The sequence below is a fragment of the Drosophila hydei genome, unplaced genomic scaffold, assembly GCF_003285905.1.
Source record: "Drosophila hydei strain 15085-1641.00,03,60 unplaced genomic scaffold, DhydRS2 tig00000001-arrow-pilon, whole genome shotgun sequence".
NCBI classification, from domain to species: domain Eukaryota; kingdom Metazoa; phylum Arthropoda; class Insecta; order Diptera; family Drosophilidae; genus Drosophila; species Drosophila hydei.
Window position 1 is genome coordinate 6,092,717 of NW_022045643.1, and position 144,179 is coordinate 6,236,895.

General features: G+C 38.3%; 2 protein-coding genes across 15 annotated transcripts; both read left to right on the forward strand.

The window, feature by feature from the left end:
* Positions 1–3,644: 3,644 nt before the first annotated feature.
* On the forward strand, positions 3,645–92,692 carry LOC111595754 (hemicentin-1). Of its 13 annotated transcripts, none has more exons than XR_002751215.2 (26): positions 3,645–3,896; positions 26,569–27,193; positions 59,081–59,252; positions 59,320–59,468; positions 61,046–61,054; positions 61,570–61,740; positions 62,759–62,917; positions 64,292–64,368; positions 65,840–65,938; positions 65,997–66,156; positions 66,302–66,413; positions 71,902–72,083; positions 72,159–72,334; positions 72,401–72,532; positions 72,597–72,712; positions 73,220–73,604; positions 74,598–74,727; positions 74,801–74,896; positions 74,956–75,114; positions 75,212–75,294; positions 77,324–77,510; positions 78,339–78,368; positions 79,671–79,811; positions 85,286–85,380; positions 92,055–92,178; positions 92,495–92,571. XR_002751215.2 is itself a non-coding variant. In XM_023309616.2 (26 exons), the coding sequence occupies exons 2-26, from the start codon at positions 27,001–27,003 to the stop codon at positions 91,019–91,021; spliced, it is 6,150 nt and encodes a 2,049-aa protein (XP_023165384.2). In that variant the 5' UTR covers positions 3,645–3,896; positions 26,569–27,000; the 3' UTR covers positions 91,022–91,151. The 13 variants fall into 13 exon arrangements, 11 of the variants coding, with proteins under 11 accessions (XP_023165384.2, XP_023165387.2, XP_023165390.2 ...); XM_023309616.2 differs by lacking the exons at positions 92,055–92,178; positions 92,495–92,571 and adding exons at positions 86,902–88,677; positions 89,861–91,151; XM_023309619.2 differs by lacking the exons at positions 78,339–78,368; positions 92,055–92,178; positions 92,495–92,571 and adding exons at positions 78,622–78,633; positions 86,902–88,677; positions 89,861–91,151.
* LOC111595755 lies at positions 13,866–15,747 on the forward strand. 2 transcript variants are annotated; one of them, XR_002751218.2, is made up of 3 exons: positions 13,866–14,020; positions 14,079–15,329; positions 15,389–15,746. XR_002751218.2 is itself a non-coding variant. In XM_023309628.2 (2 exons), the coding sequence occupies exons 1-2, from the start codon at positions 13,976–13,978 to the stop codon at positions 14,532–14,534; spliced, it is 501 nt and encodes a 166-aa protein (XP_023165396.1). In that variant the 5' UTR covers positions 13,866–13,975; the 3' UTR covers positions 14,535–15,747. The 2 variants fall into 2 exon arrangements, 1 of the variants encoding a protein (XP_023165396.1); XM_023309628.2 differs by having other exon boundaries at positions 14,079–15,747.
* Positions 92,693–144,179: the final 51,487 nt, after the last annotated feature.

The window sequence follows — 144,179 nt, forward strand, 5'->3', positions numbered from 1 at the left end:
AAATGGATGGAGGTGACTAAAGGGGAGAGTAGCTCAACTATGTAATATAAATAGCTGTTAAGCTGTAGACAGCCAATCAGATTCATGAGGAAAAGAAATTCTCATAAAGAATAAAACTCTCATAGCCTCTTACGTTTTGCTGGGTATCTTCTAGTGCAATCCTTGGCTCAAGGTAAAGTCTCGCTTTGCTTTTGCTTGACGTTTTTGGGCTGCGTCTTGATTCGTGAAAATGTCGCGACGTTTTTTGCTATACTTTTGTTTTAACGTCGTCTGGCCGCCTTTTGGGCCAAATCGTCGCTGCAAATTACTGAAATTAAAGCTAACGAAGCGCGAACATTGCCAACAGTTCGCTCGACAAGCTCCGACAACTCGGCAGACATATCGCACACACACACACACACACCCACAGTCACAACCCTAACACAAACTCCCGCTTTGCCAGCAATTCGCACTCTCTTGCCAGGTGGGCGGGCTGCGTGGGTGGGCGGACTGCCTCAAGGTTTCAGTTTTCCTTAATTTTCACGGCATTTTCTTTGGCTTTTGGCAAGTTTTTCTCGCCCACCAAAAAAAAAGGAAAACAAAAAGATTAAAAGTTAAATTCCCACTTTTGTGGCAATTGAATTAGCTGCCTAAAAGGCTAAGTACGTTAAGTACGAATGAGCCCAGTTAAGAAACTATTTCCATTTTGCGTGCTTTTTTGTTTGGTGTTGTTTTATTGTTGAATTACCTGAATTATATTCATTTGCCAGTAGAAAACTGGATTTTCTTAGAAATTCCCAATATACTTCATATACACTTCATATATTCTGAGGGAGTATTTGGCTTATGTTTAAACCAATCAAATCTCAGGCCATAAGTTCAACGAATTAACGGGATCACAAGTCTTACAACCAATGGCGTAAGCGCTACTCTTTGTTTACTCTCTCAAATCACCTAACGGGATCATCATTACTCCAGCCAATGGCACTAGTGCTCGCTCTCTTTCTCTCATAGTAGAGCAGCTGCAGCGTGCAGAGCGCCGCTATTACGTGTAACCTACGTTCCACAACAACTAAATCCACTCTCTGAATTATCTGTGCTACATATCAAATGTAATTCAGCTTGAAGTAATTTCTGTGACTCAAAATTTATGACAAAAAAATTATAATACGCGATGCAGGGGGATAAAAACAAAGCGAAGACAGCTGTTCACATTGGCAGCATATTGAGTTCTGCGTCGCAGCATCTGCTTTGCATGGACGGCTGCCAAACTAAAGCGTTGGGGATTAACGTAAGAGCAAGGCAAAGAAGAGTAAAGCAAAAACAATAAGAAAACACACATAAATAATATAAGAGTCAGCCACACGCTCAATTAGTCGAGGAGGGGCTACTGCAGATCGCATTGGTGCCGATACCTGAGAGCAGAAACAGCTTGTTGTTGTAGCTACCTGGTCAAACACCTGCGTGCAACTGCGTAAGAGGGCGCGTGGCAGCATCAGCAACAGCAGCGGCAGCGGCCGTATGTCTCATTAATAAACGAATCGATAAGTAAGGCAGCGAAGGCAGGTGAAGGGGCTAGCACACACGCACAGGTGTCAGACGCCGCTGCCGCCTGTTTTTTTTTTGCCGCCAGCACTTGTAATATAAGAAGACGCTGCGGCGCGCTTCTGCCGCTTGTTGGCTTTTTGTTTTGCTACGCTCATTCGTCTGGTGCTGCTGACGCCAGCAGCGACGCACTCTCTGACTGGCTCTCTCCCTCTCTCAGCTGTGGAGAGTTTTGCGCTTGTGTAGAGTATCTACTTTTATCTACGTGCGCACGTTTGCTTTGGCTGCCGGCCAGCCAGACTTCATTGTTGTTGTTGTTGGTGTTATTTGCTCTTTGCGCGATTTGCCTTGCTCTTGTCTCTTTTTGTCCTTTGTCAAGCGCCAAAAATAAATACCGTGCGATTGACGCTCTTCCTCTTACCTCTCTCTCTCACTCACTCTCTCTCTCTCTCTCTCTCTCTCTCTCTCTCTCTCTCGCTCGCTGCCCGTAAGATCTTTGCTTATTTTGTTGCTTTTCCAGCCATTTTGGCTAATTAATGTTTGTTTGCTGCGCTGCTTGACCCAGATATACAGCTTTTACTATGCCGTTCATATAAATATCTTTTGGCTGAACTTGAAATCCGTCTCTCTCCATCTCTGGGTGGTCATAATTTTAACCACATGTATATCCCATCTGGGGAGACGCACTAATTTTGTTTTTTTTTGTTTTGTCTGTTTCATTGAACAAATTTTATTGTGTAAATATTATTGGAATACAATTGTGCTAAAAGGAAATCCAGCCAATCTAATTTTCTTATGGCTTTCAACTATATATACAGCTAATACATGTCTGATGGAGGCCAATTAGACTATATGTAAAAGCAATTACAAAGTGAAATTAAAAAAATAGAAATGCGGAAAATGTTTGGAAGTTTTTCTTTACTTTGGCTCGATATATTAATCAAGATCACATCACGTGAACTAGTAGATCCCAGACGAACGACGAGTAAAGAAGCTCAAGGTCGAGCCCCATGGAACATAGAAGACGAGAGTCATATAATATTTATATTATTATATATATATTTTTTTTTTGGATACCTACTAATAATAAGAGATGCAAAAGTCCTCAGGGAAGTTAAAGTTTCAGATAGATAAAGGGAGAGAGACACAGAAAGCGTAAGAGATAGAAAGAGGGAAAATAATTGTGATCCATGAACTCACCTCGGTTCATTTTAATAATTTCTTTCTAATTATTTTTCAATTTACTGTTCCAAGTCTCCTTAGCAATTCGCCCATTGGGAAGAACTGGGGAGAAGAGAGAAGATTATAAGCAGAACTGAGAGTAATGCAGTAAAGAAAAGTTTATGCGAGTGTATAACTAGATACTAGAAGATACTGGCAGAATAGAGGGTCTAGCAGAAAGTTAATATTATATAAACCCTTTTATACGCAGTAAAATCCGTCTTCTAGATCTTTTAGTCCGACAAGTGAATACGAACGGTGAATATACGAACGGTTTGATTATATTTATATAGGTATACATACATAAATATATATAAATATATATTTATACTTACAAATATATACATATATATAGTTTTATAAAACCAAAACGTATTTCCATAATAAAAGCGAAAGATCAAGTAATCAAATTATGCGCAAATGAAAACCGCGCAAACGAAAACAACTAAACTAACAAGAAAAACAAATGGAAAATTCGGACAGAAGGAAATGTTCGGCCGCAGATGCCAAAGCCAAAATTTATAGCAACAACAACAGCAACGCGAATGAGCAACAAAGGCAGAAAAAAAGTCTACACAAGACGGGAAACATGTGGCTCGGCGTTCAGTCGCTGCTCGCAGTGGCCGCGTCGCTCGCACACTTGACCAACGCTGGCAGCGCTGCTGGCGCGAACGTTAACGTTAACGTTAGCGTCAATGTCAGCTGTAAGACGCCAACGCAGCCGGCAACATTTCGCGCGTTAGCCATGTTAGGGGTGGCTTTTCGCTGCTACTGCTGCTGTTGCTGCTGCTGTCAACGTCGCTGTTGCTGCCAGCGTCGCTGCTTCGGCTCTTTGGCTTTGGCTTTGGCTGCCTGTGCAGCCATCAAGTGGATTTCAGTTTCATTTTGAACGTCGTGCGTCGAGTACGTGGACGGATTGCCCATAGCATACGCGCGCGTTCTTCGTCTTACGAACCGAGAAACCAACTCGAATCGAATCGACTTGAATTCAATTGAATTGCAGCTGACGTTGTTGTCATTTTGGTCTGGCCAACACTAAGCAGCAGCAACCACAATTGGCAGTAATCAGCGCGCGTGTGAAAACTAAAATAGAAAGAAATAAAATTTCAATCTGAGTTATGCACAGAGATCCACGCGACACCTATGTGAAAGTAAGCGACAAGAAAATGCCCAAAAAATATATTCATCAACAAGATAATAAATTAAATAATAATCGAAGAAAACAAATGAAATTAAGCAAATAAAGTTTAAATTATAAAAAGAATTGTATAAAAAAAATAAAAAACAGAAGGAAATTAAGCCAAAAATTCAAATGAATAGTATATATATATGTTTATGTACATTTATATTGTATATATAATATTTTATTAAAAAATAATTTTATATAAAATCGTTCAATCATATATTCTAACTATAAAATGATTAAAATAAAAATTAAATCGAAGTTGAATTATTTTCAATATATAATTAAATTAAATCAAATTTGAAATCATTCAAAAATAAATTGAAGGAAACATAATACAATTTATTTAAATAATAATCAAAAAGAAATGAAAAATAAAAAATTAAAAAAAATAAAATTGTTCATTTATAGAATATAAAAAGTATACAAACAAATTTTTTTTTGCGGCTTGAAATGAAACAATTTTAATTTATACTTAAAAAATAAGATATATTTGGGATATATTTATAGATATATATACAGCCAGTTATTCAGGGACTCAACTATATATAAATGTTGACCTTATGTGTTATTGTAATAACTCACAATAAATTGAAAAGTTTTTAGAAAAAATTTCAACATGAAAATTTATGTCACAGCCAAAAGTAAATCGAAGACATAAAAAAATAAAAATGAGCAAATGTTGAAAATATTTTTTGTGCGCTAAAAGCGAAAATGAAAATAAAATGTTTATAGATATATATATATATATATAATGTACAGTATGCAGATACATATGTGTATATAAGTTCTACATATACATATATATATATACAAATCGGCAAAAATTATATCATAGCCGAGACGATTTTTAAAAATAGCGCGCTACGAAATTTAGTTTGTTTTTTTTCTCTGCTTATAATTCATGCAAAAAATGTGTCATGCCTGGCAGTATATATATGCACATATATATGTTATTATATATATTTAAACATATATATATATCTATATAGATATCGCAAAAGTGAAATCGACCAGCAGCACAAATCGAGGAAAGAGATACAGATTCTTATAGAGAACTGAACTGAAAAGTTGAGCTCTGCTGCATGTGTTGTCATTAATGATGAGCATATGTTGGCTATGTATACGTTTATTAGCCATATTCCGCTATAAATCAAGGTATATAAGTGCACAGCCTACACGCGACATTTTACTACGCGAGCAACTGGAAACAGCAAACTGGCAAAGATCTAATGACGAGTGTTTTGGCTTGTTGAATTATAAATAAATAAATTTGGCAATATATTCACATGATATCAGGCAACAGTATTTCATGACTTATTTGTTAGCCAAAAGTGAGACTAAACTTGCTTCAAGTGGCTGCCACACACCTGCCTCACACAGACGCCGCTTTGAGAGAGATCATTTCTTGCTGGCTAAAAATGAATTTTAATAAATTTAAAAAGTGTTTTGGAAGGACAGAAATCTACTTATAGATACTACAAGAGGTCCATAAATGAAAATAAATATTTATATTCATATTTTTCAGTTAGGGATTGGACTCTGGGTTACAGTGTTTTGTATCAAGTTAAAACTCTATAGAAAAGTATGACTTAAGTAGATTCAAAGTCTAATGTTACTCATGTTCTGTCAGCCGCTTTATTTAATACTTCCTCCGCTCTCTACTTAACATATTCAAAATGCATTTCATGACTGCGCTAGCCACCCTTAAGAGCAACAAAAGTTATATCGAATGCCACCTGTTTTGACGCGGCACTTGTTCAATTGCCCTGCCTCAGGCTGAGGCGAGCCAGAGAATTTTTTCAATTTTTGTGGCGCATCCTCCAGCCCCTATTAGAGAAAGATAGACACAGAGAGAGAGACAGAGAGGCAGCGTTGGGTCACATTTTGTGTGCACATTTTAATTCATGGTTCGATGACCACAGCGGAAATTCCTTTAATGAGAGCTGCTGAAGCAGAGCGAGTGACCAAATGCACGTGTCCCAGTCGCTCGTAACCTGAACCCGTTGGCCAGGCGAGCAGACAGACAGTTGGCCAGGCCTAAAAGGCTGACCCTCGTGCGTCGTCTCGGTCTGCATTGCATTTCGTTTCATTTCATATCATTTTAAAGCTTTTCACTTCAATTCTGTTTTTTGAAAATGTGTTTTAAAACTGTTTTATGCCAGCTTACTTTTCACGAAATTAAAAATCTGCCTACAAAATAATGCTGAAATGTAAATTGCAAATTATATGCGCGACTGCACATGCTGGGGGGAAGGGGCATGGCAGGTGTAGGCGCTGTAAGGTGCGTGTAATGTGTGCTACGTGCAGAGGAAGCCAAATGGATGGGACACACAGCCCAAGCCCAATTCAGTTGTAGTTGAAACAAATTGGTTTGAGCAAAAGAATATTTAAGATTGGGGAAAATAATTGGATTGAAAAGTGGAAAAGGCCAAAGTGTAAAACAAAAGCAAAAATAAACTGAGAAATACCTAAATTAGATAATGTTAAAAATATTGATTTAAATTTAAATATGAATTATAAATTTAAATAAAAAATGGTAAAAAATATCGTAATAATTTTAATATAAATCAAAATATATTAAAAAATTAATAAATCAAAAAATAAATGTAAGTTATGAATATTATATTAAATTATATAAATAACTTCAAATAAACAAATTGTTTTGTATATCTTTAATATAATTTGTATTTTATAAAAATATAAAACATACAAAAACTTGAATAATAAAAATATAAATATATCACAAATATAAAATATCCAAAATCTTAAATATATAAATATTTATTATTTATTTATTATAATTATCAAATTTGATAAATATTTTCCTACATTTCAATATGAAATTTGTTTAAAAATAAAATATTTATAATAAATAATATATAATTGATAGTCATACATATGTATTTAAACGTATGTATATATTAAAGTTACACTTAAAAAAGTAATTAATTTTATAAAAAGTAATTTCTATACAGAATCTAAAATATGTGTAGAACATAAAAAAATTAAAACAAAAACATAAATTGAAGCTGATTAAAAAATAGTATAATACACAATTTATATTTATTCATCGCACAGAGTTTTCATATAAATTTAGCCAATTAGCTTAACAAATAAAAAGGGTTTAGAAATGCCAACAAAAAAAGGCAAACATAAAAAGTTGACGAGCCAAACGACCAAATAACTACATAAAATACAAAATAAATAAAAGTCAAACAAATAATTCGAAAAAAGACAAAGCAAAGAAGAAAATATTATGATTACAATTATTTATAATTAATAATTAATACACATTGATAGAGCAACAGAAAATAAAGAAAAAAGTTAATAAATAAATGCATAATTTATATGGGATAATATAAACGTATATATAAACATAAGCATATATATATATATATCTATATATGTATCTATATATCTATATATGTGTGTATATAAAACAAACAAAACGCAATAATAAATAATGTAATTTATGCCGCATTAAAATTTTCCTAAATTATAAATCATATGCAAAATGATATTTGGCAAACGCAATCAAAATGTTTTGGATTTATGCAAATGGCAAATGGCAAATGAGATTCATGGAAGAAACGTAAGTAAATTGCAATTAAATTGTAGATATTCCACATAATAATGCTGGCAGTCGAAAGCCAAGTCAAGCGTATGGCATCGGCAGTCAGACGACTCGACAGAAGAGTCGGAGTACCCTTATTGTAAAAATAACTGCCCAAGCACTTGCTTCATTTGTTACAATTACAAAATAACCAAAAAAAAAAACGCAGGAGAAAACTTGAGCTCGAGTTGATGTCGAGTTGATCTTTGATTGGAAGTTTTGTTGGCAACTAAATTTGTAGCATACCTTCAGGTGCACCTGGTCACCGCTCACCTGTTCATCTCCTCACCAGTTCAGCTGTTCGCCGTTCATTTGTTCGTCTCCAGCTTTCAGGTATTTCGTTTCGTTTGTGCAATCAATCAAGCGCATGACTAAGGTCACGGAGCAGGGGTCAAGTGTATCTTCAAAGTGCTTAGACTTTAGGCCTGACTGCACAGCATTTAGTTCGCTTCGAGTACACGCTCAGGCAGACCCCGAGTCCAACTCAATTTCTTTTTAGTTTATTGTGTTATTTTAATGCCTGTCTGCTCGGCTACTTACAAAAATGTAAAGCAAACAGAAGCCAAGGTAAACACAATTCTGTTCCTGCTTTGTCTCCGCCTTTTTCGCAACTCCACGCGAACGAAAACATTCCCAAAATATAAAATAAAAGAAGGAAAAGAATTGAACAACACATTTCTTATGCAAAGGCTAAACAACAAACAAAACACTTTTCCCAAGCTCAGCTTCCCCTTTCTCCGTTGCCCACTCCCCAAGAATTAACATTAAAAAGCCGCGCGCACATTTTGATTTCTCTTCGCGTGTTTTCTCGTGGGTTCTTAAGCTTCGCTCTACGTAAACCTCTGGCACCATCCAGTAAACGGCAACTCTCTCTCTCTTTTTCTCTGTTTTGTTTGCCCTTTGATTGTTGGGAATATTTTCTTTATCAAAGTGCTTTTTCTGCCTCCCCTTTTTCGTAGATGGCTGCGGCTCAGTAAGTGGCAGAATAATTGCCAAATTATGGTAAAAGTTCTCTCCTCTGTCTATAGCTCAAGCCATTTTTGAGCTACGAGCATAAAAGTTGAACATTTATGTATAGAAATTATGAAATTGTGTATGAAATACAGTTAATTAAATAATATTCATTTGAAATATGAATCGCGGCCATTTAAAATGTGTTAACAGCTTGATTGGCTTAAAATCGATATATATCGATTTGTGTTTTATGCTACTTAGCACTTTTTTGTTGACTTTTAACGGAGCTAGTTGAAGTCCAATTTAGTATTTATATTGACTGAAGGCTTTGTATACACAACATATTTATTGTTGATATAAATCATTACATGATTTTCGATATTTTTTTTATCGATTTTCATGTTTTATTTTTATAAAGCGCCGCTTCGATGGACTGACCTAATCGATTTCAAGTGCCTTTTGCAGAGTAAAAATATTGTTTGATCAAAGATAAACAAGCTAATAAAAAAGCAATTAATGCGCTTGTCATAATCAACATGCGTGTGTAGTGAGTGAGTGTGCGTGTGTGTGTATTTGTGTTGTAACTAATTAAACAAAAACATGAACGAAACGTTTGGAAATTGTCGAACCTAATAAAAATATTAATAGTTCTCACACTCGGCAGCCATAGATGTTGCGATTCCAACAGCTAAACAGGCGACTGAGGGACAGAGAGAGAGAGAGAGAGACAGAGTGAGTGAGAGAGAGTGAGAGGTGGGCAGCCGCATAAATATTTGCTTTGCGTATTATGGGGGGTCGCTCATGTTTAGCCATTGTCCTTGTCATGTGTTTGCTCTGCTTTGCATGTCATAAATTGCTGCATAAACAAAGGCGCAGCACAGCACCAGCCACGCCCACGCCCAAGCCGCAAGAGAAAAAAAAAACAACAGCAAAATGTCCAAATGATATTTCGCAGTTTTGTGTTTTGAGACATGTGTCATAAATTCAGATGCTCGGCTGTATAATGATGATGTTTTGGCTCTGCTCCTTTGATGAAAAGGGAAATAGTTTTTCCTTTTGCTCTCCATTCTGCCATTTCTATTTGCCAACTGTCTGGAACTGAAGCTGTTTGGAGTTGCCTTGCTGTTTGCCAACTAAACAAAGCGAAGAGCTCTGTAGTTGCAATGTCTGGCTACACATTTATTTTTTCTATCTTTTTTAGCTGACATTGTCTAGATATTTGGACTCTGTAAGAGTTTGCAGATATCATATATCGAATTGAAATATTATAAAAATTTTATAAAGTATTTTACCTGATATAGAAATGGTATATAAGTATTATAAAATATAAAGAATTTATACGAAAATATATAGACATTTTTTAGAAGTTATTTCTAAAGCAGCTACAAGAGTATCTCAAAGTCGTCAAGACTTTTGCTTGCATTTGTGTTCAGTTCAGTTTGTCTTTTAAAGAGTATCTTCAAGTCTTCCAGTTCTACTCACTTTCAACGCAGCCTTTTTTCACACTTAAAATGCAAAACAACGTGTAATTGAAATTATTTTAAGCAGGATATCTAAAGTCTGATAGAATGCAGTTCAAACATGTCTGCAGAGTGTGCCGTGTTTGTGCAGGTGGCCGGGTTGTCACACCACCTGTTTGTATGGAAACTGGGCAAATGTGGAAAAGTGTAGGAATAACAAGTAAAAAAATGGGATAAGTAAGAAAAACACGCAAATTGTTAACCGCACACACGAAACATTTTTCATGGTTGGTTTATTTATTTGTTTTTGGTTTTTATTTCCCTTTTCTCACATTTCCTTTTATGTTGCGCTGATGGTGTGCGTTGATATTTGGTGATGAATTTACGACAGGCATGCATTCAAATCCGACGCTACACACAGGAGCACACACTTGTGTGTGCACACATATATGGGCATTGCCTTTATTTCTAATCTAAATTTATGTGCAGTTGACCAAGAGTCACAACTCGTTGCCATTATAATTTTTTTAATACGCTATGTTGGGGCATTAAAAATATACGAAGAGGTGTGCAAAAAAATAGTAGTGTTCAGCTTATAAAGCTTAACACAATATTTTGTAAGCAATTAGAAATTAATATGAAGAATAATATTTATTTATATAATTTAAATTTGTGTAACTTTTAGTGAATGCTGAAAACACATATTATATTGATTATAAAATCTTTAGTATTTTGATTTCTACATAGAAATTATAAATATAATTTCTTCAATAACAATTTGTAATGTCAATTTCACGCTAAACACTCTACTCAATGAACTAATAATAATTATTTCTAGTACCTTGACCAAGTTAGTGCATCAAGTCTTCGATAGAGCAACTCTTTCGGTTTCATAACAATTTATTTTATTTTTTTTACTCTCACACCTCTTGGGACTTATCTGAACTGCCCTGTTCCCTGCTCTCAGGCTTCCTATTTTTATATAACATTTTTTTTCTCTGTCACGCAAAGTTGTGTTAAGCACACGTTGGAGAATTGTGGACGATGAATGGAAAGGGAATTTCGCAAATTAATTAATGAAATACTTGGAAAGTTGTGTGTATCTGTCTTTTTATATTGGACCATGTGTCTAATTAGTAAAAGGAGCCAGTCAATTGCCCAATTGCTCAATTCCCAGTCAAGTGAAATTTAAGATCCTGGCATCAAATCCAACTGGGAGAAATTACATTAAAATCCGAAATAATGAAATTGCCAGCGCAATAAAATCATTTTATGATTATGGCGTGTGTGTGTGTGTAAGTCCTGGGCACACACATACACACACCCACGTACCGCCTACTCGGTCTGCTGACAAACTTGCCGATAAATGTCGCCCGGGACAAGGGAAAATGCGTGTGGCATACTTTGCGGTGGGGCGAAGCATGGTGTGGGTGGAGGGTAAGGTATCTTTCGGCTATGACATTCCCTTGCATGGTACGCGCTGTAAATTAATAATATCAACTTTGGCAGCAAATGTCAGAAAAGGGCAAGCAAATAGCTGACGCCCGCCCCCGCTTCTCACTCACTCGACGGCTGACATGAGTCTGCCTGCTCCTTCGCCCACTCCCACACTGTGTGCTTCTGTCAACTTTTTGATGCGTGTGCTCGTGTGCGTGACTTGCTGACTCTTTGGTGTTTACAGCCTGCCGAATCAAACTTCAATGTATGTGACATCTGACTTCTCGGGCAAGCCAAATGAATGCCGCCCTTATGTATGCCACGTAAAAGGCTCTAAGTGCGTTCAACATTCAAATCAAGGAAGTACAGAAAACAATAATAGCAACAACAACAGCAACAACAACAACAAAATTATGATAAATATTTGTGATATATGATATGTTCGCCTGTTGATTGAACCAGCTCCTGAAAGCCCCACTGCTTCGATATCATTAATGTAATTAACAGAATTGTTCTACGTGTACTGTAGATGCAATCTAGATATGTTCTCATATGAGATTGATTTTATATATGTGAGTATATTGAATAAAGCTTTTCTAGTTGTGAATAAAGCTATTCGAAATACTTCATACAAGCCACTAATTTCCTTTTATTTTATATATTTTATATATTATTTATAAATATATTTTATATATACCTTAACTGATTTAATGTTACACTTTCGATTTTGCCTCAATTACCATGTCCAAAATTTTGTTTTTATTTTTCTTTGATTTTCATCTGTTTTTTCCTTTTATTTTTGCATATTTTTTTGCTGCAAGTGAAAGACAAATAAATTGTTAACATGCTGCATTTCAATTTACGCGAAAGCTTTGCCAAATGTCAAGGGTCAGCGAACAATGAGGCACTTGTTAAGTGTTTTTCAGTTGAAACATTTTTCACATTTCAGCAGAGAATGAAATGCAGCCGAAAGAATTGGATTTTATCAGGAATTGTAAATGTTATAAGTAAAATATAAATAAAAAGAATATTAATATGAATATAAAAAAATAAATAAATATATAAAAAGAATAAATTATTTTAAAAAAATATATATAAATATTAAATAAAAATGAATAGGCAAAATAAAATATTTTAATATATTTTAATTATAATTTATATACAACAATAATTTAAAAACATGTGTCAATAATATCTGAAACATTATTTTAAATTCCAAACAAACACTTAATATATATTTTAATATTATGGAACATTAAATATGTACATATTATATAGTTGTGTGAACAGGGGATTTACTTACGTGAAGACTTTTCTTCTTAATAAAATAAACGAATTCAATTTAAGCCACCTTCTCGTTAGTTGGGGCACAACCAGTGTGTGGTTAAACATTTGCCTGCTGGACAGAGAGGCAACACTTTTATAAATTTTTTATAAAAACAGAGAGCCAGTGCTCAGAGCAAGACAAGCACAGCAATCAGCCGATTTTATCAGCGCAAAGAGAAAAAAGAAAAATTTATATAAAAGAAATTGCGAGCTGAAAAAATTCAAACAACATGCAACAAAGTCGAGCGGACGAGAGTAGATTGACTGGAAGCGCCCAAAAAGCGACTCCAGTGCTTCTCTCTCTGCCCACTCTCTCTCTCTCTTTCTCGCTCACTCTGTGTCTGTCCAGAGAGGAGAAGCAAAAAGTGTTGTGAGTGTAAAGTGTTGCACATCAGGCCACAATGGCACTAAGCCAATAAATTAAATCAAACAAGCGCGATAACCATTTCACTTTTGCCATGTCTATCCGCACACACACACACACGCACACATACAGCTGCAACAATGTTGTTCAACAACAACAACAATAAAGTTAAAATGGCGTAAACAGTATAAAAACTGAAATGCATGAGCTTTTCACAGTAGCAGCCGCAGCGACAAAACAAAAACACAGAAAAAATTCTAAAAAAAAAAACTGAAAAAAAAGGCGCTTTAAATGCATTTTAATAAAAGGCAAAAGCGAGAGAGCATGAGAGAGAGATAGAGGGGGAGGGGGGCAGAATGCAGTCAAGTTTGAAAAAGTGTGTGGTAAAAATTTTGTAAAAGCTTTTCTGACACTTGGCTGCGTATATGCCATAAAATATGCTGCATATTGTTGTTGTTGTTGTTGTTGTTGTTGTTGTTGTTATGACTCGTTCATCAATATATAGAAATATGTCTGTGTGTGTGGCAATACCGTTAATTTTTGTCAACACATGAGGACGCCATTTTACTGTCACTGGCAAATTGTTTAAGGCTGTTGCCATGATCGCCAGAAAGTAGCTAAACTGGCTAAGCTAAGATTAACATTCTTGAACAATCTTATCCACTTGTTTCTAAGTACGCACCCGTCTCAGTTATGAAACAAAGCACGTGTCGATTTATCAGTATTTAACTTAGGTTTATTTGACTTCAGCTTACATGTCAAAGCAGTAGATATTTATTAAAATTGCTGTGTGCTGTTTAATGTTATTAGTTAAAACACTTCCCAAATACAAAACGTACATTTTCAGATAAATATATATAGTTAAAAGAAGTAATCTTTCGGTTATAAAAATGAAGTTGGTTTTATCCATGCTTCTCATTGGCCTGGCGGCATTGGTAAGCGCGTTACGACGATCTCCTCTGTAAGTTGGCTTTAATCGTATATCGACTGCAGATCCAAATGCCTTGTGGCCAGTCTAGAAGTCTGGCCAGCAGCTCAATCGTGGTGGATGGCACTGCCGTCAACAGCAATGCAACTAATCCAAATACGACCTCAGTGGCTGTAAGGCAGAGCAATGAGACAGAACTGACGACCGTAGCGCAGCCCGTGACCAGTGTCGTTGTAACAAATATTCGCAGGAAACGCGAGGAGACGGAGCCCACGATGCCCTACGACTTGCATACAATGCACTTGCCATGTGATTTTGATCAGAACGGCAGAGCGCAGGTTATCGACTCGTTTCCCAATCATTGCGTTTGGGTGTGGAATAACAAGTACGTGCACGAGGGCTTCTTTCGGGTGTTCAAGACCTATCAGCTGGAGGCCTTCTTCTTTGGTCAGTACTATGAGCGCTTGAAGCGTTTCGAGATCGATCCACACACCTGGGATTACACCAACACTGGAGTCTAGAAAGTATCAATGTGAGCAAAACATCAAAACACACAACTGACTGTGCTCTTCTGTGGATAATTATTGAATAAGAAAGAACAAGCGCGTTCTCTTTTCATTGGATAGAGCTGAACAGCAAAGGACTACTCTCAATGTGGAATGTATACAGAAGTATCGGAAGTACGTATATGGGAGTATCAGTAATGTCATCAAATGAAAGTGTCAATGAAGAGGGTTGGGCAGCAGAGGACTACCCTAAATGTGGAATGTATCACAAGAAAAGTCAATAGAGAATGAGAGTATATAGGAGTCATCCAATGAAGAAAGTGTGAATACAGAGAGAGGACTGCCCTTCATAGGAAATGTGTTTGGGAGTGTCACTATTGTTATCTCAAAAAGGAAGAGAGCTGAAGAGCACAGGACTGTCCTCAATGTACAGTGTGTATGGTAGTATCACTAATGCCATCAGAAGAAGAAAGTGTCAATGAGAGAGCTGGGCAGCAGACGACTGCCCTTCATGTACGGAGTGTGTGGGAGTATCACCTGTCGTCAGAAGAAAATAAAAAGAAAATTCCAAGTGATAAAAATATTTAAAACTGAATCCAAAAAAGTAGGCGTAACAATTTCGATGAAATGTATATACAAATGTTTGCATGAATATGGCATATTTAAAAGTTCATTGTAGACGAACACGCAGTTCATTTTTCAGTTTTTTAGTGTTTTCACATTTTTCACATTTTCGATATTTTTACTTCTGCCGGATGTTACACTTAATTTTGTACACGACATTTTTCTGACACATTTGACGTTTCAGAGGTGGTATTTTGAATCCTGGCTGAGATGGCCAAGTTTATGCGCATTTATGGTTTTTCTAGATTTTTTAAGCCTGGATTCGCGTGATCATCCGACAAGGGGAAGAAGAGAACAGCAGCTACATCAGCCCGGATCGGTTGCACCACGTCTTTGCAGCCAACGGCAGAGGAGCTCGAATACTTCCAATGCTTGGGCGATGGGGGCTAAGCTATGATAAATTTACGAAGGAACAATTGGAAACAGATCGTAGACGACTGGCAAGCCAGGATCTTAATATAAAATACAGAATTTGATCGTTTCAAGATCGAGCAGAATAGTTGAGCTATTTATATATATGTACAGCATGCAAGTTGCTAAAATCAAATTATTTGTATACAAAATTTAAAAATTCGTGTTACCGTAAAGAACTAAGATTAAATAATTGACGCTTCTTAGAGTATTTCTATCAGCTGATTCTTTCAGTTAACTTGTAGTTCAGGGAATAGAATTAAATGCGAACTGCATCACAATTGTGGAAGATGGACAGTTTTCGCTCCCATTGAATATTCATAAATGTCGACTAAAATTTGCAGCTTGGCTTAAGCCTTTAATGCAGCTAAGCACCTTTGCAGCTGGAAGTGTGCGTTGGCATGCTATAAATTTAAATTAGTGCGCATTGAGGAGGCTTTCGTATCATAATTATCTAATCATGTACTTAAGAGTGTTGAAACCGAGTTCTCGTTCAGACAAAAGGGCACATTGAAACAGTTGCCAACTGAGGCGAGAAAAAGCCGCTGAGGTCACGCTAAAAGCGTTCAAGTTTTGTGGCCAAAAAAGAGAAGGACAATATATAAACAAAAAGTTAGCTCCCTTTGGACGTTATAAAATACGAAACTACTTAGCCGCGTTGATGAATTGTGACATTTTTATGGGTTTGTCTTTGCGCCGAGGCAAAAAAGCGAGCAGCGAAAGCCAAAGGCAAATGGCCAATGCTTTTGGCTTAGCCACGGCCATAAACAATATGGTCAGCCAGTTGGAGATTCTAGATCCTGGCCAGCATGCATCTACCATTCGCTTAAAATATTGTGCAAATTATGAAAGTGCCAGCAGCACAGAAAAATAAAAACAAAAAATATCAAAGAAATATACTCGCATATCTGTGTGTGTGTGTGTGTGTAAATAAATACTTTTAATGCGCGATTCACGTGTCGCCAACGCGTTCGACGCTTGGCTAAGCCATAAACATAACTCAGGCATATTTATAGTTATGCCCGAGCATGATTTATGTGCTCCTTAGCCCCTCTTTAATTAAAACGAGCGCTAAAACTTTTCCATTTTGGCATTTGCCGAACGCCAAGTTTTTAGGCATGAAAATCATTTTTCCATGGCACTCCATAACACTTAATTGGCCGTTTCTCAGCCCGTTGCCATTTAATGATCGGCAACAGCTACAGGTGAAAGCGAACTCACCTGAGCCCGTCCAAGAGCCAGCTTTAAGTGACACTCGGTGACACAATGGAGGCCCCTAATGGCATAGCTGGCACTAGAAAATATTTCAATTGCTGCGTATTTATCGTCAGTTTATCGAACTTATACCTTATCCGAGCAGTCCACAGGTAGCAGCGTTTAGCTGTGAGAAAGCTCCCACTACCTGCTGCGATTTCATATCCGTTTCATGCGCTTTCCCACTCGTTTTTATGCATTGCATCATTTTTTGTGCGACTTTATCAAGGCTTCGGCGTTGCGTCTCTTCGCTCACTTATTGTTCCCTAATGTCTAATAAAAATATACAAACTGAACAATCTTTGTGCTCTTTCTTTCTTCTTTTTCCTTTTCATTTTTTTACAAATATTTATCTGCGTCCCATTGCGATTGCCTCAGTTGTCGACTATCAATGGCAATTTAACAGCGTTCTCGTGCGTATACGTAATATCGTATACTTAATATGCAGACATTCCGATATGCAGCGCCCTGCTGAGCAGCAGATGCTAGCGTGTGTGGGTGGGAATGGGCAATGGTTGGCAAAAACTTTTTCTTTGTGACTTGCTGACTGTTCATTAGAGGCCGAAGAGAACGTGCAAAGATAAACAGCAAACCATTAAACGATATCTCATCAAGAAAATCGCCTTAAATATGTTTCTGCCTAATTTCCCACGATTGTGTATAGGTGTGTGTGTGTATGTGAATGTGTGTGTGTTGGAGAATGGCCGTCCAGTCAACCATCCATCCAACCATCCGGCATATGCATACAAAAGCAATTTAGCCCATCTCTGCCTTCTCTCTCTCTTTCAGAATCCCAAAGGCCATTGTACATAAGCAAAAAGTCGCTAGAAAATAGAAAAGTAGAAAAACAAAACAGAAATAAGAAAAATCTAATAATTTTTTATGTATTTTTCTCTTTCAGCTCTTGGCTCTCTTACAGTTGAATGACCACAAGGCCAAAGCGAGACCAGAAGAACGCTGAAAAGGTAGAGAGAAACGGCAAAAACCGAAATGAGAAATGTCGCAAAAGAAATAAGAAATTAAATGAAGCAACAGCCATGTGTGTGCCCTGTGTGTGTGTGACGCACAACACATAACGGGAAATTATGTGGCACATCCCATGAAAAAGATGCAAACACAGAAAAGGATCAGAACAACGTGCCAAAACAAGATTAACAAGCCAATGCTAAGCGACCAAGATAAATTACAACTGAACCACAAATAAGCAAGCGACTATAAAATACCAAAAAAAAAAAATAATACAAAAAATTGAACTAATTAAAAATATTGAAAAAGAAATATGAATGAATCAAGTCTCATATATGATAATAAAAATTTCTTATCAATTTAATATTTACTCAAAATTAAAAATACTACATAAATACGAGATTACTAAGAAATACTAAAATATCTAAAATATTTACTTCATTATGATATAAAATTAATCAAGAAAAAATAATGATTTTGTATGAAAAATCTTCACAATCTTCCATTAAAAGTACCAAAGCATATAACAAAAAATATCATAAAAATATCAAAGAATTACAGAAAGAAATTGCCAATTAAAATAGAAACCAGTATGCCTCTCCTAAGATAGACCATACGCATGCAGATACTTCGCAGCAGCTTGCCATTTCCTTTTTCATCTCTTGACTGTTTTTGCTCTTCCCTCGTGCAATTTGATGCCACTTCATTTGGCTGCTTCAGTTACTTCGCAGCAGATATTTTAATTTTGCACGCGCCAGCTGTTTAAGCTGATTAATGACAGCCAACAGAGAAAGCGGCTGTCAATCAAGGACGCTCAGGACGAGACACACAGCCAGCTACTACTAGAGCAAGTGGGAGCGAGCGAGGGAGCGGTGTGGGCAGGGTCAGCGCGAATAGACAGCTAGTTAGTTCCCTGGCAGCTGACTTGACGGCCATTTAAAGCAAATTACTTTAAGCTATTCAACAAATTGCAACAGCAAAGAGTAAGAAAAATTATGAAAAATACTGCGCTAAGCAAGTCAAGTTAGCGGGCAGGTAAAGAAGCAATTGAAAATGGTGAATAGATGATTAGATATTAGAAATATGTGCAGCAGTGGGTATTAGAAGGGTCTTGAAGATCTTTTGAGTTGAGTAAAGAAAACTGTTGATATATTATATATATTGAAACTTCTCTTTGTGCTTGTAATTAATTATTCGAAGCGCATTTAAGATTGAAAAAATTGTTTTGCCATTTCTTTAAACAATTTAAAGATATTATTTATACTTCAAATAATTCTTTATCAATTTGTAATAATTTTCAAGTCATATATTACATAATAATTTGTATTTTAATTTTAATATACCTAATTTCTTTTGCTTCTGCTCGCAAAAATTATGAATATATTTCACTTAATTATGAGAACACCTTGAAAGCAGTCGATCTAAAGGCAATCAGCCTTAAAATTACAAATGACGCAAAAGATGAGAAAGAAACTTTTCGGCAAACGTCAAAAGGCAACAGAAACTTGAGCAAACTAACGAAATGAGAAATAAAATATATATACACTATATATATATGTTCTATAGCTGTGCTGGCAGTTGACTTTTGGTGGTCACTGTGTGCTAGAAACTGGCCAAGCGTTGTGTGTGTCTATCAACGGGTATATGTATATAAATTATATGTTTTCCAGTCCTGTGGTGACTGAAAGTTAGGTTGAGAGGCGACTGTGCCTCTTATTGCTGGCCTCGGGCTCAGACAATGAAATAAGCCATTTAACGAGCAAATGACGGAGTGAATATTTATTTAAGCGGTTTACTGGAAGAACGCTTTTTAACCCTGCTTTTAATTGTTCTTTTTTGAATAATCGAAACAGTTAATTTTATTGGTTTTTCTTATTATATTCACTATTTTTAGTTTTACTTATATGACACCAATTTTTAGCATGTCCTATCAGTACGAGTTAAAACACGAGACTGATCTATATTTTTACAAATCATAGCCTCACCGGCGTAAGTAGAGTTGCCCTTGCCAGGGCTGTTCCTTAACTTGTCTAGCACCCGATAATAAGTGTTGAATAATACCTTACATTAAGTGTTATAAGCTAACTAAGTGTTATAAGTTAACTACCCCCCCCTCAAGTGTAAGGTCGTCCTCGACCGACCCAATTCCAGCGACGACTCCTCGCAAGTGCTTCGCGGACTTCTTTGCGTCGATGATCCACCAAAGAGTGAAGCCAATGCAGATTAAAGCACAGCATATGGCTCCTCTTTCGGAGTGCCGTACAACGACACATCATCAAAGTGCACCATTTCGGTTCCTTGGTCGCATATTAGCAGCGGTGACCAGCGAGTCGGTGCAGGTGTTCTCGAATGAAATCCGCAAGTCGTTCTCATTCACATTCAATACGGAGCAGTATGAGCAGCGTACTGATTCTTCGCTATCGCCGTTCAGCAGGCGCTTACTAAGCTTGCTCTTGCGCCTACGTATGTGGCGTCTGTTGAAGCTGTTGGTGCACGACGTGGACGTGGGCCTTGGCATCGGATGATGCATACCAAAGTTGTGCAGCTGCAGCGACTTGAGTGTGGCTGGCGCCGTCGATGACTGGCCGTGCACGTGCCCGTGATGGCCGTGATGACTGTGTCCCACCACTCCAGCGATGCTATGAGCCGTTACTGGACGAGTGATGTGTGTAGTCTGTCGGCGCGCTCAGCTGGCGATTGAATTCGGCCTTGCGGCGCGTCAAGTCCGTCAGGCAGTATTTGTTCAGATGGCCGTTGCTGGAGACAGGGCTCTTGGGCGATGATGCCAGATGCTGCGTATAGGCCGAAGGAGTTGCTGCTCACGCTTAGCTTATTGCCGGCGTTGTGCAGCAGATTGTTACAGTTCTTGCCGCTGATCTTGGCCGACTTTTGCCCGTCGTCGGTATCGTGTTGCTGCTGCTGCTAGCCGCCCTGTACTCCTTGTCGTCGCTCTCGCTGCGCACCGATGCTCGATACGCAGGAAATGTCTTCGTCTTGCTCTTCAGAGAGCCGTTCAGCAGTAGCTGCTGTTGCCGTGCGGCAACTGCCGACAATGCCGGCAGCTGCAGTTGACGTGACGCCGCTGCCGATGAGGATGAGGATGAGCCGGCAGCCGTGGCAGGTGTCGACAGAGATGGGCAGCGGTTGGAGCAACCTGTGGCTGTGAAACTTCTTGAATTAATGCAGTTGGCGGTGTTTTGGGGATTTCTTGACTTGGTTCTAGTATGGATGAAGAGTCGCTTGGCTCTGCCGCCGCGAAGAGTTCGTTAGTTGTTGCTGGCTGATGAGCTTCTACTGTTGGTGGTGGTGCCGTGAACAAGGGGGTTTCCTCAACGATTCCGCTTGTAGATTTGCATGCTGTGGTTCTGGCTTAGCATCCAACTATGGGGCGAATAGAGCTGTTGCTGGTTCTTGTGGACGACAGGATAAATCGTAATTTTTCTGCAGGCTTTTTTAATTTTTGGGAATTTGGTTATAAAATGTATAGTGTTGATGGATTCCTCTAGCCAAATTGATTTTAAATCTGAGGAGTCCAAAATGTTTGGGCTAACAATGAGCCTTCGCGAGAGTAATAGCAAGCATTAAACTTTGCAACTCCATCGTCCGCATTCTGTTTCTGGACAGTGTTTCAGTGTTTCAAATAAATAAATCAATAAAATCAATTTGTGAGTTTTGGCTATCCCGAGAACTCCACTGACAGCAAATGTTAACTGGTTAAGTTGGTCTTGAACCTCAGTGTTTACTTCTATCCGTCTACTGTTGGCATTCATTAGTCGCATTTCAGTGGACCTAGTCTGCTCTAAATCACCAGCATCGGGTGTACCCGCCACCAAAATGTTTTATAAAAACTATGCCAAGTGGCTAAAGGTAAATAGAAAACTATATCTAACTTATTCGAAATTGCCTAGCGGCTTAAAAAAAAGGTGTAATAAAAAAAAACAAGGGAGTCATCTTAGGTTGTCCTTGTGGACCACCCTTCCTTTAATGAGGACCTCGGTCCCCAGGTCTGCTTCCACGGCCTTCTCGACACATAAAGGTGTGAGTTTGTTTCCGAGCCGTCGGTTGGACTTGACCAAATCCTTGTCACCAACATCGAAGACTCTATTCTGCCGCTTTGCGTTCTCCCTAGCTCTGAGCGTCGTCTGAGCGTTTCTGATCTTTTCTTCTATCTTTTCTTGTGGCTCTTGTTTTTTGGGGTGTCTATCATACTTAGCCCTAGCACATGTTTTGCAGTTTTGTACTATTTCCTTGGCAATTTTTGCCATCCGTGGAAAGTAGTACTCCGAGAGTACCTGCTTAACATTTTCCTGTGCAGACCTATGGGCCCTATTATGCTCGACTGTGAGGATTTCCCTTCCTTCTCCAACCGCAAATATGTCCACTACGCGATTTTTGCAATGCCAGAACTTTGTGGCTGGGTATCTTCGCACCAATGCATCTTGTATCATTGCAAGCGTGTGTAAATTACAGTGGAGAGCATTTATGCATTTGGGTGAGACTACATCTTCGAGCTCGTCTAGCAGCGATTCGACGCATGTATAGCTGATCAAGTAGCGTTTCTTATTTCCAAAAAGAATAAAACTTCGTTTTAAGGGGAAACGCGCCTCTTCTAGCACTATCTGGTTTTGAAAACAGTTCAAGGGTTTGTCTGTCGTCTCAATGGTGTTGGTGAGAGATACCTCACTGTGGATCGTTGCTGCGCAGGACTCAATTTCTTGCTCATTTATAGCGTTGAGCTGCTGTCTTGACAAGGCATCCGCAACCAGATTGTCCTTGCCAGGTTTATAGAAGATACGTGCATTAGACTCGTCAATGCGCGCTTTCCACCTTTTGATTTTCGCATTTGGATTAGATTCCGAAACTGCGAAGGTCAAGGGTTGATGGTCAGTGAAGATATTAATGTCTTTCACCCCATACAAATAGTGCCTTAATTTGGCAAGTGACCATACAATGGCCAATAACTCTCTCTCATTGGTTGCATAGTTAACCTCACTGTCCTTCAATGTTCTTGAAATCATTGTTATAGGACGACCCTCTTGAGACAAAACTGCACCTATGCCGTGAGCCGAAGCATCGGTCGTTAGATCGAATGGCTTCTTAAAATCGGGGTACCTGAGCATTACATTCTCGGATGACAAAATATCGCGCAACTTCTGAAATGCCCTCTGCTGCACTTCAGAGAATTGAACCTTTATATTTCTGGACCTATGCTTACTGACTGTTCCATTTTCACCCTTCAGGATATTCGAGATGGGTCTTGCTATTGCGGCGAAGTCCCTAATGAAACATCTGTAATAACTTGCGAGGCCTAGAAATAATCTAACCTCGAACAGCGTTTTTGGTTCTGGATACTCCTGTATTGCCCTAACCTTTTCAGGATCCGTCGTGGTGCCAGTGCTGGTGACTACGAAACCAAGAAAGTTCACGCTTTTCTTAAAAAAACGTGACTTTTTGACGGAGACCCTCATGTTTGCTTTGTATAAGCTTTTTAGGACCCGATCCACGTGTTTAATGTGGGATTCCTCATCTTCTGAAAAGATGATTACGTCATTGACATCAACATAGCAAAATTTGCCAATCTGCTCTCGCAGTATGTCGTCGATGGTTCTTTGAAAAATGCTTGCTGCATTCTTTAATCCAAAGGGGAGTCTTTTGAACTCGTATTTCCCCCCGTTCACAGAGAAAGAGGTTTTTTCACGGTCGCGTTCAGCGAGTATGATCTGGTGATAACCAGACTTGAGGTCTAATGTTGAAAAGAATTTGGCTCTCCCCAAATTCCCCAATATCATTGATATATTTGGCATAGGGTATTTGTCCGGCACGGTTTTTTCGTTAAGTTTACGAAAGTCCATTACCAACCTCATTTTCCTATTGCCCGCTTCATAAGTGCCCTTCTTGTCTACTACCCATATTGGGTTATTGTAGGGAGAGACGGACTTTTGAATTATATCATTCTTTAGTAGATCTTTGATTTCTTTATTAACGAAATCAGCCGCTCCCATTGGATATGGGTAAAGCTTGGTATAGATCGGTTGCTCATCTATGGTCCTAATGGTAGCCACGACTGATGTGTTATACGGCAACGTCTCGTCTGGGTCTGCAAAGGCCTTTTGTCTGGTCTTCAGCATTTTCAAAAAAGAACTTCTAACTAATGGGGATGCATCTGCTATTTGTTCAGCTAACTCATTAATTCTTTGAGTCAATGCATGCTCCCTCTGCTGGTTTACAGCAGCCTGTTCGGCTAAAGCTTTGCTGATAGCCGTCCTTATTACTTCCGTAAGCTGATCTACATCCATTCTACCTGATGGTGGGAGAACTGCACAGTCGGAATCTGAGTCGCTAGACTGCCTGCGAGGGTTTCTCTATTGGTTGAACCGAGACATGCGCAGGTCAGTGGTCGCGAAAAATAAAACGGGCCGTCAGAAGATGGGTCGAATTACGTCGCAGTTCTGAACTACGAGAACTGCATGCACAACTTCAGACACACAGAAAGTAACACAATGTAATTTTATTGACGATCTGAATGATCAATTGCTGCCACTAAAATTCCCAAAGTAGTCACTCTCACTTGGTTCTGATCATTAATTTTTTTTTTTTTTTTTTTTACATGCAATTGCAATATAAAATACTCGCTAGTCCTAGCTATTTTTTTATAAAATAAATTTTAACACTTTTTGTGTTTGAAGAAAAATTTTGGCTAGAGTATCCACTTACAAGATTCAACTAACACAAAACAAAAAAAAAAATCCCTTTATAAGATCTGTCAATTGCAGCTCCCGCGCTGCTGTCTTAATTGTTGTTGGTTGTGGAGTCCGACCACTAGTTGGGCGCCAATTATATGTTTTCCAGTCCTGTGGTGACTGAAAGTTAGGTTGAGAGGCGACTGTGCCTCTTATTGCTGGCCTCGGGCTCAGACAATGAAATAAGCCATTTAACGAGCAAATGACGGAGTGAATATTTATTTAAGCGGTTTACTGGAAGAACGCTTTTTAACCCTGCTTTTAATTGTTCTTTTTTGAATAATCGAAACAGTTAATTTTATTGGTTTTTCTTATTATATTCACTATTTTTAGTTTTACTTATATGACACCAATTTTTAGCATGTCCTATCAGTACGAGTTAAAACACGAGACTGATCTATATTTTTACAAATCATAGCCTCACCGGCGTAAGTAGAGTTGCCCTTGCCAGGGCTGTTCCTTAACTTGTCTAGCACCCGATAATAAGTGTTGAATAATACCTTACATTAAGTGTTATAAGCTAACTAAGTGTTATAAGTTAACTTATATATACACTACATATATATATTTGTACTTCTGATTGCATTTTGTATTTGTATTTGTATTCGGACCACTCAATGTGTCCAGTCACGTTTTCATCAACAACATTTTGGCTAAGTTTTTGGTTAATATTATTTGTTTGTTGTTATTCTTGCTGTTGCTGTTGCTGCGGTTCTCCCTCGCTCTCTCGCATTCCACGCTATTTATTTATTTTGCTCGGTTCGTTCGTTTTTGGTTGGCAAGTGCCAAAAGGCAAATATTGCGCATACGCCGCGTGTGTGCGGCCTTCGACGAAATCAATAAGCGGCTGCCTCTAAAATATATACAAATCGCCAACATGGTCCAGTTGCTGCTGGACAAACAAACAGCAGCAAGAAATCGCACAAATATTTCCAAGCATACTTTTAGGAAATAGCAATTGACCACGCCTCTGTCCTTCGCCCTTCGTCTTTTCCTATTCAATAAAACCAATTTTGTTTCTGTTTGCCTTTAACCCAAAAAAAAGAAGGAAAAATTAGAAGTTTAATCATGAAATTCTTGAAAACTTTTCTTCATTATGATTAAGTTTCACAGCATCTAAACGAATTTTGTCTTAAATGTATTTAATTTAGTTTTCTCGTTCAAGTCTCAATTTCGAGGCTTTAATTTCATTTGACATATTTAAATTATTGAATTTGCGCAATCAGATCCCATTGCTCAGACAAGAGCAAATTCTCAATAAATAAATCACTGAAATCTGAAATAATATCAAAGCAAATTGAATGCGTATCAATTGCAATTGAAGCACGTGTGAAATTCGATTTGAGAGCAAATAAACTTGAGAAAACTTGAAAGCGTAAATTTGCATGCGTTATAATCACAGGCTCAGAAACAAAAGATAATCGTCAGGGAGCACACTTAAGTCACGTATCAATGGCAATTGTAAACGAAGCCCTATCGCATCAAACGCATAGAAAGGAAGTTGCTAAGACGAGCTATAGCTACCTGTGACAGTAATTTAAAGAAAGTTTATGTAATTGAGGCAACAATAAATTGATTTGATTGATAAATTAAGATACTAAAGCTGTCTAAATATACTTTTGATAGAGAATAACATTAAATACATTTGATAAAGAAATGAATTGCGACAGAATTATTATTATAATGTACTTTCAAAATAAAAATTTAATAATAAAGTTAAATAAAACTAATAATAGATACAGATAATAATAAATAAATTAAAAAAATATAAAATTAAATCAAAATAATTTTAAAAAATAAAAAAATAAAAATAACATATAAGAAAATAATAATAATATTATTAATAATGAAAATAACTAAAAATTACACTTTAATAAATATGTTAAAATAAAAACAACTAAAAATAAATAATAAGAAAATTAAGAACGTAAATAAAAATCAAAATAATATAATTAGACTTAAAATAATTTAAATTTCGCCTACTCCTCGCACTCCTATATTAATCTACGTACCTTCTCCTGTTTTTCTTTCAATTTTTTCAATTTTCTTTGCAGCTCCTTTGCATAATGTTCAATGATTGTAACTTATCAGCAGAATTGTGAGAAATAAGTGTAAATCAGTGTAAAGGAAATGAAATTGCAAACAAGAGAAGTTCAGAAGAAAAGCCAAAAGAAATAAGAATATATCAAACAAACCATAAAAATCAACTAAATGCCAAAGCGACACAGCAACAGAACTAAAATCTGACAACGAGAACAGCAGCAGCAACAACTGACAAACGAATAAGCGAACCGAAAGGACCCAACAAATACACTCGCCCCTACTCCTGCTAGTCCTGCTTCTCCTTGAATGTGCGTGAGTGAGGCAAAGGCAAAGGCAAAAACTCAAAGACCAAAGACAAAAACCAATAAATAGAAACCGAACAACAACAACAACCTTGGCAACATTACGTACGACGAGCTGGCAACACTTACAACACTGGCAACATGTTGCTGAGGCGCTTACAACACAGCGGCAGCAACAGCAACAGCCCAGCCAGAGCGCCCTCGCCCCCAAACCCAAAGCTAATCGGATTGACAAGGCGACCTACAACAACAACAACAGCAACAACAACATTTGGCACATGGCTCTGGCCACTGCTCTGCCTGACAGTTGTTGCTCATGTCAGCGCCGAAATAGGTAAGTGCACCCAACCCCACCCACTATACATATATACCTATATAATTGCCAACAAAAATAGGAATTAGAATTAAAAATGAAAAAATTATAGGCACAGCCGTGGGCAGGTAGATTACGATTCTATCAAACAGCCGAAAGACATTAAAAAGTGAATTATCATTAGCATAATTATGCGAGGGCCAAAGCAACCCCAACGCATAGAAACATACACGTATATATATATAAGTCATATATATATTTATATATATATATATCATATACGTAAATGAAATTGAATTTGTGGCTTTGGAAAACTATCGAGCAATCAAATTTAATTACGCATTTACAAATTATCGTTGGAGTTTGAAATTGAAATTATTTCAAATGTGCTATGAGACGAACGGGCAGAGTTTTGGGTTCTCATTAGCAGCCTATATTGTGTTTATTTATATAAATTAATATGTTCTCCCATTATTCAAGATTTATTTATGCAACATCTACTAAAATGTTTGATTTATATACATAAATATTATTTGTTGTGGCTAGAGCTAAATGCATCGACTCTATATATTGAATATTTGTCTCTAATATATCTATTTCATTAGAATATCAGTTAATATTTATACAAAAGTTTGTCTAGATTGACTGATAGATTGATGACTATACAATACACTACTTAAACAACACTTTAAACAATTAAATAATCTAAAGATTTAGTGACATGTATTCAGGACAATGTTTTCCTCAGTTAAAGTCCGTAAATACAGATTCATCTTAGGATCAGCCTAGAAACGTGAGGAAAAAACTTTAAATTAAAACAAAGCTGGTTTCACCATATAAAAACTTCATTCTAGACATATTAAATACTTAGTTAAATTACATAAAACTCAGGCCAGTCAGTCAAAGCAATGCTCACAACGCCTTGCAAATGTGATTAAGTGTGAGTCCATCAATGCGTAGCTCGTCTGGTGAGAGGAATTCTAGCTTACAACGCATTCACGCATACTATTTACTTCTGCTTTTTGTGCTTCTTAAAGTCTGATGGTAAAGCCACGCCCCATAGCCATTGACTATTTGGCTTACAGCGACAAAAAAAGAGAAGAGGCGAACAACAAGCTCATCAAGAACAAGTAACAAGAGCAACAACAGCAAAAAAATGTTGTTAGAGCAAAGAGAACGAGGCACAAATAGAAGCGAACAGAAAGAAAAGAATGCAAAAAACTATGCAATTTTTTCGCCTGACAGCAGGAAGAGGCAACAGAGAAGTGGACAGTGAGAGAGAAGCCCATCATAAGCTGATGTCCTACAAATGCTAATGAACAAGGCAAAAAGAGGCGCAAAAATGAATGCGAATGCGCTAGACAACACTGATTTTTTTTGCCATGTCTCCTTTAACCACACTCAATGCAGCTGCAGCCGCGGCAGCAAACGCTAAATTAATAATAATAATGAAAAAAAAAAACGATGATGATGAGCGCGAGTCTATAATTAATTAATTAATAAGCCAGACTAGAAAATGAGAAAAAAGCAAAGCAAAATCTAGCAAAGCACTTTAAAAGTAGCAAAATTTGAGAATGCGAGTGCTTATATCGGTACATATAGAAGCAATATATACGATCTATATATCAGCTTACATTTTCCTTAATGAAAGCCCCTAGTCCATTCCCCAAAGTCCAATACGTTGCCTGTATTCCTGCTTTTTATGGACATTTGAAACATTTTCAATGCGCCTCGTTACGTTTTCATAGCTGCATAAATTTTTAGAGCCTCAGACAAAGGCGCCTCATTTATGTTAGCCAAAAACAGCCGTTGAATATTTGTAACTTTGTTGCTCCACCTACAGCCCCCGCCCTCACCACCCACTGGCAGCCCACCCTTGTCCCATCAGCAACATAATTAAAACAGCGGCAGCAGCTGTAGGCCAACAAAACAAAGGCAACAAACTGCACTGACTGCATTTTGTTCATTAGCGATCCACACACATACACACATGCCCACACACACACATTCATAAAATGCTCCCAGTGCATAATATTGAAATTCTATTCGCATATGCATGTAAATGCATAATTAATGCAAACGGCGAGTGCATTCGAAGGGGGCGTGGCACAATAGAGCAATGAATATGTCATAGGGCAACAAGCGACAAATGTTGCCATTAAATGCTTATGAAATCGCCACAGAATTTGGCCATTTAAGTCTGCGTCCATGCCTAATAGAGATCATTAATAGAAGCATAGAAATTGCTTGAATAAATAACTTAAACAAAGCTTATGAAAAACCTTTGAAAATGTTCAACTTCTCCAATTTGGCAGCATTTTTCAATACTATGCATAACACAGCATATTTCCTTTTACAATAGGGTTTTATATGTTCAAGTTTGAAATATAAATAGAGCTTACTAAGTTTATAGTACGAAACTCAAAGACTATGAAAGAACTTATATGCCTGGAAGACTTTACTAACAATTCCCACATATATACACGATGATATATTCTACATTTACAACACAAACTCAAGTTTCATTTTTATATATATTCTATATATAAGCTATATTTAAGACTTTCTAGCATAAAGCTGACAGAGAGTTCAATAATTCACGTGCCTAAAGCAATTTCTAGCAAACCAAAAATTTATTTCGTTTTTTTCTTCACTACTAAAATACTCAAACTTAAGTCTTATGCGTATGCAACTTTTTGATATTTATAAATTTCTAACTTTTTAGAACTGTTAACAAACTTTTAAGCGGCAAAAAACTCTGGCTGAAAAGCCATAAGAAAAATGTGTTTCCTACACAAAATTCACACGCCAAAATTCAATTGAATAGACGCCGAAGACAGAAAAATGTGGCGAAAGAAAACAAACGAGAAAATCACTGACCCTTGAAAATAAATAATAATTACCACAGCAGCGGGGCGTAGGCGTGGCTGAGGGGGACAAAATACAAAAGGAAAAATAAAACGAAAAGTGCCTGCAAAGAGTTAACAAAAGAGGAAAGCATAAAAAAATCACACCAATAATTATAATACAAAAAAGTTGTTAAGCGTTAATGTGGCCAAAACAGAAGAGCGAAAGAGAGAGAGAGAAGAGAGAAGAAGAGCGGGAGGCAAGAGCAAGAGCAGCTGTAGCTGAGCAATGTGGAACAAACTTATTAAAAATATTGAAGAATGAGGTAAGCGAGACAGACTAGGGAGAGGGTGAGGGAGCGGGAGCGGGAGAGGCGCAATTGAAATGAAATGTGACACGCAAGCCAACAATAAAAACACACACAACAAACATCAGGTGTGTGTGTGCCCGTGTGTGAGAAAGTGAAGGTGGCGGCTATAAACTAAGAAGCCGTTCTCTCTTTTTTCCTTTTTTTCTGTTGATTTAATTAAATTGAAATTACGAGCTGCGCTCGTAGTTAATTTTGTTGTTGCTGATGCTGCTTCGGCCATTTGCCGCTTCTTTGGCTTAAATATGCATTTCCGCGCTGCGCTTTTGTTTTGAGCGTGTTGGCAAGAAAATGGGCATGGGAAATGCATTTGCGGAATGTTTTCCTGCTGCAACGCGCCGCACGAACTTTTTCCCAGCTTTGTTCTGCCGTCTGCTGTCTGTTGTCTTCAGCCTGCTGCTTCTGGCCAAGCCACCCACAATCGACGCAATGCTTGGCTGCATGGGAAACCAAATGACGATCAACAGCAGCAGCAGCGGCAGCAACAAGAATTTCTCAAACTTGGCTTATTCGCATATCCCATGAGTCAGAGTTTTTACTGTGCCCACCCCCGCTCCCGCCCATTGCCGCTTGGAACTGCACATGCTTTATGCTTTATGGCCCAAACTTTTCATTAAACATTTTTATAGCAAAACACACAAAAAAATTAAATAAAAAAATGCTGAAAAAATTAAACAAAAAACATATAAACGTATTCTAAGCGCATAAACTGGGCGCAGGCTCTGCTCAGAATGAGAAGTCGGAAGAAGTGAGTGCGGAGGGTAGGAAGCAGAAGGCAGGCAGTAGAAGGGGCTTGAAGGCAGCACATCGAGACATGAGGACTCACAAAAGATAGAGAGAGAAAGAGAGACAGAGAGAGAGAGAGAGAGAGAGAGCAGCAGAGCGTAAGCACTGAGGGCAGGAAGTCGCAAATTCTTCACACGTTTAGCGTAAAGGAAAATTTTATGTGCGAACTTTTGGCGGCGCATTTAATAAACAATTTTTTGCGCTGCCTTTATTTTATTTAATCTTCAAAATAAATTTATATACATATGATTCATGGCAGTATAATTCTCTTAAGAGAAATTCTGTGTATTTAAACTTCGATAACAGCCAGACGCTGCCTCTGGCGGGGTTCGCTTGTGTTCATTCCATTTAGTTTTCATTTTTTATGCCATTTTTTATTATTTGCATTTTATGGCTTTCATTAGAGTTTTGCATTGTTCATAGTTTTACGCGCTATTTAACTTTAGAGTTTCGCAAAATTTACGACATCTGTTTCACGAGCGGCTAATGCAGTCTTATCTCTCGTGCGCCGCGACACTTGTGGCTTTGCTCTGCTCGATTGCCGCTATCGATGGCAAAGGAGCAGAAGAATTTTGTTGCTTTTGAAACACGCTCTCTATAAATAATCGACTTGCAGCATTGCAAAAAATAAAAATAAATGTGAGCAAAGCACGAGAACAAATAATAGCAGAAAGTATCTGAAATAAATGGTTTTTCATGCGGTTCTGTCTCGTTATAATGTTGTGCCGCTTGTATTATATCATTACGCTATTTTTATAGACCCCGCCCTGGCTAAAACGTGCTGCGAGTCGTTGTCAGTTCTTAAAAGCTTTTTGAATTAGCTGCAACATTTTACTTTTATTATTTGCCTCTTGCAATTTGCTTTTCAACTTAAGACGTAATTTTTAAGATTTTTTTCTACATTTATAGCTGCGGAATATGTATACAGCTGCAGCTGGAAAATGAATTGAGCTATAAATTCTGTTTGTTATTTTCCGTACAATATTTTCTTATTGAAACGGAAAAATGTAAATCATATTGATTGTAGAACAATAAATATATTTAAATGAAAAGAAATGAGTTGAGCAATTTCTAATGAAATAAAGAAAAATAAATTAATTCATAGAGAATTTTAATTGAATAAATATTTAAAATCATTAAAGAATTGTGGAAACGTTTAAATAACATTCAACAACTAAAATTATTTATTATTAAAATATATTTTAAATTTTCTAAAAAATTTGTATTGCAAAGTATTCAATTAGTTGTTGCTTTCAATTTAATCATTTAAATAATCTCTGCAATTCGCTCAGATTAAACAAGCACAGCCCACGCACATCTCGCAGTGTGGGGCAGGCATTCAGCTCCACATGCCTGGCTGACTAATTTCGAACACCTGTTTCTTGTCGCATTTGGCAGACTCTTAAAATCTGTATCAAGCATACGCAATGCGCGACACAACGTCAAAAGTATCTATAAAATCCAGCGAGCTGTATTTGTTTTCCCTCTCGTTGGGGGCAGGAGTGGCGTGTGCTTTGCATGTGTTGCCGATAATGTTTATGCTGTCAGTTACTGCTGCACATGACATTCAATTGCCACAAATCAAGATAGGACAACTAGCAGGAGAGAAGTAGCTGCTGGGATCTCGAGCCAAGAAGGAAAAAAACAAGGGGGTAGCCAAAGGCAAGCCGCAGTATGTCTCCAGAGTCTCTGTCGAGGTATATTATAAAATGAATGCCAAGACGGAAGCACACACATATCTTCTGTATATACATGTATATATGTATATTTGTGTGTTGTTCACTTTGCTAAGGGAACACGTGCCAATTGTTGTGCGTGTGTGTGTGTGTGAGAGACACACATTGTATCTCTTGAGGGGTAAGAAAAGATGTCGCACAGTCGCTTTGTTCCCTTTAACAAATCACATGCTCAGTTTATGCCACGCACACACGCCAATGTGAGTGTGTGAGTGCGTGAGTGTGTGTGTGTGATGTGTGACAACATCACATGCAGCATTTTTTGTTGTTGTTGTCATGTTGTTATCATAAAATAAAAATTTACTTCTGTGCGTACGTGTGAAGGCGTCAGCGGGTTGCGGCAGGCAGCTCGCATTTCTGCTGCTTGACTTTTAAAATGGTTTTTATTTAAAATTTCAACTGGATTTGAATATGGCAGCCAGAGGAGTTGTAAAAGCAGCTCAAGCCCTAAACACGATGTCATTTGTCTGATGAAGCAGTTGATGAAGCAGATAAATTTAAAGACTTTCACTTGACAACAAAATTAATATAATTTATTATTTTTATTTAAGTGCTTCAAGTAAACTTAAAAAATTAAAAATAAATTAATGATTATATTTTTTTATTATTATAAAAATTTAGAGACTTATTACAAGTTAATCAATAAATTAAGGAATTTAAATTGATTTTTAATGAGGTTTCTTTGTAGATAGATTTAAAAATATTAATAATATTAACTTAAATTTCAAATATTTCTTAGATCCTTAGATATGTTAAGCATTTATTTAAATTTAGTTTAGTTTGATTAAAGTATCTTTTACATCACAAAGAACAGCTTCATTTTTGGAGTCGTCTTCTGTGGCATGCACTTCACTCATGCAACAATCAATTGTTTAGTTGCTCTCACATTCTTGTTTGATTACTTAGCTATGCACTTTGACAAAGGCACTCGATAAGAGAAGCTTTTATGGTCAGAGGGCCGTTAAGTGGGCAGAATGTAGCTGTGTGAACGTGTGTGTGTGTGAAGACTTGGGTATTTGAAGACAAATACCGAAAGGCAAATCAATTAAGGCGCTAATTGAATTGTTGCTGGCGCGCGCGGCTGATTAGGGCTAAAACAAAATTCGATTGACCAAAGTCAAAGCGCAAGGCAAAGCCAGAGGGGAGAGAGGGCAGCTCGAGCGATTCAGCTCATGGCAAATATTGGCGGAATGGGTGACAGTCGGGCCGCAATTAAATTGCCACAGTTCAAAATAAAATTAACGAGCATTAAAAGCGAACTCAGAAGTAGAAGCAGCTGGAGCAGAAAGTCGCGGCAAAGCAATTTACGAGCAGGTCACTCGGTCAAGTGTGTCTGTGTGTGCGTGTGAGTTCTGTGTGTAAACACGTTAATTAAACGCAGGGATAATTATAATGTGCACAAGGAAATGGTTTAGCAAGGCATGTGGCAACAGTAGCTGCAGCAGCAACAGCGGCCGTATGTGATTGAATTGCTAAGTGGCAAGCGCATCGTTCAACTGGCTGCCACATGTGCGTGGGCGTGGCAGGAAGCGCAGTCTCTCTCTGCATAATTATGCAACAGCGGCGTCCGACAAACAGCCAGCCAAGCCAACCACCCAACCACCCAACCACCCAACAAACAACAAGTTGACTTGAGCACGAAGACACTTTGAAGTGTCTGTGGTGTCGCAGTGCGAACAGAGTCGAGGCACAACATATGCCCAAGCACGTAAATGAGGCCAATATGGCAAAGACTTCAACAGGTCCTCCAGCTGCAAGCAAGACTCTGTGTCTACAAAGGCAGCAAGAGCTGCTTAGATTATGCCAAATATTAGCTATATTAAAGCTTAAAAATACTAATAATTTGTGTAAGAAATTCATGTTTGCTTATCAAATGTCCGAGTTTTTAGTCCAATCAATCAGACTTGGTTTACTCTTGGGTTATATAGCTTATAAAGTGCCTCTCTTTCTATGTTAAGTTGGATTTTAGATAAGATATTGAAATCCTACTTTTCACATGTCTCTTCTCACTTTATTCTATTCTGTTATCAATTCCATATTTTTTCCTTTAGCTTCTCTGTTTTATCGTTTTGTACTTTACACTTTGCTCTGCTCATCCATCTTTCTTCATACTCTCTTCTCTCTTTCCAATTCCCTTTACCTTTCTCTCTCCTTATCCTCCATGTATATTAACCTTCTTGCTCCTGCTCTTACTTCTCTTTCCTTTCTTCTCGTTCTTCCTTTTCTTCCTTCTGCCTTCTCGTTTCTCTCTTCTCTCCTCTCGCTTTTCTTTTTCTCCTTTCTTCTCTCTTTTTTCTACTCCCTACTCACACTACTCTTCCTTCTCTTTCCATATACCTCTAAAAGCTGTCCTAAAACACTTCAAGTTTTAATATTTGAAAGCCACTCGGCTAGCTTTGATAGGATTGTAAAAGTTTTTGCTTCGAGTTCACTCCTAATGCAATTTGAGCGTAATCAAAATACGTTAAGTATGTAACAATGTGCGCAGGGGAAATTGAAATTAGTTTGAAGCCGTGCGGGCAACTCCACTCGACACACACTCTCGATAACAGATAGACAGAGATACACTTAGAGCGAGAGATAGAGGGAGAAAGCGAGATAGATTAGTTGCAGCAGACAGCAGCCACTTGATTCTAATCAACTGAGTTGTCTGTGGACTGTCGGCTAACTGACTCGCAGTCAGACAATTATGCCAAATAGAGAGCTAGAGACGGAGATTTGAGCCGGGCCAACCAGCCAGGCAGAGTCTACAGCTCTGCTGTGCGGCCTGTCACTGCGGCAATTGAATATGCAAATTGGCAACAGCGACGTAGTCAATCCAACTCGACTCGTCCTCTTAGCCAATGCTTCGCTTGAAAGCAAAGGAAAAAATTAATACAATTGTTATGAATATATTTTGAGAGTGGGGCGGAGCGTGGCAGAGGCGTGTGGCGGGTGCTGCACATGTGGCTTGAATTCTCTTATTTGCATTTTAAATTAACATTTTCTACGCTCTTCATTTTGATTTGAGCAAATGTTTGACAAGAGATTTTTAGATTTTGTGTAATTATTGTAAATGCCGAAGAGTTGCCACAATGCTACAATGTGCATGGGTTGCATCAGGGTGATTCGCATGTGGACTTGAGTCCTGCAGCCCCAAGCTGTTGACTTTGTGATGAGCTTGAAATGTAGCCCGGAATTGGATTAGCATTGTGCCTGGATTGACAATCAACAAGGAACTTAATTAATGTAGCTCAAATGTTTTCAGGGTTGATAACTAGTCCAAAATATTATGTAATTCCGATGTTAGCTGGACCAACTTTGAAGCTAATTTTGGAAATCATTCAAAGGGTTTGTTGCTTGGATTAAATTAAGCTTTGCGAGCTTTCTAATAATTTGCTTAAAATTATTGCGGAGCTACTTTTAACAAATTGTTTTAAGTGTAAAAGAGAGCTTTTCAGTTGAAACTTAACAAAATAAAACTGAAAGAAATTATGTTGTCTTTTGTAAAGAACTTAATCAGCTTTAAGAAGTTTTTATATCTAGTTCGTGTTAGACAGTAAAAATCAATGAGCTTTAATGTGCTTTCGTTACTTATTTTTGTATACAGCAAAAAAGTTGCTAATGAGCTGCAATGAGCTTTCACTCTTTAGTTCCTCGAACTGAATTGAAGCAACTTTTCCATTGTAAAGACTTTGCTCCGAGTCTTAATGAGTCCGACTCGATAAGCCTTTGCTTAGTTGGCGCTTAAAACCACTCTCAGTTGTGGAGTAAAAAACTTTCTTTATGCACAAGACCCAACACTTTCTTTTGAACGCAAATCCTCGGTCTTATGGCACTATTTGCTAAAATCTCGAGCATTTGCTTAAGTCTCTTGGCCGCGCGCTCTCAGGTTCATTTATGAGGACTCCATTGCCAGCTAAGCCTGTTGAGACTGCAGCTTAGCATAACACAAATATTTATTTAAACCAACAATTTTTTGGTCCGATAGAAAGCGAACGCGGACTAGAGTAGAGGCCGCTTCCGTTGTGTAGCCCTTGGGGTCTCTGGGGGTTTTTCTTTTTGGCATTTGTGGTTTATTTTATACCATATTTGTGCTGGGCTGGAGCGCTGTGCGTGAGTTGTCTGATAAATTCCAGTTTTGACAGTCGAATTAACCTGTCATGCTTGTCGCTGCCACGAGTGGGCTCTGTTAAGATCACAGACAACAGCTGAACGGCGAACGGCGAACGGCGAATGGCGAAATGTTGCATGTTTTGCGGCGCTCTAACATGAACAATAAACCAGCTCGTATGACGTTGCATATGCAAAATAGAAAATGGGAAAAATCAAGTTGAAGGCAAAGTAACAGAGAGAGAGTGAGCGGAAAAAAGTGGCCCAAAGCGAATTTTCAAGAATTTCGCGCTAAGCTGGCTTCAGCTTTTTTGTTTCGGTTCTTTTGACTTGTTGACTTGCCTGGACTTGACATGGCGTCTAGTGATATAGGGGTTCTTGACATTGCATAAACTGTCATTTAGTTTGTACGACTTGACAGCTAACCATTCATTTTCGGCAACTGCAGAGCGAGTCGAAACAGGCAAACTGTCCCAAGCATTGTCTGAAAGTCGAGAGCTGCTGCAGCTCAGCTGCCACATGCCACACAGTCTGAGGCAGCTCTCAAGAGGTGTCACACAAATTAAATGGTTGCCTGTCAAACCTCACTAGAGAGTACAAAAAAAGCGGAAAGTTTCTTGCCGCTGCAGGTAAAAATGAGATTCTCGCATGACTCACGCACCTGTGATTTCTCGTCCCGGCCCGAACCTAAATGGCTGCATTTTTCAGCCAAAGTGCAGCGCAAATATTTGCTAATGTTCCGTCTGTGTTGCAGGTCGTGCATAATGCCAGCCACGCCCACCATCGCCGCCCATCCACTGACTATGATTAAATGCAGCGCGTTAAACAAATTCTTGAGGAGTTCGCCCCGGCACACACAACCCAACGTCTCTCAGATTTGTTATGCCCAGCTCTGTGTGTTCCCTCTCCCATCCACAACTGAATTTGCAACTTGTTAGGGCTGCCCCGACTATTTCTATGCATAAATTAGAGCAAGCCAGCAGTTTAACTGTGGAGAATATACACAAACTGTTTTAAGCATAAAAAAATGCATTTAGATATTTTTTTTAAATTTTGAAACTGTCATTTGAGCTGCTTCGGACACAAATGTGACTAAACGGAAGCAAATTATGCATTAAAAATTTAATTTCCGTTGTAATTTAAAACTTCATAAATTATAAATCCAAAAAAGCGTTGCGAATTACAAAATTTGACAGCGCGAAAAAATCGACCAATGCAAATTAGCCAAGTTTCATTGCCACATAGGCAGAGCAGCCGTCAGAAGTTGCTCGTTTTTTTTTTTCTTTCGTGCAACCAGTTCTGACTTCCCCTAAACAAGAAACCTGTTCGACTAGCAATGCTCGCTTGTGAAGCAAAGAGAGTTTGTTGGACTATGGCAATACGCTCTGCTCTCTAACTGTCTGCATGTATGCCAAGTGAGAACTTGAACTGATATATAGAGAGTTTGACTATGGCAATTGGGCAAAGCGTAATTTTTTTTTGATTTTTTACAGCATAAGATACTTCTAGCTTAAGTCTTTATTGAAGCTGGAGACACGAAATGCTTATAATTTTATATATACAATATATATACAAAGGTTATATAGCTACAGCTAAAGCTGTGTCAGCTATAGTTCTAGGAAGTGACAGTTGACATGATCTAACGATAGTTTAATAAGTAATAAATATTTTAACTGTTCTATCGTTAGCTCAAAAAACGTATATTCACTCCTTAAGAAACTTTTCCAATTGGAAAAACATAACTTAAATAATTTTAGAGCCAGAATTGCCAAACTTCACAGCTGAATTGACACAGGAAAACTCACAAATATTAAAATTTAAATACAATTTAGCTGCATTCAAAGCGCGCTAGAGTATCATGCAGCTGGTAAGGCCCCAATATAAAATTTCAGCTTGTTTTGATTTGGTTTGCTCTTGCTGCTGCTGTGCAGTGGCTGTTGTCGTGGGTCAAGCTGTTTCACAGCGCTGAGAGGAAGCAATAAAGGAAGCCCTAAAAGGGTGTACAGTAGAGTCCAGAAGTTGCAACCACATTGTAAGCAGGCAGGCAGCAGCAGCTGCAGCTGCAGCAGGCAGGCAGGCCACATGCCTCCGCTCTTGTCTTGTGTGCATGTGTGGCAGGTTGCGTATTTAGTTTCACTTTCAAATTTTGCCAACTGCTCAAAACTGTCGACAGTTGGCTCTGCCCAGTTACAAATAGCTGCTGCTCATTGATTTTGTGGCATGTTGCAAGCTAGCTAGTCAGCTAGCTGCAATCATGTCCAACTGGAATTACAAACAACTGTGTGGCCAATTGTCGGTTTGGCTTGCGTGGCATGTGCGTAGCTGACATGAAGTGCCACGGATTGGGTTCTGTCGAGCCATGGGTATTTTGGTATTGGATTACTAGAAGAGGGTCGACCGCCTTATTATGCCACTGACTGTGGCAGCAATCGAGAATCGCAACTGATTTATGACAGGTAAATGAAAGTCGCTTGACCAAAGCAGAACTCCAGCTTGCCACAGATTGAAGGGATTCGGTTGCAGAAATGACTAATGACGAAGCTGAAACCCAGCCGACCAGAGCCAGATTAGTCAACGAGTTATGAGCGCACAAATTGAAAGCTGACTAAAGAAAGTTTCTCTAAAACACTGTGCTCTTTAAGTTCTGTCCGATATGAAATACATTTTGCACTTACACAAACATCAATTGCAGCTCTTTCGCCTGGTAAGCAACCGAATGCTTTGTCCGTGACTCACGCGGCGTATGCGCAATTTGTTCTAGTTATCTATTTATAGGGCAGACGCACTCAAAATGCAATTAACGTTCTACTTTGTGGCCTATACTTCTTGCAGTTAGCCGAATTGGCCACGTATCGAACAACAAATGGGCCACAGAGTTTGAAGCAACTTAATTATAGCCACACTTGACTCGTGTCTGCTAAGGCAACTAATCCTCTGCACAAAGCAGTTGCCCACACTCCAGACTCTAGAGTTGCCACTGTAAATAAATCATTTTACTGGCTGGCATTATTTGCCACTTCAGTCATAAGCTTAAGATCTTAAGATGCCAAACAAAAACCACATTTGTTGCGGTTAGTATAACTGACCCACAGCCCGCACCACCCATCTACGCCCACACAGCTGCAGGTGATATGTGTACTTAAGAACTTAAAAACTTGTGAGCGAGTTTCGGTTTGCTTTTCGAGTTTAGAAGTTGACGCTGTGGCTGCATTCAAGATTTTAGTTGAGGTCAAGTTTACCGGGCGTCCAAAGTGTTGACACAGCTCTCAATTTGTAATTTGTTCACATAGCGTGGGCGTGGCCTGATTATATTTGCATTAATGCGACACACACATCAAAGCAAGCAAGTGGAACATATATATATATATATACTTATATATATATATTTATATATATGTAAATAACTTTTTGTGCTTGAGCAAAAGTTTTGTCGTGTTGAAACTTAAAGCTGTGCCAACATTTGGCAGCCAGCACCAAAAGAAAACGCATTTTCTGATTTGAACAAGTTAAGTAAGTGGCAGTCGTGCTTAACTGACTGCATAATACACGCTTCTGCCAAGCCTTTAAGGTTGTCAGTTATGGATGTATCTGTAAAGCAGCTCTGAAGTATTTTAAAGGCAAAGCTTTGCGTTGCTTTGATGTAAATTCTTTTGACCAAAGAGATCAAGAGTAGCTCTGTTCGAATTGGAATTTTTGTTATTCTAACTGCAAAAGAGTGGAAACTATATAGTTGTAATTGCCATATACTCATTGGAAGTATCTATATACCAATAGCACATATAGTCTATATGTAATATTAGCACATAGATTGTAGTTATCTATATATAGGAATAGTTCATCATCTAGTGCTCTCAGATAAAGAAGATATAGAAGCGTACAGATACAAATAGATGCAGAATTGATACATAGTTACGTATAGATCCATACAGATACATATAGACACATATAGATATATAGATACATAAAATATATATACATATAGATACATTTAGAGACATTTAAGGATATAGACAGGCAGACAGACAGCTGGACCAAGCTAATAGACTCCCTTCTCACTACTTGAGCGCGCATAAAAAGAAGGCAAAGTTTCCGCGCCACGTTTTCCCCTTTTTGTATATGTATGTAAATATTATTAGAATGGGACGCAGCAGCAGCAGCAGCGGCGACAGCAGAAGTTCAAACACATTTAAATTAGGCCTGAGCGCATTTTGATGATGCTTAAAAACTTTTGAACAAATCTCGCGCGCTCTCTTTACCTCTGCCTCTACCACTGCCGCACTCCCCCTCTCTCTCTGACTCTCCCGCCTTCTCTCGCTGTTATTTGTTACAAGGAACAAAGTTTTTGTTGACAACATTTTTTGCTTGTTAGTTTTGTTGTTGCTGCTTTTGTTGTTGTTGCTGCTGCTGCAGTAACATGTTCCCATCATTATAATGTGTAATGCTTTATTACAGTAACTTTTTACGCAACATTTTGTCGTAATTTTATTTTGTTTTCCATAAGGAAAACAAGAAACTTCTTTAAATAAAGTTGTCAAGTCAGCAAATTTGTCTGTGCTTCGTAGGTGTCAAGAAGTGAGGGCGGGCGCCTCTTCTCTTTGTTGTTTCTTGTTCTTAAAGAAATGCATAATGGAAATGTATTAAATTAGACCAAAAATGTGATTTGCATAACAACTGACTGGACTTTGATCAGAGTGAGGCTCTCTCTCTCCCTCTGACCTATTGAAACTGAGCCAAGTTGAAGCTGTACGCTCTGGCTCCTGCTCATGTCGCATTCATAAAGAAGTTAAGCGCCTTTTGTAACTGCAAGCGAGATGTTAAGCTGATTAACTTCTTTAGTCAGGATATATGGATATATATAGCTGCACTCCCTTAGATTTACTGCTTGGCTCATAAGTCCTCAGCTGGATTGTAAATCGCTTATAGTTTTCGCTCTTCGGCTGTAAACCGCATCAACAAGATATATATATATATATATATATATATATAGAAAAGACAATTGCCACAGCAACATTTAATACTGTCAAACAAAAATTGGCAGCATCGTGTGGCCACGTTGACATTTTGTTGTCCCAAGTTGAATGTAAGCGGCTTTTGCTTATCGTTTGACATTTTTGTGACTTGTGCAATACACACACGAACACACACACAGACTACCCTCAGTTTGCAGCATTTCCAAGCCTCTCCTCCACGCTCCCCTGACCTACAGATGCTTCTACCCTGCACTTGTTCCCAGGCAATGCATAAAAAAAATACTGAACCACAACAAAAGGCTGTCGAGTAAAGCACCGATACGGAAGCTGAAAAAAAGGAATGACACTTTGTAAAGTCTGCACAGTCAAGGAAATGAACTATAATCAAAGATTTAACGAGTTCGACTCTGCATGATATCAAATTCTGCTTTAGCTTGTAAGATAAATAGCTTAAACTTAACAGCAAAAGCCCAAAGTAAATGAACTAAAATCTATGATGCAACAGAATAATTGCCGAAGGACGAGGCTAAGGCTTTGCTGCTTGCAAGTTAATAAATAGATCTATTATCAAGAACTCAACTAGCAAAAGAGTCTAGTCTAAGGCGTTCAGCTCTTATAGATACATTTTGCCTACAGATATGAACAGTCAAGTAAGGGAGCGCTGGCCGGGAATGCGCGACTCGAAGATACCTGATCCAGGGAAAAAGTTTTTACTGATAACATATCAAGTGTCTACATGCAGGCTCCTCTTATTTTGGCATACAAATTATGATGAATTTTAAAATGAAAATCTAAAACAAACTTAAATAAAGTTACGACTTTAACTATATTGATAATTGCTTAATTTTTATCTTTAGTAATAAAATCTCAAAGCCATAAACACTTGGGGAACTGCTTGCAATGAAAATAATAAAGTCATTCCTAGTTTCACACGCAAGATGCCTTCGCTTTGCTTTTACAACAAGTATTATCCTATATAGCATAAGCTCTTCAGCTAGATGGATATGAAAAAACCACACAGTTCCTTTGAAGTTGGCAAGCCTATAAGCACAAAGTGTAGCTGCATTTGCAACTAGAAATCATTTTAGCACTTCCTTTCCATTTAATGCAGCATATAAAGCTCTTTGGCTAGGAGAAAGTGAGACATCGCTGCGTCTGCCCGTCGCTCTCGCTCGCTCTCAGTTGGCCGCTTAATCAGCGCTTAAGTAGGAACTCGGAAAAGCCGCCAACCGTCAACCTTTCCGCACTTGCGCTCACTTTAACTTAATTTGGTGAGTGGTTTGAGCACAGAGGCATTCGTCCCTTTTCGCCCTGCACTTTCCTAGTGAGCGAGCGCGTCATAAACGTCTGGTAAAACAGTGGAAAATACAACGATACAACGAGTGGGGCAGGGGACGGCGCAGTTCAGAGAAAATACTATAAGAACAACAGAGCGAATTCTAGGCTTGGCTGGGCTGGGCTGGCAATAAAAACGCACTTGGCTACCCACTCGAGGCACAGCTCGTTGCCTTCAACAGTCTGTCGACTGGTTACCACTTCCGGCGGCAAAAGCGGTTCCTGCCACAGGTAACCAACGGCAACCCCAAAATGTCTGCCCTGAGTGCCAAGTCGACTCCAGTCGTAGCGGGTTCAGTTCAGCGTCTGGGAGCAACATATGCAAATTTAATATTTTTATTAAAAAAGTTTTTTGGACCACACAAAGAAGCAGCAGCAGCAGACGAGGAGACACAGCACACCTGACAAAGAGCAAGAGCAAGAGTGCCAGAGAGGAAGAGCGATAGCGAGGGAGAGTGACAGAGTGTGTGTGCGTGGACTGCTCTGTGGCACTGTCGCTGTTTTAATAGGGAAGCGAATTAAGTGCCGCGGTTCGAGCAAGTTCCCTTTTTTTACTGCCAACACTTTCCCACTCTCACTGTCCTTTGCATGTAAAAAAAAACAACAAGTTTTTTCGCCTTTATCCTTTATCCGCATGCTGAACCCTTTTGCCACACCCCTTTACAGCAGCTTCAGCAGCATTTTGTTTGTTGTGCTGCTCAGTTCGCTTTTGTTATTGTTAGCGCTTCGCTTGTATTGTTAGTCAGTTTTCAGCTCCTTTTCTTGTGGATCAACTAATATTGCTTTTCTGCTGCTCTTGTGCGAAAAAAATTGAAAAATTTGTTAGCAAAAAGCTTTTCCCCCGTTAGCCCGTTGGCCCCTTGGCCAAAGTTTATTATGTGCTCGTTGTTGTTTGCTTAATGCGTCGATACAGCACGAGCGAAACGCCATGAATATATAATTTTGAGTGCATATTTACTGACTGCTTGATATAGTGAGGGATTTTTTCTAGAATTTCAATTATAGTTCAATTTTCTTAGAGATTTTTCTAGTCTATGGACTAGCTGGCGCTGGCATGAAGCAGTTTTAGAAAGAATTCGGATTCTTATGCATACATGGCTGCAGTCCACGGCAGGTGTCAGCTTAGTATACCTAAGATCATTTATTTAAATGAGGATCCACAGGTTCCTTAGCTACCCTCAAGCCTCAAACGTCAACTCCCTCTCACTGCAAATTGTTTTTAAATGTTGGTCTCCATATTTAACTCATCTAATAGCTTCTGCCCGCAAAAAAAGAGCTCGTTCAGTACCCAACCGTAATTTAATATTAATTTCAAATTGAATTTGCATTACATTTTCAATTTGGCAACCGCAAGCCTGATTGAAAATAAACAGACATACAAGCATACATGTGAGCATAGTTGGGCGTGGCAGGACCTAAAGGACCTTCGTCAACATTTAAGGTAATGACAACGGCAATGGCCCATAACAATAATGAGAATTTCTTATGCTTAACCCGACCGACTGCGTGCTCGTCTATGGGGTCATAAATAAAACAAACGACGCAAACGATAACCACAAATTCCATTAAAAATCTCATAGCCACATTTGCTACATGGCTACATTGCTTCATTATGATGTGCTAGGTGGAGTAGTAGTAACTGCCCTGCTCGGGCACTCACTATCTAGCTCTCTGCTCTGCTCTGCTCTCTGTTGTCCTGCCTGAGGACTAGAACTAACCAGCTAGCAAATGTGTCTACAGATAACCCAAAAACCCAAAACAGAGTAGTTCAGAATTGTGTCACAGCTCTTTGGTTCACCTGTCTGACCTCAGCTAGCTACACTCACCCGTTCACCCACTCACCCACTCAGCACGACGGGTGGTGGGAATTCGTTTGACCTTTGCTTTTGAATAAAGTGCTGTGAAAATAAAAACGAAATAAAATGAAACAAAAATGCGCACAAAAACAGTCAACACGGACGGAGTTGGGTTCGAGTTTGGGTTCAGGTTCGGGTTCCATTTCTGCTCTCTGTTCTCAGCTCTTTGGTTCCATCCTCGCATAAAAATTTGCTTTTCTATGTGCAGACTGCCAGGCTGCTAGGCTGACATTGTCGTTGTTGTTTTTCCTTTAGTCGGGTTTGGCCAGCTCCCCAGCCCTTGTGACTTGTGCATAAATAAATTTTCGCATGTTGCCAGCACATTTGGCTGGCTGACTTCACGTCTCATCGGGCCACACTATTTCCCTTTTTTTTTCATTTTTTTCTGCTATTTAATAATGCTTTTCGGACGTAATTAGAGCTGAGCTGCGCTGTGAGCATGTTTAGGTTTTAAACTGTGTCACCGTTTGCTCGTTAGCTCGATTTGCCTTTTCCTGTTTCCCGCCAAGTGTGTTAGATATCGCTTCGTAATTCCATAATGTCAGGTGCTGATTGATTGAGGCAGCCGTAAAATTACTTGAGCTGGGCCGAAGAGCGCTTTAAATTCAATTTTGTATCGTAAAACTAATAATAGTAATGGAAATCTTGACAACTCCTTTGACATTTTCTAATCAACTTTACCTCACTCTCTTTGTCTTTGCAGGTAAGACTCAAGAGCTTCAACTAGGGAGTGAGTATAGGACTTTGTCAAACTTGCCTAAAATTGTCGCATAGCTGGAAAAAAGTGAACAAAATGTTTTAGCTTCATATAAATTGGCATATTTAAAGTTTGTATTGCCTTGGCAACTGCTTGAACAGAGAAACACCTTTATTTATTTTTGCAAACAAACAAAATGCGAAAAGTGAAGAAGAACATTTATCTCTTTCGCTGGCAGGCCTCGTTCGGGTCAAGTATGTGGTACAGTTGGCCAGCTGCTGCTCTGAGCGAGAGAGGCAAGCGGCGACCCACAGTCGTTGCTCAAGCGTAAACAACAGAACAGAAGGTTGCAACAACAACAACAACAACAACAACAACAACGGGAGCAATTTAGAAATGTCTTCTATTCTTGCAATTGGCGCGTTACGCTTGAAGTGTGGCAAACTGGGTTTTCGGTTAGGGTAAACTGACCTACAAGGGGCACATGAACTTGCAACTTTTGGCAAATGACTTGCCCCGCCATTCAAGCCCAAAGTCCCCTTTGATGCAGTTCGACGATGGCAGCGAGTTGGCGCAGCCAAGCGTCACGACCAAACGAGTTCACAAATGTAATTATTGAGCGTAGCAGCAAAAACTTGCAATGAACTGGTAACAAGTGCTGCTGCTGCTGCTTCTGCTTCCTCCACTGCGACTGCCATAGAAGTAGGCATTGTGGGGTTAATAAAGAGAGCAGCGAAACAACTGTTGCTGCAGGAACTCATAAATTTGAACACTTGTTCGACTCGAGGAAAACTAAATAAGTTGTTTGGCAACATATTAATGCGTGTGGCGCATGTGTGTGTGTGTGTGTGTGCATATAAAGTTGTTTATCAGGGGAGAGGGGGAGAGAGTGTGGGCGGCATAAATTGTAGTTTTATTTTAGGCTCGGACTCGGCCTAATGCAATAATAACGTAGATTTTATAGACACAAAAATAAGCTTCACAGCTGCCTCTGAACGGGTGTGCGTGTGTGTGTGTGTGTATTAATTTCACACATTTACACAGCACTTTTGTGTCTCATTTTTCTTCGTGCTGGCAAAACTTGCCTGCTTCGCACAAAACGCAGAAAATAAGAAAGGAAAATGCTCGTCGAGGGTGGGAGAGCTCAGCATAAAGTATACGACGCGTAGGCCAAACGAAAACAACTTTTGCACGTACGCTGACTTGTTGCCCACATGTGTGTGCGCCCACAACTCTCTCTCTCTCGCTGTGTGTGTGTGTTTGTTTTGATAAGAGTCATTTAGTGTGTGTGCGTGTGCGAGCGTAGCAAATTGAAATAAATCTTGACAAGTGCGCTGCGTACACTGCTTGGCAGCTTACAGCAAAACGAATTTCTTGGCCAAAAACAAGACGAGGCAGCAAATTAATAACTAGGCAGCAAGACGTCACGGCCATATACTACCCCACTTAGATTAATTATGCCTGGAAGGGGAGAGACAGCCTCGCCACACCCACACCCGCACCCTCATCCCCTCCACCTCTCTCACGCTCTGATATATTTGAGCACGTAAATTGCCTGCCTAGAGAAAAGTGAGTTAATAATTTAAAAACAAATGAAACAGAGTCAAAGAATAAAAAGGAAAAACAATTGTCTACTTATTTGCCTAAAGAGACCTCAAGACTCTCGGACAGCTCGCTTCACTGTTCGCTCAAGATAAGCTAAAAAGAAAAAATAAATGTTGCAAAAGTTTATTTATTGCATTGCAAATTCTTGTGTGTGTGGGCAGACCAACTGGGCGTAATATAAATATATATTTGTATATCAGTTACTTTTGAGTGGGTGTCACAATTCTCACAATTGCATGCTAGAAAAGGGTTTCCTTTTCCTGGCCCACGCAGTTCACACTGAAACAATATTTTTGCACAATTTCTGTATAAATATTTAAACCTTATCTGTGCCAGATATGTTTATTTTTAGCTATTCATAAGAAATATGTGAAAACCTTAAAGTCAAGCTAAGTTCAGCGATTTGAACTCATCTTTCTATGTAAAGCGCTGTGTGGGTTTGTTCAGTTTGCTAGAACTAAGCAGAGACTGAATGAGGCTTATCGTTGACAGAGAGACGAAAATAGAGGCAAAAAGATACATATCATTGCCAGATGGAGGCAAATAGAAGAGTACGAAGGCACAGCATTGCCTGATAGAGCTTGCTAGAAGAAAATCTGATAGAAATATTGATATAATTAGGTAGCTATTGGATTATGAAAGAGTATTTTGTTTAAGTTCCTTTAAATCCAATTCTCTGCGCCTGCAGCTCTACCCATTATCAATGCTGCTCTACACACCTCAGCTCTCTTCATTTCATATCACTTGATTATTCTCACATATATCTCCGCTTGTCTGCTGTTCATTTAAAAGCAACATTTCAAATCAAATCTTCAACTTACCGAGATCCAACAGAATTGCCACGCCTTTTAAATTAGCATTCACACAATTAAAATTCAAGGCGCTCAAGTAAAGTGGACTGCAGGGGAGGCAGATAAAGAACTCATGCAATGAATGTGGGGATTTTTATATGGTGCAGGACGTGAGGTCATGTTCGCAATAAATCTAAGGAAGAAGCAGAGCCAGAGCAGCGCCTGATGATTGCCCACTGGCAGTCACAAATCAAGCAACATCCCAGGTGGGTGGCTAATTAAATGACAGCAGCGAATGCGGGGTACGAAATTAACCTTTAATTTTTGATAAACAAGCTCGAGAAACACACTCTAAAAATATGCAAACCGAATGAATGAATGCAAATGAAGTGGACTCCAGCAGAGACAGAGGCAGCGAGAGGCAGAGGGTGAGTGAGCCAAGTGGAAGGGGGGACACAGACTCGGCTCAGCAGGTGGCGGCGACTGGGAATAACAAAGAAAAAACCAAACAAAAAAATATTGTAAATAACGTTGCTTGTGGGCGCGGCTGTTGGGTGGCGCCACGCAGCTTCCGGTGCTCTCGACAGCCGTTTACATAATTTCAATATGGCGGCTTTTGTAGGCGCGCGTGGCCAGCAGCCGAAACGGCCACTTAAAGGACATGCCAGCACCAGCCAGCACCAGCCAGCGCCAGGCAGGACTCACAGCAACAGAAGGCTGTTGTTATGCTAGGTGGTTGGGCCATTTTTTCATTGTGCCCGAGATGAAAATGTAACAAAATAAAAATTTGTGTTTATGTTTTACTTGATTTTTGTTTTCATCTGCACTAAATGAGCGAGCAAGAACGAATTGTGATAGGAAATGTGACATAAAGCAAATAATAGGACAGATATATTTATATATTTGCCTTCTCTTGTGTGTCCCATGTGGCGTGGCAGCAAATCATTCATTCATTCATTATGAATGACTCATTTGGACTCTTACATGCATTCACTAATGGTAGTCGGCTTGGCTGCCTACTTTATTGAATCTGTGCAAAGCAATGGCTGCTGCGGTAATTAAAGTAAATTATGCTGCGGCCCAGACAGCCGAGACTCTAGCAGGGCAGAGTCTGCAAGTCAATTAGTATATATAGTGTGATAGTAACTATAGCTCAGGCAGTTTTAGATATATTTCAGAAACACTTTTCGGCTAGGCGAATCGCTTTACTATAGCTACAGCTGCCCCAGGTATCTGGTTAGTTTCAGCTACAATTTATATTACAAATTTGTATTACTTACATTGCTTGAATTTGTATCGCAAACTTTTTAGAAGTTTGTTTGACTAAACAGATACTCAACTATTAATACATTTATCGCAATAAGGTGATGGAGGCTGCTCGACTAGGCTCTCTCTCAGTCTATCAATTTCTATCAATCTCTCTCATACACTCTTACTCACTCTTTTTCGTTCTGTCTCCCTCTCTCACACACCACTCTCTCTGTGTGTCTCTCTCGATCTTTCTACCCCTCTCTCTAATTTTTAAAAAATTTTTCAAATGTGTTCAAGACTTTCTTGAAACCAATTTAAAAACTCATCCATTTAATTTTTTTTTTAATATACAAATTTGAAATTCAAAACGAAATCTTGCTTAGATAATATGTATTAAACAATTGTGTTTCATTTTGAAACATCTATTCATTTCATCATCAAGTCCTCGCTTAGCTAATTCAAAGTCCTTCACAAGCTGAGATAAAATTGCAGAGCATTGCAGCTTCGTCGCTTTTGGTACTTCTTCAATTTGCTTTTGTTATTTGACGTCTTTTGCTTTTATTTCATTTTTATTATTTCGTTGTTATTTGTTCTCATCCTTCAGGGCAGCTGCCCACTTTTGACACTTATTTTTGACAGCTTAAGGACATTTGAGGGTCATGCACTTAACATGAGTGCGGGATTCGAGCCTGGGATTCTCGTTGAATTTCAAAATTGTTTGCATGTCTGAGATTTGTGGCAGTTTATTATGAATATGTATACATAAATATATATATAAATATATATATAGGTAGGTAGCTATATATGTATATATAAGTCAGCTCGTGCTGTATGTCCAAGAGGCGTGGCTGCTTGGAGCTAAGCAAAGCAAATTCATTATGAATGGGGAGCGCCTGGTTGGGCGCTCACATTTTTTGGCTCTCTAACATGCATTTTGTGTGTGTGTATGGACAACTATTTACTAATGGTGGTCGGGTTGGCTGACGACTTTATTGAACCTATGCAAAGCAACGGCTGCTGCTGTAATTAAATTAAATTATGCTCTTGCCAAGAGCAAGGCATTCCAGGCTCTAGCAACGGCTCCGACTCCGACTCCGACTCCAGCTCCGGCTCCGGCTCGGGCGCCTGCTCTAGCTACCCCGTCTGGCAGTTTTCAATGCTTTGTCACATTAAAATTTAGTGTTGCTTTTAAGTGCCGGTAATAAGATATTTTGTATGCTTCTGGGCATTGGACAACACATCAGGCGCAGCCATGTGCTATATCCCCCTCAGTCTATCTCCCTCTCTAGCTAGGGCTATGTGTGTGACAAAAGCAGTTTGCATAATTTAAAAGGCCTAAAAAGCAACTATAAGTTTCGCTTGGCATTGGATATTTTTGGCAAAGATGTTGCACACACAGTTGATGGTGGCTTGAGCTACATTTGGAGGGGTTTTGGGTTACAGAGCACGCTTTAAGTCTTTGCCCATTCGTGTTCACAGCTCGGTTTACACGACCGCAGAGAAGGGTTGCGACAATTTAAGCATTATATGACAACAGCTGCCTCAAGCTAACCCAAAACACAGCTGCCCATCATAAGCATGAAATAAATTCCTAAACTGTTCTAATTAAGTGGACAAAAAGGCAATCGTCAAGGGTCTGTACTCAGCTGTACTCCACATAAGAAGAGCTTTGCTCTACTAATATGGAAATGTGGAATCATTTTGAAACTGTGATAAGGAGTTTATCCATCAAGAAGTGCCTGACCTAATGATAGATTATATGAAATTGAAAATAAGTCAGAAAAGAGTCTTTAAGCTCTTTGGATAGTGACGTGAGAGGTGGAGACATTTGTTTTACATATTTAAAATTTAATTTTAAATTTAATTTAAGCGCTCATTGAAAGTTTACATAAAATAATAAAGCTCTTAGTTAAAAGTATCTCATACTTATAACTCACAATGTTTTCTATCTGCCTTCTCTCATATGAACTTTCAAGAGCTTTTCATATGTGCTTTCAGGAGCTTTCATATTGCTTTCTCCGCCTCAACACAAACATAAAATAACTTGAAAATCTTAAAGTTTTACGTTATGCTTAAATATGCTTAAATATATAAATGTGCTTCTCAATATCTTCAGCCTCAAAACCTTTATTGGTAATTCCACATGAAATTCTTAGCCTCTTTGCAGCATGCTATCAGAACTTTTCAATACATTTCCTCTCGTCCGAAAGCTGCTCAAAATATCAAAGTTCTGCTGCAATCAATGCGCTGTCCAAGTTCAAGTAAATCACAACAGTTTCTGGAGTTTTCGTTAGAGAAACAAACTTAAAATAGATCGATTTTCCGAACTCTCCCGTTCAGTTATTTGTTTTGTAATCAGCGCTATCAGGAGCAAAGCACGTTTAAGCTTACGACGACAACAGGAACTGAGATGGGGGCAAGGCACAACAGTTACAAAGAAATGTTGGCAGACGTGTTAAGCGCCTTAAAGTATGCAACGACGACATTGCAGACTCAGGTCGGAGACACGTGTGTCATTAGCACCGAAACTGGAGCTGGCACAGCTCAAACTCAACTTGATGGACAATTGTGTTGGTGGGCGTGGCACACACACTCAACTGGCTGTGTAAGTGACCCTGCCTCCGTGCTAGTTGTCCTGCACAGCAGTCATAATCATAGCGCTTATCGTTAGTTCTGCCCTGTTCTATTTGCACCGAACTTCATAAAGGTGTCTCCCCAGAGAAGTGTGCTTCAGGTTGAGTTGTGAGTGCTGCTCTACCTCCCTCGCTCCCCCTCCCTCTCTCTCACTCTCCAACGTTGTCACTGCTCTCTGTATCTGTCCAAGCTTAATTGTGCTACGGGGAACGCTTAGCAACAGCCACATTGACATTGTTTTTCCCTGCCCAGTCCCCGCCTCCCTCATCTTAATTTGCATTGCTTGACTTTTGAGCCAAGAAATTTGCTTTTATAAAATTCATTTTTTATGCTGGTCACTGAAAAGTTTTACCCCAAACCTAATTGCTTGTAGAAGTGGCACAAGAAAATGCAAAAAACAAAGTTTTTTTTGGAAAACAGTAAATTGAAATTGTAAAACATTAGAGATAATATAATTATATGTATACTCTGGCTTTTGCTTGATATTTATAGGTATGAAATATATATTTGAAAGAGATATGATATGAGTCTTTTATGCAGCTTCTAAAATGGATTTTGTTTATTAAATTGAATGACTTTTCCTTTTATACAATTGCTTCTCCGCACATCATTTGTCATATATATACCCTGTAAATAAATGTGTCTGTTGTTGCTGTTGTTGTTGTTTTATAAATATTACAACGCCTTGCACTCAACTGCTTTCGCCCAGCTCCATTTCCGTTTGGCATTGGCAGCTGGCGCTCTCGCGTATCGATTAATTGATTGATGAACATGCTATGAATAGCAGATGAAGGTGATGTTATTACACATAACATATGAAGCGATAAGCAATACACAGCCACACACACCCGCACACCAACACACGCGTGTGTGCAGCCTCAGCATTGCATACTTTTTTGCGCGCTCTATAAAAATTTGAAGCGAGCTATGGAAATGGCTGTGGAAGGCATATATGTTTGTGTATGAATGTATGTGTGTGTGTATGTGTGTGTGTATGTGCATGTATGTATGAACGTGCTAGGTGCCAGGCACGTGAGTGCCGAGAAGCAAAGCAAAAAAGTGCTGCTCTTGGGGTAGCGGCATGAAAAATTGTTTGTATTGCATATTTTTAGGGGCTGACGCCAGGGAAGCGGCCAAGCGTGAAACATGTTATCGAAGCGCTTTTAATGGAATTAATGCAGTAAAAAAGAGACCAGGCAGACGCCCATACACACACGCACACACACAGACACCCAGACACACTAAAGGCAGCCTAAGGAATGCAAAATGAATTAAATTTAAGGCTCGAGCCAAAAATCCTTTGATTTGCTTTAAGCCTGCTACCTTCTTAGAGCTTCTATGGCTTTATTAAACTGTTTTGCGCAGGTGCTGAAGCCGTGTCGGGGCCAAAGGTTTAAATTTCATTAATTTCTTGTAATTTGGCTATTAATTAAAAATCAACAGTTGCTTTGTGTGTGAGCAGCTGCTTCCAAAATACTCTACGACAGCAGAGAGTTCGGCACTTTGAGTGGAAATTGTATTACGAGTGAAAGAGTAGCAAAAGCGACAAATTGACTAATTGAACCCCTGAAGCTTGTCAACTATGGAAGGCAAGAGTCTTAGTTGTGAATAAAAACTGTATAGAATGATGTTTATAGTTTTTTTTGGGAGATATTTAAATAGTGTCATTTATAATATACTTAGAAGTCTTGCTAGGAATATAAAGAAGATTTAAAAAAAATAAAAATCAATTCAAAAAATAAATAAAATATTCATAAATGAAATATGTGATATATAGGGTGAATATATAGCATCAATATGAGCATATATATATATATATATATATGTATATATATATGCAATACGAAATGGATCGAGCTTTTTATTTGTTTCTGATTGGATTTTAAAAGTATATTAATTCGATTATTAATTGCTTTAATATATCAATATGGTTATCAATATATATTTATCGATATAAAGCTATCGATATTGTTATCGCCTTTACTTGCTCATCATTTCTCGCAGATATCTATATAAATTTATACCAACTTAAGATAAATTTACGAATACTATATAAAGTCTATTTCAAAAGTCTGATTCTATTATTCTTGAGTGCGTAGTCTCTCCCAAACACTTCATGGCCAGAGCAAACCTTGTCAATCATCGAAAATTGTATTATTATTGAAAGAGTATATATATTGAAAGAGTATTTGAAATTCACCCCAAAGCTCAAACTTTTCCATTTTTTCAACACTTCGTGTCACAAAGGACAGCCAAAGCCAGCGGCGTTCGTTAGATATGCAAAAATAAAAAAGTCGAAAAAGTATGGGCTACACTATGCTACATGGAGCTCGGGCAATTGAGTTATGAACGCGCGTGTGTGGGTGTGTGTGTGTGTGTGATGCGTAATTAGGCAAAAACATATTACTTTAATGACTGGGACATGCAGCTAGCCAAGATTTAATTATGAGGCAACAGCAAGCGGCCAAGCGGGCAAATTGAATTCTGGCTGCCAAGCGCAAAAGGACGCAGGACACAGTACCAGCTACAGCTACAGCAGCAGCAGCAGCAGCTGCCCTCAATGCCACGCCCACAGCGGCAAACGCCCACTCTATAGTAAACTCTACCAAAATTGACCATTAAAATCGTTTATGCATTTTGTGTGCTGCTTGCTGCTCTAATTGGTTTTGCTGCTGCTGCTGTTGTCGTTGCTGTTGCTGTGCAGCATGAGAGAGGCCATAATAAAATATTATTATTAGAAATTAAATTTTTATGCGTGTTGCTAGCGCGCCTTTTATTGCACACTTTTAGGTGATTGGCTGCAGTCAAGGAAGTCGTCAATTTTAATGCCAGAACTTTGAATTCGAAATGAAACTGAGTAGGTAGACTATTGGAGTATATAGCTTAACGTACACTAGCTAACATGAGTTGTGTTTACCTAGCCCAACTGGAAATCTATTTAAATTCAAGTTAATTTTATGAGACGTCTTTAGTTTAATGTGAGATGAGTAACGAGTCGAAGATAAACACAGAGCACAAGACCGCAAAATGCAAGCCACACACGTACACACACTCACACATACCCACACACACACACATGGGAGCTGAGAATGTGTCTCTGTCAGGCAGTTATCGCTGAATTATGCGGGCTGTTGACAGAGGAGTTCGTCTATGGCTAAGTGTGGGCTAACCCAAGTGCTGAGTACGCTTAGCCTAAGCCACAAGTACACACACCAACACACACACACACACACGCAGTGAATGCTAAATGACACAGAGAAATTCAATGTCAAAGCGTTGGCGCACAAAAGAATGCTACGATGTGTAGAAGAAGAAGAAGAAGCGGCAAGACGAGGCAAAGGACGAGTACAAACGGACATGGACATGGACACGGACAGTAGCTAGTTGCGTCAATGGTGATGATGACAATGATGATGGCAGCCAGACACACACACACACATACATAGAGAAAGAGAGAGGAACACACATACACACTTACGGCGTCGTTCACACAGCTAAATGTGAAAAAGTTTGATTTGCAGCCGGAGAAAGGACGCAGGAAATGGTCTACATGGAAAAAAGATGTTGAAATATATGAGGAAAGCAAGCAGAAAGTTTTTTTGCGTTGCTGCGGAAACGGAAATAGAATTATAAAAGCCAAGCTAAAGACGTTTACACACCATACAAAAAGCAAATGCCAACTTAAGGGGTGAGCCAGCGAGCGAGACAGAGCCAGAGAGGGCGCAGGAGAGACACACATGTCGAGCAGATAAGAAAACTGTTTGCCAAAGGCTTAATGCTATGGCTGTATATCTGTGTTTGTGAGCAGGGGAAACTTTTTGCCAAGTTCGTTGGGGCGCAAAATTTATGAACAGACAACCACAAAACTGTGTGTGCCATGGGCGGGGAGTGTGGGGTGGGCTTGAATCAAAAATGAAGTGCGATTTATGGTCATACAAATCAAAGTTTGGTGCTTGAGTTGATTGCTAACAATCTTTTGTATGCCAGTGTTGCTGGAAATGCGACAAGCGGCAGCAGGAGATGGCGAGAGGGCGTTTTAGGCTTGACTATGAATGGAAATTCTGTAATATTTGACACTCGCTTGGCTGACTGCAGGTGTGGCCAAAGAGATTTGTGGCACAAATTAGTTGAAAACGCTCTGAAAAATGAGGTGATAAATTTGGCAGAAACTTTTCAATTGAATGGGCTTGCCGGGCTTGCTTTATGAACAATTATCAAAGCTGTGGTGAAATTTTGCTAGCATTTTGCCACAGCTCAGCTGATCTGTGTGAGGCACAAAAACTTTTGCAAACCAGCTGGCGAACACACATTTACACACACACACCCACACACACACATAGCCAAGGGGCGTTAATGTGAATGGCCAATACTCAAGTTTCCAGCGGTTTAGTTTATGAGTTTCAATTTGGAAACGAACGAGGCATTGGCTACGGTTTAGGCCTTCGTCGGGCTTGTGCTGTCATGCATTTATTGAGTCACTAATTTGACTATTGTTCGCCCCAGGGCCCAAGGGAGATTGATTTGAAGTGTTTGCTCAGCTCAGGTGAAATGCTTTCCGGCCAGATGAAAGGATTGATGTGATTTAAGTGATTACAAACTTTAAATGAGAATCCAAGGGGAAATCAAAGTAAAATGTGAATTGAATGAGGTCCCGAAATAGAAAAGACCTCGGCCAAGATAATTATAGTTCATATATATGTTTGCACATCATAATTAAATTAAAGTAAATATGCCTTGCTTTAATTATAATCAAGTTAGCTCGTAAATCTCGGGTTGAGTTCAGCTTTTTAAGCCTTGGCAGCCAGTTAAGTTCAGACTTTGGCTAACCCAGGCACCAGCAGCGGCAGCCAAACAAAGGTTATGTGTGCAGTCCTAACGATAGCCCGCATCACCTTAGGCCAGAGCCCCGACCCTAGCCCAAGCCCAAGCCCTAGCAAGTCGGCGACGCATTTGGCACGGCTAATTCAGCACAACATACGACGCATTACAGTTATAGTGGCAGGACAATCAGGACGAGCAGTTCGGGCTGTGGCGTTGCAGAGGATTTGCTACTTGAGAAATTGAATATTTCACATGTCTGTTTGAATTTTATACAGCGCAGAGGAAGGCAGCAGCGGAAAAAGGAAGTCTACCAGAGAAATAGAAGATAAAAATAAGAGAAAAGAAAAAAATGTGCGAAAACCTAACCAGCAAACCAAATAGGAAAATTGAAAAATACAAAAAAGAAAATAAAATTGAGAAAGGAAAAAATAAATCGAGAGAAGCTGCTGCAGCAGCAGCACCAACAAGAGAAACGTGAAACGCCTGGGCGCCTAATTTAATATTCCACAGAGCAGGAAATTTGTGGACTAGAGAGAGATAGACAGTCGAAATAGAGGCAGACAGGAGTAGAGAAAGGACAGGCAGACAGACAGTTCAGGCACAACTGATTGTCGTTTATGAGAGAAAGATAGATAGAGTGAGAGAGAGAGAGAGAGAGAGTCGCTGATCCATGCCCTAACCTGCTTACCCTTTTTGCTCCTTTATAATAGTTTACACTGACAAACGAGTAAAATAAATGATATATTTTTATCATATGTAAACACCCACACGAACATAGGAACTTCTATCAAATGAAGCGTAAATTTCAAATTATCTTTAAGGCTTTTAAGCTGATAAGTAAATTGTTTTTTTATGTGTTTTGAAACCCTTGAAAATAGGTCAAAAGGAATTCTTGGAAACAAATTTCAGAATACAGTTTGAATGTTAAATCAATCAAGAAGCTAAATTATTATATAAATGTTGACATTTTTTTATTGACACAGAGAGACACAGAGCGAGAAAGAGAGAGAGAGAGAAAGCGAGAACTCTAGAATTAGAGAGAGAATTTCAATAGAGTCATCGATATACCCAAGTGTACCTATATGTACCTACATGGACCTATGTGTACATCTGTGTACCAACGCGTCTCTATGAGTACCAATGTCTACAGAAGTGTACCTATATGTACCTTTGTGCACCTTCAAGTCCCTACTGTAAGAATTCCATTTATTCCTATTGAAAATCATGATTACACAATAAATAAAAAATATATTATTTTTTCGCTTATGTTGACCAATAAGACCCCTTAGAGCTAGCCACTAAGCCAATGGCCAGGCTAAAAACTTAACTTCCCATACCATATGCTTGGCCCTCTGACTAAGGACAACAAATCAAAAGCCCATATTTGCTTTGCATAGTTTGTGGACACGAGCAAAGCAAACGGAACGCAAGAAGCGGCCAAAATCGAAACAGAGAAACCCATAAATAAATCAATGCAGGGCAGAAGAAACGGAGAAAAGAAGAAAAGGGAGGAGAATATGTTTGGCCATAATGTAAACATTTAAATTTACATGCCAGTCGACTTTGAGGCTGGCAGACGAGCGAAGAGAAGAACGAAATAAAAGAAAGAAAGAGCCAGAAATAATATTTATGGCCTACTTAAAGGCTTACTTAGGCGCCTCAGCCGCTCTTAGGGCCACTTTAATTTCAATTTTCGAAAATTTGCATTGCTCTTTGGCTCTCTGGCGCTGTGAGCCACTGTCTAACAAACTGGTTGCCATGCAAATTGAATCATTTTTGTTCATTTCAACAGCAACTCAATTTCGCCATGGAGACCCATACAAAAAAAGAGCTTTCTCTTTCTGTGTGAGTGTGTCTGTGTGCGTGTGTGTGGGAGTCTTGAAGGTGTCTCGAGCAAAGGAAAAATGTGTCGTTCTTTTGAATTTATGATACTAAACACACAACACGCGCTGAGCCAAAGGTTGAATAGGGACTTTATTCATATGGCTGCGCTCCATTTGAATGGCCCAGCGATTGTATACTGTGTACTCTAGAGTTCACTGCGTGCACTGCACTTTTGCTGCCTCGTTTTGTGTTGAATAATAATAATAATTTTTAACTTTCTTGCTCACCTCTTGCAGATCGCACCATCAGCGAACATGAGAACAAAAATGTGGTCCTCCCCTGTCCGGTGAATGAACAGAAATGCGGGAAGCTGCACTCGCTCAACTGGTTCAAAGGCGACGATCGCATTGCGGCAATGCTGCTTGGCGATAGTAATGTGACAAGTGTGAATGATGAGTTTAAGAATAGGTAAGACTAGCCAAAATGATAAGAATCTAACGAGAGCTGTAACTATTTGTATGCACCATTCTTTCAGAGTGACTGTTGAGCAAAATCCATACAGATTAGTTATTAAGGACTTGAGAATATCTGACGAGGATATATATCTATGTGATACAACATTTTTTATACCAGAAGAAACGTGTGATAACTTCAATGGCTATCGTGTCGAATTGAGAGTCTTAGGTAAGTTACTAACCAAGCCACCGCTCGCCTCTGCCTTTTGCATGTTTCCATAACTGCTCAAACTCATCTCGCTTAATAACTATTTTTGATTTGCGCTTATGTTTCGAGTATAACTTGTAAAATGCTTTCGTATTCTGTTTGCTTATTGAATCTAATTAAACTAACTGCTAAACTAACCTATAAACTGAACGCATATCATAAATAATATATATGTTTTGTGCATGGAATTTGTATGGAGCGGCAAAAGCAACTGCAAGGATCTTGCATGTTCAACGAGCCTCCGATCTAAGCGCGTTTTATGCTTACTGTGTTTGTCCTCGCCCCAAAATAACAAAAATATTTTGCTTAATTTTGTGCAATCAAATGGAAAATGCAATCAAAAGGTTTTGTTTAAAAAATTTAGATAAATATTTTGAAATGTTATTTGTAGCTTCAAACATCCCATAGAGCTGTAATAAAATCTTAAAATATAATATTTATGACTAAATGTCAACTAGCATTTAGCTGTCAATTTCCTAAAATTGTTGCAATTTTTCTCTATTTTTATTGAGCCACCATAAAGCAGAACTATTCATTCAATTTGTATAAGAACTTTGAGCAGTTCCACAACAATTTACAATTCAAAATAACTTCAAATTGCCAAATCGATTGCATTTTCACTTTGACTTTATTTCAATGCAAGTGAATATACAAATAAATATACATATATCCATATGAAAATACTTTTTTTGTGCCTGCCTGCCTAAAACATTCTATTTTGTATATATATAAACTAAAACTAAACCAAATATAACTTTTATGCATTAGTATATATATATGTATATGAAAATGTTCGAAATCCCTTGCAGAGTGCAAATCGAAAACTTTACTTTTAACCGCTCTACTCTTTTACCATAACATTTGAACGTGTCAAAACTCATGCAAATATTTTCTCTTAACTGATTGTCCCACAAAAACATAAAAAAATAAAAAAAAATATCTGAAAAATCGCATACAAACGCTCGTCCACATCGACATGGAATTTCAATATATATACATTACACAACTATCTATATATATCTATATATGTATTTCTATATATATATATATGCATTGCTATCAAAAACTCAAACAAATTCGCTCCACCAAAAACTAAAAACTAACAACAAATATACCAAAAAAATCAATACATGACAAAAACCGAAAAAAAAACAACATAAAATGAAACCAACAAAAAAAAAAACATAAATCAAATTCCACGCCACGCCCCACTTCTGTTCATCAACACCGCCTCCTTTCGATTCATACGTGTGCACCCACCAAAAAAATTGATTTCCTACTCCAAAAAACTGTATTGAACTGTGTGCTCTGCCCCTCACTCCCCCACCCACCTGAAAAACTTTAAACTGATGTGAAACTCAACCTAAAACAAATAACTTAAATTCCAAAAAACGCTTTAAATTAAATTTGATTTCTTAAAACTAAAACAAAAACCAACATAAAATCAAAAATCCAAAACCAAACAACCAAACGTTTTTGGCTATGCATTTACAAAAATAAAAATAAATATAAAAACAACTACGCAAAACTAAACGTAGAAAACCTTGGTAAATTTAACTTATAATAAACATCATATTTAATTCAATTCTCTTATCATTTTATCAATTTAGTTGACTGCCAATTAAAGCAAAAGAAATATCATTTTCTTAAGTTTTTTAACTGAATGAGAATGTTTTCATTAAATATTTTATTATTTATTTGAATTTAATTATTTTTAAATATTTTATTTATTATATTTAGCTCATTCAAAGCTTTTCATTTGAAAAATTAATTCTATTTAATTAATTTTTATTCATTTTCATTTAATTACTCCTCCTAATTTCTTATAATTTCTGCTAATAATATTTTTTATATACAATGCAAATCAAATATGATTTATTAAAAACACAAATTCAACATTTTTACCTCCCAACAAAAAAATGAAAAATATATGTAAAAATGCAAAAATGAAAAAAAATTGATTTGAACTACGCACGAACAAACACACACCCATACAAACACACACACACACTCACACATACACACACTAACACACGAATGTGGTTGGATGTTGGATGTGCAGTGCCACCCACTGAGGTCGTGATTTTGGACGCAAAGGGTGACCGCATCGAGAATGGCAGCATCGTGGGACCCATGCAGGAGCGCCAGAGCTTGAAGGCAACCTGTACGGTGAAGAACACACGACCCCAGCCAGATGTGGGCTGGTGGCGTGGCAGCAAGCGGCTGGCCACATGTGAGTATTGCCCTTAACCAACTAGTATGTGGCAAGAAGGTAGCAAATCGCATAAAGGTTTTCCTCATAAAAACAGCTGAAGCGCGTTTATTGATTCCCCCAAATGCTTGAGCAGCTCTAACTGGTTGGGGTTTAGCGGGGCTTAGCGGGGTTCGAACGAACTAAGCAGCCAATTTGATGCATAAGCAGGAGTTGGAGCTGGAGCTGGCGACGTGGTTTACGATGCGCCACAAAGTTTATGCAGTGACTGACGAGCGAGGTCATAAAGCCAGGTCCAGGCCACGGAAGGATTTGGCTGCTTATCAATGTCAGTTTTCTTCCTTTTTTTCGCCTTTGGCATAGGCAAATGTTCTCGGCCGCGCCCATAAAACGCCAAGCCCTTTTATTGTGAAGCATAAAAATAAACTTCGAGGCGATTTTCATTAAATTTTTAAGAGCCTTCGCTGCAGCTCCAGTGAAATTAATTGATTTCTATTTTAAAAGCCGAGCGAGCTGGCATCCATTACATTAGCTTAAGCAGAATTTAAAGCCGCCACTCGAAATGTTTGTGGAATTTTTGGTTTACCGTTCGCCGGCCTTGAAAGCCACTTAAACTAATTTTTATGCCCCGAAAATCCCGGGCAGCAATTTACAAAGGCAGCAACAACATTTTCATTTTCATTTTTCTTTTTTCTTTTTAATTTTCCTGTATTTAATTTTTGTTCTTGTTTCTTTTTTGTATTTTTGGCCCTCTAATTGGCCTTCGGTCTGTGGTTTGCAACCCTTGCTGAGCTGACGACGGGCCACGATTCCTGACCCAATCTTTGATTCCAGGCGAAATTTTATTTATTTTTGGTCTTAAAAGCCTTTGCTTATCATAATTGCTTGTAATTAGGAAAATAACGCACCTGGAAAAACAGGAAATGTAAAAGTTAGCAGTCACTTTAGGACGCAGCAGTCAGCATCCAGCAGCCAGCAGTGGGATCTGCTGCAAAATATACTCTGTCAAATACTTGATACTTGCTTCTCTTCGCCACAGACTCGCCTACTCATGACTTGCACGATGGCCTCTACACGTCCACGCTCGAGCTGGAATGGGCTTTGTCTCGCGACGATCTGGCCCAGGATATTGAATGTCGCGTCGAATCGGCAGCTATTAAGAATGCAATTGTTACCAAATTCGGCGTCGATTTGCAAGGTGAGTCATCATTTCGATAACGATAAACAATAAACGATAAACGTAAGCCGCAACAACTCATGCTCCGCTCTGTCTGTCCTAAAAGCCAGCTATGAGTCAGCAGCTGTAGAAATTGGCAATATATTTATGTAGGTGTGCTTAGAGTGCTTAGTTATATGAGTTGCTTAGCGAAAAGGGTTCGTTTTACGACTTTGTTTTCCAGTTTACAGTGCATAAAATACAATGTTCCAAAAGGAACGAAAGGTTGCTCATAAAATTTTGCTACTAGAAAGTCCTAAAAGTCACTAATGAAAGTTCGGGTGTAATAAATGGGATTATTCTAAATTAAATTTAATGAAAATTTATTTCATTTTTATTGGAATTATAAATTTAAAAAAAAATTACCAATGAAATTTTAAATATTTTTGCTAATTTAAAGTTAAATATTTACAATTCAATATTCAATTGAAAAAAATAATTTATTATAAATAAATATAAAAAATTTATACATAAATTGAAAGGGATACTTTTTTCTTGAAATTAAGCCAATGAATTTTGTTTAATGGCAGCAATATTTTATATCGATTCAACTTCGATTGACAAATTACAGCTTAAAGCTGTTAACTTTTTGTTTTATTTTTTACACAAAAAAAAGCATTTGATTGTGTTGCTTTAATTAACATTAATTAAAAAGCGTAATAAATTTGCAAAGGCTAAAACAACAACAGCGACAACATTCACGCGACACTTTGACATGTTTTGGGTTCATTAACCCAGCCCGAACCCAAGCTGAATTTTCGGGGCAAACCTTTTAATTGCAACAACAACAACAACAACGCCAACAACAAGAGAAACACGAACAGAATCCCTTAGGCGCCTGAAAGCGTTTTGAAAATCATGCAAATAAATTTTTTCTAATTAAATGCTGACAATATCGAGTGACATTTACTGCCTCCTCCTCCCCTCGCGATGTTCTTACTCTTCAATTTTTCATATCCCTTCCAGTTTTTTTGTCATATTGACGAATGATTTGACATTTTTTGTTGCAGCAATTAATGAATGTCATTAAGAGTAACATAAAACTAAGCCAACTAAGCCAAGTTTTTCATTTGCAAAGTGGACGCAGTCAGTTGATTGATAGCCCAACCAAACCCTAAGCCTAAAACATTTACCAATCAATTGAAAATGTAGGCAATGGCACTCGATATGAGCCTCAGGCAGCCCGCATGCAAATTGCCATTATTAATGTTTTATATTATGAATAAGTCGAGGTGGAGCGGCAGAACAAGCATAGCCTAGAGCCCAGACAAAACCCAATTACAAGTCGAGCATTTTAAGCAATTTTCGAACAGGCGCCCCAACTACTTTTCACCATTTTTATTTCCATTTCTGCAGTTCGGCCGACGAGCATCGACATCAATGGAGTGGAGCACCACACGGTGCAGGGCAGCAAAGTGGTGCTAACATGTGACGTAAGTATTGGTTGAGCTTAAAATTAAACGTAAACTTGATTTACGTGAAGCCTTGTGCTAACGAAGGGACGCCACGTTCAGGCCTAGCAGTTGCCTTAGAGTTAGACATATGGGGGAGAATTTAATGGAATACATAATAGCTCGTATAGAACACTCAATATGGTGTAGATCTACATATTCTGAAAGGTATAAGAAAATATAAAAGTTAAGTAATATGCCTCTCGATAAGTAACTTTTTATATCTTTTTTTCTTTATATCTTTTATTAGAAAAATTTAATATAAAATAAAATATTCTTTTCATAAAAACATTTTTTTATATTTGTATATGTAATAATAAAATATAATCAAAATATTTTTAATCTAGCACAGAATCTACACATTCTATAGCAACTAGCTCGGAGTTTAGACTTTTTATTATATACTTAAATATCATGTGCCAGAAACAAAATTCCAATCAAGCATAATTTTTAAAGATTTCGCTTAAGAAATTTATTCAAATCACATCTTTTGTGAATCGAAAAAATTAAATTTCTTCGCATATTTATATCGGATTATGATATATATCTATATATATATTATAAAATATATATATAAAATATAAATATTATACAATTAATTAAATATAATTTTTATTTATATAAATGTTATTTGCATATATTCCTCAGTCTTCGCAACATTTCAGTGTTATATGCCATATTTTGCTTCCATACACAGAAATCTTTGCATAGTCTTGATCATTTTTAAAGACTCTACATTTATTAGGAGGTCTGTAAACGCTTTGTCCATTGTACGCTGCACTGTTGAGCTGTCAGCTCTCAGGTTTTCAGGGCCTGCTGCTCAGGCCTGTCCTTTGTCGCTGCAGTCCGAGTAATTGACAATAATTAACTGTCAATTATTTTGCGATTTTTCGTCCGCAACGAGACCATATGTGTGTGGGTGTAGTCTATGGAACGAGCCAAGTCACAGGCACAGACTGAGCTTTTGCAGCTAGTCAAACGACAATGCCTTGTCATTTGCTTGGGCCTCTGTCTCTCTCTCTCTCTCTCTCTCTCTCTCTCTCTGTCTGCGTGCCTTGTTGCGATTGCATTTTAATGGAAAAGCGCTCAATTGGCTGCAGTTTAGCAGCACTTTGAGAGAAAGGACCTGCCTCGTGTGCACTGTGTAAAATTATGCAAAATTGTCTATTGATTGCGTATTATGTTTAATGGAATTTCATGCAATTGTTTTACTGCCTAGCTACCTAGCAGTGACAGTCAGGTAAAAATTGTTCCAGTAATGGCAATATATGCATGAATATGCGCACTGGCTAATGGAAATTTAATGGCAATTGCTGCGACTTGTCGCCAAGCAGCGCCCAGCCCCCGCAACAGCATAGCCAATCACATAACGCATACCCCCATCGGGCAGCTCTCTCCCTCTCTCTCTCGATATATATGTAACTGATTGTATTTTCTTTACCTCTACGCACAGATACACGGCGCACGACCCGCGGTTAACCTGACCTGGTATAATACAACTTCGGTCATCAGTGGCGAGGAGAACGAACTTACTGAAATACGCACCAAGGCTGTGAGTAGTTCAAAATCAATTTGTGATTGAGGTAATTCCATGTTATTTGCTTTGACAGTTCGAGAAGGAGGATGGCACCTATCACACGCAGTCCGAGTTGATCTTTAATGCCACACGCTTCGAAAATGATCGCGTCTTCCGCTGCGAGGCTGAAAATATTGTGCTGCAAATCAATCGCGAGAAGCCCATGTCCTCGGCTCTTACTTTGGAAGTTATGTGTAAGTACAAATAGGCTCAAACAGTGTTGTAAAACTCTAAAATTCATGGCTTTACCTCTTATTGTTATGCTATTTGTATGATTAAATATTCTACAAGCTACTTATTCATCGCTTTCTCTCACTTGACCCCCCTCTCTTCACACAGATCCGCCCGTTGTCAAGGTCAGTCCTCCGGAAATGGTCACAAATACCAGCGAAATTGTGCTGCTCAATTGTGAATATGTGGCAAATCCAGCCTCTCTCACGCAGGTCGTTTGGTAAGTCCCCAAAACCTAACCTAAAAATACTAAGCCAAAAATGAAATAAATAAAAAAAAAAACTGTTGAAAGTAAAATAAATAAAACGCGCTGAGCGCCAAAGTCAAAAGCGAAAGGCAAACGAATTTAAATTGCTTTTAAATTCAGCACACAAAATACACGCACATGTGACAGAGAAGGCGATAGGGCACTGGGTGCTAAAGCGAGATAGCGAATGGGGCCAGAGGCAAGAGCTGACGCGCTCTTTGTTGCAGAGGTGGCAACAGGGCTGAGGCCCTGCGGCTAGCTGGCTCTTTATGTGATTTGCGAAGCCAGGCAACAGTCGCAGTCGCAGTCGCAGTCGCAGTCGCAGTCAGAGTCGCAGTCACAGGTAGCAGTCACAGTCACAGTCACAGTCAAAGGCATAGGCAGAGGCAGCTGAAGCTATGGCGCAGCAGAACTCAATTAAACTAAAATTTCCACAGTAAACAAAAATCTAATTAAAAACAAATACAAAAGTAAACAGGCAACAAGAGTTCAAATCTACGCAACAGCAACAACGTCAAGTGCGTAAATTGGGTACACATACACACACAGGCACACACATACCCACACACATAGAGATACACATCATCAGACGCAGCGAACATTCATTTATCTGCTGAAAATCAAAACAAATCTCGCAGTTGCGTAATGCGAATCGCAAAAAGAGTTTGAGCAATGCAAACCAGAATTTATAGCTGCTCTTGTTGCTACAAAATTCATAGGCTGTTGTATGCTGCATGCCAGCTAAACATAGAGAAATTATTGCGGCACAGACAATTCCACTTAAGCGTAGCATTAATACAGGCCACAATCGTTAGAGCCAATGTGAAATGGTAGAAAATGTTAAATTGATGCCGAATAAAGGAGCTCGAAGGGCCTCTTATGAGTGTGTATAGAAAGTCTTGCTTAGAGGTACATGTTGATATCTGGTGTCGAATTAAGAGTTAAGCTGGTCAAACAATCTGCAGTTGTCTCTGAGTAATTCTCCTACGTCTAGAGCTATTGATATTATCAGGAATAAATATTAAATATTTAAAAAATATTGTCTTTTATTCTTAAAGTTATTATATGTTATATATATATTTATTAAATAATTTTTTGATATAGTTTTTATCTTCAAATCTATTCAGTTGAGCCAAAAATATGTATGGGAATCATATGAACTTTTACGGCATAAAAACTTATATTTATTACTTGTTATCTCAGTGGGACAACTATAGCATCTATACCTCACATGACACCTGCTTATTTATTTTTTAATGAAATTTTGATTGAACTTCAATTAGTCAATTGTAACAGCATTGCCAACAGCCTTTGGTTCACATAGGCTCACAGTTCAGGTTGAAGAACTGTCTTCTATGATTTCAACTCTCTGGTGTTGGTATACAAAGCCATTGCCTGTCTTCTATAGAGCCACAACCCTATTATTGCTGACAGTGGAATTGCAGGGCAACTTTTTGTTCAGTGTAGCTGTCAGTCGCGCCAAGGACAAACAACAGGCATACAAAATCCATCAGCAAGTTGTGTGGCTGCAGCAAGAGGAATGTTGTGAAGCGGCCAACAGGCACGCATAATGCAGAATCTTTGGCAATCGGCATGGCAACCCAGCCTCAGCCCCAACTGCATCTGCCTGGCTGGCAAATTAGGGAACGAATGGTGGCAACGAGACGCTGGCGCGGCGAGATGCGCCAGGGAATGGTTGTGTCTAACAAACTTGGCCAAAATACTGCGGCCATTAAATGCGCATGCAAGGCACGCAAATTGCAATTGCAATTCCTATTCACAGATTTCTGACCAACGCTGAGAACGTATTAATTTGTCTGATGCTAGCGCGAGCACGTGGCGTATGCGCGATATTCATTGAGTGTTTTAGGGGCTAAAAAGTTCAGCTTAGATGATGCAAAGACAAGCACAGACAAGTGAATGGAATCGTATTTGAGTAAGACTGGCGAAAATGATGAGCCAAAGTGCATTTCGAAACTTTTCACTGATGAATGATGAGCGAAATTTGATAAGCGCACAGAAAATTGAATAGAGTTTGGAAAACGAAAGTCTATAGATTGAAGAGCTATATATTAGAGATGAGATATTAAGATGAGGTGTAAGTTTGATTTGATCAAAATAAATATAAAATATAAAAATATAAAAATATAGAAATATATATATACATATATATACATATAAATATGCATAAACATCTGTACGTCTGTGTTTTATTTTTGAGGAAGCTTAACTTCTATAGAATTGGACTTGTAAACATACGGCTATTTAGAGCAACAGAAGTTCATTTCAATTGCTCAATATCTGTAACTATTTTCTATTGCTAAAAATCCAAATGAAAAGAAAGATATTTTCGCAAGTTTATTGCGAGTCCTAAGAATCGCGCCGCATAGAAAAGTGGTATATAGTCTATTCTTTATTAGTCTCAAATATCAATTACTCCATGCTTAGATATACCTTTGACAATCTCATCTTTAAACAGTTTGGAAAGCTTTTTGAGAGCATTTCCTAGTCGGCAGATACAGTTTCGAAACTTTATCTATGAAAATTGCAAATGCGCACAGCTTTTGTTAAATTGGGCTGAGAAATGCATTCCATTTAGGCAGATGTTGTCAGCGATATTTAATGTCAGCGCCACACGAATTCCTAATTACACAACAACAGTTGTAGCAGCAACAGCAGCTCGCGCATATGATGAATGAAGATGGAGGCAGCACTTCACACAAAACTTACATACACAATGGCACACACTTACACACATGTCGTCTGGCACTCGCTGTGTGTGTGTGTGTGTGTCAAGTGGCTGCATTTCACAAGCCTATTCCACGCTTCAAGCTTTCGCATTGCTCTGCGCTCTGCGCGCTCACTATTCATGCTGCCTCGTTTCACTTTTCTCTTTTTTACTTTTGCGCTTTTTATCCTAATGCCAGCTGAGAAATTAAATGCGCACACAGAAGTGACACAGAAAATTTATTTAGCAGGCATTTCATTTACGCCTCAGTCGCAGTCTGTGTATATAGAAAGAGAGAGAGGGAGAGCGCTATGGCTGAAATTTAGACAGCGGAGCATTACGTGGAGCAGGCCATGTGGAATTTTTGTAGCATACCTTTTGGGGCCAGCATTTGTAGCCACAAACCGGTTGCATGGCAGCCCAGCTGGCAAAGTGCATATTAATTGGATTTTAAAGGTAACATTTGCTAATTGCGAGGCGACACTTAACGTGAATGTATAGAATATGAATAGAGCCGTCGTTTCTGTTCATTTATGCACGCTTGGCATTCAGGCCGCATATTCATTTGTTTGATTTACGGCTGATTCATTAAAATGCTTTCTCACGTAATATAATTCAATTGCAATCAGCAATAATGATCAACATTAGATCAAATCGGCATTGTTTTATGCACTCTCCAATTGTTTCGATGTCTCTACCTCTGCCGGGCATGAAATATTTACATAAAATTAATCTTAATTTTGTGTTAGGCCAAGGTTGGGTTGTATGCCCCACGCTGGCTGTTGCTGTTTACGAGCAGTTGTCTGCCCGATAGCTCGCAGACACAACAAAGGCACAAGCAACCCTCAAAACCCATTCAACATTAGAACAAACAAGCCCACACTCACGCACACCCTTCTCTCCGCCTGTGTGTGGCTTGCACATAATTTATAAATCACCACAAAAGTAATTGTAATTGTTGAATTATTTAAGCGACTGGCAATAAACCACAAAATTTGCCTCAGGCCAAGAAAAGCACAAGAAGCAGCAGAAGAAGAAGCAGAAAAATGAAAAAAGTTGACTTTACGACTTGTTGACGACAAAAGGCAAAGTTGCCCTGAATGTGCCAGGAGCTGCTTCGAACCAATTAAAAATGTCTGCCTCATGTTGCTGGGCAAACACACATCACACACAAGCACACACTCACACATACACACACACATGAGTATATTAATGAGCAGCGATGGCCTCTGTCTGTGTGTGTTTGGCAGCACTTTGCCAGCTGCTCTCAAGATATATAAAAATAATTTCAATACCTTTTCCGTTTGCCATTAAAAGCATTTCCCCAGCTGGACGCACATTTCCGCACTAAACTAGAGACAAATGGAAAAGGGACAGAAGAGTAGTACGTGCGAGAGAGAGAGAGAGATAGAGGCAGTCAGAGCCAGGCAACACGCAAATTTCGTTAGTTTTTGTGTGTTCCTTGGGCGCAGCTGATAATTAAAATTAATTACGCTTGTCCAACGACGATGATATGCCCGGATTTATGAAGCAGAAGTCGCCCAGCGTTAACTCATTAAATCGACGAGGCCGCAACACTGAAAATTACTCAGCTCATCAGCCAGACAGCCGAGCGAAATGTGAGGAAAACCTCGCAAAAAATGCTCAACTGTAGCGATCAAAATTACTTTTTGTGCAACGTCTCTCGCTCCCTCCGCCTCTGTCGCTCTGTTATTGTAAATCAATTAAAATTTATACTGAACCTTGGTAGGCAACGGCACAAACCTCGACTCTGGCAGCTGCAGTCCGAGCTGTGGCCAATATTATTTCAATTTATGCCGTTCGCCCTGTCTCTGCCTCTTGCCCTGTAAAGTATGCAATGCATTTTTTAATTTCTCCCAAACGCACTGAGAGCACGAGGAAACACGTGGCTGCGCCTTTTATTTGCTGTTGTTCCACAGCCAGACAGCAGTGGGCGTAAAATTGTTTTAATGCCACAGGGAAATGCGCACAGTTAAAACAAAAAAGAACCAACATAAAATAATAAATCGAGACTGAAGAATCTGCCACTGTTTGTGGCTGCAGTTGAATATTTCCCTGCCAAATAGTAAAGCAAATAACATACAAAGCTTATAAGCGGAGTTGATTTTGGCGCTAACAAAACTTGTTCAACTGCTAACCGAATGTTGAGCTCCAAAGTTTTAAAGTTCAAGTATTTGATGTTTGCTTCAAGTTCAATCAAGATTCTCAGTCTGAAGCAGATGCTTATGCATGCCGTTGTACAGTGAAGCCACAGCCACAACGACTGTAAATATGCAAAGCCAAAGCAAAGACTCAAATGCACATTTGACATAATTTTCTAGTTCTTTGTCTGTCTGTGAGCCCGAAAGGCAGTCGAGACCCATTGACAATACATACAGCTTACACTCACTACCTCACTCACTCCTTCTCTCTCTCTCTCTCCCTCTCTGTCTCTGCACAAGTTGTTATGAAAACAAAAACACACAGAAACGTGCCTATAAATTTTAAATAGCCAACAAGAGACAAGTCGACTTACGCCTTCTATCTCTCCCTCTGTCCGTCTCTCATACATGCGTGTTGTATCATAAATAACTGTGTCTGCTTGTTAGCTTGAGCCAGGTTCTGTAACCAAACTAACTAGGCAAAAGCCGTCTTTAATTATGCCCCACAACGTTTGTCTGGCCAATATCTGTGTAACTGATTGTGCAACGCTTGTTGTTTGGCTCTCTGCAGGTATCGCAACGGCGACATTGTTAATGTCAACGATACGGATCGCTATCAGGGCGGCAACTCCGAGAATGTTGCCTTAGTCATCAGATCAACAGATAAAGAGGATATAGGCAACTACACCTGTCAGCTGTCCAATTCCATCGGCAAAGGCATGTCCGAGCAGCAAATCGATCTCGATGTGCAGTGTAAGTGCAGAGCTATAAACATGCCCACACATCATATATATATACATATATACTTAAATGATTCTTATGCCTTAGATGTGCCCATTGTTGAGGTGCAAATGATACCCGAGGGACCCGTCAAGGAGAGCGATGAATCCAATGTCACTTTGTTCTGCAACATATTGGACGCCAATCCATCTGTGTTAACCAAAGTGCGTTGGTATGCCAACTCCACATTGCTCAAGGAGCTGCCAGACTGCGAGGAAACTAGAGTAAGTCAAGGCGTCAACTGCTCCCATCTCTTCTCGCTGTCTAACCGTCTTATTTTTGCCGCTCAGGAGGATTTATGTCATATTGATCCCAGCAAATTGCTGCTGGAGAGCATTGGTCGTGGCTTCTTTTACAACTATTCCTGCGAGGGCTACAATGCCGCTGGCTGGGGACCGCGCAGCGAGGACAAGGAACTAATGGTGAGTGCGAGCTCCCAGCTCTATTTTATTCCACTCTCACACTCTCTCGCCCGCTCGCTCGCAGGTGCACTATGAGCCGGGACCAGCTACTTTGACGCACTTTCCCCCAATTGCCATCAAGAAGAAGAGCGTCATTTTCTATTGTTCCGTGGATGATCCGGGCTACCCCGAATCGAATAGGTTTGTAGCCACACAGGGCAACAAGAACAACAACAACAGTCACAAGAACACATCCATACCACAAATTGCGTATCACACGGTTCAGGCACTGCAACCGCATGAGGCAGATGCCGCTTTTGAGGCGCTGCTGTTGCAAAAGCAACAAGAACTGAGGCAACAACAGCAACAGCAACCACAGCAACAGCCACAACAACAACAACAACAACAGCATTTGCTTAATCCCACACACATATCATCAACATTATCAACGCTGTCCGGCCTGAGTGCCGTGCAGTCGACAGCTCATGAAATTAAAGAAACGCATGCTCTAATCGATTTACATTTGAATCATTCCCTTTGTACTTTGCTCACGCTCACCACCTACATGCCACAATCACAAATCTTAACCCTGTACAATGGGGGGCATCCATTTGATTACTCATCCGAATCCACCACCGCATCCTATGCACTCTACCGCAAAATGGGCAAATTCATGTATGTGGCTCAAACGCTCTCGCAACCCAACAGATACCGTTGGCTGCGTGGCGGCCGTGGACCGCTGCAGGATATTGTCACCAAGGAGTGGACCGTTGAGCCCGTCGGCCTGGACAGCCGCACCAACTACTCCTGCTATGCGTACAATGAGGGCGGCAAGGGCGTAATGGCCACCGTCAATTTGGAGGTACATGCGCCGCCATTTTTCATCAAGAATATGCAGCCATACACGGGCGTCCTTCACTCCGTGTCCAACTTCAATCTGACCTGCCGCATCGAGTGTGTGCCCCGCTGCGAGATCGCCTGGCAAAAGGATGGCGTACCAATTGACAAGAATGATACCCGCTACTTTGTCAAAGAGAAGTATATGGACGCCTCGCCGGCAACAGGCGATTTCGAGAGCATGCTCTCAGTTCTGGTAAGTAGTGGTCAACCAATGGGTGGGTCTGAATTAACTCAACTTGAAGAACTGAAAAGGCTTCAAGATATTTAGAGATATATATAAAGTGGCAGATGAAAGAGAATTAAGTAGCATAGAGCTTCGTATGTATCTGTATATACAGATGTCGTTTATTCTCGTTTATTTTTATTATTATTATTATTATTAGTTGAAAGAGCACTGGATGGATTGATAAATAGTTTTGGTATCGTCTATACCCCATGAGAGTTATTAAGTCTCTGGTTTGCCAAATGAAATAAGTTAAAAAAAAATTTTTTTTATTTAATATTTTATTTTTTTGTTTTATTTTTTATTCATTTTTCGTTGTATTTTTTATATTTTTATTTTAATTATAATTTTACTTTTTATTTTATTTTTTTATTGTATTTATTCTTTTATTATTATTTAATTTTTTAATTATTTTTTGGGTGCTTTTAAATTTTTTTTTTATATTTTTTATATATTTTTCTTTTACATCTTATTTTTTAATTATTATTCTTTTTTATTACACAAATTTAAAATTACATAATAGCTTTAATTATATAATAGAAACTGTTTATTTTTCATTATTTTTTTTTTGTCAAATACAACTTGAAATTCTAGATAAGAATCAGCTGCAGACATAATAAATTTGTTTTATAAATGGGGGCATTAGAAGAACACCTTAAGCTGTTTCAATTGCCTTTCGCTCTAATCAATCAACAAAGCCTCATCAGATCAAGCCAATTATTGAATGACAGAAATTTAAAAGAAAATCTTTTTTATCCTATATCAAATACGCGTAATACAAACTTGTCTCACATGAGCAACTCAATGCATAAATAGCATTACGTACAAAGCCCCCAAATGAAAATGCCAATTAATTTGAATTGTTTAGCTCACATCGCATGGCAGCTGCGACGCGAAATTCCATCCCCAATTCACGTAAATGACATATTTCCATGTTGTTTTATTTTCATTTGCCAATTATAGCACTTCAATATGTCAAATTTTCCGAATAAAAAATTCGATATCGAATCGGATAACGCGAAATACATGTGCATCTCGACATCGAACGCGGTGGGCCCGACGGTGAACAGCACCACCTACTTGAGCATTGAATGTGAGTATGACATGCCGGGCAATCAGCTGCAAGCCATAATCACACAAACTCTTCGTGCCACCCTCTTCCACAGACGCACCGAATGACATCAGCGTCTCGGAGAACATTGTCTATGTGCAGGAGCATCACATACCGGGGCGTGTCATATGCAAATCGCAAGCTAATCCAGGTAAATCAATTACCTTGCCTCCCCTGAGCTGCAATTGGCTACATCAACTCTGCTTACAGAACCTTCCTATGAGTGGCTCTATCCGAATAAGACGGTCACAATGGGCAACACGCTGATTATCAACGATCCCATCAAGCGCAACGATACGGGCATCTACAGGTGCAGAGCACGCAACAAGCACGGAGATCGCATTGCCGAAACAGTCATCGATGTTCAATGTAAGTTGAGAGAGAGACAAAGAGAGAGAGAGAGACACCTTTATGTTTAGCTACTATATTTTTATGATTATTTGTTTTGCTTTTCTGCTTGCTACAGTCACCCCACGATGTGAAATCGAGAGGCGAGAAATCGATGATCAGGATACGCTAATTTGCACAGCATACGGAAATCCTGAAGAGGTAAGTGTCAATAGCGCGTGCAGCAGTAAGCAAAGGGTTACAATTAAAATAAAATATGAGCAAGCAGAAGCAGGAATACGCTATGAAAAGAGTTCTGCTGGGTGTGTGATGCGCATGAATTGTTTGGGAATTATAAATGAATAGCAATATTAACATAAATGAATAGTAACACGAAGTGAGCCTAAAGTATAGATGGATAGATTAAGGTAGAAAAATATTTAATAATAAATAATAAAAAAAAATAGAAAATTATCAAACAGAGGCGATACTTTGTTTTAGAAACAATTGAAAATGCTTTAAGAAGATTTTTATATGAATATGGAAAATCTTCAAAATTTAGAAAAACACAAAAATATAAAATATTTTAATATAAAAATAAAATAATAATACAATAAAATAAAATAATAATATATAAATATAGAAGCTTAAATTTAATAAATTAAAAGTTTGCAACATATAAATTGTATATAGTACAAAATCTGGGATTTTATATATAATAAATATTTCTATAAAAATATAATATAATCAAAAATTAATTATTAAATATTTAAAAAAGAAATTTAAAAAAAAAATTATTTTTTAAAGATGTTTTAGCAATATTCATTTAAAAATAATAACCCTAAAGCTTGTCGGGCTTGCATACAATTTCCACCACCTTTTCCAACTCTTGTTCCGTATTAAATGGCAAACGCTCTAATCGCTGCGTAATACCCTTAGCTAGAAATACACTTGAAAACAAAGCCAAACGATAGTCTAACGCCCACACCGCACATCCTCACAAAAAAGGCAGAAAAGGGGAAAAGCATTTCGATTCCCTGTGCAAAGGCCATCGAAATGGTAATAACGATAGCATTTCAATTGTGGTGCATGCCATGAAGGCTGGTTACAGCACGGATAGAGGTTTTGCATCTTTTTTTTTTCTGTTCAGTTCTTTTGCGATGCAGGTAGCTGCAAGTATTTTCAATTTTATGAGTTTACCTTTTGGCCGGAACCCGGATCTCCTGCTGGCTGCAACTGTTGTAGCCAGAGAGAGAGAGCAGCGAACTGCCAACCGACCAACTCGACTCGACTCCCAACTTCAGTTTGGAGTTCGCACTTTTTGTGCCATGCCGCATAAATCAGTGCAGCATTTTTTTCGACCCACTCTCTGCCCGATTTTATTTTTTTTTTTGCAATTGCATTTGCTTCGCCGTTACTTGAGTTAAAGCGTGCTGGCGATTAAGGTGGGCAGACGGCGGGGAGGAAGGGGCACGGGGATACAACCTGCAGGTTGGCCCAAAGATTTATTGCCACGCAGGCAACCACAGCGAATGTGTGTGGGGCAAACTCGGTGGCTCGTAATTATTTGATTGGAAATTATTCAACGGGCGTAAAGTTAAAATTTAATAACGTAGCATGCAATCAGATGAGAAATTGATGCGAATCGATGTTGGGGCGCGTCTGGACAAGCGAGCGATTCAAGCGTTTCTAGTTGAAAGGTTTTTTAAAGATGTTCAACAGGCAAAGCAGACAGCTGAAAATTACTGGAAATTTTATAGCTATAATAATAAGAAAAATTCTATTTGAAAAGTAAAGTAAAGGAGATGAAGTTAAGAAGTTTGTGCCTTTTTGGCAGCTTTTTGAGATTTATTTATTTATTATATTTATATATTATTATTATATATAGTTACTCTTTGGCTTACTCTAGTCTCCTGCACAAAACCATTTCCAATTAGCAAAACAGTTCACATTCAGCTAAGCCAAGTGACACCTTTGAAAAGTAGTTAAGCCCGCTGGGCTCTGGTAGCTTGGCCAGAAACTTGAAGGCAATGCCAAAACCAAATGCAGAAAATATGGCAAAAGAAAGAATTTAAAAAAGAGCTGAATATCAAAGTGCATAGAGGAATACAGAAAAAATAGAGACAGACAAGGATTTGCATAGCTTCAATAGGCAATTTGTGCTACAATTGTGCATATGCAACTGCAACGAAAACTAACTGTCTCTCTCTCTCTCTCTTTCTCTCCCTCTCCCTCTGTGTGTGTTTTATAGGCCGATTTTTCATGGTCAATTAAAGCTGAGAATGAAACAGTCGAGACTTTGGGCGCAGGCGACAAGAAGACCTTTGTGGACAAGAGTTTTTACATACTGCAGGAGGATTATGCCATCGCCCGGACCTATCGATGTGTGGCTAACAATTCCGTTGGAGCTGGCGCATTCTGTGAGATTGAAGTGGCTGGTGAGTAATATTTCAAATGACGAGCGAGAGCAACAACAACGACAACAACTGGCAAACGGAAGCTGATTACTGTCAATATTTGCTTCATCTGTTTCCGCTTTCCGTTATTTGATTTTTTATGCTCTGCATAAAATGGCGGCTAGCTGCTTCCGCTTTAAGCTAAAATGGCGGCCACGACCACGGCCACGGCCACGGACCCGGCCACGTCTTTGGCCGGCCGTGGCAATTAGGGCATTGTTTGACGCCCCAGCGCAATTCCCATTTCCAGCCACGCCTTTTTGCTTACCTGTTATCGTAACATGCGCCACGTTTTATTACAACCAAACGGAAATTGATTTCTGCGCTCAACGAAACTCAGCTCGACTTTTTCTCTTTCCTCTTTCTTTTTTTTTATTTTCTCTTTTTATTTTTATATTTTATGCGCTGTGATTTTCTTCAGCTGCTTAAGTCATGAAATCCACTTGGCATTTTCTCTCTCCTTTCCATTTTTTGGCTTTATTTTTTGGCTAGGATTTTCGCGATCTTAATGCCTGTCAAGTTTATATATAGAGCTGCTCAGCCTTTGAGCTAATCGGGGCGAGTGTCCAGCTTTTACAACATTTCTTTGATTGAATTGAAATTGAAATTGAAATTGAAATTTGACAGCTGATGACGTCAACACTTTTTATATTTAACAGCATTCGCTTCTCCCCTCTCCAACATTTGTCCAAAATAATTTTTTCTTATTATTTAATCAGTTCTGTGTAAGCTCTTTTGGTTTTCTATATATTCAATAATTTTTTTTTATTTTCATATTTTATATTTTATGTATTTTTCATATATTAACAGCTGGTTCAGCACTTTATATTTGGTGGCAAGGTAAATGCCCAGCACAAATGCTCATTATACATTTTTTTGAGTTGACTTCTTAGTTTCTTATTCCCTAGTTCAAGTTCGAGTAACTCTTCCAAATGTTGTCTAAATTTCGATTTAGCATCACCAGAACCAAAACACGAAAAGTATCCTGTGTATTAACATATATAAATTTGCTATTTACTCTCTGTCTTTATCCCTTTGCTTATCACTCGAAAACCCATTTTATGCTCATTCGTAAACGCTTCTAATCAATTAGTGCGACCAAAAAGTAAGTAACTGCATGTTAATTGATCAAATTCTCGTTTAGATATCTATAAAAATTTGGAAAGCGTTGTAAATAAATAGAATAGCGGTAAAGCGCGCTTGTTAGTTACGTAATGAGCAGCTGAAAACTGGTTTAAAGCTATAAACAAAGCCGCAGCTGGCAGACAAATACATAAGAGCGGTTGCTGTGCCACAATCCAATGCTAATCCACATAACACACACACACACACACACACACACAGACCGAACTATAACTAAAAGCCGCCATTTTTCATTTGTCGCTCGCTCGCTCGCTTGTTTAATTGCATAAGATAGGAATGAAGTAGGAGGTGGGAGCATAAGGAGCGGCTTCTAAATGTTGTTGACACGCGAATCCGCATTCGATGCCAAATGAATAGCTCATAACATATGTGAATACACTCGGAAAACAAACATAGATAAACGCTGCCACGAAACAAAGGCAGCTGCCACACACACACACCCACACACACAGAGAGTGTGTGTGAGTGAGTGAGAGCGGGAGCTGCTGGCAAAGACAATTCATTTGTTTGGATGATAAACAGCTGAATTATAGCAAATATGGAAAACAATGAGAGACAAGCCAGCTGAAGGATGCGGCTACAGCTGCCTAGCACAATTTCACATAAGACAATGACACAATGCGTGGGGGGAGGGCGGGGGGATTGCTTGGAGCTGCTTGTGTAAGTAATATATAAAATGCATCTGTGCCTGTGCGGAACAGTTACGGCTGCAGCTGCATGGCAAAACCATGTGACAAGTTGATAAATTAAAGTTAGCAACTGCAAACGGCATTCAGTCAGTCAGTCAGTCAGTCAGTCAGTCAGCTAAGTAGGCAGACATTGGGCTTAGCTGTCAGCTGTCAGTTTGTTAAGAATTGCATGTATTGTTAAGTTTTCACTGTGTATGCTTAAAGTTCCTGCAAAACGCAACACATTTTAATACAATTCTCTCTATCTCCGTCTCTTTTTCTCTCTTCCTTTCTCTCTCCCTGCCTCTGTCTCTGTCTCTCCCCTTTTTAGAACAATTGGCCTGGTGGCAGAGATGGGATAAAACGACGCTCATTATACTGGTCGCTGGCATATTGCTACTGTTGCTGGCCGTCATCATCATTTGTTGCATCATTATTTGCATATGCCGTCGCCGTCGGCGTCAGGATAAATGTGAGTACAACAACAACATCATCAACAACAACAGCAAGCTTCAAAAATAATAACTGCATACAGTGCAGTCAGTTATGATAATTAATTACCCCAAGCATAGTGTTAGGCCCACCCGAAAACAAGAGCAACAAACAAAATAATACCAAAATGAATTTATGTTTATCAATTGAGTATTTTTCTGGCATTTCTTTTGAAAATAAGTTTCATAATTATTTCATTTGAATTTGGTGCCTATGAAGCAGCATGTCCCGAACTCTCTGCATGGCTCATTGTTTTTCTTTTCATTCAAAGATTATTCCAATTGAAAAATCTAAATGCATGCAACAACAATTCAGGCTTATAGGACTTTGACTATAAATGATATTTAGCCCGTTCGCTTTTTAAATATGCCATTTAAATTACATCGCTTATCCCTTTTTTTGAATGCATTTCGAATCCGGTTTTCGCTGCTGCCTCATTAAGCGGACTAAGAATTTGATTTCATTTGTATTTTAACGACTTTTTCCAATCATTTGGTAAATTTTTTTGCTGATTTTAAAGCTTTTGTGTTGCACTTGGCTGTGTAAACTTCGTTAATTTGAAATTAATGAATGCAAAAAATCATAAACAGGGTGTTGCAGTTGTTAATAAAATGAAAATTGTTTATAATAAAAATAAAAAAATAAATCATACGCTAACATACAAAACAATTTATGATAAAATACTAAATGTATTAAATATATATATAATAAAAATATGAATTTTATAATTTTTTAAACAATTAAAAAGCTTCAACTATAATGAGTCTTTATTTAAAAAGAACACCCTGTTTGTTTATCAAACTCATTTTCAAGTCCATTTAATCAAATCTTATTATAAAAAAAATTTAATATTTAAAAAAGAAATATAAATTATAATTATGTATTTAAACTTTTATTTCGTTTTGTTTTTCAATTATAACGCGTATATATATTATTCAATTTGTGTGTTCAATAATTCCACTTGGTTCCGCATCAATGTTGACTACTCTAACAACAACAAAAAAACAAACATTAATTACAAAACCCACAACAATAACAAAAAAATATATATATATATAACTAATTAACAACCGCAACATAAACCAACAACAACATTAAATGAGTGTTGTTTTTCTGTTTATTTTTTTTGTTATTTGTCTGCATTTTATTTATTCTTTATTTGCTGCAACATTTTTAATTAATTTTGTTTGCTTGGCATCTCGTTTTAACCAATTATTGCTTACACTCTATCTATCTATCTGACTCATACACTTACATGTACATTAAATATATATATACACATATATATTGTTGTCTCTATGCTGCTTCACTTAATAATTGCTCGCTGTAACAACAACAACAATAACAACAACAACAACAACAAACAACAACAACAACAACAAACAACAACAACAAACCACAATACATTTAAACGCTGCTTGCCAAACAAAATGCGCCAAAAACTACAAATTGTGCTACAACAACAACAACAAAAACACACACACATACACAACTGCATTATAACATCAACAACAAACAACAACAACAAACAAACAACAAAATGTCATTTGATTTGAATTCATTTGGTAAAGATCACACGGAAGTTTCCATTAGCGCTAATCAAAGGTAAGTGCCGCATTCGATTCATATGAATTTTTGTACTCGAGTAACTTTTGAAAATATTTGTAAAAATTGCAGTTATTTTTTATTTAATTGTTTTAAATTGTTTGCTTCGCTTAAATGAATTTTCGGCAAATTTTGTCCTAACTTGTAAATGATACTAAATTACGAATATCTCTCAAACCAAAGAGTTCTTTGAGTCAAATATTTATTACCAAAATAGCTAAAAGACTTCTATATAAATTCATTATTTTAGAGCAAAAAAAATTGTTCTAAATAAGTTTTTAATACAAAACTGAATTTCTGAAAGAAAAAAGAAATTTTGCTTGCTCAGAAAATATTTAGGGAAAATGTTTAACCTTGGAAAGGTTCACCATTTAAATTATTTCTTTCTTAAAAGCAAAAATAAACTTTTCTTGAATATATTTGAAATATTCTATAAAATTTTAGAAAAAGCAAAATATTAATAAAATGTAATACTTTCTGAAAACCTAACTGTCTTTCGTACAGCCAAGTATATTGTCTTCATATCAAAGTACCTCAAGCACTTCCTAGCCTTCACATTTTATATATAATGATATTCTGTTTAGAGTTCATGATGTTTCTAAAGCCTTCAGAGTGTTTACTCTGATTCTTTTCAAAGTCCTGTTGCCCTTTTTAATTCTCTTTACCAAAAAAAAAATTTAAAAATAAATAAAATAATAATTTTTAAGGCATACAAATTCTAAAAAAAAAAACAAATAAATTTTTTAAAAATTTTCTAGCTATAAAATATGCATGATTTTTAAGACTTCCTTATATCTAACACAATTTTAATTTTTTATTTATTTATTTTTTTATATATTCATTTATTTTCGTTGCATATTTCAATTGCTTATTGTGCGCACCCAACAACAACAACAACTATATATATATATAATGTACACCATATATATATATATATATATATATATATATCTAAATAAATTATCCGATTCGTATCGCTGTGTGTGATTTTATACTTGTTTATTGCTCGCTTGCTTCATACAAATACACGCTTATCCAACGCCCAATATCAACAACAACAACAACAACTCACGCACACACATGCACACACACGCACACACATACACATAGTGTGCTATCGTATCAGCCAGTACTGCCGCAAGTAGGCGTCGCCCTGCCCATACAAGACACAGATGCTGCCACATTGTTGCCCGCAACGCTGTTGCCACCGCAACAACAGCAGCAGCAACTGCAGAAGCAGCAGCAACAGCAACATCAACAAAAGCTCGCCGCAACAGAGAACAACAATGAGCTGGCCACGCCTCCGCCCACAACGCGAAATAGCACGTTGCATGCCACAGTACCGAAATCGCCGCCACGCTGGCCATTGCGGCCAGGTGTCATGTTGCACGTGAGCAGCGACACCAAAGAGAATCTAGCCGTGAATCGCATGACACTGAAACCAAATCCGAATCCGAATCCGAACTCGCATCCAAATCCCACTGCGAATGCGAGTCAATTGTCGGCGCAACTGAGTGCCGTGCTGAGCGATAGTCAAACTAACTCAAATAGCACAATGCTAACCGAGGTGACGGTATCGGTGATGGAGCCAGCAGCAACGGCAGCAGCAACAGCAACAACAACAACATCTGTTGTACAGCCTAGCCTGATGAAGACTAATTCCAATGACATTGCCTTGCCATCGACAGATGCAGCTGAGCCGCAAGCAGAGCTTACAGCCTGCCTACAGAATTCCAACGCAGCAGCAACGTCAGCAGCAGCGGCAGCAGCGGCAGCGGCAACTGCTCCCAGTCATATGCAACGCATTTGGAAGTTTGTTTTCAGGCGCGCCAAGCGAGGCAGCAATACGGATGATGGCACCCGGGATAGTCAGCGCAGCCATGTGGGTCTGTTGCATACGTTTTGGCGTGGGCGTGGCAATCAGGAAACGCCCTTCGGAGCTCAACATCGCCTCAAAGGCATACGCAGCAGCGGCAGTGGTAATAAACGCTAAACGAGCAACAATTGCCAGTTTCACAGCTAATTCTTGATTTTCTTTATTTATCATTTGCTTTTTATGTTGTATCACATTCGTATCACACACACACACACACACATGTATCTTCACGTATCGCTAGTCACCTACAAAAAGACGCCCACAGCAACAGCAACTAATTCAACAACAACAACAACAACTGCAGCAGCAGCAGCAACAACGACAACAAACAATTCCAGCAGTGTCCAATCACATGCCTCTGTGACATTTCAAGCGCCTTCATTAGACAAGACGTCGCCAACAGACACCGCAGCAGCAGCAACAGCAACACCAACGACAGCAATACCCGCAGCAGCAACAATAGCCCACGCTGGGCTTGGTGTGAGCTGCTTGGAGCAGCCGCAACGCCACGGCATATTGAAGTCGCCCACATCAACACCACCGCCACGGCCACCGCCGCCCATATTGCCAGTGCGCCGTGGCCCTGGACAACAACAACAGCAACAGCAGCAGCAGCAGCTGTTGACCAGCAGCAGCGGCAATTGCCCACCCCTGCTCAAGCGCACAGTTGTGGTGTCACCCAGCAAAATCGAGCGCGTTCAAAGTAAGAACAAACCCACAAGTCATCTCATATACACTCATATAGCTCATAATACACTCATCTACACACTCAATTGAATCTCTAGGCCTTGTCGTCTACTCAGTTATTAAAAACACGAAAATATCTCAAAGTAATTTCCCCATATACATATTTCTTTTATTAGCCAAAGCTGACTTGCCAAAAGACTTCACTTTCTGAATTCTGAAAAGCAAACACACACACACACACAATTCATTACATTTTATTGCAAATGCTGAGTTGCAAATTTTAAGCCAAGGCAGAGGCTTTACATGATTCACTATATTAGCAGACAGCTGGCTTAAGCCACATTTTTGGCATAAAAGTAATTGAAAATCTTTGTAAAAGAAAACTTCAAAAGTTATTCACATCTATTCACATTTAATACACTCATTTATACACTCACACACTCAACTCATTTTTTTTGGCAGATGACTTGAAAATCTTGATAAAAATCTATACGAATTTTCCCAATATTAAATTTTATTCATATTTCATACCTCAGACTCAGCTCACTCTGTACATATTCACGCACACAATTCCCGCTCTCAACTAAATTTTTTGCTTTTGTTATTCATTTCGCTAAACCTAAAACTCTCTGTACATCTCTAATCGCTGTAAGTAATTTATTTTAATGAATCAAGCGACGAGGTCCTTATATAAAAAAGAAATATACAAAATCAAGTAAGAGAAATTCCATAAGCAGAACAAAAAACCCTAAACAACAACAACAACAACAACAAAAACTTGTCATAGTTAACATTAATCATATGCGTGCAAATTCGTTAATTATTTATAAACATTTGAGTTACTTTTACCGTTCCGGCTTGCACTTTTCTCAATGTTCTTTTCATGTTGCCTGCTTGTGATTTGTCCTTGGCCTGCTGTGTGTTACCAAATTACTGCATGACATTCAAATATAATCAAGAAGAAGTAACAAATCTTAAGATAAAAATCAAATATTATATTTATTTTTTAGGTTTTTCAATTAATTAAAGATAAAAAAGTCTAGCTTAGGTGTTTTTTCACACAACAAAAAAGAAGCTTAGGCTTAATTTTTAGTAAAACTAAACAAATTATTATTTTATAATTGACTAATTAAATATTCTTCTTCTTTTTCCAATAATTTTCTTTTACTTTTTCATTTGATAAAAATTATGAAAAAAAAAACAATTTAAACACTATGAAATTGTTAAACGAAAAACTCCCCAAATGCTAAATCAACCGATCCGTATACGTATATACTACTATATAGTACACGACAAGTCGTCTTCACTGGGGGATCCATTGACGGAACCTGGCGAGTATGAGAATCTACCGTTTCATGGTCTGCAAACGGCACCTAACAAGGTACAGTTCAAATTTGCCTTTTTCGTTTACTTTTTCAACTAGAAATGTTTATGATAAAAATTGTTTAACACATACACTCACACACACACACATGTACACACTCAACACACACATAAAGCACCCACACACATTGCTAATCTCGCCTCGTATCAATATGTACTCTATGTATCTAAGTCTAAGCTATATATATATTGCCTCTTGTCTATGTTTATATCTAGCTCAAGCTCTAACTCCAAATCTATCTCAATTTCTATTTGCCAACCATATGATTTTTTGTGTAATATCTTAAAGACTTTTAATCTATATTTTTGTATGATTTAAGCAAAGAATTGTGTATTTTACGTATAGTTCTCAGTAACTTAGCCAACAGTCCAAATGACTTTCCCTCTACATTGCCTAATGATGTTATTCAATTCATTTCATTTTGATATTCCTTTACTTTTCCATTTATTTTCCACTTTATATACCTTGCTTTGGTATTTATATTTGGTATTTTTAAGCCCTGAATTTTGTACAATTTTATTGATATTAAATATGAAATTTATATTCTTGTTAATATGAAATAGTTTGTAATGCCTAAACAGTAAGTTTTCATTTATACGTTTTTCTATATTTTTTTATTAAAAAATAAACTAATAACATTTATATTAAATTTAGCAAAAATGCGAGTTAAATGTGAAATAAAAAGTAGGCAGCAAATTTTCATTTATTTAAAATCAATTTAGAATTCAAATAGTTGAAAGTATTTTGATAAAAAAAACTTTAAAAAAATCTAGCTACAAGTATAAAGTGAAATTTATTTAAAGTGAAATTTTTTATAGTCAAAAGAATGCAAAAATTATAAAAATTTGTTTAATGATTAACAATTAATATTTGAATACCCCTAATAAAAGAAAATCAAGCAAAATATTTTAGTTTCATAATTTTCAAAACTAAATTTAAAATATATATTTTTTTTAAATTTATTTTTTTAAATTTTTTATATATTCTTTTAATTTAGTTATTCAAGTTTCTTTTCTTTAAATTTATTTATAAAAATTTTATTTCAAATTGTATTAAAATTTAATTTAACTTGATATATAAATATTATAAATTTTCAGTAAAATTATTGGCATATTTTATCAATTATACATAAGAGCTCCATTCCGAATTCCATTTAGTAAGAAAAAGCTTAAATATTTATAGTAACTTCCCTTTTAGCTCGCATATTTACAATCCCAGATCAATTCCACTTTCAACTTAAACAACTCTCTAAACCTAATCAGTGTTGTGTTCGCTAGTTCCGACACTAATTGCAAATACCACAATTAATACAGCTCATTCACACAGTGCTCACAGCTAACCCAGTTTGTAGCTAACTAACTGACTTGCACCAGCTCCATAACTAACTCCAAACGCAACTAATCGAATGTTCTCTCTCTTTCTCTCTCGCTGCTAATCGAATGCTGAATGGCTAAAAACAAAAACAAAAACAAAACAAAAAACCAAACTCCATTGCATGTGCTCGCATTGCATCGACAGTTCTCTACTACCCCTACAAATTTTAATAACAACACAAATGTGGTGCGCGTCGCTCCACGACCCAAGAGACTAAATGGAAATATTGGTCAAGCGATGCACAGCCAGCAGCTGCTGCATCACCAGACTCTACAGCATCCGCATCCTCAACAGCAGCAGTCACATTACTACGACCAGCAGCTACAACAGCAGCAGCAGCAGCAACATCAGCAGCAGCAACAACATCCGCAGTACAACACTTTGCAGTACGGGCGTGGCTGCACAGCCCCGCCCCCTCTTACAGCTCCACATAATCGCAGCATGGATCAGCTCGAGTCTAGCTCCGATCAAATACAATATAATCTAAGCAATTGCTTTCCCAAAAGCTACACCGAATACTACCAGCAACATCATCAGCATCAACAGCACTCGCAGCAGCAGCAGCAGCAGCAGCAACCCGCGCAGCAACAGCAACAACAGTCGCAAAAGTTTCACACAAACTCCGCATCGAATGCGCAATTATTGAATGCCATCGAGCATGACTATCAGCCCACATATGCAGTGGTTGAGCGTGTGCCCCCGCCGCCACCGGCGCCTAGCTCGGCGCTGCTCAACACGAATCCCTTCCTGGCCGCGAGCAACTTTAAGAAGTACGATGCGGCCGGCGACGAGCTGCTGGGCAGCATGCAGCGCAGCAAGCGTGGCAAGGTGGGCAGCTTGCTGGATCGCATAGATGTGGACAAGAAATTCTACTCACTGAAGTTTCCCAACGGCGGCAACAAGTTGAAGAAGCCCGCATACAATTTGAATACCTCGCTGGGCATGGCAACAACGTCAGCGGCAACAGCGCCCAAATGCAAGCGGCATCATTCCTTTGCTGGTGGTAGCCATGGCGATATTGAATCCAACGGCAAGCCCATGCGCCTCTATGATCCGCCCGTCTATGAGAATGTGGCGGATAAGTGCGGCAACGAACTAGATCTGGATATGGGCGGTGACGGCAGCAGCATGGCCCACACACTCAACATGAATCATAATCTTAAGCACAATCTCAATTTGGCCACTGTGCAGCTGCATACGCAGCCGGCTGCTGTCGTCTCGGCGAGCCACAAGAAAAAACATCACCATCGCCAGCACCAGCAAAAGGCTGATGCGTCGGGCGCCGGTGCTGATTTCCAGCTGATGGAGCCCGAACGCCTCAGCATCTATCGCAGCGATTCGGGCATATCGAATAGCTCCTATGAGTCGCAGCTCCCAGCGCTGGGCCAGCGCACACCCAAGCCACATAAAGCGTCCGCAGCGGGTATCAATCTCACACGCAAGCCACTCTACATGAATGTGGAGGGCCAGCAGCAGCAACAGCAGCAGCAGCATCAATTGGCACGTGCCGGCTCGCCAGCGCATATTAATTCGTCCTATGAATCGGCCTCGTCGGCGCCCGTCACAGATCCCACCTCGCTCAGCTCATCCAATTCGCTTTATAGCAGCGGCATCGGCACCGTCAGCTCACGCTGCAATCGCCATCCACAGCAGCAGCAACAGCAACAGCAGCAGCAGCAGCAGCAGCATCATCAAAGGCAGCCAACGCCGGAAATCACAACACCCGAGGATTACGAACAATATCAGTTGGGCCATCAGCCAGCACATTCCGCCTCCATGCTGTCTGTTGCCAGCAGCCTGAGTGCCGCCAGTCGTGGCAAGTGCAAGCCCTCCAGCTCGCCAGCAGCAGCAGCAGCAGCATCAACAGCAGCAGCGGCAGCAACAATGCAACAGCTGCCACATCGCGTAGGTCCACATGAGGTGCGTACATTAGATTTCGCTTAGGTTTCAGGCGGGTTGGGGCTTGCCCATTATGCCAGGTGTAGCGAGGTAGCGAGAGGTGGGCCACAGGCCAAATTTCACGCACTAGTTGCAGCCAGGTGTAATTTACTATTTAAATTTCTGGCTTCATATGTGCTTTATGATCTAGGTCAGCCTGGGCTTCTATTTGTCATCTAAGCTATAAAACATTAGCAGGCTCAGAACTGAAACTGTCTGAACTTTATGGTGCTAGCTCAGCTGAAGTCCCTTGTGGCTAGTGACGTTTCAAAGTAATAAAAGTTCATTGTTTTCAATTTATTTATATTTTGGACAAATTATCGAAATAACTTTGAAAATATTTTTAAGTATTTTAGTTAAAAAATTCTTAGCCTATCTGTAGTATATGGCTTCAATACACCTTCCAAATCAACTTTGAGGCTAGAAATTGCTTGGGAAAAACTGAAGAGCTCATGTCTAACAAAGCAGAAGCTCAGTTAATAAGGTCATAAATTCTTTGGGTCCTAGAATCAGAGTAAGCTTCTTTAAAGGACTCAGGTGGACTCAGTTCGAATCTCTTGATATAGTTTTGTGACAAATATTTGAGTAATGAGTATTCAGAGCAGTTATCCATAGCTACCAAGACAGAAGCCCAGCTCAAAGCCAAACTAAAAATCTTTTAGGTTTAGAAAAAGGATTCGAAGCCTTACAGAACTCAAATTAACTCAGTTCAAAGCCCTTGATATACTTTCAAATAAACATTAAAATGTCCAACGAGTATACAGAACAATTATACATAGCTATCTAGGTAAAAGCCAAATGAAAAGTATTTCAGATCTTGAAAAAGACTAAGCCTACTTAAAGAATTCCAGTTAGCTCAGTTCCAGGGCATGACTACGAATATTCAGAGCAGTTATCAACAAATAAATTCCATATGTGAAACAAACAGCAAACAACAAGGCGTTCACAGCTCAACTTTAATCAGATTTCCACACTAATTTTAAATAAAATTGAATTGCTTTTTGCTTTCGCTTAAACACTTTTTGATTTAATTTACTTTTATGTTTTACACATTGTTTTTCGTTTCTTTTACATGTCACGATTGCTTTATGCAAATATGATTTTGATGGAAATAACACGACACTTAACACCAACAATAAACAAACACGACCGAAACTAACCACAGCAAACGCAATTGTTGGCCACTAATCCATTTTTAGCACTTAAACGGCAATGCAACAACAACAGCGGCAGCGGCAACAGCAGCGCCTGCAGTAAGAAATTACGACGACAGACCATCAGTGACCCCTACGCACATATCAAACGGCATTATGCCGATGCCGATGCCGATGTCGATGCCGCTGCCTCTATTACCAGCAGCAGCAGCAACAACAACCACAGCGCTGAAGCCTTTGCAGCCGACAGTCATTGCGCGACAGCAACATCGTTCACAGCAGCAGCACAGGTCGAACAACAAATTAACAACGGCAACAACAACAGCGGCAGCAATGGGTCTGGGCCTGGGCAGTGGTGTGGGCGTGGCAGTCATCAACAACAAATGCTAATGCCAAACGAATTGCTGCTGCAGGCAAGTCAATTAACTGCCGCCGACTGCAATCACAATTTAAGATATGTGCCGCCCCTGCCAACTGCCACGCCCCAAACACAACCAGTCGCCGGCGCCTACGATTGTCTAGTGGTGCGTCGCCCGATGCGCTTGCCACTGCGCAAACATCACACCTTCCACTTTCAGACAACGGAAACGGCCAACGGCAAGCTGCAGCAGCTGCGTCGCCAACTGCAGCAGCAGCAGCTGGAGCGAGCGCAAGGGCCGCTCATCTATCGTCCATTGGCGCTGAGCGAACGACATGCCTTTAAGCCAATTTCACCAACACCTGCGACAACAACAGCGGAGTATGAAAAATGCCACGACAACACGACACAGCGGCAACCGGTGCAACAATCGCAGCGACAGCAGCAGCAGCCGGCGATGGGTCAACTAAATCCCGCCGCCTCATTAGAGGCATTAGAGGTATTAACTAAAACGCATCCGGACTTTATGTTTGCGCGAACCAAGCCGCAAAGCGAGCCAATTGTTGCCACAGCACCTGCAGCAGCAGCCGATGTTGCTGAAGAGGAAGACGAGGATTTGGGCTACTCTTTCTGTGAAGAGGAGTACATGGTGGATGATGAGGAGAATGTGGATGAAGACGATGCTGCTGCGGAGGCGTCACATAATCTTACAGCGCCGCCCACGACGCCCGCCCACAGTGCAGCTGTGGCAAATGCAACAGCCGGTGCCCTGAAATACTTTATGACTCAAAGCTATCGCGAGGTGCACATTTGATAAGGGAAAACCTAGCAAAAGAATAGAAAAAAAAACCAAGCAAACGAAACCAAGACAGTTAGACAGGCCTAAATGACGCATACAAGGTATTTAGTAATTAAATAAAGCTAAAGGAATAAAAACATATTTATAATTAGCATAAATTCTTCGAAAATGAAATGTTAGCTTAGAGTTTAGCCTGAAGATAAGAAATTCATTGATTCAGCGAAAGGTTCTCAATGTGGAGGGAGCTTGCAGCTTGCCCAATTCGTCGCGTATTCCATCAACTTTTGCCAATGTTTTTACATATTTTTATAGTACTCACAACTATAGTCTATAACCGTGTATCAAGTAATTGTAATAGGAAATTTTGTGGCTGTCCCAGCGGCGGCGGCCCAAGAAGCAACCAAAATGAAGAAATCGAATAGACAAGCAAGTTGCCCCAAAGTCGGCGCACTTGTTTGTTAGTGTATATAGTTAGCTTAAATTAAAAACTTGATAAATCTAATATTTATTACTCCGACAGCGAGAGAGAGTCATCAGCATTCAACGATCATCTATAAAGCTAAATATTAAAGCTCTCCCCGAAGCACAACTAATTCATTCTCAAAAATATTCGAATTAAATATAGAAATAAACGGATATACCTAAGGCAACTCTTGACTGTACGTGTGTTAAGTTTGACGTAGTTTTTTGTGTAAAATATACTAAATATATGAATTAAACCATCTAGATATGTATGTGGAGAGCGTGCATTGTATATAGAATATAATCGAATAATCTAAGCAGCAGCAAAAAGTTTACAAATAACTAAAAAGAAAACCAAAACCAGAAGCCAAGCGTATTTATATATTTATTTATTTATTTATTATATTATATTTAAGATATATAATTTTAATTTAATTAAACTATAAATACCAAAGCAAAACTCGCAAATTCATTCACTCCTCAATCAAGCCTAACTGAAACATTTAAACAAAGTGCTAACAATTTGTTAATTATAATAGAAATATATGCTGAAGTGTGTTCTAAATGACGTATTCATTTCTTATAGCATGTGTCCGATTTTGAGGATCCATACAAAGGCAGCAATACCTATATATTCTAAATTCTTCTTTTGTGTAACTTTCCACTAAATGTTTCATGTCACAAAAATATCTATAAAAATGAAAACAAAGGTAAATTAATTTAATTCAATTTCTCTGTTACGGTAAATAAAAACCAAAATGTTAATAATTTATTTCAACTGTCGTGCTGTCAAATTAAAAGTCGAAGAAAAAAAAAGAATTTGTTAAATGGAATTGCGATTCTTGAAATCGTTCGATATGCTATGAAAACACACACTTCTCTATCTCTCTCTCATTAGCTTATTCACAAGAAAATACGACAGGCGTTATAGATTATTAATATGCATGTGAAAAGCGCTTTCTAACCAAATTTTGTGTTTAATTTTTGATTTGGTATTTGACTTTGACTCTTGACCTCTCATATTAGCCATTAAATGCCGCAAGCTTCGATGATGAATTCATTTATGCGGATCTCGAGAGTCAGCATTACGGGCCCATCAACTATAAGGCCGCCTCGCTCTATGCCCAGGTCAAGAAGAACAAGAAGACGGGCGCTCTGGACGAGCTGAAGCAAAAGTAGTCAGATGTTCGCTGGAACATCAACTTTCTTTCGCAGTGCATTTTGGTCAGTTTTAATTTTAATTTTACTTCTAATTTATTGTTGTTAATTTATTGATTTATGCTTTTGAGCTTCGTTTTTCCGCAAAGAGAAAAACTTACAAATCTAAAAGTGTTTAAAGCAAATGAATAACGAATTTCTTAACTTTATGAAGAACGATATTAATTGTTATAAAATATAATTAAAAAATCACAAAAAAAAAGGAAAAAATTGTACTTATATATAATTACATATGTATTTTATAAGTCGCGCACCAAATTAACTAGCAAAACACACACACATACACCCAAAAACAACAACAGTTTACATAGTTTTTATCACTTAACAACAAAACATAAACAGGCATTGTACTTAGCGTATATAAATATATATATATAAACTAAAAAAAATACCAATTAAAATCGAAAAGTAATTAACAAAACAACATTAAAATCATTAAAACAAACAACAACAAATTAAATATGCAAGAACCACAAACTTTATTTAAAAATTTAAACAACAAATAAACGCGAAAAAGCATCTCAAATACTTTTTATACAAATATTTCAAATCAACCGCAAAACAGAAAGCAAATAAATAAGATTACAAAAAAACACTTAAACTAGCATTAAAATTCATTTCATGATTTTCTAACTATACGAAAATTATTGTATAGAAAAACAAAAAATAAATTATTAATATTAACGGAACATCAAGTGGAATACCCAAAATGGAAAGTCAAATCAATTTTGTTATGCAATTTATTGTAATTAATTATAAATATTATTTATTATTAATTATGTGAAATACATCAAAAAAATATATAAATATTTATATATACATATGGATATATTATTGTATAATTATATACATACACGTATATATATAAATTATATAAATCAGCATTTACTTGAAAATGCCGAATGAAAAACAAAACTTGAATTACATATTAATTAAATTGATTAAAGCAAAGCAGAGAACAACCAAAAAGTGGAATTAAATTGAAGGTAAACAACTTAGACTCAAGTACTTATATATGTACATGTATATATATATATATATATATTTAATTATATATATATATGTATACATATAATGAATGAAGCCCCTAAATATACGAAGTAAAGTAAATTATGATGAAGAACAAGTAAATAAAAATAAATTGTAAAACTACAAATATCTAAAATTGTGTTTTTCTTTTAGCATTAAATCAGATCATGACTATGAGATGAAAGAGCAAATATATCAAACTATCTGTACATGAAAATTATCTCGCAATGTGTGGACCTACTAGCTGTAGCCTATCAGAGTTGACTGCATTGAAGCTACTGCTATAAGATTTGCCAAAGATTGTGCAATTCGTCGTTTGAAGAAGATGCTGACATAAATGAAAATAATAAGCGATATAAGCTGAAGTCGTCTAAATTCATTCTGATATCTGCTGGTACCTGTGCAGAGTAGTTGATGCTGTTTTAAGCTGTGACAGCTTTGATTTGCAAAAATATGAATCTTTTGTTGAATTGATATATTCATAGAACAGCTTTTAAATGTGGCCTGGCAGCCTGCCATATTTCACATTGCTTCTCTATTGTTATAGGCAATTAGACAAGAGAAGTGCACAAACGGATTTTGAATTACTTTTGTTCTAATTGCTGTTTCCTAATGAAATGTTCAGTGCGTAAAATAAATATTCAGAAGTCTGTCTTTGAAGAAGCTGCAGACTCTAATTGATAATAAAGTAATTTGTATAAAGTTGTCAAGAGTGGCAGTCGGAGAACGTTGATACTCTTTCAGGGCTCACTGAAGCTGAGCAGTAAAGCTGAGCAATAAAAGCATTGGAAAATTGAAAGAAAAAGCCAGCGGTTATCCACTTTTAAATTATTGATTCCGCAACAGAAAACTCACAAATTGCTAATATATAATTGATACAAAACAGTATCCATACTTCATAAGCATACACTTATGCAAAAGTTTTCAACAAATTTGGGCCTTAAAGTGCACAGAAAAAATATATATTCAGTACAATTTGCACTGTCAAAGGTAAACAAGACCAAAACTTCAGCTAAAGTTGCTTATATTCCTCCACACAAACCAATTAACATATTAAAAATGCCTTTCTTGTGATACTCAGATATTGTATAGTCTTTTATTCCATTTTGATAATCTATTTTATCCAGGAAAAATTTTAGTTTATGTTCTTTCCAATCTCTTTCCTACATCAACTCTTCGTGTAACTTCAGTTTAGCATCCCAAACATGAAGTTGTGGCGTTTTGACAAACGTTTCATAAATATGCATTGATATTTTGGCCATCGAGTATAAGTCACCTGCCAGTTTAGGAATCAGCTGAAGCGTAGAATTTATGTAAACTTTTAGTTTATTGAGGAGATTTTCCTGTGCTTGACTTTCAGGATGCAACATGCAAATTGCGAAAATTCCAAATCAGAATAGAATTTTTGCATATTAGTTGCAACACACACACACATACACGCAGGCAGCTGCAACTTGCAGCTCTGCGCCCATTCACAATTTTTATGCTCATCCTCTGCTTGATTTTCGTGCCGTGTGTCATTTCCGTGCAACGTAACTGAATTCGGTTATTGCTTCCTGCAGCGCTGCAGCGCTGTCATTTCCGTTGCTGCCAAACACACAAATACATACACACACACACACACACTATATTTATAGTCGAATCGAGTCGAGGTCATTTAGTAAAGCATTTTGCGTCTATTAATTGACGCTTAAAATTTCAGGTAAATTTTCCATCTGCATTTTGTGTTTGCCAAATTTTCATATTTGTTTTCAGCCGAAACTAAAAAACTTTTCACTTGTGTCATACTTCCGGTCACACACACACATACGTAGAAGAAAACCGCATTCATTTCCGCAATTTCATTGAATTATATTTAATTCTTAATGCATTTCAATTGTAGTTTTTGGTTTTTGTTTTACTATTTTGCAGCTTCATTTATTAGCAATATGAAATGGCCATGCAATTAGCATCAGTTCAGACAATTTGCTCTCGCAGACACAGACATGCTCTATATAGACTCATACCTGTTGTGTGGGCTAATTTTCTAAACAATTACGTGCCTAGTGAGCTCATAAGAACTCAAATATCAGAGCCAAAGCTCAGCCTGGCAATTGTTAATTGTGCCGGACTGCGAGCACAACAAACGGCTGGAACAATGGCCAACTGTTGGCCTGCTTTTGCTTCTTTCTCGACCCAAACTAATGGCCGTAATTCGCCTTTGCAGTGACCCCCAAATAAATGGACAGCTGGACACACAACACCTGCCGCCAGCCAGCCAGCTGCTGAGATGCAAAGGACAAAGTTTTCATCTCAACTTTTGTGCCCTTTCGCATACCCAGCAGCTATGAGGTGTGCACTCAAAGGGGTAGCATAGAGTTGAGCGAGGGTTTGTTTCAATTAATGTAAAAATAGCTAAGATAAATTTAGGAAAATTAGAGAAAATTTATAAAAATAAAAACAAAACAGAATTTGTTTTCTATATACTTAATATTTATATATTATTGACTACTTCAGGTAAAATATTTAAATCTAGTTTTAGTTTTACTTCCTCAAGGTAAGTCAGCTAATTTCAATCTTTTTCTAGTTTTGCCTATAGAAAATGCAGATTCTTCTGCAGTTAAACCTTTTTCTTAAAATGTACTAAAAAAATCTATATTTTTAGCATATTTTTATGGATATTTTAAATGATTGCTAAAAAGGCTATATGTTTTATATGCAGAAAGAGCCAGCATAACTTCTAGTCTGTATCTCTACCAATTTGTCAGTTCGGCGTTTTTGTTTGTGTCAAAGTGTCTTCTCTAAAGACACGTTGCAGTGGCAGACAACAGCAGACAGAACTACATAATTTTTAAAACAAAAACAACTCCGTTGTTGTTGCTGCTGTTGTTGTGCGTCTGTTGTTAATGGCGCCGAAAAGTATGCAAAACAAACATTGGCCAAACAGTCTGACAGTTAGACACACAGAACGAAAGACAGAGAGAGAGAGAGAGAGAGATAGTGAAAGGCAGAGAGACAGAGAATCACAATCCGAAATGAAGTTCAGTTTGATGTTGAGTACATGACATTTAATGGTGCCAACTGTTGTCTAACAATATGCCTCCTGGCTGCCCACTCGGTCATTGTGTCAGCTTGTCAGCTACTTTGTTCTGCCAGCCACTCACCCACACACACACACACACAGAGTGACACTCACTTAAGTATAAAGCGAATACTCTACAGCTGCACTCATTCATTGCGCATTCAGAAAGTTTTATTCTACGCCTTGACAGACAAAATAATGCACTTTTAAATTAAAGTCGAATGCGATTGGCTGCAGCTGCAACAGGCAGCAACCAGCAGGCCACAGGGTCATTGCGAGACACCGCATTTTCTCTTGGCCAAAGAAAACAAGCTACCAACTAACGGCGCATAAACTTTGCCAACTAAAAAACAAAAGCCAACTGTCTAAAGAAGACTCAACGACGCGCTCAGGTGGCAGCAGCAGCAGCAGCAGCAGCTGCTCGAAGCACATGGCATTATGTGTTGCTGCTAGAAAGTTCAACTAAAGTTGACATTGAACAGCAGCTTTGCATTTGCACAAAAGGAAATACCTGAAGCAATCAAGCAAAGCTCTTTAAATTTTCCATATATTTGCCATGTAAATATATATTTTATTTCAGCCTTATCCAAGCCAATTCACAATGTCTTAAATTTAAATCAAATCTTTACAGCTGCTTTAAGGTGCAACACCTTTGCGTACAACAGTGCGTATGATTTGCATTGCCTTGGCTGTCGCTGTCTGTGTCTGTGTCTGTGTCTGTGTGTGCTGTACGTGAGCAGCAGCTGAAATCAGCCTTGGGGCCATAATCAGCAGCAGCGGCACACGCATAAATTATAAGCAATACACTGTGCTACAACTACAACTACAACGATAACTACACTGTACAACAGCAACAACAATGCACAGCAATGGCTGGCTGAAGATGAAAACGTGGTCGATTCGTGAATGCCAAAATACAAACTCTCATAATTTCCATGTCAGTCTGCCTGATTGACGCTGATGCTGCTGACGAAGATGAAGACGATAATGATGATTAGGACGATGATGATGACAACTCGGATGTTGTCAATGGCTGCACTAATCAAGCATGCAGCAGAGCAACGATGCTATGGACTATGACACCAGAGTTATAGACTCGCAGTTCATAAACCAGAACAGACTGGAGCAGAGCAGAGCTGTTCAGGAGAGCCGAGCAGAGCAGTAAAACCCTTTTGGAAAAGCAATGACACATTTTGATGGCACAACAATCACAACAGCAGCAGCAGCAACTGTTGCAGCTGCTGTGCGGAAGCTGTTGCAGCATACAAAATGCCAAAAGGTGAACGAGCAACTGCCTTGCTGACGACAATGACGGGTGAGGGCGATGCAGGCGTTTGGGCGTGGCCAGGCACGACATTGAGCCAGCGCTCGATGGCAAATGAGCTCGCATTTGCTAAAAATTTTATGCAAAAATTATAGAGCCGAAAAACTGCTCAAGAATCGGCTCAACAAGTCTACTAGCCGAACCCAAGTCAATGCCAATTATTTATGCTTAAGACTAGTACAGAGTATGGTGCAGTTAGTGACCTGCCCTTTGGCACTTGTTGTCCATGGACGGGATGCAGTTCTTTTTGTCAGCTTCATCATCGGCATTATTGTGAGCTCTAGAGCCTCGGCAGGAATGTCGGCTGCTGCAGCTGGACTGGCTTGCACAATCAGAGTTCATTTGCAATGTTTGCGCATAGATTCGAAATGCCAAAACGCTACACCAATCAGAATCAGCAGCGCTCTGACTCTTGCTGCCGTCCACTTCGGAACTCTTTGAACAACTTTAAGTACTGTGCCCGCTGCAAGCTGCAAGCCGTCGCATCACCCCGCTTCTGCTCAGTCCGGCAGCGGACTAAAGTTTACGTCCAAGTTTCTGTGTCCAGGCAGAGGACAAGCGCACATGTACACGGACGTTGTTACTGCGGAATGTTCTACCTTTTAGTTTGCTGCGCTTTGTTCCTGCTTGTTGTGGAAGCGCTGACAAGGTGATTGTTTGCTGAAGCCGAGAGTGAAAGCGTGTACGACGCATGAAAAGCTAATGATTCTGATACAGTTTACTGTCTAGCAGGTTTCATTTGGATAACAGCAGGAAGCGTGTCGAATCTTGTTCGACCTCAACTTCATATGAACTTCAATTGACTAGCAAAGAGAAAACTCTATTGAAACTTTCACTCTATTTAAAATGTTGTAATATATATATTGATATATAAATATATAAGCAAAAACATAGTTAAAGCGAAACATTTACATATGAGTTGAGAATTGCATAGAAAGGCCACATTAAAATTTGATAGTCTAATATATATTTTCATTAATTTATAATTTTATAAGAAAATACATTATCGAAGGTTAGTAAACATTTGCACTTCAGTAGATGCAAAAATAATTGGAGATTGAGTCACATTTCATTATGAGAATTGCATAGAAAGGCCATACTCATGCTTGTAAGCGGAGCTCAATTTTATATTTTTATGCGTTAGTTAATGTGCTATAAAGCCTGAATAAATTGCATAATTTTATAAATAAGTTTCATCACCATAGAATTTTTCTGAATATGCTTAATTTAAAAAACAATTTACTTTTTTTTCTATTTACAAACATAATTTATTAATTGTTTATATATTATAAAATATATTATTTATCATTTTTATTTATTATTGTTTTATTTAAATCATCGATTTAATGCTAATCATCGATGAATGTGATAAATATCAATAATAATTTAATTTATTTGTAATTTAAAATTTGTATATTTTTTTTATTATTATTATTTTATTTGTATATAGGATTATTATTTATATTTAGCAATAATCCCTCGCTGATCTAAAACAATTGTTAATTTCTCATTTCTCTGGCATTGGCATTGACATTTATCACCTTTCAACTATTAATTTACACAGACATAAGGAACATTTTTTCCATATTTTATTTTTTTTTTTAACTGATGTCATGTCTCTCGTTATTCGTTTGCTCTGTCAGCTATGTCGCCGACAGGTCAGAAACTTTCGACACTTCATAAATTATGCCCCTAGGCCAGAGAAAAAGTGTCTGGGGCGAGTAAAAAGAGCGACATCGTTAATTGGAAGATATCATGAGTGACATGTCGGGCTACAAGTTCCGGCCAAAACTTGCTCGACGCAGGCCAGGAACATTTATATATATATTTCTATATGTACATAACTCAGCTTTAAAGCTAGTTTAACTAGAGCTTGGTAAATCTATATACAATACACTTTTTATAGCCACAATTATTTAATTTGTATATTTTGAAGCTATTTTTTAATTACGTTCTCGCATTCGCTCACCAATGAGCATTAAAAAGTCGCTCGCCTGGCAAACCTTAATTAAACACTTGACTTTTGCAGCGGCTTTTGCGCTGTGAAAGGCGTTTGGCAACTATGGCAACTATTTTTCAATTCACAAAGTCCTTGCCTCCCCCCCCCTCTTTTTTTATACCCTTTGCACATGCTCAAGGTTTTGCCTCAGTCTCAGTGTGTGGGCGGGTGTGTGAGGCAAACTACAAAACAGTTTGCCAGATGATGAGAATAGAACGAGAGCTGCTGCTGCCGCCCGTCATCATGATGATGACGATGATGATGATAATGATGTTGCTGATGATGGCACTTAACGGCAACACATGACGTCGACGTCAACGTTTGACGCTTGAATTAAATTTTATTTTCATTTCAACTTTCGTGTTATAGGCAAAGAGCCAACAGCCAAGGCAACTTTGTTAATTTATTTAAGCAACATTCTTATTTACGTGTGTATGGGTGTCTGTATGCGTGTGTGTTAGTGAGTGCGCACATCTGATGGATGTTTCTGTCATTAAGCAAAACTTTCGTCAAAGCATAAAATTTGCTGACGCTCAACACAGAGAAACAGCTCAGAGCAGGCAGCGAAAGGGAGCGGGACCGGTAGAGGGAGAGGCGGAAGAGCAGGCGAGTTATATTTTTACTACTTATAAGCAGTCCGCTTTGGCATTTTATGCTTTTGCCTTTTGCTGCATTAAAATGGAGCGTGTTTTAATGCAGCTACTATCTGCCCCTAGTAGCACCTACTCTACCCACCAGCCGCTTGGAGAAACTGGTAGAGAACAGCTTATAAATACTTATGAAGTGTTCACCTGACAGGCAGAAACGCTGGCCAGGGGTAGTGAAGTGTGCATAAAAGTATTGCTAATACGTTTTGCGCTTTGTGAGAGGATTGCCAGGCGAGCATTAAGTGCTGGAGAGCAAGCGAAACACAGAGAGAGAGAGAGAGGAGACAGAGACAGATAGAGGGAGAGCTGCATAAGTAGCCTGAGTTTAGTGCCAAAGGCAGCGACAAGATAAATGAAAACAAATATGCTAAATGCAACGTAAATAGCTGCAAATGTTTTATATGTAAAACGCTTTCCGAGATCTCAGTATTAAAGCAGATGAGTTTTCTTTATAAATATAAAAGACTTAAGAGCTGCTGGAAAAGCATTTCATATGCAAAGTGCATGTGAGGAGCTTGAGCACGTTATGAATGCTAGTTTGCTTTATACTGCCTCTCTATGTGATTCTCATGAACGCCTTTTTCCGTATTTTAATGACTCGCGCTTCATCTGTGACTGTCTTTGCTTGCTTTAACTCCACCCGATTTCACACCCAACAACCTTCAAACCTCTCAATTTTTCTCTTCAACAATATCGCTTAACAATTTATAAATCTAAATTGTTTTCATTACATAAAATTATGGAATTCTGTATAAATACCATTATGTCCATTCAGCATTGTTAAAATCAAAAGTCCGAAACAAGGTCAAATGGTCAAAGAAGTAATCACAAAGCAGAAAATAAAATATAACCGAAAACCTTTGTCATGGACATGGACTCAGAAGCAATCCAGAGCAACCACGCTTGCCACGCCCCTCCGCCTTTTGTCCGAGCTGCGTATCATTCGGTTGCAAAACAAACCGCTTTACACTTGAGCAACATTTATTTTTCCGTTTCATTTCACGCGTTTCCATTTCATTATGCCAGCTGTCAGCGCCAGCCGCTGCTTTTAACGTGCCCCGCTTCTGTTTCATTTTTCACACCATTCGCAATGCGTAGCACGTACGCCAGCCACCGCACCGCCCCGCACCACTCTTGTATACAATTTTTGATGCCAAACAGTGAACGGCTTCCTTTATGTTAACCTCAAAAGACCTTTTTGGCCCCATTCAAATGATATGCGAGGCAGTTTTTATGGCTCATTGACGGCGACGGCGGCCGCAACGAATAATAAAAAAAAATTAATTTCAAAAACCAGTCAATTAGGTTTCGGGTCCAAAACGACAAACGGCTAAAGGCAGAAACCTAACATCTGCAAACTGGGCGGAGTTTCTTCGCTCGGAGACTGACCCGTGAAACTGTTGCCTATTTTCCGGCGTCAACTATTTTTCACTGATCCAATTAGTTGGATTTCCATGGACCGACTTGTCATCTTGTCAGTTGTCAAATGATCCAAGTTCCATTCGCATTTGCTTCTGTGTATTTTTTTGCCATTTTGATTTGTTTTCATCACTTGACGATGCTGCATAATTGATGGATTGTTTGTGGGCCAACTGAAGGCAACCTTCCTCGATAAGATTTCCAGTGTTTTATGTCCGTTTTTCTGTGGGTCATGGCTAATAAATAATAAATCAGCCATTTGACAGTATTTGCCGAAAGTTCAAGACTCCACCTATTGCCATATTGAAACTTTAATGCGCATTCATTAATCGATAAAGCAGATGGAAATGGTAAACTGAACAGTTCGATTACTCTTATTCCTTTGAACTACGAGAACAAATCAAATTGAGGCATAATCATTGTCGTTGTCATTGTCATTGTCATTGTCATTGTCATTGTCATTGTCATTGTCATAGTCATTGTCATAGTCATTGTCATTGTCATTGTATTGTCATTGTCATTGTCATTGTCATTGTCATTGTCATTGTCATTGTCATTGTCATTGTCATTGTCATTGTCATTGTCATTGTCATTGTCATTGTCATTGTCATTGTCATTGTCATTGTCATTGTCATTGTCATTGTCATTGTCATTGTCATTGTCATTGTCATTGTCATTGTCATTGTCATTGTCATTGTCATTGTCATTGTCATTGTCATTGTCATTGTCATTGTCATTGTCATTGTCATTGTCATTGTCATTGTCATTGTCATTGTCATTGTCATTGTCATTGTCATTGTCATTGTCATTGTCATTGTCATTGTCATTGTCATTGTCATTGTCATTGTCATTGTCATTGTCATTGTCATTGTCATTGTCATTGTCATTGTCATTGTCATTGTCATTGTCATTGTCATTGTCATTGTCATTGTCATTGTCATTGTCATTGTCATTGTCATTGTCATTGTCATTGTCATTGTCATTGTCATTGTCATTGTCATTGTCATTGTCATTGTCATTGTCATTGTCATTGTCATTTACTACACACTTTCTGACTAGTTCATTATACCTTTGGGCAGTGTATCAGGACAACAGACAAAAACTACAACTTTTATAAGTAATCTATTTGTAGCCAAGCAAGCTGGCTTTATTTTAATTGACTCGCACACACACGCTATTGTGGGCCTACAATTGATGCCAAGTAAACCACATGAAAGCCTATCCCGAAAAATCTATCCACTCTCAGCTGAAACCCAAATCAAATTCAATTCGATTCAATTATGTTTGCTTGCAAATGGCACTCAACTCTTTATTTACAACAAAAACGATTTGCACAAAGCAAATCCAGTGAAACAATTCCCAAGCCCAAGTACCAACGACTCAAATCCTCAGTCTCGGACTCGCTCATCCTCATACTAATTACAATTGCTTCAAAGCTCCAAAGGCGACTAAAAAAAAGAATGAAAAAATCACTGAACAACATTTTTGCTGAAGCCCTAAAAAAAGACAAAAAAAGGTCAGCTGCTGTATAAGGACACAATTTTCCGCTACACCTGCCTTGAATAAAGAGCTCCAGCACAGGAGAACTGGAGCCAGGGCCTTTTTTTTAGCAGCCTTAGTTCAGCGCCTCTCTAAATGCCATGCTTAGCGCAGGACGATAGAGACTTCCACTCATGGAGTTCCTCTTTCACTCACCCGGGCCGCCTACACGTCATCGGCTTGTCCCTGCGAGAGTGCAGTTTAATTGACAGTTGAAAACGTTGCTCAAAGCTGCAAAACTCACTTCAAAGGCTGCCGCGAAATGCAGCTGCTGCTGCTCCTGCTGCTACTGCTGCTGCAGCACAAAAAAGAAAATGAAAAAAGCCATTCAACTACGTTTGGCTACCATATGCCATTGTCCTGGCCGGGGATTGAAAATTGGTACTGACATTGAGGCTCGCTGCGTCCACAGCCAGGCTAGCTGACTGTCTGTGTCCAGAAATTGAAAACGACAACGACATTTAGGAGTCGTAGGCGACTTTAGATGTGTGCTATTCGCATTTATATACAGACTCTTTCTGTTTTAATAACATTATTGAGAGTTCATAAAATACTTTTACATTTATAGATAAATAGTTGGCATTTAAGGGGAGAGCTTGAGCTGGCTTGCAGTTCATTGATTGCCAAAATATTATAAGTTAAAGTTACTTTAGTTACTAACATACTTAATACTTTCTATCGTCCGCTACTCCATTAATGGTCATTGTCTAGAAGAGTAAATTTAAAGAGTGAAGAGACCTTGGCTCTGAGTTTCTGTTAGAACTAGCAGCGATGAGCTGCTTAACTTCAACTCCTTAGCTCGAACAATTTTAGTATTAGCATGATTATTGATAGATAGATGCATAAGGCAAAGAAACATTTATGAAGCAAGATGTCTTAGATCCACTCATCTGTGACTTAAAACGAGTTGATATAATTCAAACTCCATTTGCTAAGCTTAAGCTCTTAAGAACCTCACACAGCTTTGCCATTCACAACATTAATCGGTTTTACATATTTTATGACAGCATTTTATTATATATTTTATTTATTATAATTTACAGCCAAAGATTAAATCGAAATAAAAGTAAAGGAAACGAATCAAACAACCAGAAACACTTGAAGCACAAAGGTTCGTTTTTCTTTTTTTATTTTTATATCTTAAGAGCTGCTAATAAAAGGAAAGCCGCAGCTCGTTCTGCTCATCTGAGCAGCTAATAAAAATGCCAAATGCAGCATTTTTACTATGCACTATAAAATACCAAAATATATCTGCGGCCGGGGGGCGGGTGAGTGGCAGTTATAGACAGTAAGCTGCTGGCCATGAACGTGCGCATGTAAATCAATGTAATGGTCGCTTTTATGGTACGACTTGTCTACCCCTCTCCCGCTCTCTCTCTCTCTTTAGCAGTAAAGATTTTGTAATACAATGAAGAGGAAGAAGAATCAAAAGAAGTGGAGGGTAAAACGCAGCGCGTTGCGTTGACAACAACTGAATGAAAACTGAATCATCCATATCATTACGGTGATGCGGCATCTAGCTTCAGGCTTGCACCATGGTCTGCCACTAAGTTAGTTACGTGTTTGCCGTGATAAAGCAGCTGGATGCAGCTCCTGCTGCTGCTGCTGCTGCTGCTGCGGTGCTGCAGTAACAGCCAATAAATCTCTGGCTAAATGCTTGGCAACTTTTACGTTGCCCAAATCGTGAAAGACATTTCCCATTGGCCACACGAACCCGAGCGAAAGAAGATTGAGCGCCCCGGATTCGCAGCGCACATTTTTATGGTTTAAATACTTTGGCGCCAAACTTGAAATAATGCAACGCAACCCCTCGCCCGCTACATAAAAATGTTCACAAAAAAAAAACAGCGAAAAAAAGTGAAACATAAAACAAAACGCGCCCAAAATCTGCAAAAGCAGCTTAAGTGGATTTTACGCTACTCTCCAGCTCCTGCTGCTGCCCCTGCCATGCCCCCTGCGCCTTAGACGCAGCATGCAACTTAGCCAAAAAAGGAAGAAACTTTTGTGTTTCCTTTCCCACATTTTTTTTTGCTTTTTTCGCTCATTTTTATCGTGGGTTTTTGCAGCAAATCCTTATAGATAAAGAGCGTTTTGCACTTGTCGAAAGCGCCCAGCGCCAAAGTTTATGAAATTTCTATTACATTGTTTTTCACTTTCTCCACGGGGCTGTAAATTCGTGAAATCAACTTAAGCACACTCCACAAAGAGTGGCAAACATATGCAAAGCTGACAGGCACAAACACTCACACACACGCGGCGTATACGCAATGTCTTCAGAAATTGCCAAAAGCTGAACTTTTTGGAAGTGCTGAGCGGAGGCTGGCTGTCAGTGTTGTAACCGCTCGCTGTGCTCTTGTATGAGGCAGATGATGTTGCAACAAATATCACTAAAAGAGTTGCTGCCGGAACACCTGGTGCAGTCACTTATGAAACTCTTTAGCCAGGTGTAAAACACATTTATATATTTGCAAATAAATCAAATACTTGCAAAAGCTGCTCTAAGCTGGCTTCACAATCAACGCTGAGCAAATGGCTTAGTCGGCTGCTACGGCTTATATAAGGACTCTGCAAGGATACTCTTTATAATCGACAGGACATGGCTTATACTTAAATATGCTTTACTGCTCTACCGTTTCCTTTCGATTGATTGTTGGCAGCCGGCGTGGCGTATACGTAATTTATGTTTACCGCAGCAGCAAAGTGGCGCTTGAGTCGCGTTTCTCAAACGCAGTCAACTTATTTTTGCCTACCACAAACGCCGCAGCGAAACTTTGCCAGCAAAAAGAAGTCGAAAACTCGCTCAGGCAAGGACAACTTTTCTTTTGGCTTTTCCAAATGAAATTTTGCGGCTTTTGTGGCTGCAATTGGTTGACTGTGTGACCAAATATTGTTGCAGGCTTCGCTCTTGTACCCAAACATTGGTGAGCAGAACAGCAAGAAGTTGCTGCAGCTGCTCAGCCTCACAATGCATGAGCAGAGATTGTTCTCTGAAGACCTAAGAATCGAGCAGGCCTCCAGCTCCATGAATCCCTTACAAACTAAAGCAACTATGACGATGTGCACATTTGCAATAGTATTTATATTGCTAAATATTTTACATATTAACTGCAACGGGTCACATTCAACAATTGCACAGATCTCCCTGGGAGCATCAAATTCCATGACCAAAAGTGTTGATGACGTCTAAATAACTGAGAGATGCGCGCGGCAGCTCTGAGCAGGCATGGCACTAAAAACGAAAGAAAATAGTTGGAATAGAGGCAAAAAAAAAGCAGAAGATAGTCCATGGCGCATATGAAATAAAACTAAGAACCTATAAAGCCAGCACAGCTCCCGCGATAGCAATGCAAATAAAAGCCAAGGCAAGCCAAGCCTTGCGGTTCAGTGGCAACTGGGAGCCGCCTTTGGCACCAAATGACAGTAGTCAACGTGGCGCGACCCTTGGCTATGCTGAGCTCTGTGATGACAGCACAAGCATGGCGACGAATTCGCATTGTTTATTTAAAAACTACTCCATTATAGAGCACGAGTAGCAGAGAGAAAGACGAGCAAGCAGAGGGAGAGGGCAGAGGTGGGTCAACGCTGCTCAGCTTTATAAAAATGCAATTTCAGGGCGGACAACAGAGGACAGCGGCGGCAACAATAACTACAATTACAACAACAGCAGGAACAAGTTGACTATAGTCCTGTAGTGGCGGCCATACACACACAGACACAATAGTATAATCGCACTATAAATCCCTCGCGTCGAAACCCAAAACTTTACATTTGCCTTTGCTGGGCCAAACGACAAAGAAAAAGACAAAAGAAACGCGACTCCAGGCTTCACAACGAATCGTGTATGCTCTAAGAATTAAGCCTTAAATTTATAGTTTATATAGTTTCAGCTTAAATAAAGATAAAAATATTTTTTAAAAATATTTTTAGAAACTCCTTAAAATCTTTTCGAATATAATTGAAATATATATAAGCTTCACTAAGAGTCATTTAACTATCTTAATATATAAAATATTTAATGAATTTTGTATGTGTTTGGAATTGTATTTAAGGCCTTATATAATATAATTCTGATTTAAATATATTTATATATTTTTTTTATAATATTTGTAATTATAATTATCATTTGAAATGATACCTCAACATCAAAAGCTGTTCTTTAGTCCGACTCTCAGTCTAGCATTTCATCTCTTAAACATCGCACTACTTTGCAATTTTATATCACTCTGAAATGCAATACTAAAACTGACAAACTGTGCCACATAGCTCAAAGTCCATTCACACACTTTGTTAGCTATAAAGAAAATACCAAAATTACATGCAACGACCGCCCAAGAAGCGCTGCGGCAAGGCAGACGGCAGCTGGGAGCTGGGAGCTGGGAGCAGGGCGTAAAGAGTCAGCAGCTAGAAGCCGCCAAGCTGCATTGTCCTTGTGCAGCTGCATTGATAGCGGGGCCATTGCATAGTTATGGCCATGGTCAGAGAGAAACGTTCGCTTGTCTCCGCTGAGTGGGTGCCTGGCTGGTTGGGTATGGGCGTGGGGGTGTGTGGCCGCGCCGGGCCATAATGTTGATGATGAAAACGTGCGCATTGTTTTCAGATTTTCGGAATTTTAATTAAATTTGCATTGTTTCTAGTGGCACTTGACGATGGCCCAAAAGAGCTGCTCGCATTTAAATAAGTTTCATATTCTTTTGTTGGCCATGTGGGCGTGGCCGAATTAAATTAGTCCAGCATCTTCCTAACGAGCATGTAAATTCTAGTATTGAAAATTAATTATTGTCGAGTGAAGAAAATGAAAATTCAATTTAGATAAAACTAAAGAAATATGAAAACCCTTTTCTTCTACAACTTTAAGAAACTTTTTCCTTTTATTGTCAAATTATTAAATGTGACACTCAACAGTCCAGTCGAGTCGAGTCGAGCTGCTGTCAACGGCTCATAAAAAATGCTAAACAAGTCAACAACATGCGCCTTTCTCTACTCTACTCAACTCTCCCTGCTTCTTCTTCTTCTTCTTTTTGCTTAGCCAGCTGTCAATAAATATGAAAATCCAAAAAAGAAAAAAAAATAAGAGGGTGAAACAAGTAGGAAAAAATATCAATCATAATAAAAAATACATAAACAAAGCAAAGTCGACAGCGGGCACATAAGCAAATGTAAATTTGTGTTCTTCACACTCAACCACCCACTGAAGCACGCACATCCCCCTCAGCTATCCCCGCCGACACCCTTAGCATAAGCAAATGTGACAGTTGTTTAGGGAGAGTATGGGAATTGGGCACGCCCGCTGACAATATCAAATACGTTTTGTCATTTTAAGCCAACTAAATGTTGTCTGTTGTCAATTGTATGCTGTTAGCCAACTAATAGCCTGTTCTAGCTGATTTGGCAGAGCACAAAATGTTGTTGAGGCATATTTTTAGGGCTACCTTAAAGGTTTGAGATGGTCTAAGACATTTGGCTGCCTGTCAGCTGTGTAGAAGGCTTAAGCATAAAGGCGAATGATAAGCAAGCTTGGAATTTTAATAAGAATTTATTCTTGTGCAAGCTTTGATAATCAAATCAATCCTAAGGCAATCTTGCTCCTGCCTTACTTCAAAAACTTTAGACATATCTATCTTGAGCAAAGTAGACTGCCCTCTTCTAGCTATATTGATTAGTTTGATTGATTTCCGTTCAACCTCTGCCCTATCAAAATCTATCAGAAATAATTAATGAAATGTCGAATATTGTAGAGCAGAACAGCTGCAGTGACTATATGGAGTAGCGCTGACTGTTTGTGATTTATACAGACTCCAACTAAGAGCCAATATTTCACGATTTCTCCCGCTGTAGTTGTTGTTGTTCTTGTTGCTGACCATTTATAATGTATCACACACACAAGAGTTTGGGCCACACACAAGCAGCGAAGTGCCTTTTTAATTAACTGAAAAAGGCTTCACAGTCAGTCAGCGAGTATTACGAAATGTGTGTGTAAAGCTGGCCACATATATGATGTGTTCTTTATAACTATGTTGGCTGATGTTTGCATGTACGGCGTCTCTTTTTGTATCGTTGTTGCTGTTGTTGTAGCTCTGTTTAATAACCAACAACAAAATGTACAACAGCCGCCATGCCATGCTATGCCACGCCCTGCCACAGACACCGCTAATTAATTATGCACTCGTAAAGCTCATAGCACAGATTTCACAGAGGTGGCTACATGAGCTATGTCAAAAGATTCGTGAATCATATAAAATGTATGTAAATAAAAAACGTTCATATAAAATAAACATTTTTAATATTTGTTGCAGACTTTTGTCGTGGTGAAAAATCTTTTCTCTTTTAATTAAAATATTTTAATAATATTTAACACATTTGCATACATATAATGGTGATTTCCCTTTAATTAAAAGAAATCTAGAAAAATAAATAAAATAAAAAAAATATCCCAAACCAAAATTTCTAATACTTTTACTTTAGATTTTCGTTAACTTGAATTCTTTTTTCAATTCCAATAATTTTTTAATTATATTCAATATTTATATAAATTTGTCAGATACTAAAATTTAGCTTTAAATCAATTTAAAAAAATATAACAAAATCCAAGTAACATTTCACATAAAAAAGGAAGCATAAATACAAATATATTTAAATTGATGTAAAATGTATTATAATTGAATTTTATTTATTTCGAAAAATTTCTCAAAAATAAAAAAAAGAATCCATCTAAATTCATAAAATATTTTAATATGTTTTTTTGTAATCATTTTAAGAGCATTCACTCGTCGTTATGTTGGCATTAGCATTGTCATTGCTTTTGTTGCATTTGTTAGACTTCAAGTGGCTGCCACGTGTCCACTTGCAGCATAAACAGAACATTTTACAATATTTTCTGCTCATTTTTATATATTTTTTTGTTTCTTGTTTTTGGGTTCTTTCTGCATAAAAATCGCAGCAAAACGTTTTTGGTAGCTGCAGCTGCTTTGGTAATGGAATGTGATGGTGACTTTTGGTCCCTTGGCAAATGCCAGACAACAACAAGGCAGAGGCAAGTGGTAGACGAGGTAGAAGAAGGAGTAGGTGTGGGCGGAAGTTGAGGCAAAGTCAGCGCAAGATTGTTTAGTCTTTGTCTTTTGCTCTTGTTATGCAATTCTCTGCAAGTCTAAGTTTCGCCAGTCCGTTTTTAATGCCCTGTAGTTAAGGGTACTGCGAGTAAGATTAAAGGGTATATTTGGACTTGCAAATGTATGCAAAAGAGAGAGAGAGGATTTTGAGGAACAGCAATGCTGAAGCCGAAGAAAATATATTTAAATTTCGTTTGTAGTACATAAAGTATAAAGCTATATGAGAGCTAATATTATTTCAATTTAATATCTAGCTCTTGGCTCATTGTTACAACATAAACTTTACATCATATCAATCAGTCAATCAATCTCAATCAATACACATGAATGCATACTATGCAGTAAGACTCATCTCTCTAAGTCAGTCAGTTTGCATATATATTCAATTTTATATATATTCCCTACTATATAGTAACTTATAGTTGGGCTTTTCTTAGGAAATCTCTTCAATTTTTTTCAGTGTCTGTTTTTTTTTTGTTTATCTATGTCCCCATATGCATAGCACAATGTGCACAGCTCGCATTCGTTTTGCGATTTTATGTGGATCTCACTCTCTCTGCCTGTCTCCCTCTCTCACCCTGTCGCCCTCTCTCTCCATCTCCCTCGTTGAATGCATATGAAATTGAATATTTTTATACAGCGATGCCATAAACGTGCGCATAGCTGCATACTTTAAGGCGTCGTTCGGGTCTATTCAAAAGCCGTTGGCCTTAGTTTCTATTCGCTTGGAAAATTTTCAGTGATAGTAAAATGTTTATTGTTATCTCCGAGTGTCAGCCTACGTGACAATTTCAATCTTTGTTAGCAGCGAGCAAGAATGCAGCACAACAACAAGCCAAAAAAAATCGTAATAAAACGATAGAATAGAAAAGCTTTTCATGTGCATTTCAAACACAAACTCGATAGCTGACAGCTGCTCTATAGAAATTCAAAAACGTAGCTGAAAAAATATTTAATGCAATTGTGAATGGGCTGAAGAAGAGCAGCGCAAAGCCACACGTAAATGATTTTGACAAGGCTAAAGCCATATAGACATGGACTTAGGTTTGTGAATTGGAGCAGCTCTAAATGGAAATATAAACATATGCATTTGATACATTAAGGAAAGATAACATAAGTCGAGAGTTCCGCTTTCATATTGCAGCTAAGTGTATTGAAAATTGATATGAATATGAAAGATCTCTCTTCTAAGCCCTATATAAAGAGTGTGGTTTTTGTTTCAGAGAAACCTTTCTTTACTTTTGTTTATTTATGATTTATATTAGAATTGCTTTATACAAAGCTTATACTTCTCTCTCTTCTATACTGCTTTTCATATAATATTCAGCTCGATTGCCAACCAATTCACCTTTAGAGAACTTTTAAATTCTTGACAATTTCATAAAAATATATATGGTAAATTGATGAAATTCATGTCAGACTTTGACTATTATGTGAGCTGAATGAGATGATGCTGCACGTCAAGCACTGAGGTTAAATTCTGTGAGCGAATACAAATGCACAAACATATATATAGATAGCATATATATATATATATATATACATACATATCTATATAATCGCTTATGTCTTGCTGCATTATTAATCGAGCCAAGCATCATTTTAATAACAAGCAGACAAGTTTGCAGGCGAAGCACTTAACATTTTCCAATTGCCAGCTTGATGACGGCACAAAAGAAGGCGAAAATTAGACAGGAAATTTGTTGTCTGAAGAGGGCTTGGGGGGCTGAAACTCGTCAGGAAAGTTGATTTATTATGTTGACGCTGTGAAATGGTTTGCACATGGATTCCGTTGTCTACTTTTATGCGTTTCATTTGTTTGCCAGCTTTTCGCAAAGTGCATTCACAAGCTTCTTTTGTGTTGCTGCTGCTGTTGTTGTTGCTGCTTGTTTGTTGTTTATGGCAATTTATTTTCATGCGCTTCACAAAATGCAAAATTATGCCTGAAGGCTTAAGAAATTTCAAACGAAATATTTTTGCAACAAATTAAGTGTTGGCATTACTCTAAGGCAATTTTAATTGATTTTTCAATAACTTTCTAATTGATATGGAAAATAATAGAGCAGCCTAAGCGCTAGAAGAGAAGAGCTCATTGCTTGTCTGCTATACCCTGTAGATATTGTTAAGGAAGTTGGGCTATAAAAATTCATATGTTAGTTTAATTTAAAATTAAATTGGGTGGTTGAAAATTAAGTTAATTTCGAAATAGTTTTATTGTGAAGGTCAGTTTTCATATTCCTAAATTGGTTGAAAAAATTTATATTTCATTTGAGAGCTGTGTGAAGTATAAGATTTATTTTATGTATTGTAGGTAGCTTGTTATTCTTAAAGAAGAAGATGATTATCTGATCACAAAATTGGTTTATATCAGAACTGCGAGAACTTGCAAATACATACAGAAAAAAAATATTTATAAAAAAAATTAAATAATATTTCTCAGCATGATCTGACCAAATTTATCATCACCAATGAAAGCTTTAAGTGAAGTAGTTAAAAATTCTTAAATTTTGTTTCCGCATGCCTACTCAAACGAAGTCCTGAACATTCCACTTGCCATGGACAGGCACTCTGTAATAAAGCAATCAGTCGAAAAATTAAAAAACCCATACAAAAGATGACAACACACTCCCTCACACACACACCCACACACACATGGACATAAAAAGCGTTAATAAAAGCGTTGAAAAAACACATGCCAGCTATGCATTTTGTAGCTGCAGCCCATGGGATAACAGGATTCGTTTGGTTTAGGTTTGGGTTTTGGGTTTTGGGCTTTGGGCTTTGGCATTAGTTGCTGGCTCAAACATCATATGGACGACCTTTCAGCACTATGGGACAGCCATGTCTGCCACGTCAAACGCTTTGTTTACAAAATGTCGGCACTTTTTCCCTTTTTGACCAACGAAAAGTGCCAAAAAGAAAGAAGCAGCGCAGCAAGAGCTGAAGGGTTAAAGGGTTGGAATTGGTTCCACATTCAATCAACCATCTGCAGTAGCTGCAATTTGCTTTCTATTTTCCCTTTTTGCTTCTAGCCCAGACAGCGACCAAAAACAAAACGTTGACCAGTTTTCGGTGGGTGCTTGGCTGCTTTTATAATTCCTTTGTACAATATTTGTTTGGCAATGAATTTAATTGATGTTCACAGCCAGCCAGCCAGCCAGACACTGCCCGCAGCTGGAGAGAGAGAGAGAGATTGAGAGAGTGGGAGCTACTGCCAGACAGCTGCTACACATTGGCAAATGCGAGAGCGTGCGAAACTTCAATCAATTTGATTTTATTGCTCAGCGATAGAATCACAAAAGGTGTCGACTAGGCATTTGTGGTTTTGCTATATACTAGACCAGAGGAATGAGCTATGCCAATTAAAGTTTATTTACATTCAAATATACACAATAAAAATTCGTTGGATGTAGAAATACATAGCTGGATATAAATATATAAATAAATAAATATACAAATATATAAATATAAGAGTTTTATCAAATTTCATTTAATCTACACAATTTTTAGCAAAAATACTAACCTAATAATTAATTGATTATTTTTTTAATATATTAATTTAAATCTTTAATTTATGAAAATGTCTTTTCGATTTGCTTTCGCTTTGCTTTGTCTTATTTATCCAAAAATCACTTAAAGTTTCCACACCTAGATTTTAATACTCTTAATTGTTATTTATGAACTAAAATGTCTCAAAGTTTTCTCTCATATGCAAATATTCGCTGGTGAGCGATCACTGCCTAACACATTAAACACTTTCAGTTCCAGCCATTAGGCAACACCCCTCGCAGTCCTCTTAGCCGCCTCTACGCCCTCCCACTACACAACAAAATTAATTTGCGGTTCATGCTCACATTTCGCAGCCATCAAGTAAATGAAATTGGCTTTTGTCACATGTGGGCCTCAGGAGCTGCCTGGCAACGCTTCCAAGTTCCTCTAAGTAAGTGTCAGTAAGCCAAGGCTATGTATGTGTATACTAAATAATAAAAACCTCACACGCGCACATCCACACACATACGCAGCTTATTATTAATAGACTTAGGCCCACACACACACATAGAAAATTCGCTAAGCCCGGCAAAGGGAAATTTTATGCATGCGCCACACAAAACTTGACTAATTACAAATTTAGCCACAGGTTAAATGGCGAATTACTCGTAAATCACTTCAAGCAAAAGGAAATGAGCTAAACGCAGTTTAACAGCCCGAGAGAGAGAGGCAGATCGAGAGAGGGGGAGAGTGAGAGCGCTGTCCACATATGCGTCAAATTGTGCGGCAAGTTAATAACAACAAGAACAAAACCTCTCAGAGATTAGATTTTTTTCTATCATCCACTTTGAGTAAATTTCGTATTTACTCTGCCGCTCTATTCCTTTTTGCTTTTGTTTTAATAATAATCAATTGTGTTTGTGTTGAAGATTTATGCCTTGCCAAGCAGAAACAATAATACGCTTGTAAATGCTACCAAAGTCCTTTTGTCCTCTATCAAGGCTCAATTAATATTTCACTTGAATTGCAAAATTAGGGCAAATGAATGGCATCAGCTAAATTAAATATGCCATTGAGCTGAACACACAGCCAAATTGCCAATAGACAACTCAGAAATTGCTCAAGTCATGGCTGCTATTCTCAGCAACTTTCTTTATTCTTTAGTAAAAAGTTCTCTCAGAAAAAAAAAAAATAAATAATTTTTAAAAATCAAGAAATAATTCTTTATTTAAATAAAAAAGAACAAAATTAAATGAAACAATTTTTTATTCTTAAAAATAAAAAAATAAACATTTTTCTTAAAAAATTAAATATAACAGCATTTGAAATGAAATTATATACATACTTTTTTGAGTAAAAAAAAAAACAATAATATAAAAGATTTTTTAAAAATAAAAATATAAAAAAATTTGAAAAATTGTAAAATGTTTTTAAAGTTAAATGAAATGTAAAAATGAAAAATAAAACTATATAAAATTTTTTATAAATAAAATTTAGAATTTAATGACACATTTATTTGATTAATATTCAATTATATTATTATATTTCTTTTCATTTTGATTTTTTTCTTATATATACTATATATTATATGTACATTTTTACTTTACAATAATAATTTTTATTATTATAATTCACAAATGTTCCTTTTCACTTAATTGTTACTCAAAATATTTAATCATCTAATTTTAACGTAGGCAAACAAGATTTCCAGCATTTCTTTGAACTTGCTGTTGCTCTTGCTGCTTGGCTAAATTTGTCTAAATTAATATGCAATTAATGGCGCCACTTGCGGGCTAAAAACGCTCCACACCGCCTCAAACCGCTTGCCCACAACTTTTCAGCACTTTTGTTGCACAGCGTGTGGACCACGCGACGTATGCGCAACGCGCTTTTTAATTTATGCACTTTTCAACTAATAATTTGAGCGAAACAAACGAGGCAAATGCCACGCCCTGTTAGCTGCTGCTACTGCTGCTGTTGTTGTGTTGCTCTAATTTTATGAATTATTGCTGATTAATTAGATTGTTAGGCAAAAGGCAACGATGCCTGAGGAGTGTGCCTAATATATTCACAACTTTCTGCTCGTTTTCTTTGTTATTGTTCGACCGCTTAGAGCATGGAGAGCGGATCGGGTATTGGTCAGCTGGTGAGCTGGAACACGTAGCGGAAATGGTGTGTGCGGCGTGAATAGCGGAAATTAATAAGAAAATAAATCAGATGGCAGCCGTTTTTACTGCTCTCGCATTGCCTACATTTGCCACACACAACTTTGCCGCCCAAATTGCGCCCCCTTTTGCTCAGCTCGTCGCCTCAACTCTGACTCTCTGTCAAAGGCAAAGACGCTGCGGAAGGAAGTGTCTAAAGTGTTGCGGTTGATTTACGGCGTTTTATTCCATTTTTTTCTATTTCTTTTCTTCTTTTTTTGGAACGCGGAAGTGTTTTCGGTAGCTGCCGGATGTCCGGGAAAACTGGCACAAGGGCAAGCCGCATAAAGTGCGCAGACTTTTCACTTATCTGGTGTCATAAGAAACGGGTTGATTCTGACTGCTTGGGCCATGATAAATGCCTCATGAGTTATTAATTAGTTTGCTTGTTTATTATGAGAGATACAATTTCCGCTTAATTTGTTAGTGAATTGAATTGCGGACTTAGTAACTAACTAAAAGGAAGTGGGTGAATAGGTTAGCATATTTTTATATGATTATATATTTATATATTTTTATATATGCCGCCTTCTGTAGCATACTATAAAACAGAGCTATTCTATTCAGACCTTATTGAATTTTAACTTTTTAGCCTTTTCTAAGAACTGATTTTAATTGTGTGAAGACAGAGAAGTAAAGAAATGATTGAGATTCAAATAATATTAAAAGCAAACTCTATTTAGGAGCTAAATAATTAATAATACTCTTAACCAATTAAATAATTAATTAAAATAATTAAGAATATATTTTTAATAGTTTTTCTCACAAAAAAAAACCAAAATAATTAAAGTTATCACAATATCTTTCAATATATTTTAATATACATTCAAAATTTTCTTGACTAAAAGCCACACTTTTTTCTCTCTTTTAATTTTCTTTGATTGATTTAAAATTTGTAAGCACTCAACAAATTCGCTCAGCTATTAGTTACTTAGAATTATTTTCACTTATAAATTTGAAATTTTTTCTGTTAGTTTTTAACATTTATAGTTTATAAAATGTTTTATAAATTTTTATATTCCTTTTTTCATATCTAAAGCTTCAATCTCTGCCTCTAAGTCATTTCTTAACTTCTCTATTCATTTGTTTCTTAGAACTAGCAGAGAGATAGAAAAATGAAATTATCTTAGCTGTAAAATCAATTTATTTGCTGTTAGCTTAAGTACTTTTTGAATGCTTTTATATACACAAATTTTGCTCAATCATCACTCAATCAATAAATATTTATTAAATATCTAATCTGCAAAAATCTCCCAAGTTGCTTTTCTTTTCTCCCTTACAACAACCATCACTGAGCTTAAATTTTAAGCATCTGCTTCTTAAATTAATTACAAATATTAATGCATGTTTCTCTACTATCTGCTTACAGTCCTTTATCCCAGCGCTATCCCTTTGTTACCCACAGAAAAAAATAATGCACATTAAAAACAGATATGAATGCATTTAAAATAGTTCATCTTATGTACCGTAAGCCCATAAGCCTTTTCAGCTCAGCTCTGTTTGACGATAAAAATCTGTTGATATTATTATTGTTGTTGTTGTTATTGATTGTCTATCTGTTCGTTCGTCTGTCTGTCTGTTTGATTGTGGTTTGGCTGCTGTTGAGTCTGCTGTGCGCGCATACATGAGCATTTGGTTAAATGTTTTAAGCATCAACAATGTGCATGTGCTTAATGCATCTACTTTCTACGGCCACGCTGCTGCCTGTAAATATTTTCTTTAATTTTGTCTGTTGTCTGTTTCATTTTTTCAATTTGCCGCCACTGCGGTTTTAACCGCTTGTAATTGTTTTACTCTTGAAAATGTGTGGAGAGCGAGTGCAGGAGGAAACAGCAGAAAAACCTTGCAAATAACCACGAAAATTGCTGGAGAACGAGACCAATTGAGTGCACTGCTGACTTGGTTAATTGTGTTGAAAAAGGCCTTAATATAAATAAAGTTATATATTAATATATAATACAAATACATTACAAATGTGTTGGAAGTATATTTATATTTGAATTTCTTTTCTCAGCGCTCAAAAACATATTAAATATTTTAAATTTTATATTTAAATTTAATAAATATTTAAAACTCATTGTATAAGTTTGAAGTAGTATTAAAGTGAACTTAAACATTTTAATTAATTAATATAGCTAATATTTAAGAGCATCTAGTTGAGGCCAGAACAGATAAACTATGTTGGAATCCAGATCTTCCAACTTTAAATTTGAAGCTAAAATTTTGCTAATTATAAATATTCATATTAAATATGAATATTACATTACATAGCATTTGCCTATTAGCAGCTGTCAGTGCGTCAACTGTTTAATCATATGTCATTTGGGACAATTGTCATTGGACCTTTAACAATTAGACAGCTTTTGAGCACTTGACGTCGGCCACAATTCGAAATGTGCTCAAATCTGTTTCGCAGCCATTGAAAATTTTGCTGTCCTTTTTGTGAGCCACAGAAGAGCGCTGCTGTCATTTATCATTGGTTTGCTCCCCTTTCTCACTGCCACACACACACACACACACACTCGAACACACACACATAGAATTACCGCATGGCGAATTTTTGGTACCCTTTTGCGGCTCGTCTTTCGAAATTGTTTCGCTTGTTGGTTTCATATTTGCCAAAGAGAGAGGGAGAGGCAGTGAAGGGGAGAGCGAGCTGTGCGCATAAAATTGAAATACCATTTAAGGATTCGTGCAGTCATCATAATATAAAGTCATAATAATTTGTCAAATGCGATTTTTGTCTGCTGCGGACGTTTATGTAATGAGTTTTTATGCCCCTTTGCAGCCATTTTTGTTGCCCTCACAATCTGTGACGATGATGATGTTGATGATAATGATAATGGCCATGATGATCGGAATAATTGCGTGTGCGGTTAATGTGATTTTTCAATTGATTTCTCGTGTGTGTGCAACGCTCATGAAATTGAGTTATAAATGACCAGTAAAACTGTGTTGATTTTTATTGGACATGGGCAATGGTTTATAACATCAACAGATTGTGTGGTAATCGCTCATGGCACATGCAAAGCGCATATCGGCCTTTTACAGCTGGCTTTAACTTGTTTCTGTTGCCTACTTTTAGGCGCACTTAGGCTAATTTTAAATATTAACCAATCAGAAATGGGAAATAATTTCCGCTTTTTCTGATTACAACAAATTTTGAGCCACATCTTTTTCCATTTATATGAATTTGGTAGGCTCAGGAAATGTTTAAGAAATATTTTATATATAACGAAGATGACCTGATGCCAAAGTGGTTCGTGAGGAACTCTGTTGACCATGTTGACTCTGTTGCATATTTTGAATTTCTAACGAAAATCTAATGAAATTGTTTACTCAATTTCAGAAGAAAATTTACTAAAATTATTTACTGATTGACATAAATTAATTTAATTTCAGTACATTTTCTTTATATAAAATTTAAAACTATTAAATATGAATATAATATTAAATATTATATATATATAATTCACAATTTATTTTCAAACCTTTCTCTTAAACATATCGTGTCAACTTTTAACTCCTCGAATTATGCACAAATTTAACACAATTTTTAAGCTAATGCCATTATGAAGCATTAACACATTTGCAAAAATTCTCAGACAAATTTGAATTCGTTCTCAGAAAAAAAGGCGAAGAAGAAGCACAGACAGCAGCAGAAGTTCGAGTGGTTTTTGGCAATGTCAGACCACAAAATCCACACTTAAAAGTTCATTTCTGATGTTTTCATTTCCAACAAATTTAGCCATGAGAAATCGTGTGGGAGTTAGCTGCAGACGGAAGGTGTAGAAAATGGAAAGTTGTGCGTACTGCACTTCGGTTAGCGTAAATCATAGAGAAAAACTCTCGTAAAAGTAATAATGCGATTAAGTCTGCTTAAGCGACCCAAAGCGTACTTAACAAACTGAGCCTCAGATGGATGCCCGAGACGGATATAGATAGAAGGCGTTCGCGTTGCTAGAGCGGGGCGAAGACGGCGGCAGAGGCGGGGCAGTTTGCGTAAACTTTTGACACAAACAACAACAGCGAGATGAAGCAGAACAAGCAGAAGAAGATGTATAAGAAACGGGTAAAGCTGCAAGTCGAGGCGTGGCAGGACTCGAGACGCGATAAAGATGCTGACGCTGTGGACAAATGAAAGATTAAAAGTCAAAATGATTAATTGTTGTTGTTGCTGTTGTTGTTGTTTCTGTTGCTGTTCTGGTGCAGCTGGAAACAAGACGCAGTTCAAGAGCCGAGCACAAAGTTTTTCACACTGGAAAAGCGCAATTGATGGCGCGGCCTTCTGCGTCCGCAAAATCTTCAAGCGAAATTGATTTTCAACTTTCAGAGCATTGTTGCCGCTCTGGCCGCGGCTTTGGCCAGCAACAATAAATTAATTTTCTCAACTAATATGTGAAGGCAACTTTCTAATTGCCAGGCCAAAACTTCGCTTCGCTGCCATAGAACATTCTGCTGCTGCTCCCATTTGCATAACAGTGCAAAATGGCCAGAAATGTTTCGTGTATTTTGCAGATTTTCACACTAAGTAGCTTACAATTATTTATTTACGTTCGCTTTGGGGTCTTATGTACTTGGCAACTGCTTTTGACAGTTGTTACGGCTTAGCGGCCATGAAATGAACCTCAAAACAGCAGTTCTTAACGCTTTGCTTTTGTCCATGTCCTGCGCTCTGCGACAAGTTTAAGCTTAAGTTTTGCATAATTTGCCAAAAGGCCAAGCAATGCGCCTGCTGTGTGGCAGAGTAGCAAATGAAATTGACATTGAAGCTTGCATATCTACAGATTTTGGCTGTTTGATCTAAACTGGAAAATGAGGGAATTTACTTAGATGCGAATGGAACAGCCTTTAAGCTGTAAATTACTCGTAATCTGGCTCTAAAGCAGAGTACAACATGGAAATGACAGTAAAGCAAGCTACTGTAAGTTGGAATACAGTGAAATAGTTTATAATAGAAAACTTGAAGAAATCTTATTCATATTTGTCTACAATTCAGGATATTTAGAGCATGTTCTCTTCACATTCATATCAAATACAACTTAACGAGATGTGGCCAAGCTCTAGTGAAAACTCCAACAATTGTCATAAAAGAATTTATCAGAAAAGAAAAACAATAATGTCTGAGCTCTAAAAATATATTATATAATTTAATGTGAATAAAATAAAATAAAATATTTCTCGGGCAGAAAATTCATACTCCTTTCAAATACAGCTTTAGCATATCTAATAGAATTCAGATTTGATGTCCTAGGAAACTGTATTCATAACACTTAAAACACAATACTTAGAGGAAGTTTCTCATAGGCAATCCCAAATGGTGTTTGATTAAGAATTTAAGAAATCTCTGAATGCATCTAATTCATGCTTTTATTTGAATAATAAGGGTACAATGAAACTGTATAAGATTCAGTATTTTAAATTATCACATTCAGATTCAAATGAATGAATTTTTAAAAATATTTTAAACATATTTTTATCAAAGCCTATTCTAGTTCGCAGTTATCAAATTCGATGATATGTATATATATATATATATATATATAAATTGCAGGCAATTGATATAAAGTCACATCGACAAGATTAAGCAAAATATAAAATTCATATTCATATTAACTTCATCTTTTAGAAGTTTCTCAACTTTATTTTGTATCCAAAAACTTTCTATAACCAAAAACTCTCTTTGCTTGTTTACAATATAGCTTAAGACTAAACAAAAAAAGAAGAGAAACAAAAAAAACAAGCAAAACTGCTCGAATGTATTTTGTGATTTACTTAAAATGCCATTAGACTTGTCGAGGAGCTGGCAGAGCATTGAAAAAACACTTGACACTCTCAGCTGGATGACTGAATGGTGCCACTTGGCAAAGGCACCGCCCGCTGTCTAAGCCAACCAGACCCACGCCCACACCCAGCCAGCCCAGCTAGAAAACCCCTTTTGACTATCGCATAAATACATGTTTTATTCATCAGCTGCAGTTGGCTGCCATTGCAACGGAAGTTAGTTTATGCCAAGTCGGGACAGGGAGACAGCGGGACAGCTGCCTGGCTGCCACGCCCCCTGCTTCAAAAAAGTTAGTGAATTAAATCAAATTTACGCTTCAATTGATTTTCATGCTGACTTGAACTTGGGGCGACTTGCAGCGACTACTGCAAAATTGTTAAAGTTACAAATTTTGCTTGACTGCTTTAATTGAAAGCAAAAACTTGGCCAAGCCAAGAATCTTCAGTTTGGCCAGTTTATAAATTCGTTACACTTATTCTGTTCCCTTTCTTTAGCCATAAACAATACTCGTACACTTTGTGCCAAACACGCTCATAAAATGCAATAAACACTTTGTCCAATGGCTTTTTCGATTTGGCTTTCCAACCGGCTGAAACGTGATCAAAGCAGCACAAGCCACGCCCAGCCACCACTCATGTACACTCGACCATAATTTGAACGCCAAATACAGTTGGCCATATAATTGCAATTACGCCGTGCTTTTGTAGAGCTTGTCAACTGCACTCACAGCATATGTCGAGGGCAGTCAACAGCAATTGAGTAGCAGCGAAACAGTTTAGAAAGAGTATAAGGCGTGTGAGGCCAAGCTAGAAGACAGTCATTCTTTTACGAAGAGTGCACGAGTTCAAATACCAATAATAAGCCTGTATAACAGTTCTCATGCTGAGTTTTTTTTGCTCCAATTATGTTCAGCTTCGCTTACCAACCCTCCACAAAGCATTCCAAAAGACTCTAAATACACTCTAAAAGTGCAAGAGACTTAATAAATATTTTTAAGCCACTATTTTATTTATTTATTTGCACTTGTTTTATTACTTTTTAAAAGCTGCAAATATTTGCATTTTCTAGTAAGTGAATTTATTTTAAAATTTAAACTTCAACTGAAAGTTGAAGTAGCTTAAATATGAATTTCATTTAAAGATTACAGCAACAAAATAATATACAAAATATATATAAAATAAATGGATTTTAATAAAGATTTCAATATGCTTTTATAGTTACATAATTCAAATGTTTCCACTGTATGAATGTAAAACAAAATGGAGGAAATATTATTACTTATAAACTTAGAAATAATCAAAGGAGACTTACGTCGACTTAGTTTTTGGTTGTTGTTGTTTGGCTAACTGAGTTCTAATCCCAGTTTAATATACATATGTTAAGTAAGCTAAATATTGAGCTATATTTCAATACATTTATTTCTAGTTTCTTCTATACTCTTTCTCTCTGTCTCTCTCATTCTATATCATATTTAAACTTTAATATATTAAGAGACCCTATCTATCTATAAACCCTTTTAGAAAATAACTAAAACATAAATTGCTTTTTTTTGCCACACACATACGTGGGCCTAACCTGTAGCCACAGCTGACACCTTGCTGCACTCTCAGCGCTGTGGCATGCCACGCAAAATGGATTAAATCAAAATCTGTTGACTGTTCTGTGCCGCAATGCAGCGCGCTGGCATTGACTGTGCAACTCATACGCCTCGTGGTGCTTAGACGCATAAATCAATTGAAGAATCAATGAAGTGCAGGCGCACGAACCAAAGCAAGCCCCGAACCAGAGCCAGAGCCAGAGCCCAAGCAACGAGCCTGCAAAAATGAATGTCCTAGTGCCTCGATGCGGCCCTGCCCATTTCTGATTCATGTGCCTCGACTGGCTGATAAACTGGTAGCACCCAGAGAGAAAGAGAGGCAGAGTGAGGGCAGAGAGAGAGAGGGAAGAGAGCGAGAGATAGATCGTGGGGCAGTCACATAATTGAGCCAGCAATTTACAGGATGCGTGAAAGCTATTCAAAGTTGTTTGTGTTTATGCCATTGTTGTTCCTGCTGCTGTTGTTGTTTTTATTGTTGTGCATGTGTGTGTGGGCGTTGTTGCTGAGACAGCATTGAGTGGCAACAATACACATGCGTGCTATAATTTAGCTATCTTTCACACATAATTCACAGCTGCAGCGAGAAGGGCCGAGGACAGTCATTAGCATTGCTGCATTTGTCTGTGAAACGGAAACGGAAATCGCGCTGCATTCAAAATGCCAGACGACACACACAACAACAACAACAACAACAACAACAAGTTGCCAACAGACAATGAGAAGAAAGCGCGCGCCAGCTATAATGGGCGTGACCAATGAAAGCAATGCGCTAAGAAAAGAAAGCATGAATAAAAATATATGAATAAAATATATATAAAATAAATTTATATAAATAATAATATAACATAATAATAAATGAAAATAAAAATAAGTTAACATATAATAAAAATATATAAAATAAAATAAATAAATGTATATTATAATATAAAATAAAATAAAAATCTCTGTCTGTGTCTCTGTCTGCCCTCTTCCTAGCTAATTTCTTGGGTCTTTGCTCTTAATCAAATATCTTTGCTAGCCATGCAACAAAAGGAGTCCTGCATTGCATGAATAAACGTTTTGTAAATTAAATGCATAGACTGAATAAGGCCAGCACCAATAGCCCTCTTGCTCCGCCTCTCGCTCTGTCTCCTTTTATGAAAATACGCTTTTAATATAATGCTTCAGGTAAAAACATTTCAACTATCTAAAATCCCAAAAATAAAAAACCCTCCTGGCTGCATCTGCTGGGCGAAAAATTGTGTATGCAAAATGCTTGAAAAATGCATAGTAGCCATGTTCCATGTTGCATGTTCGAGTGAGAAAGGTGGGCGTGGCCGAGGTTCAATATTGAAAGTGCACTTGGTCGGTGTGGTTCAGCCACAGCAACAAGAATAACAGCAACAGCAACGAGACAAACAATTTGCAACAATGTTGTAATCAACAAAAATGTCATCATCAACGACAACAGCAGCAGCAGAGGCAGTTGCAACAGCAGCAGCAGCAGAGGCAGCAGAGGCAGCTGCAAAGGGGCAAGTCCTGGAAAATGGTCAGTGACAACGTCAACCGGAGAGTTCATCGACGACTCATCAACACGTAAGCAGCACAAAAAATGAAACAAGACAAGTGATAAGACTAAGCAAAATGCACAACTAATAAATACCCTGTAAAGATGATAAAAAGAAGAAAGCTAAGCCTAAACTAATAATATGATCATGATGATAATATATCATATATCTATATCTATATATATATATATATTTATGCTCAGAGCTCTCAAATATCTAGCGTAGAGCAACTCACTCCGCTCCTATTCAGTCTAGCTTATCCTCAGCAATCGATAACATTTTATAGGGTATGCAAAATGTCAACAATTTTAGCCAATAGCTTGACCATAGTTGCCTGCCTGTTGTCAACACACCGCACACTCACTCACACACACACACTGACGCAGCATCATGCGGCCACCGGAAATGTCAACACACACACGCACACACGTTGACAACATACGTTGTTTGTATTGGTGCGCTGTGAGCTCTGCTGTTGCTGCTGCTGCTGCTTCTGTCTCTCTTTCATAATTCAAACTTTAGCTGCTGTTGTGCTCGTCACGCCTACCGAATTTATGCAACAAAATATATAGATAGAATAAGTGTGCAAAAGTCTAAATGATTGACTGCAAGATACCCTGTACAAAACATTTTTATGCAGCAAATCAATTTAATTAGATTAGTTATTCTTATTTAATTATAAAAGTTTCTACAGCGAAGAAAATTCTTATAGCAGAAAGTGAACGACTAACTGATACCCTGCAACAGCCTTTGTCATTCTAATAATCGTCTGAATTATATTTACAATATTATAGTTAAAAGTGATCAACTGTGAGATACCCTGTAATCGTTATTACTTCCTTAAAAATCAATTGACTTTAACTATTGTGTTTATTGAGCTCTAATTTAAACTGTAGTTAGCCTCTTTTACATGCTTGGCATGATTCAAACTGATAGACTAAGGCATGCTCTATATTAGCTAATCTTAGTTAAAAAAACACGTAAAGTCTGACTTTATAAACCTATGCAATAAAACATATCAAAATAAAAAAAAATTGTATCTAACAAATGACTGACTAAAAGATACTCAGTATTAGCTGTGGGTCTGCAAAGTAATATAATTTGGGTCATATATAAAGGAGAGTTTCAGCAGACTAATCTATACCCTGTAATTATAAAAAACTGTAAATGTTACTTTCCCCAACTCGGACAACTTCGATATACCCAGTTTGGTCAATTTTCAATGGGTATTGCCTATGGAAGCCGTAAACAAAAACTTTAGTAAAACGAAAATTAAATACGAAAATAAATTGATAGACATTGTTTTGAGACTTGGTTCAATTTGACAAGCCTGATTGCTTTTGGGCTGGCCAAAAGTTTCAGACAAAATATTGAATTTAACTAAAATTAAGCAGAAAGTCAGACTAAAAGAGTTTTTACTCAAACAATTTCAACTCATTTATTTGCAAAAGCAAAATCAGTGAAAATTCACAGGAATAACTGAAATGAATAATTTCACACACTTATTGAGGCACATTAGAACAGCTAATTTAGTTGAATAAGCAACGTTCGCTCGCTGTTTCTTCGGCTACAAAAGCTTCATTTATATAATTTACATAGTAAGTGTTTTCGGCCTACTTGAAAATGCCGGCCGAAACTCAAGCAGCCCATAAATTAATTGCTTGTTTAAGTTTCACATCAAATGGAATTCTCTGTCTATTCGCTGTGTGGTGGGGCCCCGAGCCACGCCTCCAATTCCTGCCCCTGATACAATTTAATATTTATTGCTTTTTATGCGGCTCGCACAAAACGCAGGCGTCAGATAAATATATACGACAATAATAATAAGTATACGCTAAAGGAGCAGCAGCAGCCGCAGCAGCAGCAGCAGCAGGATAGCAATAGCTAGTAAATCACTTGGCTCACAGACAAGGGACATTGTGAGCGTCCCACCCCCTCCGTGCTTCAGCCTACTCCTCGCCAGTGCCATTTCTTTGGGCAACATAATAAGACGACAACAAAAGCAGTCGGCGACAGGGCGATGGTAGGCTCGGGCTCTAAGCAAAGCCAAAAATTGAATTGTTCTCAGTTTGTCAATGTGTCTGAAAGGGCTTTATAGAATTGATTGGGCTGGGGCTGGGGCTGCTAGCTGATAGCTGATAGCGGGGCAAAGCCTACTGCTAAATGGGAACTGCCATATGGATATGATATAATTTCATGCTAGAGCAGCCAAGGCTGCAAAAAAAAATAGAAATGGAAAAATTCTCCTTTAGTTTTACGTTTTAATTTCTCAGTTGTCAGCCGCAGGGAATGCCGGACAGCAGCCTAAAAGTTTCAACCAAACAAAATGCTCAAAATGACAAAAGCAGCAGAAGAAAATGCGAAAAGCTGTGTGTGTGGGCGTGTGTGAATGCAGCTTCAATTCATTTTTGTGGCACAACCTGCCCTGGATGCTCGTTGAAAGGTGTTACACACCTCGAAGTAATTTGCATCATTTTACGCTTAACGCGCCCGTCCAAGCCGGCCAGCACACAGTGCGTCTGGCGTTGCCAGACCAACTGACACACACAGCGAGACAGAGAGAGAGACAGGCGCTGCCAAGGGGAACACCGTGTGTGAGTGTGCTTGCGTGTGGGTGCATGTGTGAGAGCGTGAGTGGAAGGCACTGCACCAACTGACTGACACATGTGTACAGCTGCAGGCCAATGCATGTGGCCCGTTAAATTTCATGCTCCATGCAAGTAGCTGAATGTGACTTATTAAAAATAAAAATTTCTTATATTTGCAAGACTTGAAAGAAAATTAAATATCCGCTAAAATGCAGAGTACTCTATAACCCTCTTCAAAACAACGTTATCAACCATGAGCGCTAAAGATATATGAATTTTTAAGCAGAGCTCGTGCTATCTCGCTCGCACTCTCTGTTTTAGCTGCAGCTGCACAGAGTAATAAATACCCACAAATATATGCAACGATTTACAATACACTTGCTCTTCCATCCATATGAATTATCATCCACAGTGCATGCTCTCACTCCCCCCACCACCTGTTGTAGCTACAGCTTAAAAGAAGTATAAACGCACACTACGAACTCATTGCAGGCCTCTTTCTTATTCTCTTTCACACAACGGGATCAAACATGAACGCAACAGGCATATTCATTGTCATTCACAATGCATGCTATCTTTGTCTCGCAGTTATATTGGTGTGGAGGCCTAGCATCCACAAATAAATTAGCTTCCACAACACGATATTCTTAATATCCACTCTCTTAGTGAATGCTCTCTTTGTATTGCTCGCACAGATCAGAGGTTTATTCTCTCAAATCCCTACAGCTAAATAAGCCAAGGTTAATACACATTCAGCCATTTAATTTGGCATTTTAGTGCTGGCAACATATTGCCTGTCGCTTCCATTTGCTACTGCTTAACAGTTCTGTCGTGGGCAGCCCACAGAAAACAAGCCAGCATTGCCATACGCATGAATTGTTGCCAACCAAACTTTATGGCACGCTACACACACACAGCAGATATTACACATGCAATTACAGGTTATCAACGACCAGCTATGCTCCTGCCTCTTGCCATCCCACTCTCTCGCTCTTTCTCTCTCAACGACTGCACAGCTGGCAACGGAAATGACTTTATTATTACGCTCAAACAATTTTTGGGCGACGCGTTGCCAACTGTTTGTGTGCTGCACATAATTTTAATTAAGGTAAACAGTTTACAAAGCAAAAAGGAGAAACAGAAACTGTAAAAAGCAAAACCAAGAGCGAAACAGCGTGTGAATTCAAATGAAGATGCGAAAGAGAAGTGAACCAGCTGGCCAGAGGAGAGGCGGAGCGGGACGGTGAAGGAGGAGAGGAAGCGGCATTGAGACTTGACAGTTGGTTGACAGTTTGACAGTAAAGCAAACAGCGTGGCGGAAGGGAGACAGAACGAAACAGGTGCCGCTGCGTTGGTGGAAAGCACAGGACGGCAGGTAAAGAGTAAGCGAGCTGTCAACTCACGTTTTGAATGCTGTAATTCAAGTGCTTGTTAAATAAATCGCATGTTAAATGAGAAAAATTTCTGTATCATGTATGTAATTATTAAATGTATATTTGCGAGAGAGAGAGAGAGAGTGAGTCTCTGTGTGTGCGTATCATTAGGTCTTTCTTGCTTAGGCAAAGCACATTAAAAAATTATATGACTTTTTTCAAGGTGACCATGAAAGAGAAAAGTCAGTCCGAAAAAAAACATAAGATATTATATTATGAATGACTTGAAATTAAGTAAAAAAAAGAGAAATAGAAAACTAACTTTATTTCGTTAAATTATTTACATAACTATATTAAATAACATAACTTAATGGTATTCTTACTTTGTTCAAAAGTCAAAAAATTATTTATGAGCTATAATCGTTGAAAAATTATTTTGATCTTATTTGTAAAAGCTATAAATAAATTATAAGTTCCTTCTTTTTATTCAAAGTGAAATATTAATTTAAAAATTATTTAAATAATTATTTAAGATTATGAATTTTTTTACTTAAAAAAATTAGTTAATATAAAAGTATAATCATAATTAATATAAAAAATTTTTTTGAAATATAATTTATACTTGCACAGAAAATCTAGTTTAAATGCTTCTATATTTTTAACTAAGAATTCAAACAAGTTTTAAGACAAACTATTAAATTATAAATTTGTTAGAGAAAAAATAATTAAATATTTTTGATAATAAAACTGCTAAAGCAAATTGAAAAATTTAAGCCAGTAGATTAATTTTAATATATATCTCAAAACAAGGCTTAATCTAGTATTCAGCTTAGCATTTCGATTGCCTTAACGAGCGTAATTTATATTGGCAGTGCTAGAGCTAAGTACAATATCCTTGCGCTAACTGTGTCATTTTGGCCCCAACAAGCAGCAAATTGCACACTTGGCCTGTTAGCAGCCCAACAACTGGGCGGCCCAAAAGCAGCCCATGCAGTAGCCACTAAACCAAATTGCACAAGCATGAATGGGCGTAGAAAACGAGTGCTCGACTTGCAAATACCCTGCATGAAAACGTGGCAAATGAAATTTCATGCAATTGTCAGAAAGTAATTTTGATTTCCACATGGCTAAAATTAAATATGGTACATCTGTTTTTTCATGCATATAACTCTATCAGACAATCCCTTCAGTCGCATTTTGAAGAGCATGCATGCCAACAGTCTTAGCCTTGTTGACAATTGCCAGAGCTTCTTGCATTTTGCATGTGCTAATGCCAAGTTTTGCATATGTCGCCGAGCCAACCGAGCCCCGCTTCAGTGTACCCATGCCTCTTGCTCTCTGCCTCCTTCTCATTCCAGAGTTGTATCCATTATTGGCAGCCTTGGCAAATATTGCACATAGATTTATGGCTTTAACATTGACATGACATTTGGCGCTGCAGCTACAACAACAAACGTTGCTCTGCATATTTGTTGAAAATTTTCATGATAATTGGCAGGGAGTTGCCAACAGCCAACGGAGAGGCGGGAGGCGAGAGTCGAGAGTCAAGAGTCCTTTCCCTCAAAAAAGTGAAACGAGGCCGAGTCCCTTTTGAATATTTGCCTGGCTAGTTTTTCGAGTCGAAGCCAATTAAAATAGAATTTCCATTGCGTCGAATGGCAAAAGTCAATTGACAATTGAAAAAGCAAATGCTGTTGCATATTTAATGCCATCTTTCGAAACATCAAAAGGCCGCCCAGCTTGGCTTCTGCTTCTTTTTTTCATGGCAGGCAAAAATTGTTTACGCATAATTATGAATTCAAAGAACAAAAACAACTCTCTTCCTTGACCTCTCTCGCTCTGCCCGTCAATTGATTCAGTGAAGCGTTGATTTTTTGCCTCGCAGCATTTCTGAAACGAAGGACTGAGATTTTTATTACAGCGCAGTCTGTTGTTGCTGCGGCCGCTGTTGTTGTTGTTGTTATTGTATTGTGATTATTATCCCGCGGTCGAGTTAATTGAGCAATTGCAAAAGTAAACAAAGACATTGCCAGCCCCTACCATTCGGCCATTTGACATTTAGGGCTATGGCGCCTCATGCACTTAAAAGCAGCGCGCAAAATATAATTAAGTCGTGCCTAAGGCAACGAGCGGCAAACAAACAAGCGACAAAAACAATGCGTACAGAAATTTATTTATGACTTCAGCGAGTGGGGCGGGAGCTTAGCAAATAGCAAACAGACTTGAGCTCAACTTGACTGCGTGTCCTGCGGTCAACTTTAATGGCAAACATAATTTTTATAATCCATATAGATGTGTGTGTGTGTGTGTGTGTAACTGCAGTGATGCTTTTGTTACTTGATAAGTCAGCAATAGGTAGTAGCCAGATGGATAAGACAGACTTGAACGTTCGAAAGGATAGACTAGATAGAGATTAATTTAAAAAAAAGTTGTAGAATTAAAGTTAAGTCAGGGTAGATGAAAAAGTTTAGAACCTAAATAAGTAACTCACGATCCACATATATAAAAAAACCAAGCTATAAGAAAAGTAGTTCAAGTTCACTTTCAGAACAGCTTGAAATTCTCATTGCCTACACTTAAATGTCATTATCAAATTAATGCATATTACGGGCAATCTATGAGCCAGCATGTAACGGATAGTCAGCATTCTATAGGGCTTCAACTCGAACATTGTCGCAGCTAAGCCAATAGGTATACCAAATAAGCATCCTTTCAGTGTCTAGACAGCCATGCAAATAGGCTGCAATTGCAGGCCAAGTGAGAAACTGAGACGGCCAAGCAGCATTGGGAAAACAATGACGTTTGCCTAGTTTTGGGAATGTCTGTTTTGGGCGGCCATGTTGTACAGTTACTATTTGGAATATGCATAAAAGATGGAGACAGCACGAGAGAAAGAGAGAGAGAGCAGCTGCAACATATCACAGCGTCAGCAGGGACACAGGCGAAGCAACAACATTGGCAAACAGCGGAAACGGATGTTTGCCACTCAAATGCAGTCCGAGATGCAGCTGCAGTTAGCGAGCACTGAGCACAACAAAAGAGAGAGAGAGAGAGAAGGAGCAGAGAGACAACACATTGTGTAGTTAATTTCCTTTTCATTATCAAATCATTTTCAGCTGTGTGTAGGAAATTAAAGCGAGTAATAGAGAAGACGCAGCTGTTGAGAGCTGAGTGAATGAACAAGTGCATGATTTATATTGATGATGTTGACAAAATCTAACAATAAATCAATATTTAGAATTTCGACATCATAAACTAAGCCAACGAGCACTGAACTTGACATTTATGTGACTTATGTGAATAATAAGCAATCGTCGTTTATGCCAACTTGACGTATGCTTGATGTGAAACCGAAAGCGATTAGGCGGGTGGTGAGTGAAGTGAGCAATTGGAATTTTTATATAAAATATTTAATAATAAGTGGAGTAGCTGAGTCTTCAGTAGATCTACACAAGTCAATCAACTATCTCATATAAGAATGAATATAAATGTGATTTGACGCGCATTGCGTATACTTAATGTGATTTTAAAAGCTATTAGAAATAGATTTAAATCAAAGATTACAGCACAGTATTAATGGAAATTTATGTAATATTATCTATTGCTATTTATAGCCAAGCTAATTGGCGTAAAGTCATATAAAAATGGGCTTTAGGGCATACCTAGCGTATACTTAATATAACATTTAAGTATAATTCAAAGAAATTTCAACATGAAATCAGCACATAAAAAGTGTACAAGTCGTTATCAGTTCTTTGTCAGCTAGCTTACAATAATATCAAATTTATACCTCCTCTTGAATACACGGCGTATACTTAATGTGAAATTGAAAAGCATTTGTATAGAAGACTCCGGCTCTTAGCTCTATTTTAACATAAGTTTATTATGCATTTTAAATACACTCTCAACCTAATCAATAGCAACTGCATCCAATTACATTCTTTCAGTATTTTGTGCACGCGGCGTATACTTAATGTGACATTGAAAATTCAGTTTTGGGCACGCAAATCATTACGCATTTTATGTAGCATGCTTTTAGGCGCTGAGCACATTAATTATACCACGCTCAATTTGCCGCACATTATTTGCGCAAAATATTATAATTTATTCAGGCGCATGGAGCACAAGACAGGCCAGCATCAACGAGCCTGCCTAACTCAGCAAATATTTGGGCTTGCAATTGTTTCACTAACTGAAACAATAAATATTTATGCAAATATTTAGTTTATAAAAAGTGTAAATGGGCGGCGAATGCGTAGGCGAATTCCCCTTGATCAGTTTGCTTATCAGCAGCAAGCGCTGAGAGCTAATATCCGCCTGCTGCTCCATCGATTGCCCCTGTCTTCCGAGCGTTTTCCAACACTTTAATTTCCTTGCAGTAGTTTTTATCGCACTGATACGGCTCTGTTGCTAGTCCTTGTCCAGTCGCCGGCGCTGCTGTTCACTCTTAGCTCTCCCCGCAGTCACATTTGTATAACATTAAATGCCTTTGAGTATCGTAAATAACAGTTTAGTGTTCATAAATTCAAAGAGAATTATGAATGTCCAGCGGCGGGCCCCAAGTGCAACGTGAGCTGCAGTCTGGCTGGGTGGGCCACCAAGGCGGAGGTGGTGGGAAGGTGGGGCAGCTGTCAGGCCAAGTGGGAACTTTGGCGCCATAAAAACCAAAAGCAAAGCAAGCGTTGACATCAAACCGCAAAACAGCAAAGAGGAGGCAATGCAGGACGATTGACTGCATTGGCCACTGGCGCTGCAGCACACGCACACACACACACACTGTCTGCCTGGAGGCACATCAAATGCACGTCTCGAACGCGCCGACATCCAAGATGAAGATAAATATGCTGCAGTAATAAAAAGCCTCAGTTGGTCCCTTTGCCCATTGCCCTTTGCCCCTGCTTTGGCCCAGTGTTCGACCAGCTGCTTCACTTGTCTGGGGCGCATTTAAGTGACCAAAATGCACATTAAGCGTCGTCGCTTGTCGTCCTTTGTCCTGCGGCTATGACTATGTTTCGTGCCTTGCATTTTAAATGCTGACATCAATTTGCAGCTTGGCCTTCTGCGCTTTTAGCTAAAACTATTTAATGCCTCCTGCTCGGACACATGTCGTCCATAGTTTCGTCTAAATAAATTAAAAACTTCAACACTAAAGCTGACTCGATTTAATTTCTCCCACGGCCAATTAAACAATGCTCCGGGATTATACATTGTTTTCCCTGTTTCCCCTGCTAATCTAGTTAGTATTGGGCATTTGTTGGACAAGTTTGATTGTTGCTGGGATAAAACACATGAATAATGAAATCAGAGAAATAACAATGACAATGACAATGACAATGACAATGACAATGACAATGACAATGACAATGACAATGACAATGAGAATGACAATGACAATGACAATGACAATGACAATGACAATGACAATGACAATGACAATGACAATGACAATGACAATGACAATGACAATGACAATGACAATGACAATGACAATGACAATGACAATGACAATGACAATGACAATGACAATGACAATGACAATGACAATGACAATGACAATGACAATGACAATGACAATGACAATGACAATGACAATGACAATGACAATGACAATGACAATGACAATGACAATGACAATGACAATGACAATGACAATGACAATGACAATGACAATGACAATGACAATGACAATGACAATGACAATGACAATGACAATGACAATGACAATGACAATGACAATGACAATGACAATGACAATGACAATGACAATGACAATGACAATGACAATGACAATGACAATGACAATGACAATGACAATGACAATGACAATGACAATGACAATGACAATGACAATGACAATGACAATGACAATGACAATGACAATGACAATGACAATGATAATTTTAACTGCCTTTGGCGGAAATATTCCTTGCAAATCATAATGGGATTCCATGGAAATTGCTTTCTTAAAGGACTTACCTTTTAACAAGTTTCAACAACCTAATACAATTCAAGCGCCACCACGCACTAATCATGTTTGGCCTTTGCCAGGTCAACCAAGAGCAATTAATCAACTGAATTTCATTTAAGTTTACTTTGTTGGTTTGCACGCGTGCAAAATGTTAACAAAGTTGTTTGACTTTACGGTGTCGTCTGCATCGTTGTGGTTAGCCATAAATGCCATTACACCACACACGTATCGCAGTTTTCAAAGCAAGCGTGCCACGCCCACGCCCATTCGTCTGCGCTGCCCCAGTTGCAGCCACCACTCTAACTAATGCAATAGAAGCCACTGCAACGCTTACCTGTTTGCACTCATTTCTGGCTCTGTCTCTCTCTCTCTGTTTTTCTGTCTATTGCTCTACCTTTTTTCTTGTGTATTAATTTCATAATGTAATTTTTACTGCTTAGCGCAACATTTAGCAGCAGCAGCAGCAGCAACAGGATCCATCAGCAGCCGAGTGGCTGCCTGGCCCCGATACGCTTCGAGAGCCGCCCATAAAAAAACTGAGCTCCAATTGAATTTATGACAGTCGCAGCTTTTGCAAGCAGTACTCGTTCAAGGACAACAAAGTATATATTGCTCCTAGTATCTATATAAATCTAGCTATACAGTTCTCCAACTATACATATGAATACAAATTTGCAATATATTGAGAGCTTGTAAGAACTTTTACCTAATGAGGTGTTCTTTGATATGATAAGTCAATGGCAGATACAAATTTTATTATTATTTTGATATAATTCATATAGCTATAGTCAGAATACAAATATATATTCTACTATTAAAAACTGCAGCAACAAAAGTTAACAATAATTTCGCCTACGAATCAAATCAAACCAAATCTCATTTTCTTTAAGCCGACAGAACAACATATTTATATTTAAATAAATGCAGCTAATTTAGTAGTGAAAGAGCGTATACTGCACTCGTTTATTCTTTTATCATTTCCCTATATTTTTTATTATATTTTACATTTATTGTTGCCTTTTGTCTGGCGGCTACTTAGGCTCGTTGCCCGCCTGTGCAGGCTTTTCTCCTTGAACACATCTCTACTTAAGCAAGGCTTTTCATTTCTTTTAACATTTTTTCGGCATTTCTACTAATACTTCTTCATAGGAATAATAACAAGACTTGCTAAGCAGCTTTCAAAAGAAGAGATAACTGTGTTACAAAGAGAGTATTATATTATGCATATTCATTTTAGTTTTACATCATCTCTTAACAAATTATGGTGTTTAAGTAAAATGAATTTATATACATATATAGAAAATGTATTATATAGAATATTTAGTCCTCTGCTGGCCAAGTCAGCATACACAAGCTTCCAGCACATTCAATACATTCATTAGCCAACATTCTTTACAGCATCGACAATAAAATATGATTTGAAAAGCCAATTTTCCGAGTCGTTTATTAATACCAAACACCTTTTACAGTTATATATCATAAATAAAGGCAGCTGTGCTCCAAGTGCTTTCAATGAAATATTTCTGCGAATTGCTGCTGCTGCTGCAGCTGCAGCTGCATTAAATTGCAGCCAATAAAAATTTCCATTCACTGTCTTTTGCCTGAAATCCGTTTCACACCTGTGTTTGCTGTCAGTGCCAATGTATTGGCGCATAGAAAATAACACACATAATTCAGCATAAATACGACAAATAGTTGAGAATTATTGAAGCTAATATTAACTTTGAGTTTGGTAGCAGGAAATATAGAAAGGCTTGCAAATATTTAAGAACGAAAAATATTGACAAAAAAATTATATATAAAAAAAATAAAAATAAAATAATAAATAAATATATTATATTACATATAAGTAACACTTTTATATAGACAAGAAAGTTAAAAAAAACTATGAACTATAAAAACTTTTTTTTTTTTTTTTTTTTTTTTTTTTTTTCGTTTTTATTTCTTTATTTTGTTGCAGCTTATTGTCTTAGACTCTATAGCGCATTTAGCTCTAAACCTTAACTAATGGGAGGGCAGATATGCCAATTATTCTGCACTTGTAGCTACTATCTTAATTAGTTCTAATATTGTCTAGAGGATGCAATCTCTTCAGTCTTCGCCTATTGTTGTTTATAGCCAGGTTGCTTGCGAGATGGTTAGGATGCGCTGCAAGTCTGTCCGCGTATCTTGAACTGTGTCGCCCAATGAGTTCAGCAACTGTGGGAATTGCTAAATCCCTATGTAAGACTGAGTTTCTTACAAACCAGCTGGCTCCAGTCCATCTGCGTAGTGCTTTATTCTGCAGGGTCTGAATTTTGTTCCTTGTAGTCTTCGCCGAGGAGCCCCATAGAGAGATACCATATACGAAGGTTGGGACAACTATTGCCTTGTAGATGGCGGCCTTGCTGCTGTAAGACAACTTGCTTGAAGCTCTCAGCATCCAGTCGAGGGTTTTTAGCTTGCTTTTGCATTTTGAGGTTACTTGACTTATGTGCGCTTTAAAAGTCAGCCTTCTGTCAAGAGTGATACCAAGGTACTTTACTTTTGAGGCTTTGGGAATAGTGGGCCCCAATGCAACGCTTGGGCAATCTCCTCTTCTAGTGGCGAAGGTAGTATGTACAGACTTTTGTGCATTAATGGTGATACACCACCGTTTTGCCCAGCGTCCGAAAGAGTCCAGATATTTTTGTAGTGAGTCTGAAGCTTCTTGCGCAGATACGTGACGTGATAAGATGGCGGTGTCATCTGCATAGGTCGCTATGAGTACTGCATCTGTACTTCCTATATTTGGCTCGGGAGTTGGCATATCTCCTGTGAATAAAGTATAAAGTGTTGGGCCTAGAACACTACCCTGTGGTACTCCAGCCATAATTGGTCTAGTCAAGGATACTGTTTGCCCCCTTGACACTTGGAAGGTTCTTCCAATAAGGTATGAGGATAGCAACGCGAAAAATGGGGCTGGAAGGGTGGTCCTCACTTTCTGCAGCAGTCCCAGGTGCCAAACTCGATCAAACGCCTGTTTGATGTCTAAAAAGACGGCAGAGCAGTACATCTTTTCTTCAAAGGCTCCAAGGATATGGTGCACAACTCTGTGAACCTGTTCCGGTGTTCCATGCTGTCTCCTGAAGCCAAACTGATGGTTTGGAATGGCCTCCTGGCGTCCCAGATGTGTCAGTACTCGTTCCAGAAATATTCTTTCGAATATTTTGGAGAGTACTGGCAACAGGCTAATTGGTCTGTACGACTCAATTTCTCCCACGGGTTTGCCAGGCTTAGGAATCATCACAATCACGGCGCGCTTCCAGCAGGCTGGAAAGTGCCGGATGCGGAGCATGGCGTTGTACACCATAGTTATGTAGTCTATGGTGGAGTCAGGCAGTGCTCTAAGGACTCTGCCGTTTATTAGATCATATCCAGGGGATTTTTTTGCCTTCACTCTTCTGATGTGTTCAAGAACCTCTTCTTTTGTACATCCAGTTATCTGGTCTTCAGCTGGGAGGGGCGAGAGAACGATGTCTTCTGTTGCTTCGATTTCTGAGGCCTCTGCGGTAATCACCGGCGTGAATTGGTCTTGAAGGTGGTTTGCAAAAGCCTCAGCTTGAGCTTCGTCTCCAATGTGCCAGGAACCAGAAATGCTCCGAATGGGATGACGTCGTATTGGCTGCCGTTTGAGCTTTCTTGTAAATTTCCATAATTGAAACTCTGCGTCAGTGGGCGATTCAGCTCGTACCAGCGCATCGCTGATACACCTCTTTTGAAGCAGGGCGAGAGCAGCTTTAAGATGCCTCGTGGCTTCGTTGTACATGGATTTGGCATCAGGCGTGCGTAATCTTAACCAGCGTCTCCTGGCCCATCTTTTGTGTATTAGTAGGTGTTGGGCCTCCAAGGTGAGGGGGATGTTGTACGGAGACTGTTGTCTTGTTTGGCAAGATGGTGGGGCGGCTTGGTGCGCAGCTTTGACTATTTCTTCCTGCAGTTTGTTTGCTGCGTAGTCCACGTCTTCAGGAGTGTTAAGTTCCATTTCTATGTGCAAAGAGTAATGGAGCTCGCGCCTAAAGACTCCTAAATCTGATCCTGCTGGCAGTAGTTGTTTCCTAATGGGCAAGGGCTGTGGCTGCGCGTGGATTGTGACTATTAGTGGCAGGTGGTCAGAGGATAGGTCCAAGGATTCTTCAATGGTCAATTGCCGGTCACAGATGCCTTTGTAGACAGCGAAGTCGATTGCCGAGGGCCTGTGTCCATTAATTGGGTAACGGGTGGGGGCTCCAGTCGCCAATATGCTGAATTGTAAGTTTTGAATCGCCTCAAATATGACTTCTCCGCGACGATTCGCACTATTGCTTCCCCAAAATGGGTGCCATCCATTCCAGTCGCCGCCGATGAGGGTCTTATTCAACCTTTGGCCTAGAACCTGTTCCATGTGATGATCACACAGACCAGTGTTTGGCGGAAGATAAATTGACGCAACTTCGATCGCTCCAATAGACGTAGGCAGGGTGATGGCTGAGACCTGCATTGTTGCGTTGCAAATTGGCAGTAAAGGTGTATGCGGTATTGTTGCTCGTATGAGGATTGAGGATCCACCAAAGCAGTTTGCTCCTTCACCATGAGCCTGATAGTGTTCGTATCCGAAAATTTGTGTAGTGGGGCACTCATGAGTTTCTGTTATTAACATTATATCTATGTTTTCTTGTGAGAGAAACGCAGCCAGTTCCTGAGTCTTGTTTCTCAGGCCATTGGCGTTCCAGATACCCACACGTAAAGCCATTATTTGTAGGCAAGCTTGGTTATGATGGCCATTAAACTGTTTAGCATGGTTGCTTGTTGGGATTGTACTTCTCGCATCGCTTTGAGCTCGGCATTAATTGCGTCAAACTGACGTTGTTGTTGCTGAAGCATTTCAGTGAACAAAGTGTCACTTGTGGTATTCTTATTTGACGGTCCACCTCTAGCGGCCTGTGCGTAAGAAACACCACTAATAGGCGTTGCAAAGCTCGTGGCTTGGGTAATGCTCCGGGGCCTTGTAATTTCGGAAGCAGTACTCGGACCCGTAGACGGTGTTTGTGTGGGACTCCTTTTTTGTGCTGGGGATTGCAATTTGCGCAACCGCTTGTATACTTGGCAGCCCTTATAGTTGGCTGGGTGCTGTAACTCACAGTGCACACAAGTTGGTGCCTGGTCCTTTTCGCGGGTGCAGTCTTTGGATGCGTGTTTCCCGGCGCAACGCACACATCTGGGAGCTTTGTGGCAGTAGCGTTGTGTGTGTCCAAATTCTTGACAGCGATGGCATTGTGTCAGGTCGTTGTATCTTCTTGGCAGTTCCACTGTGCAGCGTTGCCTGCAGACAACTCGAATGTCCAAAATTTCTTTGTTGTTGGGGGCCTGAGCCACGTCAACAAAAAATATATTTAGCGGTGTTTTGTCCATACGGCTCAGTGGGTTGTGCACATTTGTAATTGTGTGGCCTTTGGTTTCCAATTCCTTTTTAATTAGTGTTGTATCAGTGCTGGAGTGAAGCCCTTTGAACACGACTCTATATGGTTTGTCCTCCTTAAGCTGGTAGCAGTGGAACTCCAATTCCAGCTTAGTAAAGTGGTCTATAACTCTGCGATAGTCCTCACTGCATTGGGTTAATACACCTATGTTATTCTTCTTTGGCTTAATTACGTATGATTTAGCATCAATTACTTTATCTATTATCTGTTGAAGTAGGGCCACAGACTTGATGTTTGGACACCATATGGGGGGCGGACGAGGTTTCGGAGTAGTTTGCTGGTCGGTCAATACTGGGGCTTCTGGAGCTACAGGTGATTCGCTGTAGTCTTCATCTTCTTCTACGAGCAGTGAAAATCGATTTTCTGATATTAATGCTGCATTGCTGGTGCTTGGTTCGTCGAAGATGAGCCTTTTCTTGATGGTTTTTGGTGAATTTGGCTGTTTACGTTTCGTGTTTTTGTTGTTAGTGATGCCTTGCACGGAGGCGATATCTATTTTTGAGTTTATTGGCATGATGGAGGCTTGCCTATTTGCCATCACAACGTTAAGCTGGGCTTGCATTTCTGCATTTACCTTTACAGCTGTAGCGAGGTTATTGACATTAGATGTCATCGCGGATTGTGCTTTTGAGTGCAGGCGCACTCGCGCCAAGCGACGAAATTTCGTAAATTGCAATTAAAGCAATTGAGTTACGCGGAAGCAAGCGATAAGAAAACGCTGCGTGTGCGGTTTTTGTTGCTGTTGCGTTGAAGAATGCACCGCAAAGTTCTATTTTTAGAACTCTGCAGCAGTAGAGCTTAAGCGAAGGCTGTTCGAATTCACGTCTTTACAGGTCGAACGACTGATCGCGATTGAACTATAAAAACTGTCAAGGGATTTATCTATAGCTCACTATGTGCATACATCTAGGAGGCCTTGCCACAGTCGCTTTAGTAAATTAGCTTCTCTACTCTCTTGTAATATTTGTAAAATTTACTATTTAAGCAGAGTATATTCTGAAGAAATAGAATATTGTAGCTACGACAGCCAATGGTAGCTCCATAGGCAGCCTCAGTTGGTAGCAAAATTTGTGTACGAAAAGTTTTATTGTTGCTACTCAGGTTAACTTCCATTTCAGCAAGACACACAGCTGAATTGAACTTCAAAGAGACCTTTAGACACATTTAAGTTGACTTTTGAATACATTTTGTAGAGTATAGAAAATATAAGCTTCAATATGCCACAGCACAGCCAAATCAACTCAAAGGACCATAGTGTATGAGGGCTTAACAAACAGCCAAGCAGCAAGATTAATGCATAATGAACTGCAAAGCTGATTACAACGTTGGCTATGCCCTTTCCGGAGTTATTCAAATATATTTTAGCTACAAACAAATTGTGAATTTATTGCACTCCACACTCAGCTTAGCCTTCAGATATTGCTCGGCCCCGGCCCACTCCTGCGCCAATTCATTTTCATTATGCAACTGTCATGTCAATTTGTCTAATGAAAAACTGCAAATTTGCAGCAAATTAAAATTAATTAATTCAAATTCAACAAATTTCACTCGTTTAGCCTTTATCCTTTGGCCTTATCGAAACTGGAACTGTTAACAGAAAATGCAGAATTCCTGCATTTGTGTATTAATTAATTACTTCTTAGCAACCAAATTGACTTTGTTATTGCTGTAAATATTATTATTGTAATTGTTTCTAATACGCTTGATGACCTGCCACGCCTACAACTGCCATAGACCCCTCTTTGTTTGTTCGTTGCAATCACAATAATTGTATTGTATTAATTGAAGTGTTTCACAAGTTTGTCTATCTCGCATTGCCTGTCATTGTTTATTAGCCAGCTTCTAGTTATGCATAATTAATACAATTTCCTGCATTTCCATGCCAACGACTCTGCGTCCAGTTTGCAGCCAATGCATATCTATGATTTGCCCTATTTATTTATTTATATCAATTTTGTTCAAGTGCGAAATTGCTTTGCTTTGCTTTGTGATGGCTCAAATATTATTAATAGAATTGAAGTCAGCTTTTTGGCATTATCTAACACGAAATTTAAAAGCTAATTATGGCTTTGATTTTATATACTAATCAAGAGTCTTTAATTGACTTCTGACCTGTTTTTAAATAGTAGAATATTGGATGAGAAAAGCTGAATTTGCCTGAATAAATACGTTTTTATTAAAAGACTTAAAGAGCTTTATAAACTTTTCTCAATTAAGCTGATAATAAATTAGCAATTATCATTTAGTCATTATTCATTTTTGTAATAGCTTAAAGACACATTGATAAATTAAATTAAATAATAAAAATTGATGAAACATGAATTTTAATTAATCTGATTGCCGTTCACTCCCTGAAAGCTCATTAGGAAATAAATCAAACTTTCCTAGATTAACAGTTTAGTAACACTAAAAGCTCATTTCAACTAAATTTTATTTTAATTATAGTAAGAGCTTTAAACGAGAGCTTGTAAAGTTTCACAAGCTTGATCTGTTCAGCTTTCTATTATATAGTTTAACACAACTTTATTTTCTGCTTATTTGTTAGCTTCTTAGCTTCATAGTAATATTGCACTTAATCTTTATATAGTTATATCTCTCCAGGCTTTATACACTTGAAAAGCTCATTAAAGCTACCATCATCTTAAATTGCAATTAAAACGAAACCTAAATGAAAGAGCTTTAAAAACTTATTCTTTAAAGCCACTTACATCGGCCACAAATCCTTTCGACCATGTGCATGCCACAACATTGTTGGCGCTCGGAAACAGCGTAATTCAATATAAATATTGCCAGTCTGTCTTTGATATAAGAGAGTTTTCGCCTGCCTTTGCTTCAACCACCTTCCCCCACCCTCGCCACTAGCAGCCAGTCGAAACCCTTGGCAAGTTGTGCGCTCCAAGTTCTACACTTCACACTTTGGCCAATGTCGATGAAATTTATACGCTCTGCGGATTAATATTTAATAAATACAATAACGTCGAAAATGTTCTAACCATTTTTGGCCGGGCTACGATATTAATTCCCACAGCTTAGCATGATTCGGCAACGATTCGCTCGCCCCCTGCCTACAACACGCTGAGCACTGCTCACAGCCAAAGAAGTTTATGTGAAAGTCATATACTAAACTCAAATATGCACTACACACATGTGTGTGTGTGTGTGTGTGTGTGTGTGTCTGTCTGTTTGTGTGTGTGCGAGCTTAGGGATTTCTTTATGCAAATTTGCTATAGCAATGTTATTTTAGCCAAGGATGAAAGAGCACTGTAGTTGCTGCTATTGCTATAGCTGCAGCTGTGTCGATGGCAACTTTTGCAAAATTGTGCTCGAAATGCAGAAGAGCG

Bases quoted from the DNA above. Each gene is read 5' to 3' on its own strand.
- LOC111595755 (XM_023309628.2), top strand. From the start codon at position 13,976: ATGAAGTTGGTTTTATCCATGCTTCTCATTGGCCTGGCGGCATTG. The intron at 14,021-14,078 runs GTAAGCGCGTTA...TATCGACTGCAG, and splicing joins TCATTGGCCTGGCGGCATTG to ATCCAAATGCCTTGTGGCCA.
- LOC111595754 (XM_023309616.2), top strand. From the start codon at position 27,001: ATGTTGCTGAGGCGCTTACAACACAGCGGCAGCAACAGCAACAGCCCA. The intron at 62,918-64,291 runs GTGAGTCATCAT...CCATTTCTGCAG, and splicing joins ATTCGGCGTCGATTTGCAAG to TTCGGCCGACGAGCATCGAC. The intron at 73,605-74,597 runs GTAAGTAGTGGT...TGCCAATTATAG, and splicing joins AGAGCATGCTCTCAGTTCTG to CACTTCAATATGTCAAATTT.